This window comes from Protopterus annectens, chromosome 3.part0 (assembly GCF_019279795.1).
Source record: "Protopterus annectens isolate FY-2018-M chromosome 3.part0, PAN1.0, whole genome shotgun sequence".
In the NCBI taxonomy this organism is placed as follows: domain Eukaryota; kingdom Metazoa; phylum Chordata; order Ceratodontiformes; family Protopteridae; genus Protopterus; species Protopterus annectens.
In genome coordinates, this window is record NC_056731.1 from 452,046,366 (window position 1) to 452,190,544 (window position 144,179).

The following is a 144,179-nucleotide window of genomic DNA, read 5'->3' on the forward strand; positions in this document are numbered from 1 at the left end:
TACCTCTAATCCACAAATTTCTTCGGGAAGTATTTCAATTGAAGAGCACAGTTATCCTCATTGCCCTTTATTCGCCTCGTCAGATTTCATTTCCTTTTCTTTGGTCTCATCTATTTCATCCATCATGTATTCTGGATCCAGTTCCAGACCTTCTGTCTCACCTGGCAGACATGACACATCCAGACATTCCAGGCCAGAAGTTTGCCGCATGGTTTCCCTGCTTCCACTGATTGCTAGACAGTCCAGCCTCTCTTCCCCTGTCCACCACATTCTTTTATCCTCTAACAAAGCTTCCACTAGAAAAAATTAGCAAAAGTAAATGGAAAATAGATACCTTTTTTGCACCGATTCCTAAAGTTCTTGATTTGGCTGTAAGAAGGTGCTAGCTCTTCTACTGCTAATGTACAATTACCTGCCATTTCCGATTTTCATATAGGAGTAAATCATTCATCTTTAGCCTCTTCCAAACTTTATAAAGTCTTTATAGGAGGAACCTTTCTTTTTAGATCCCCATTAAAATACCATACTCCTCTGTGCAATTTAAATATTATTTTGTAATCATTGACACAGTCACTGTTTGAACCATCAGCTAAGTGTGAACTAAAATTTTTGACCTGGAAAACTGTCTTTTTAATGGCAATTACATCTGCTAGAAGAGTTTCAGAACTTCATGTCCTGTCTTCCAAGCCTCCTTATTAGATTTCTCATAAGGATAAGGTGTCTTTATGTACCAAACCCTCCTTTCTTCATAACGTGATGTCAGAATCCAACATTAATCAGGTTATCAATGTTCCAGTTTTCTTTCCAAACTTTTCCAACAAAGGAGAATATATGTTACACTTTTTGGATGTTCACAGTCAGTTATGGTTTGATCTACATAGAACCAGACATTTGAGGAAGTCAGAACAGTTATTTGTTTCTTTTTTGGACACAACATTAGGCAAACCAATTTCTAAAGTGACTTTACCTAAATGGTTAACTGATTGTATTACATTTGTTCACAAAAAATTGGGTATGTCTTTACCAAAAACACCAAAAGCTCATTCCACCAGGTCTGTTACAACATCCTCCACCTTTCTTTCTAAATCCTCACTGGATAATGTTTGTGCAACTGCAGCTTGGGCAAATCCTCATGCCTTTATTGCTCATTACAAATTGGATCTGGTCTGCAGGGGAAGGGCATCTTTTGGCTCAGCGGTGATCAGGAATATCCTTCCTTGGAGTCCTCCTAGGATATAGTTAGGTGGGAACTCTGTCCCAACAGTTATGGAATAAATGGAAATGACAACACCAGATAAGGAAATTATGTACACACCATAACATTCCATCTGTGTTGTCCATTTTCATTATTCCTAAACTTCCCTCTCACCCCCCCCCCCCATGTTTAACTTTTGGAAGGATTGAAAGATGCTGAAGGAACCAATGTTCCTCTATTTGAGCTCTAGATGCTGTTCTCTTTATTATGTTGTGCTTACAGGTTTAAGGGGCAGCAAAGAAGATCTTAGGTATGTTAGATGTCTGGGCATTATGGGTAAGGGAGGAGCTCGAGAGTTTCAGTGTTCCACGAGCTGGAAAAAGCAGGGTGGGATCCAAACCCAAGAGCTGAGGAAAAATGAAACTGGACAACACAGATGGAACATTATGGTGAGTAAATATTTTTTTTATCTGCATTTCCCTTACAAATCCATCAGGTGTACATTCCATTAGTGAAATTTTTGTTCTTTACCAAAGCGAATAGGTACATTTGAATGTCAGAAGATGTATTTACAGCACTCCCAGGCTGGGTTAGTGTCCTTGTTCATGTTTTTTTTTTAGCTTGACTGAATTTAACATCATTTATTCATTTTAATTTTATGCAATTTAATTTATTTATCTAGTTAGTTAGTTATCCTTTTTTGATCTGGTTAGACCCATTAGGCTAGCAGAGAGACCTAATACTATTAGATTGTATTTCTTGTTAAGAATGGGAGATAGCATAGAGGATTAAGGCTCTGAGCTTTTAGTAAGACTTTGTCTCTATAGGTTCATAGGTTCATACTAGGCTATCTGCTCTGGGGCATTTATAAGCCTAGCCCGAGTGTGTTTGGCTTTCGCCACCCTTTGATTTGAGTTTGCTATGCCCTTTTTAAGGTTAGTTTACTGTGCCTCTGTCTAGTAGTGACACAGAAGTAATCCCCGGGGTAAACCTACGATCTCCCATCCACTCATCAAGATTCCTCTTGAAGAGAGTCAGTGAGGTGCTCTGCCTAACATGGACTGGGATTCTATTTCAGAGCGAATGGAGCCTCTGGGTTATGAATCTGTCCCTCCAGCATGTTTTATTTATTTCTGTGCTGAGGTTCAAGTCCCTCGAGTGCGTGGTTCTAAGGGATTTAGATTTTCTGAGGTGGAGCAAGTCCATTCATTCTGGGTTGGACATAGCTTTGGATGTCAGGCATAGATCGCTTCGAAGTAGGTGGTATGCAACTGAGTAGAGCTGGAGTTTTTTTTACCGGGCAGTATATGGGATCTGTTTGAGGTTCTCTTTGTGAGGTACTTTTGGGGTCTTTCTAGTTGCTGCAGGTGTCGGGTAAGGTACATCCCGAAAGGGGCATTGTATTCTATGATGGGCCTGATGAGGGATGAATAAAGGGGCACTCTTACCTCACTTGATCTAGATGTGAATCCTTTCGTGATAAGGTGGGCTATGTAGAAGGTCTTTCTAACCACTTTGGCAATGTGGTTGTCAAAGGAGAGATTGCTATCAACTTGGGTCCCCAGGTCCCTAATTACTTCTTCCGTACTTAATGCATTACCACCTATGTGGTAATTTGTGGGCACTTTGTTTTTGCCAAAGGGTATGACTATACACTTTTTGGCATTTAGCTTTAGGCCATGGCTCTGGCACCAGTTATCCATCTCTGTGAGACCTTTTTGGAGGATGTTCGTGTCAGCTGGAGAGTCAATTATGGTGCCCAGTTTGCAGTCATCTGCGAACTTGGTCAGCCATAGTCCTCCCATGTTGGTCTGTACCTCGGAGAAGTATATGCCGAACAAGAGAGGTCCCAGGACAGAGCCTTGTGGGACACCACTTGTAACTGGTTTCGAGTCTGACATGGCTCCAGCAATTCTGACTCTGTGGGTTCTGTCTTTGAGCCAGTTAGCAACCCATCTTGTGACATAGGGGTTTATATTTAAGCTGGATAGCTTGTCTATGATGCCCGAGTGGGGTATTGTGTCAAATGCCTTTGTGAGGTCCAGATAGGCTGTGTGGACTACCTTCCCTTCATCTATGGCCTTGGTGACTGTTTTGAAAAAGTCGACCAGGTTCAAGAGGCAGGATCTGCCCTTGAGAAAGCCGAATTGGGTAGGATCTAGTGTCTGTAGGTCCCCAATGTCTTTGTTTATGAGTTCCATGATGATCCTCTCCATGGCCTTGCAGATAAGGCTAGTTAGGCTTATGGGGTGATAGTTACCAGGGTCCATTGAGGCACCACCTTTGTGGAGTGAGACCACTGTTGCTGTATGCCATTCTTTGGGTACATATCCTGTAGTGAGGCTGAGATTGTACAGCAGTTATATGTGAGGGTTTATTTCTTCTTGGAGTTCATGTAAGTCACCATTTACCTATCCTGTGACTCTGCAGATCTCACTTAACAAGTGAGTGGTCATCCTAAATAGGGGCACTTGTATCCAATGCGCTTATCTGGCTAATAAATTAGAAAAATGTTTTTTCTCAAGCATGTAAAATACTTAGCATACCTGCTACACTAGGACTGCAAATCATTTTTCTAGCATTCATAAATATTTGGTGATAGGCTACACCAGTTGAGAAAGAGCTGCAGTGTCACCCTTAACAGCTAGCTAGTGTTTCCTTCCATATACCTGTTCTGTTTTGTAGTATCATAATTGTTAGGAATATGTTATATCCATGGAAAGCATCAATGAAAAGAACGGTGTACTCATCAGTTAATTTTAATTATTATGTATAGTGATAGTGTGATAGCCTGCATCAGTGTTTAGCTGGGTGCCAGTATGTAATAAAGGGGGATAGGGAAGAAGTAGGCCATGCAAAAAAATTAATAAATAAAATAAAAATAACCTTATGAACTTGCCATATTGCTATCACCCATTAAGGGAAACAGATGAGTGGTGCAGGCATCTACAGGAGCAGAGGTCAGTTGGGTTTATACCTGTATCTGTAGCTTTTATAGGTGTGATTATTAGCATCTATATCACTGTATTGAAGAAGCAAAATGTCAAATGCTCGCAAGAGCGAAAATGCCAAAATTCGAACTCGTTATTGTGGGGGGCTGTGCTCCCACACCCCTCCGCTAAATAAATATTCCAACTCCCAGATTGTACTACAGTGAGCAAAGGGCAAATATCCCAATCTTCGCTGTACGGTGATCTCAAAAATGGACCCTCGACATGGCACTATCGCTATTGTGAGTGTTCAACATTTTACTTTTCGATACGGTGATATAGACCCAATTATTATGTAAAGTTCATCAATTTGTGCGTAGCCGAAAATGAGCATTTACAGTATTAAGATGATCAGCATTAATGTTTTATACTTTGTGCAAAAGTAGAGCTGTGCACAACCGTCTTAAAATGTATAGTATGTTATCAACTTATTAGTTCATGTTTACTATGAAGTGAATGGACTGCCAAAAGGAGTAAGAAGTTTATTCATTCTTGCATTTTGCTCTGTGATGCATAACCATATAAAACTTAAGAAACAAATGGATCTTTAGAGAAATAATGACTTTTCTGACCATGTCTGGAGTGTCACATTTCTATGCTATGTTATATAATGTTAATATCAGACTATGTTATGTAATATCTGAGCAGCTTATTTCTTATTTATTTAGATATGGCCTCGCACACAAAGACATCATCTCCTCATTTACGTCAGTCATCTGCCAGGCATGTTACATCAGTTTCTGGACAGGAAGTTGGCAGTACACAGAAAGTGACTCCACAGTCTACAGTGTGCCCAGCAGAAAAGTGCCAAAGTCGTGGCCTAAAACGCAAGGTTGAAGAGGTTGAGAACAGAAATGCCATGCCAGTTATTGAGGAACATTCACGAGATATTGAAGACAAAGTCTGTGGTGTTGCAGTCAGAGCCAAGAGGCGTCGTTACAGCAGTGATAGTGATGATCTTGAGGTTCTTCAGTCTGCGACCTGTACCTACGAAGTCCTGGAGTTCCTTGGCTGTGGGACATTTGGACAAGTGGTTAAGTGCCGGAAGCAAGGGACCACAGAAGAGAGAGCTGTAAAGATCCTGAAAAACGATCCACACCTTGCCGGGCAGCTGCTGAATGAAATTCATAACTTGGCCCTACTAACATCATCAGGTGCCTACGAGTACAACTGCGTTCGTGCATATGAAGGCTTTCAGTATGAGAACAACACCTGCCTGGTATTCGAGACATTGCATCAGGATCTTCATACCTTTTTAAAACAGCAAATGCTCAGGCCCCTACCCTTCAATCATATTCGAATCATCCTTCATCAAGTAGCAACAGCCCTGATGAAACTCAAGAGTCTTGGTTTGATTCATGCAGACCTCAAACCTGAAAACATCATGATAGCAGATCCAGTAAAGCAGCCATATAAAGTCAAAATCATTGATTTTGGTTTATCACACCATTACTCCATGGCAAAATATCCAGCCTATATACAGACCAGGTGTTACAGGTAGGAATATTAGCTGTTTCTTTACCAGATTTGCGTATGGATATTATACATATAGACATATATATATTTATATATATATATATATATATATATATATATATATATATATATATATATATATACGGATCTACTTTGAAATGTCAAAAGCCCAGATAACCGAATTGCATTTTTGCGATATGAAAATTGCAAAACATTACACACTAGAATGGCAATTTTTTTTCCAGACAAGTAAACACTTGCCCAAACTTCAAAGAAACACACACCAAAGAAAATACCCCCCCCCCCGATTATATTTACCAGGTCCAAGATCACACTACAGCAGAGAAAGGGGCATGTTGGGCAAGTATTGCCTTGCCCTGGGAAAAATTCATCATTTGAGAATGTAATGTTTGTTCAGTTATCTGGGCTTTTGAAATTTCATAGGGGATCCATATAGATATATATATATATATATATATATATACAGAGAGAGAGAGAGAGGAGTGCTACAAAATTCTGGAAGCCCAAAATCCTGAGACCAAAATCTTGAAAGTTCAAAATACTGAAAACTCGAAATACTGAATCTCATAATACTAAAAACACACAAGATACTAACACTTAATATATTCCAGCACAAGTACATACAGAAACAAATAAAAGGCAAACCATATTACTCTTCTCCAAGTATAAGCATGGGGACAATCCCTCTTCACCCCCCCCACACCCCCTGCTACTTAAATATATCAACTCAGAGATTGCACTTAGTGTAGTGAATTGCAATCTTGGAGTTGATATATTTAAGTACCAGGGTGTGTATGGGGCGCAGCCCCCCACATAGGGGGTGCAGGGAGGCTTGCCCCCTGCTTATAGTTGAAGGATAATATGTAGGTAATATAAAGAAGTTATGTCCTTACAATAATGTTCCATCTGTGTTGTCGATCTTCATTCATTCTTGGCATCCCACCCTCCTGCCCCCTCCAAAGGACTTCTGGAGGTTCAGACACTTGTTCTGGGAGGCTTTTACAGTTCACCAAAGACAGGGCTTCTGTTATCCTATACTTTGGGTGTAAACTCTATCTAAGGTAATGGAGAGAGGGGCATTGTGGGTAGAGCCTTTGCTCGAGAGTTTTTGGCTGGCGCAAGATGTATAACGGCCGAGCCGGTTCCATGGAGTCGGAACCGAGTCCCATTCAGAAAGAATGAATGAAGACTGACAACACAGATGGAATGTTATGGTAAGTACATAACTTCTTTTTTTCTGTATATGCTTCTGAGCATTCCAGACATATGAAACATGTCCAAGTTTATGATATGTTGTCAATTTGCACACAACAGAAACTAGCTTGAATATAGGCACTGTGGATGTGTGTATTCTAGAACTGTTTAAGCATTAATCTAATCCATTGTCTTCAGGTTTGTCACTATATGCTTTTATATTTAGTGTTTGAAATGAATTGTGGCTGAAATTGTTTCGTTTGGAGCAGTGTACTACCCTTGTTAACCAACATTAAGAAGAATAAAATAAGTAAGACATTTGCAAATTTTACTCCACCCACAGTTACAGTTATTCCTCAGGCTCCACAGTCCCAGCCACTTCCTTTAATGACTAAGGAACAAGCTCTTTCAACCAGCTCAAAAACTAAGAATACTTCATCCATGGACCCTGATAATCAGATTGCCTGATTATCAGTGCCAAATATAGTCTTTCGGAACCCCTACTTAAACGTTTTAATTCAAGCATGTCCACTGGTTACATTCCTGAAGTGTGGAAAACAGCTGTTGTAATGCCATTAACAAGAGTGGCCCAGTCACAGACCCTGGTAACTATTGATCCATTAATCTCACTAGCTTCATTTGTAAATCGATAGAGTGCTATATCTTTGAATTCATTAATCTGACATTGAAACCTCATAACCTGGACCCTAATCAATTTGGCTTTGTCTTTAACCTCATTGATTTCTTTGAAAATATAAAATGAATAGTGGTTATCCAGTTCATACACTCATATCTAGACCTGACCAAGGCCTTTTACACTATTCTCCATTCAGGCCTTATTGATAGATTTACAAATCTGAATATAAATCCTTACTGTTGTGCAGTGGATAGCTAATTGGTTGTCTGACACAACTCATATGGTTTGAGTCGCAGGTGTCACTTCTGAAATAAAACAAAAATTACCTGTAGTTCTGGGCCCTCTCCTATTTGGCATATATTTTTCAGATGCTCAGGTCCACACTATTGTCCTTTGATTAGCCAGCTATGCAAACAACTGTAAATTGGGTGTTGTTATTCAATCTTCAACTGGCTCACAATTGCTCCAGCACAGATTAGGTCACATTAACAATTGGTTAGTGGACAGGGGTCTCAAATGTAAATAAAATGTAGCATAGTTCATTTTTGTAAACAAAACAGTGTACCCCTCCAGTGAGACACCATTTAAAGGTATCTAGACACTCTTGTTCATAATTCCTTATCATTTGACCATTATGTCTCCAAAGTATTTTGAAAAGCCATATGTCTGCCCATCTAATTTCCAAAGGCATCTCCCACTAGATCCAAAGAGGTCTTAATTTCTATTTATTCATATCTTATGATATCCATTAGTGACCTTTTGGCATGTATTTGTCTAATCATGTCACACAACTTGAGAGACCTCAGAGATTCATGACGAAAAAGATCAGTGGCCTCAAAAATCTTGGTTATCAGGAAAGACTGGCAGACCTTTCTGTGTGCTTAGTTTCCTGCAGACTTCTCAGTGGAGATCTGTGCCTAACCTTTTGAACCATGAAAGATCCAAACCTATTTGACCTGCTTTTTCTTTGCAGAATTAATGGTATCTCAAATAACCTGTTAAAGGAACTAAACCCTCATCAGCAGGTAAATAATACATGTTGACATGATAGATTCATATCTCAATGTATTCCTCACCTCTATAACAAACTTTCACTACATGTCAAGCAGAGTAGCACCCTTGCCATCTTTAAGGTGAGCCTAGATAACAGGAAATTCTCCCCCGGTCTACTTTGTCTTGCCCTCCTTGAGGCTGTGGGGAACTCTTGAATAGGGATTTTTGGCTGGGCTTGAAATGGTCTGCAAACTGATTACCTAGTACTTACTAATGAACAATATTAAGCATTGAAGTTCAGCCTTTCCGTTCTAGTACTGAGTATTAGGCAGCCAAATTATACACTGCCTCCAGGTTTTCTTGCTTATCACCATTTTACAGTTAGTGGTGCTTAGGTTATGCTTTAAGGTTTCATGATCAACTATGATTTACACATCAGTGTTCAGAATATATTTTGGGGTTTCATGACCAACCATGTTTTACACTTATGCGTTCAGAATATGTTTTCAGGTTTCATGACCAACACTGTTAACTGTATGCCTAAAACTGACCTGTTGTCATTAGCTCATCATCTCTTATAAAGCTTAGAGCTAAAGTGACCATTAGGAAGCTCAGCCACATTACCTATTACTGGTAAGAGACTGTGCCCCCCATTAATTCATTTTCCTCTTATCTTGTTATATGAAAGTTTGCCGTGACCCATTCAGTCATCTGGAGTAATTTTAAAAGTTACTAGAGAATTAGTGCGCTTGATATGTAAGGGTAGCCTTCCCCAGAAATGAGTTAGGTCCATATCATATAGTGCTTATGTGGTAGTATAGGTTTAGGTCTGCACAGCAGACGTTTGCTTTATTACTGGTTCTATTTAGGTGGAAGAGTTAAGAAATTGCTGAGTCATTCACAGCACAGAAGGCTAAGCAGAGATTGCCACTTGTGGATTCTGTATGAAACTGAGCAGAGGGACAGGGCTTTTAGTCTGTCAGAGTCTCGCTATAAGTACTGAAAACTGAAATCATCTTTTTGGTGCGAAAACATGGAAGACTAGTAAGGTACATGCCAAATAAGGTGTTAATTTGATGATAGGCCTTGGAGTGGCACCTCCCATGCCAGCAGTCATTGCCAACATAAACTCTTTTAGCTGCCATTGTTAACTGCTTTTTCTATTGCCGTGGCTTAGAATAAAATTCTTTCTACTGATATAACTGAAATTTTATTAAAACTTGCTGGTCCTGGTATGTAAATTCGGTGTGCATGTACAAGGTGAATTTCGTGATGGGGAAGTCAATCCAAGCAGCCAGGGTACATTTCATAAATTCCAAGCATTCTTTGATTTCATCAGATTCCAGTTACTTTATAAGTGGATCTTAGCTCAGTGACGTTTGTGGACATCTCCTGCATTATGCCTGAATAAATAGACTAATTCAATTTCTTTTAGTCTTTTATTGTTGGATTCTGCATAATCTTATAGTTTTTACTTTTATAACTTCCTCATAATTCTGGGCAGTTTACCTTGCCTTCTGCTTTACCTGTCTGTTTGTCTGGTTGCTTAGCAATCTGTAGAAGTGAACTATCTGCCACATGGTTGGACTGAAGAATATTTTCACATTATTTTATTATTTGTTTCTTTGATGTCAGTTATTTTAGCCAGCTTGTAGTTTTCTATTCCTTCCAAATTCTTGTATGTGTTTGCCTTCTTCAGCCATTTATAATGATTTTTCTTACTTGTCAATATTTTAGAGTGAGGGAGCGCTACAGGAAGTTACCTCTGTCTGTGCACTCTCTTGAATCCCCCATGCACTCTAGTTTTATCCTTGAATATCTGTATTGCCTCCATTATGGCTTATAATGGTCCATTTGTTTTCCATTTTTTGAGGTATATGGATCATCATTATAGCACTAAAATATATTTTGCAGTATGTAGCTGTACAGGTAGGCTTTCAGGGGTGTTTTCTATATTTACAGATGACTTCCAGCAGCATAGCACATGTTTTAAGCAAGCTGTTATTGGATGGCTGCTTTTAAGCAAAGTTTTCTTCACATCATTTCCTGTTTAAATATTTCAGTAAATTTGGATTTCCTAATAACTGATGTGTCAGTTCTTCATTCCGTCTATGTTTTGTTTTTATAGCTGTATACACTGCTTTACAGCCTTAATAAATGAGCAGGCTGAGCAGTGTGAAGGGGATTTAATATTTAATGGATTGTGTTCCGCCTCCTAACTTTGGTCATGTTTACATTGGAAGCTTTCTTATGTAGCACCCATACGCCTCCTAGGATCTTGCTGTTTTTAGTGCTTTATAGATTACCCACAGCCCTGATATCAGTGTTGTCAGTTCAGAGTGGATTTGTTTTATTTTTTTTCATTCCCGTGTTTAATGTAGTCATGTTGGGAGAAGTAGCCCTATTCAGTACCCATGTGCCTTTATGTACACTTATTCCACATGGAAACTAGAAACTGGATGTTTTGTTAATAATGAAGGTACTGTTGCATACTATTAGATGGTACATGTGGTAGAACACAAAATCTGTGTGTTTTGTACATGTCCCCATTTTCTGCCCCTGTTTCTGCTGACCATTAAGTCACTGCCACTGTTCATTTGTTTCCCATAACTATAATGGAAACAGACCACTTACTGTAAAGGATAAACATAATGGTTGCTTTAAAATAAAGAGATTCGGTATCATCATGATCTTAAAACAGTAGGTTAAACATCATTGTGATGCTCCACACTATCCATATTTTTCTAAGGCAGTTTTGTTTTGGGTTGCTGCTATTGTTAACTGCTTTTTTCTGTTGTGGGGAAATAACTTGAATATTGCTCCATTACTGCAATAGAAAAAATGTATTCTGACATTCTGGTATTATATGTGAAAATATATCTTCTAAGAAATAAGAAATGTACTTTATCTATATCTATCCTATTCTTCTTAAGGTCTTTAACTATATAATAATGAATGGTATATCAGATTTGCATTGGAATACTTCGAAAACTATTCTAATTCTGAAAAATAACAAGGACAAAACCGATCCCCATAATTATAGGCCCATTTCTTTATTTAACGTCGATATTAAGATCTTAGCCTCTTTACTGGCCAACAGATTGAAAAAAGTTTTACCGTCATTAGTCTCCTTGGACCAAGCAGGATTTATGTCTCACAGATACGCATGGGATAATACCCTGACACTGGACTCCCTTATACTTTTTACCAAAAATGATAAAAATCCACTCTATGCACTAACTCTTGACGCGCCCAAAGCTTTTGACAGAGTAAACTGGAATTTCCTTTTTCAAACTATGACCTGCTTCAACATACCCACTGCCTTTATAGACATTATTAAAATCCTATATAAAGACTCTTTCACCTATTTATGTATTAATAAAAACTTATCCAAACCCATAAAGATCGAAAATGGTACAAGACAAGGGTGCCCCTTATCCCCATTTCTCTTTAACTTATTCATAGAACCACTTTTTTATACATTGCTCAAAATACCTTTCATATGATCCCTAAAGTTCTAAATACTAAAGTATTATTGTCTGCCTTTGCAGATGATCTTGTTCTCTACTTTCAAACACCTAACACAGACCTTATAAAACTAGTCAATTCTATCAATAAGTTCTCGTTGGCCTCGGATTATCAGATAAATTCCAAGAAAACGCACATCTTTCCTATAAACCCTTCAGCTCATAAACCTTATTTATTTCCTGATTCTCCTTTTCAGACAATCTTTGACATCAAATATCTTGGGATTCAGTTTGAACATAATCAACTCTCGACATTCCAAAATAATATGGCCAGAGTCTGGTCAACAATAATGCTCGATCTACGTAGATGGGAACTAATGAATCTCTCGCTCCTTTCTAAATCAGTGATAATTAAAATGAATATACTTCCTAGGCTTTTGTACCAATTTAATGCCACGGACCAGATAATCCCCAAATCCTTTTTCTCCAAAGTCAACAAAGAATTAACCAAATTTATCTGGTTTCCCAAATCAGTTAGGATTTCATATTCCAACTTAATATCCCCTAAAAATAAGGGTGGCTTAAGTCTTCCGAACCTCCATCTCTATTATACAATTATTTCTGCTAACAGACTCCTGTCTATCTCGAACTTAAATTTTAACACATACAACTCTTACCCTAATTGGTCTAAACTTTGGTACCAACACATCTTAACCAAGAAGATTAATCCAGTCGCCCTTCCTTTTCTTTCTATGGATGTTATAGATACTTTAAAATTATCCAAGTGTTTAAAACAAAAAGTTAACTCTTTTCAAGATTTGCTAAAACTCATTAAACTTGACAGTGTTTTCCTGTTACTTCAACCCCTTCACTTAAATCCTAATATTAAGTTAAATAACATGACAATTAACCTTTCTAATTTCCCTCTTATTAAAAACTTTGTAGTCTGGGATATTCTGAAATATAAAGATGAAACTTTCACTAATTTACGCAAAATTCTCAAGGTTAATTGTAAATACCTAACTATTCTTCGTCAGTTGCGAGAATTAGTCACATCAAAATTTGCCCATATCAAGCCAAATAAACAAGCTTTCACCAATATAGACATAGTCATTCAATTTCTATTACTTCTGGAGAATATGCTCTCCAAATCATACAAACTTTTAACTTCCATAATTCACGATTCAGACTGCCTCTTCTCCAAATATTGGGATAAATACAACTCTCAGATATCTGAGAACCAGAAACTCTCTGCTATAAAAAATACTTTAGACTGTTCCCCCTTCAAGAAACTTTTCTACACCCAGTTAATGATAAATAACAACGCTTATTACACTCCCTCTAAACTGAACAAGTTTGATTCTAGGAAATCCTCCTCATGTCCATGTTATTCCTTTCCAAATGTTGACCTCCTACATGTTCTATGGTCTTGCCACCATTCACATAAACTCTGGACCTCATTGAAAATCCGCCTACAGAAAATGGGCTACCATAAATCCACTCTCTCCTGGGAATTAGCAATCCTCCACATTCCCACTAGAGGTCTTTCTAAATTTGACACTCATGTGTTGGTTTTCATATGCTCGCTTATGAAATTTTATATCACCAAAAATTAGCTTGATCGTACTAAATTATGCTGGAATAACTTTAAGGTTTTGGCCTATTCATACATCTCAGCACAAAAAATTATATTGAAAAGCCCTAAGAAGATTGCCCTCCTTAAAAAAGTTTGGGGAAAAGTTTTAGATCTCATTAGTAGTGAATAATAATTCTGATTCCTTCTCTGGTCATGTAGACCTTGTTTTCCTTTTCCTCCTATATACTTCTCCTTATCTTAATGTACTCTTTCAATGGTTGCATTTTGGTTAACACTTGTATATATTGTATATATTTATCAGTTTTTGTTGTTTGTGTTTACATGTTTGTTTATGTTCAGTATTTTCACCTAGTTTCTAAATACCAATATTCAATACATTGTGTTTTTTTTTTTTTTTTTTTTTGTTGATATGTTATGAATCAATAAAAAGTTTTTGGGAAAAAAAAAAATCTTCTAAGAAATAAGAAATATTTTACGGTGAACCAAAAAGTGTGATCTGAAAAATACTCAACTTCTTGGTGCAGAAGGATCAGTCCATGATTATGACCCAGATAACTCAAGATCTTGTAGTAATCTTAGAGCTGATGAATGGGGAGGGAATGGCCTCCAGTTTTTGTTCACCCCTCCCATGAGGAAGAGGTGATTTGGTCCATTTCATTGTCATGGTTGACAAGCAGTCGTGTGGCTTAGAGGAGTATGCTGAACAGCAGCCTTCATGGGGCATGTGTCCAGGAGCGTGTCTGTGTCAGAAGGGTGTGGCAGGCCCTCATGGGGTATCAAATACACATGTCAGCCTGTGGGACAGGGCACTGGCAATGGTGTTAGGACCTTGAAGAAGAGGGGAAAAATCTCTGAGCTCTGCATTACAAGAGATGTGGCTTATGGGGGCAGAACGTCATTGTAGCTCCCTAGCCACAAGACATTTAGGGTTCTCCCTTGAAACATAGGAGGCTCTGGTCTTGTAGGGCTGAAACTAGACCCTCAGGCTTTTTGAAAAAAGAAAGGCACAGTGTTCTTTGGGCATGCTGAAGGAAGGTGCAGGTAAATAGTGAAAAACTATCTCTGTGGCTGCCTTGATAACAGCCTTCTTTGGTCATTTGCTGCTTACCACTTACATTATCGGAGAGGTCATTTTACCAGGGTAAATGAAGCTATTCAGGACATGTGGTAGAGGGAAATGATGGCTGGCAGGTTAGACAAAACAAGCAGTTACAGAAAAAGATCACAAATTCATGTTTATACAAAGTTCATCTTTTTGTTTTCGAATGGAGGACAGTTGAAACATAGGAGGCTCTGGTCTTGTAATATCATATCAAGTCTGGTCAGTTCTGACCTTGGGCTGATACTGAAATTGGTCAGAAGTGATGAGTGCTCTAGTGTAGGAAACAAATTCAAATAAATAAATAGTAAATAGCAGAGATTCTAGTGGAGTGCTGCTATTTACTATTTATTTATTTGAATGATATGATATGATATTAAATAAGAGTATAATAACGCTGAAGATGACAGTAAAATAGTACAATGGTAGAATTCTGCTTTGGATATATAATAATTTAAATATATTAATTTACGGTATGTGCAGAAGTTTCAAAACATTTGAGAATGTAGAGTAAAATATATTAGGTATATGAAATGATCTCAGATGAAGAAATACAGTTGAGAAGAATTAAAGGAGACTTAAGTGGTGTGACCTGAAGGCTAACAGGTACATTCTACTTAAGTAACTAAATGTGATTTTTAGTAGAGAACACAACTTGAAATAAGACGATGACTTTAATTTTAAGTGGGAGGGACCTCTGCGGTCCGTACCTGAGAACAGAGAGTACATGGTCAGAGATATGTAGCTCGGAGGGTGGGGGGTGTTCTACGGCCTGTGGTTCGAGGTTCTTAGGATGCATGTGGGGGTTATGTCTTATTAGCTTTGAAGTTAAAGGAGGAAGAGTATGTTTATGCAGGAGTTTGCACAGTTATTAACCTAAGACCAGGTCCACTCTTTGGTTAACTGGGAGCCAGCCTGTCTATTTTAGGGTACACAGTGGTGTATATTTCTGGGGAGTATGTAATCTATTATATATTTTTTTCCTACTGTTTGAATAGTGATGGAGTTTTTATTATTAATATAACATAAAGAATGAATTTGAGTTGAGAGAATAGGATTCCTTTTCCTATTGCCAAGCTGGTGGAGTGTGAGAGAGGGATATTTTTTTGTGCCCAGAAAAGTTGGGGATTTTTTGAGTTGGGGGGGGGGTCTAAGGAGATACCAAGAAACCTAGGAGGAAACTTGTGCTTATATATATTGATTGATATGTGCTTATATCTGCAGAGTTTCTGTTTAGTAGCAAAAAGCAGAGATTTAGCTTTGAATATATTAAGCCTTTTTTTTGTAGTAATCCACTCATAGAAGAAACTGAAGTCAAAATGTAGTTCTTGCTGTAAGATAGTTAAGGAGTAGTTGGAATGGTACAGTTCCATATCATCTGTGTGTAGTAGGAGAGAAAGGAAAAGAAAAGGAAGACCAAGAAATGGTTGTTAGTCCGATAACTTTGGAACCAAGCGATGGAAGGAGTCAGAGCTAATTCCTAGTTCTGAAACGTGAATTATAAGAAGAGTGATTGACTAAGTCAAAGGCTGTGCTGTGGTCTACGAAAACTGCACCAGATATCATGCCTTTGTCCGTTGACATGAGAATTTTATCAGAGGCCAAATATCTGTAGCCCAACTCCTTCCTAACCATAAGCTATGTTGTTATTTATTTATTTATTTATTTGCACTTTGTTTACTGGGAAAGTACACTGGGCCAATCAGAGCCCATTTTCAGTGGAGGCCCAGGGAGAAAAGCTCCATAATTAAATAGAGTAGTAAAATGCATTGTATAGTACATTCATTCAATAAGCAGTGATACACAGAGTAGATAAAGCATTCCATTCAGGAGTAAATACAATAAGTAGCTTAAACATATAGTTCGATAACAAATAAAGATAACATTACATTAAAATTTCTAGGACTTAGAACAGTGAGGAATACAAAGAGCAATATAAGATGGCAAAATAGGAAGACACCACTTATACTATGTATATTTAGGAGGCTTGGTATATGTCCAGACTAAAGTTTAAGGAGGCTTGGTACATGTATATTTCAGGGTAGAATATAGGTAGTCACGTAACAAAGTTTTGAAGAAGGTAGGGTTTTTTGGTTGTTCTAATTGATAATGGTAGAGCATTCCAACTTTTAGCTATGGAGCAGGAGTAAAGGAGCTGACCGGCTGGGAGGTTTGGCTTGCTTACTTGCAGTTGTTGCTGATCTTGTGATCTAAGGGGCCTTGTTGGGGGGTAGCAGATAAATACTGAGCTGATGGCAGGACAATTTTATTCATTTTTATTTATTTATTGGCATTTGTTAACCGGGTTGGCTTGTGGCCCATTTTCAGAGGTGACCCGAGGAGAAAAGCTCCAATCAAAAAGGTGATATACAATTAAAAAGCAGAATACACCATTTCACAAATCGCAGTATTTAAAGCAATAAATAGAAATATCAAGAATCGTTTTGCATGTTGATCAATACACTAATGTAACATACAGTGTGTGTTGTAGCTGGTAGAAAGCAGGCACAATAGGTTGCATAGGAGAGCACACAATAATGTATACACAAACAAGTATTACTTTACAAGAGTTTTTTAAGCAGCCATTCACATTTGGGAGAAAAAACAGTAAGTGACACCTTACGATAACTGGACATAACAAAAATAATTAAGTATGTTGATCAATATATCAAAATAACACACAGAGTGTGTTATAGTTAGTAGAAAGTAGGCTCAATAATTCACAAAAAGAGCACACAGTAATGTTATATACATAGACGTGCATTTTAAAATAGATATTTGTGCAATCATTCACATTAGAGGGAGAAGCAGTAAGAGACACCCTAGAAGGAGTGGTGCAGGAAATATGGTGGTGCAAGACATAGGGGGAGAGAGGCATCAGGGTGGGTGACAGAGGACTTATGTTGGGTCATAGCAGGGACAGGTCTTAGAGTTATGAAGGTGAGTCTTTAGTTCATTTCTAAAGTGTAGGGAGTGGGTTATGGAGCAGATGTGAAGGGGAAGCTTGTTCCAAGCCTGAGCAACAGAGTGTTTGTAAAGTAGTTTGCCTACAGTTTTTTTTTTGGTTGGTAGATATCTAGTAGGTTCTGGTTAGAGGTACGGAGGGGCCGAGTTGGGGTATAGGGGGAGATCAAGAAAGCAAGAGATGGGCAGAGTAAAGGTTTGTAAAGGATAGAGTGTAGCATTAAAAACAGAGATAGCTGCAGTTGTTGGGGGAGTTCAAGCCATTGGAGAGAGTTTAGTGAAATACAGTGATGTGCATTGTAAGGGGAGTTAGTTATAAACTTAGCTATTTTGTGGTATGTTTGTTGGAGTTTGTTTAGTGTTGTGACCTGAATATTGGTGAGAACTGGGGTGGCATATAGGAGGGAGGGAAGGAGGAGTGCCTGTGCTAGGATGAGTCTAGAGTTGGGGGTTAAAAATTTTTTGTTCCGATGTAGTAGGCCCAGTTTCTGATGTGTTTTCTTTATACACTGAAGTAACAAAGTTTTGAAGAAGGTAGGGTTTTTTGGTTGTTCTAATTGATAATGGTAGAGCATTCCAACTTTTAGCTATGGAGCAGGAGTAAAGGAGCTGACCGGCTGGGAGGTTTGGCTTGCTTACTTGCAGTTGTTGCTGATCTTGTGATCTAAGGGGCCTTGTTGGGGGGTAGCAGATAAATACTGAGCTGATGGCAGGACAATTTTATTCATTTTTATTTATTTATTGGCATTTGTTAACCGGGTTGGCTTGTGGCCCATTTTCAGAGGTGACCCGAGGAGAAAAGCTCCAATCAAAAAGGTGATATACAATTAAAAAGCAGAATACACCATTTCACAAATCGCAGTATTTAAAGCAATAAATAGAAATATCAAGAATCGTTTTGCATGTTGATCAATACACTAATGTAACATACAGTGTGTGTTGTAGCTGGTAGAAAGCAGGCACAATAGGTTGCATAGGAGAGCACACAATAATGTATACACAAACAAGTATTACTTTACAAGAGTTTTTTAAGCAGCCATTCACATTTGAGAGAAAAAACAGTAAGTGACACCTTACGATAACTGGACATAACAAAAATAATTAAGTATGTTGATCAATATATCAAAATAACACACAGAGTGTGTTATAGTTAGTAGAAAGTAGGCTCAATAATTCACAAAAAGAGCACACAGTAATGTTATATACATAGACGTGCATTTTAAAATAGATATTTGTGCAATCATTCACATTAGAGGGAGAAGCAGTAAGAGACACCCTAGAAGGAGTGGTGCAGGAAATATGGTGGTGCAAGACATAGGGGGAGAGAGGCATCAGGGTGGGTGACAGAGGACTTATGTTGGGTCATAGCAGGGACAGGTCTTAGAGTTATGAAGGTGAGTCTTTAGTTCATTTCTAAAGTGTAGGGAGTGGGTTATGGAGCAGATGTGAAGGGGAAGCTTGTTCCAAGCCTGAGCAACAGAGTGTTTGTAAAGTAGTTTGCCTACAGTTTTTTTTTTTGGTTGGTAGATATCTAGTAGGTTCTGGTTAGAGGTACGGAGGGGCCGAGTTGGGGTATAGGGGGAGATCAAGAAAGCAAGAGATGGGCAGAGTAAAGGTTTGTAAAGGATAGAGTGTAGCATTAAAAACAGAGATAGCTGCAGTTGTTGGGGGAGTTCAAGCCATTGGAGAGAGTTTAGTGAAATACAGTGATGTGCATTGTAAGGGGAGTTAGTTATAAACTTAGCTATTTTGTGGTATGTTTGTTGGAGTTTGTTTAGTGTTGTGACCTGAATATTGGTGAGAACTGGGGTGGCATATAGGAGGGAGGGAAGGAGGAGTGCCTGTGCTAGGATGAGTCTAGAGTTGGGGGTTAAAAATTTTTTGTTCCGATGTAGTAGGCCCAGTTTCTGATGTGTTTTCTTTATACACTGAAGTAACAAAGTTTTGAAGAAGGTAGGGTTTTTTGGTTGTTCTAATTGATAATGGTAGAGCATTCCAACTTTTAGCTATGGAGCAGGAGTAAAGGAGCTGACCGGCTGGGAGGTTTGGCTTGCTTACTTGCAGTTGTTGCTGATCTTGTGATCTAAGGGGCCTTGTTGGGGGGTAGCAGATAAATACTGAGCTGATGGCAGGACAATTTTATTCATTTTATTTATTTATTGGCATTTGTTAACCGGGTTGGCTTGTGGCCCATTTTCAGAGGTGACCCGAGGAGAAAAGCTCCAATCAAAAAGGTGATATACAATTAAAAAGCAGAATACACCATTTCACAAATCGCAGTATTTAAAGCAATAAATAGAAATATCAAGAATCGTTTTGCATGTTGATCAATACACTAATGTAACATACAGTGTGTGTTGTAGCTGGTAGAAAGCAGGCACAATAGGTTGCATAGGAGAGCACACAATAATGTATACACAAACAAGTATTACTTTACAAGAGTTTTTTAAGCAGCCATTCACATTTGAGAGAAAAAACAGTAAGTGACACCTTACGATAACTGGACATAACAAAAATAATTAAGTATGTTGATCAATATATCAAAATAACACACAGAGTGTGTTATAGTTAGTAGAAAGTAGGCTCAATAATTCACAAAAAGAGCACACAGTAATGTTATATACATAGACGTGCATTTTAAAATAGATATTTGTGCAATCATTCACATTAGAGGGAGAAGCAGTAAGAGACACCCTAGAAGGAGTGGTGCAGGAAATATAGTGGTGCAAGACATAGGGGGAGAGAGGCATCAGGGTGTGTGACAGAGGATTTATGTTGGGTCATAGCAGGGACAGGTCTTAGAGTTATGAAGGTGAGTCTTTAGTTCATTTTTAAAGTGTAGGGAGTGGGTTATGGAGCAGATGTGAAGGGGAAGCTTGTTCCAAGCCTGAGCAACAGAGTGTTTGTAAAGTAGTTTGCCTACAGTTTTTTTTTGGTTGGTAGATATCTAGTAGGTTCTGGTTAGAGGTACGGAGGGGCCGAGTTGGGGTATAGGGGGAGATCAAGAAAGCAAGAGATGTGCAGAGTAAAGGTTTGTAAAGGATAGAGTGTAGCATTAAAAACAGATAGATGCAGTTGTTGGGGGAGTTCAAGCCATTGGAGAGAGTTTAGTGAAATACAGTGATGTGCATTGTAAGGGGAGTTAGTTATAAACTTAGCTATTTTGTGGTATGTTTGTTGGAGTTTGTTTAGTGTTGTGACCTGAATATTGGTGAGAACTGGGGTGGCATATAGGAGGGAGGGAAGGAGGAGTGCCTGTGCTAGGATGAGTCTAGAGTTGGGGGTTAAAAATTTTTTGTTCCGATGTAGTAGGCCCAGTTTCTGATGTGTTTTCTTTATACACTGAAGTATGTGGAGGTTGTATTTAATTTGAAGTTTTTTTAAGTTAATTTGAATTTGAAGTTTTAAAGATCATTTTGTGGCTATAGTTTGTCGCAAGTAGGAGAGGTATTGTGGGAGTTCAAGCCATTTTAGGGAATGAAGAGCAATGCAATGATGGGTAGATTATCTAGCATTAGTAGCAAATTGGACTATTTTGTTATAACAGGTCTCAAGCTTATCTTTTAGTAAGGATTGGAGGTTAGCACCTATATGAGTGAGGGGGAGCAAGTAAGTTGAAGTGAGGGTTCGTTTAGTACAGGGGCTTAGGAATGTATTATGTCGATAGAGAATTCCTAGCTTTTGATGGGTTTTGTGAATATTATATTGTATGTGGATGCAATATTTGAGGTGTTCATCAATAGTTTTTGTAAGAAGGTGGTATTTAGTAATATATTATGTGAGTTGAATACAGATAATTTTCTCAGAGAAGAGGGTTCAGAGAATGGAAATGAAGCTTTAGTGTGATGGCTGTGTGCTTTGTTTTTGCTTGAGTAGTATTTTTACTATGGCAGATATCCATATATTAGGCATGGTATTGGTCGTAAGACAAAGATAAAATTTGTGTTTTAGGGGTGCAACAAAGAAGCCACAACAGAGGTAAATGAACCATAGATGTAGGTCGAATATACCTGGGTGGCCCACCAACTGTATTTGTTCCAGTGAAAGGATAATGTCCTTGGATGAGACCTGCCAAAAATAGGGGAGAGGAAGATATTGCGGGTGTGGTGGGGGTGTTTGCAACATATTTGGGGGAGTTGCTAAATTGCCTGTGAAAATCATCTGCAGACAAGCTGAAGGAAGTACTTAGGTTACCTCTTGTGAGGTTTCTGACTGCCATCCAAAATTCCTAGGACTGTACTTAAGAGAGTTTTGAAGGTATATCATGGAATGACTTTTATGTTCTAATGGCTTTTTTGGCCAGGTTCCTTAGATCAGCATACTGCTCCTTGTTTTCTAGTGTGGGATTAGATTTCCTGAAGTGCTAGGATTCACCTTTGAGGAGGGATTTTAACACATGGGGTTAGCCACTTCTTGGGTTTGGGGTTTGAAAGTCAAAAAATGGTGTCTATCTTGTAGACTGGAAAGTATGTAGGGAGCGCACCTGCATTGTTAGCCTCTGGGGTGTCTAGACTAGGTGCCTAGTCCATGGAAGGGAGAGTTAAAGAATGTTTTGTAATATTAGTACTAGATTTAGATCTGAAGGAAATTAATCTTAGATCTGATATTGTCCTTTTTCTCCTTTCCTTAACCAGTTGGGGTCTCGGATTCAACTTATTCCACTTCAGTAGTCTTTGACTCCTTAGCTCAAGTTCCTCACCTTATCCATAATCCTCTCCTTAGTCTGGATTTCTTCAGATCTCATTTGCTGCTTCAGTGTCTGGATGTGGTCACCTGTAGCTTGAGTTTTTTTTGAATTAGATAAGTTGTTTTTTTCTTTTTTCCCTTTAGTGTTGTAACTGTTATATTTATGGTAAGAATAGAGTTATCTTCGTATTCTACGTCCTCATGTTCCTGTTCTTGTTTTCTGCTATTTTAGTGCTGTAGTTGGACCTTAGTTCTTCTTTTGGTAGTCAGTTGTGAGACACACCTGTTTTTTACCATTGCTGGTATTTCTACTTTTAGCATCATTGGTATTCTTTTTCTTCTTGTCTTCCTTGCATTTCTCTCCTTTTGTACTGTTATTGCAGATGCTACTGTTGTTGTTACTGTTGTTGGTTGGTTCAAGATGTCTGACAAACCAACTGGTTTTAAAAAGTATTCATCTCATGGGCACACGATTCCAAATTCAGATGCTCTCTCTGAGTACATGCATTGCCTTGGAGAAGGGCACTTTAACACTGAATGTGAGATTTGTGCTGGATTTAACTACCAAGCATTTGTTGAACACAGAAATAACCTAGTTTTGAAAGACCTGTTCCCATCTTCCTCTTCATCTTCTGGAGCTCTCCCCTCTTCCAAAAAATCATTGCAGAAACTCAAGGGGGATTCTACTGGTCAGATTAAGGATTCATGGAAGCTTTCTCCCAGTCATACTCCTCCTCCTACTTTGGGCTCCGCTCCACCCAAAGAGATTGCAAAATCTTCAAATGCGACTTGATCCAGATTGAAATATCTGTTCCATAGATCACCTAGATTCTCTCCAGATCTTATTCTCTCGAGGCTGAATTCACTGTTCATACATAAGACACGTTGATAGGATTCCAGACCGTTCTCAACTTCTTCATCCCTCAAGTCAGCTAGTAACCTGACAGAAGTAGATGTGGACAGAATGAAGACAAAATATCTCAGAACTTGGCTTCAGTTGGGAGTCATTCCATCTGTCTCCCATTGTACCAGTGAACCTACCACCAGCCCAGTCCTAACTTTTGACTCTTACTTCGATCCATCACTTGATTTTGGAGTCTTCGGACCCCAGAATTCTGACTTTGTCTGTGCCAGATCATAAGGCCTGGCCTTCATTGACTCAGACACATTTTCTGATCCAGAAGGTCCTGATTCTGTCAGAGCCAGAGGGATCTCAGAGCCATAGCATTGGTGCCAGATCCAGGGGTTGAGTTTGACTCCATTGTCTTCTGAGCTGTTCCTTCCCCTTGGAGCCTTGGCACTGGACACCTTGGCTTTGATCCATCCTAGGCAGGAGGTTTCAGTAACTACCAGGTCGGTTCTTGGTTCCCACATGACTCCTGCCTTTTAGGTAGTATAGAGAGCATTTTAAATCTCTGTGGACAAGACATCTTTCCCCACCTTGGGTCTGCCCCCTCCACAACTGTTTACTTTGGATGCTCAGTCTTTTCATCCTGTCCAATTGGGGCAGCCAGCCCAGTCAAACCTAGAGGCACTCTTCATCCAGAAATCTGCTCCCACTTCTGAGCCTTGACAGACAGCCCCCTCGGAAGTGTACATGCAAAAGGAGGCACTTAGATTTCCTGCAGGAATCTTTGACAGAAGACACTGACTTTGATGAAGGGTAGTGGTCCCCCAGATGACCCCTTGACAATGCCTCTTTTAGTGAAATCCTCAAAATTTTGAAACAGAAAGTAAGCTAGTCTTCTGCCCCCACCCTGGAGGAGTCCGTGCTTCTTGAGGCATTCAGAACTGGCTCAGCTATGTCCTGGATAGTCTGTTTAACAGATGAAATGGCAGACCTTGTTTCCTTCCTGCTGGGCTTGGAAAGATCTAGATGTCACACAGCCTATCCCCAAGAAGCCAGATGAGAATACTTTGCTGTGCAATAGTATTGTGCCCATTAGAGGAAGGGTCCCCTAGTGGATGCTATGGTAGTAGCATCAGCTATTAAGAAAGAACTTGGTGAACAGATTTCTTTTGTCCATCCCTTGAACAGTGAGTCTAGGCCTTTGGACAGATTTGGGAAGGATGGTTATGTGTCATTAACTTTCGCCCTGAAGTTGCTGAGCTATTTGGCACATGTTACGAGATTTTAGATTAACTTGATCAAGGAGTTTTCTAGTGCCCTCTCAGGGTCCATGTCTGTGGAGGACAAAAAGATGGTTTCTTCACAACTGGCCATCCTTCACTCCCTACCAAATGCCTCCATGAGGCTGATTTCTCAAGCCTCAGAGGAAGCTTTGAGAGCTGCAGGTTTAAAGGTATGCTTGGATTGTACCTTTTTGAATTTTTGGAGCCCTTCAAGACACCTTGTTTGGGCCTAAGGTGAAGAAAATTCTGTCCCGAAGTGAACTGGATGGGAAGACATTGCCACAGGGATATGTTTTTTTACCCCTTAGAGTATTATTTCACAGAACCAGAGAGGAGGTAGAAAGATGTGTCTCTACAAGTCGGAATGATCTTCCTGGGACTCCTATGGAGACAGATCTCCCCATAGCAGGGGTGATCTAATAGCAGACATTGTCCATGTGGCAGAGGAGGCCAGAAACACCAGGTCTTCAGGGTTCCATTCTCCAAAAAGCCCTTTCAACACTCTTGAAATGTTGCCCAGCTGCTGCACTCTGGAAACAGTCTGGTGACAGTTATCCCTGCACCCAGAAGCCTGGACAGCCATTACAAAAGATACCTAGGTGCAGAGTATAATATCCAGGGGTTATTACATACCATTTTCCCTTCAACCTACCAGTCAGCCCAAAAGGATTCCCAATGTTCCACTCAGAGGAAAGCAGCAGCCATACAAGTAGAAAAACTGCTGGCAAAAAGATTCATCCAAGTGGTCCCTCCAGACCAACAAGGATTCAGAGCTTATTCAAAATTCTTTTTAGTGACAAACCAAAAGGGGACCTAAGATTGATTTTGGAGCTCAGCAATTTGAATCACTTTGTCAAACACTCAAAGTTATGGATGGTCATGGTTTAGTCCATTCTGTCACTGTTGTGCAAGAACAATTGGATGTGCTGTATAGATCTTCAGGATGCATACTATCACATCAAAATAGATATGCATTCCTGTAGATACCTATACTTCTGGCTGAGAGCCAGGCATTACCAATTCAGAGTCTTGCTCTTTGGTCTCCACACAGCCACTAGGCTGTTCACTAAGTGCATGGCATAGGTCGCAGCTCACTTAAGACTGCTGGGATTCCGAATGTTTCCATATCTCAAAGACTGGCCCTTCTCTGCTCCTACCAAGCCCCTACTGATTCATGACAGGAAGTACTTGCTCCATTTGTGTCTTCAACTGGACATTATAGTGAATTACAGGAAGTCTCAGCTGCCCTCATTCAAGTCCAGGAATTCATTGGTGCTCATCTGGGTGCAGTTTTACAGATCAAAAGATTACCACAGACAATATTAAACACTTTGCAGAGGCAGTCACACATTCTCTGTCTCTTCCTTCCTCTCCAGCCAGGTTAGTTTTTTCAGCTTCTTGGGTCTATGGCAGCTTTCATAATTCTGGTACCTTTAGCAAAGTTTCACGCGAGGGTGCTGCAATGGACACTTGTAGTGCAGTGGTCAATAGGAAGTCCCCCCCTGATTGCACCTCTTCAGATTACAAGAATTTACTCATAGCCTGGTGGATTCATAGAGAAGAAGTTTCCCATGACCACCTTTTTATCCTTTCTGTACCCAAGGCCACAGTGACTACAGATGCATCCCAACTAGAGAAGGGAGGGCATTACTTGAGAAGGACGGTTCAAGGTACATGGTTGGAGGTCAATCTTCACATCAGTGTCCTAGAAATGAGAGCAGTCCTATTAGTGTTGCAAGCATTTCAAGATTTTCTCCCTCTAGGGATGGTTACTGTTCAGACATTCAGCATGTAACCTCATCCTACCCCCTATATCAAGAACCATTGATAGTGTAGCAGTGGGTGATCTCTTCTGGCTACTTCCTGCTGGCAAAGCCTATTCTGGGAAAGTCCAGTGTGCCGTCAGACAAACTGAGCAGGTCCATCTTACTCAGTCACGCGCAATCTCTCAACCTATTAGTGGTGGAAAAGATATTTTGTCAATGGGGCCAACCGTGCTGTGACCTCTTTGCTTTTCCCCTCAATTCCAAGTGCAGAGAGTACTTCATCCTTCCAGTGGGGGTCACAGAGAGACTTTCTGATTCATGATTGGTCTCATTGGTCTCCTTTATGGCTTTCCCCCCACCCCTCTCATTCCCAAGTTTCTTCCGAAATCATCTCATTAAAACAGTAAAGTAATCCTAATTGTCCCATTCTAGCCTAGTCAAGTATAGTTTCCCTTCCTTTAGCCTCATATATTAATACTCTGTCTGGGTGTTGGTACTTCTCAGGACTTTCTATCTCACCATCAAGGATATGTCGCCTGGATGTTTTGACCCTCATATTGACCGAATGGTTTCTCCACTTCCATTGATGGTTAGGTAGATAAGTCTTTCTCCCCCAGTTCGTCATATCCTTAAATCCTCCCAGAAAGATTCTGCTAGAAAGATTTATAAGAGCAAATGGAAGAGATTTTCCAACAGGGTTCTTCAGAGACAATTAGACCCATTTTCAACACCTGTTTCAGCTATCCTTGACTTTCTTTCCTCCATTTTCAATAGTGGACCTAGTTGTTCTGCAATTAAGGTTCAACTTGCTGCTATTTCTAGTTTTTACACAGGCAAAAACCATTCTTCCTTGCCATCACTGAAGTTATATAAGGTGTTTCTCAAAGGTACATTTTTACTTTCTCCACTTATTAAGGACCCTACTCCTGTGTGAGATTTAAAATGTATTTATTTTTATTTTACATTTGTTGACCGGGAGAGTCCAACTGGATTACAAGTCCATTTTCAGTGGAGGCCCGGGGAAAAAAGCTCCAAGAGAACAATTTTTTACAAAACATAGTTTTAAGTACAGACTTTTGACATACAATTTCCATAGAAGAGACTTTGACATACATATTAACTAACAGATAGGATACATTCGTTCTCTATAACATAATATTACATTTTAGAAGGTATTCCTAAGTTTAGGATTTCTGTGATAGATTTACTATTAGAGTAAAAGCAGAGAAATGCAGAATAAGGCTCAGAGAGAGCAGATGATGCTCACTATAGTTGAAACGGATAACAAATTGATTCACTATATGTCTTCGCCTGGTTTTGGTTGAGAAGGATAACAAATTGATTTGAATATGTCTTCTCCTGGTTTTAGTTGCATATGGAGAGCTCAACATTGCTGGGGTAGTTTTCTCTAACTTATGGAGCGATGGGATGAGCAGTAGATTAACAGTCCTAAGTGGATACAGTACTATGATTGCTTGACTTAGCAGAGTTACTAACGTTAGGTGAAGTGTTCTAATGAGACATTAGCCAGGGGGGATACAGGAGCACAGTTGATTATTCAAAAAGTGAGTTTTAACAAGTTTCTTGAACTGTGATGGGGATTTGTTGTCAGTTATGTGGGCAGGAAGGGAGTTCCAGGTTTTTGCTATACAGTGGCTGTAGACAGACTTACCAGCTTCATTGTTATATTTAGTTACTTTGAGGAGGTTTTGTGTGCTAGACCTCAAGGGCCTGGCGGTTGTATAGGGTTGCAAAAGATTTTGTAGGGCTGGGGTGTTTTCAGTTATGTATTATTTTGTGGGCTAGTGATAGCTGATTGAGTTGAAATAGTAGTGGTAGTTCTAGCCAACTGAGTTTTTTTAGGCATTCACAGTGATATGTTCTGATGGAAGAGGTTGTAGTGAATTTGGCTATCTTATTATAACAACTATCAAGTTTGTTTATGTTGGATTTGCAGAGATTTGTAACCACGGGGGAGGCATAAAGTAGGGTGGATAGTTAGGTGAATCCTTGCTATTGTAGTTTTGGAGTGGTCGGTGAAGAATTTTTTTATTGCGATACAGTAGGCCAAGTTTTTTATGTACTTTTTATGGTTATAGAAATATGTAGGTCAAATCTAAGGTGATTATCTATTTCAACCCCTAAGAGTTTGGTATGATTTGTGGGGGTGATTGTGGTCTTGTTAAAGGAGGAGATGAAGAAAGAATCAGTGGGAGGTGTGGCTCTGTGGGAGTTAAAGAGTACTAGCTTTGTTTTACTTGGGTTCAGAATGAGCCTTTGGTTTGTAATCCAAGTTTCTGCTAGGGAGAAGCATTCTTGTGTTAGGGAGTGAAGGATGTCAGTTGATTTGGCTGCGCATATTATGGTGGTATCATCTGCATATTGCACTATTGAGGCTTTAGGAATACTGTTTGGGAGCTGATTGGTGAAGAGGGTAAAAAGAAGTGGCCCCAGGATGGAGCCGTGGAGTACTCCTAGGGAGACTGGTAGGGAGGGGGAGAGTTGTTTTTTCCACATAACAGCTTGTTTCCTTCCCTCTAGGTAGTTTTTGAACCAGGAGATGGCAGGGATGGTAAGGTATAGAGTTGCTAGTGAAAGAAGGAGTTTATTGTGGTTAACCATATTGAATGCTTTGAACAAGTCAAGGAAGGTGGCAGATACAAGGAGTCCGTTGTTTCTGTGAGTATTGACAATGTTGGTGAATTCTGTTAGTGTGGTGGAGGTGCTATGGAAGGGTCTAAAGCCATGTTGTTGTGTTGCTATTTGATTATTTTCTAGGAGATATTTCATTAGCTGCTTGTGTATTACCCTCTGTAAAATTTTAGATAAAGGGGTTAGTATGGCTATAGGGTGGTAGTTATTGAGTTCCAGGGAGGTTCCCCCTTTATGTAGAGGGATAATATGTGATATTTTCCATAGCTTGGTTACTATACACTTGGAGATGGATCTGTTAATTAGGATGGAGACAGGATATGATATGGCTTCTGCAGCCAGGTGGAGGTATTCAGCGGGTAATTTATTTGCGGCTAGAGACATTGGTTTGAGCTTGCGGCATAGTTTTTCAATGGATTTGGTTGGTTCTGGGTGGAAGTTGAACTTGGAGCAATTGTTAGTTGGGGGTGGAGAGGTGAATTTGCAGGGGTGGGGATGTTGTCATAGGTTTGGTTGTTTGCAAGGGTTTGGATAGTTTCTGTAAAGTATTAAATTGAGTGGGGGTGTCTTCTTGGTTATCTATTTTTGGGGTTGGGGTAGTTGTTTTACCTGGTTGTTGAATAGAGTTAATTGCTGCCCATAATTTTTGTGGGTTGTTCCTGTGCTTATCCTGTAACTTTTGGTAATAAGATGTTTTGTCTGTTTTGGTGAGTTTTTTTGGCTTAGTTACATAGTTCAACGTATATTTGTTTGTTCATTTGGGATTTACTGTTGAGGTAGTTGGTCCAGGCCTTTTTTCTTATTTTGAGGAGGGATTTTGTGTCTGGGATTAACCAGGGGGCATATTTAGTTTTAATTCTTGTTGTTCTGGAGGGAGCATGATGGTTAAGGGTGTTTAAGAAGGTAGTATTGAAATATAGTACAGCTTCATCAAGAGGTAGGTTTTTGGGGGGGGCGGTCCAGTTGCACATTTTTAGGTCGTTTACAAAGTTGGAGCGGTTAAAGTGTTTTTTTTTTGTTTCTAATTAGGTGTGTATACATTTGGGTCAGTTGTGGTGATTTTGATCTGAGTAAGAATGTGGCTTGGTGGTCACTCAGGGCGTCTGGTAGACACCCTGCTGGGGATATCAGTGATGGGTGGGTTACGAGTATCCAGTCTAGAGTAGATTGATGTTTGGTTCTCTTGTCTGTTCTTTTGGGGGAAGTGATGAGTTGGGTTAGGCCATGTAGGTTAATATGGGAGTGGGTTATGACTGGAACAGTTTTGCCAGTCAGTATTAAGGTCTTGTAATACTATGCTTTCCTGGGGCGGGAGTTAGATATCCATTCTAGGAGTTTTTCTGTAATGGGGATATTGTTGCCTGGAGGGATGTAGCATCCTATGATGTCGATGTGTTTACTATCATTACGTTTTAGCTTTGTTAGAGTGAGTTCAACTTTATTGAGGTCTGGGGTTGTTATGTCTACTTTCTAAAAGATGAGGTGAGATTTATACTCCATAGCAACAACCCCCCTTTTTTTACCTATTCTATCACAACGAATTATATTGTAATCTAGTGGGGTGATTTCATTGTTGTGGTTGCCTGGTTTAAGCCAAGTCTCTGTTAGTATGACTATCTCAGGTTGATATAAGGAGAGTAGTGCATGAAGGTCGTGGACTTTGTTTGCTATACTTCTGACATTTAAATTTAAAATGAGGAGAAAGGATTTGTCTTGGTGGAGTGGGGTATCATTGCGGTTGAGGGTTGGGGCTTCTAGATTTTGTGGGCCTGGGTTTGGGTGTATATCACTGCAGCTAATGAGTTGGGTTTTGAGGTAAAAATAGAGTTTGAGTAGTTTGTTGAAAGTACTTCATGCTTTGACATAGCCCCACTTTAAGCCCTCTGCTAAGGTGGATTTAAAATGTTTGTCTTGGAAAACCATTTTTCTGGTTGCAGCTACATCAGCTAGTCAAGTATCAGAACTCCAACCACTCTCTTCCCAGCTGCCTTATCTGTTTTTTCATAAGGATAGGGTGTCCATTCAGACTAACTCTTCTTTCCTACCTAAGGTGTTGTTGGAGACGGCTATCAACCAGTCCATCAGTCTACCTGTTTTCTTTCTAAGGTTTTCCAACAAGAGAGAATACATGCTACATCAGCTGAATGTACACAGACAGCTTAGATTCTGACTCCTTAGGACTAAAGATTTCAGGACATCAGACCAATTGTTTGTATCCAGATAAATCACTGATTGCTTTTCCTTTGTTTATTAGAATAAAGGGTTAATACTACCTAAACCTCCTATGGCTCATTCCACTAGGTCTGTGGCCATATCATCAGCTTTCTGGTCTAGAGCTTCCGTAAATGACATTTGTGTAGCTGCCACTTGATCTGAAATGCTCATACCTTTATTGCATACTGGACATCCTGTCTATGGACAGGGCAGAGTTTGGCTCCGCTGTACTCCAAAATATCCTTCCTTAAGCACTACCAAGGGTATTCTGTAGCTGTGACTCTCTCCAATAGTTGAGGAATGGACAAAAAGATAATATCAGATACAAAAGTTATGTACTCACCATAATGATACATCTGTGTTGTCTCTTTTCATCCTTCCTTAACCTCCCCCCCTCCACCCCCCTTCCAGCTCTGGAAGATTTTCATTTGAGCTTCAAGTAAGTCCTGAGGAGTGATTCCTGCCTGCCTTGCTGAATGATCTCCAGTCTTCCTCTTCCTTCTGACTGAAATGCAATTTAATTTGGAGTGTGCCATTTATTAGGTACATTGTTGTGGTGCAAGATGGTAGGCTGACTAGAGGTCAAACTCGATCTGAAGTAATCCAGGCTAAGGAAGGATCATAGGTAAGGGGAGAAACTTAAGCTACAAAGTTAATGCCATCAGTTGAGGAAGCATAGCTCTCAACCTTCCATGTCCAAAATGGGGAACACTAGCCCTAATAATGTGGAACAAATGGGCAAAATGTGAACCACATACTAATGGCTTACTATCAACTTCATCTAGGAAGGTCATAGCATGGTTAAAATATGCTGGTTTTACTTATACAGAAGATCTTTTAATGAATTAATATGATTCATTTCTATTTACAATGGATTTCACTTAAAAAAATTCCTAACACTGAATGTGTGACACAGTCTTTCAGTGTGGAACTTTGAGGAACTTCGAGGAACATAAACTTTTAAGACCCTGAATGAGGTACGTTCCTCGTAATGAGGTACACTTGAGAGGTATGTGAGGAAGAATGAAGAGAGGCAACACAGATGCATTGTTATGGTGAGTATATAACTTGTTTTTGATTTGGGAACTGGGCATAGAATGGAAACATTGATGCAACAATGACCATTTAATGAGGGTGAGTGAATTGTGATGTAACTTGTGTCTAGGCTGTTGAGATGAGATCAATGAGGGAGTGTTTTCTGGTCACATTTACTGAAAAGCTGAACTTTGAGTCTGTACTGATGAGTTTCTGCTTTATTCCATTTCTTTTAGCAATAGCCTATCACACAGACATTATATCATTTCTGTAAGCCTTTTAAACCCTTGATTAGAAAGTTGAGAAACAGCAATGATAATTGTTTATTCAGAAGGTCTGACTTACCCTTCTACTATTTTATATGTTGTAGAGCTCCAGAAGTGATGCTCGGGCTGCCTTACTGGGAGGCTGTAGATATGTGGTCTCTTGGCTGTATTGCCGCTGAAATATTTATGGGCTGTCAGTTATATCCTGGTACTTCAGAGTATGAGCAGGTAAGATTATGCATTGCACTGAACAGAGAAATTGTAATAAGGCACTATGCATTTGGAAATGTCTTAGACTTCTGTATAACTTAGTTTTCAGTGTGCTGATTTATGTATATCTTAGCTTTCCTTGTACTTATTCTGTTTGCTTTGTTCAGGGCTACCAACACTTTTATTTCATGGGATTACTTTTTAAATTGTTTAACTGATTAACTAGTAGAACTCGTGTACTCTTTGAAGTTAACAGATCAATTAACAAGTAAGATGTGTCTTAATTTTGTAGCTTTAGCTGCTGTCTTGCAACTGTAGAGCCCCCCCCACACACACACACACACTTTTCATTCACTTGTTGGCTAATAGTCAACCCATAATTCCAAAATCTTTCATGGTATTGCATTGTATATGCATGTAAGATAAGTATAGATGCATTGCATTTGTTTGTTGACGCTGTTATCCAACCATTTCCATTCTGGCTTCCTTTCCTGAAATGTTTTGTTGGTCAAGAGGTAACTGAAAAGTAAAAGTAGATTTTTGATGGCTAACCAAAATATGTACTCAATGAAAGACATGACTTAATGGATTAGGTGGAACTTTGATGGATAAGAAAACGAGTGCTTGCTTCTATAGGTACACAACTTACTGGAAGAAATTGCTGCAGCCATGCTTTTAATAGCAGCCCAGATGAATTATTACTAAGCAGTCTGAAAGATGTGGAGAAGAGCTCTGGTTTGGGAAGACTCAAACCATAGTTCATAAACCACAGACCCTTCTTTAGGATTTTGTCCCATTGTCCCTTAAGATCTTGTGTATACCTAGACTATGAGTTGTGCAAATGAGAACTGAGGACCCTCTGCTCTACAGGGAACCCTTTAAACCAATGTCACAGTTAATCTAAACTGTAACATATGAGTTCCAGCTGCAAGAGGGGCATATATCTAAGGGCCATCTTCTCCAATTGCAAAAAGCCATGTTTCATTATCAGCTTACTCCCCTTTGAGCAGGGGTTTCCATCAGTCTGGTTTTGATAATTGATGGTTTATGTGTCCTTATATGGCCTGTGGCACCTTCAGCTGAGACTTTGAGCAGTATGTCTAATTTATGGGTGTAGTCTGAACCTTTCCAGTCCTGACCTCTTACATGTGTGTCTTATTTAGTTTTGTGAAATTATTCAATTTGGCTGCTGTTAAATATATGTCTATTTCCATTGAAGCTGTTTGTCTATTTTAAGTAACTTCAGGCTTCTCTTTTCTGCTAACAACAGTGGTTAAACAAGGGAGCACAGTTAGAAGGATTTATAGATGGATTGAAGAGAGGTGTATGTTTAGGTTATTGAGTGCACACATACAGTAAGATAAGTTAGATTGCTTTAACCAAAACAGACCAAAGGCTTCCTGCTATTGTCCTGTACTCTGTCACCAGTGCACACCTTCTATCAACACAGTGAATAAGATGTCCTTCCTTATCACTATTGCAGTATTCCTTACTCTTGGGATATCCTGATGAGGATAGCTTAACTTTCTTGGTTGTGCTTGCAGGCTTTACCTGAGGACATTAAGGCCAAACATTTAGATATTCCCTTAGACAATCAGAATCTTTTTTGGCACTGCTGCTGCAGAATTGATTAAAACCTGCAGGATAAGGGGAAGGTTATGCAGGACCTCAGTCAAATTTTTGTCTCTCCTGTACCCAAGTTCCAGAGGCAATATCTTCTATAGTCTGTAGGCAGCTAAGACAGCTTGCTAGAAGTAAGAGTGCTTCTAAGCTAAGGAGTTAGAATCTAAGGATTTTCCCATATAAACCCACACAGAGCTGCAAAGGCCAAAAAACTTCTTTTCCTGATAAATCTGCTTCTCTCTGACATCCAGCCTCCTCTGTTCCTCACCGTATACCTCTGTCTCTCAAGCTTAATCATTTTCTTCCCTGTTTGGCAACAGATAACCACAGACACCTGGATTCTCAACATCATCCAACACAGTTATTCTATGGCTTGGAAGTCCCCTCCATTTTTTTGGCCTTCTTCATCTTCCTCCTTGATAACCTCCTCATTTTCCTCTAGTCCTGCAAGATCTGCTGGAACAAGGAACAATACTGCCTGTTCCTTTGTCTAATCAAGAATCAGGTTTTTATTCCAGAATTTTTCTGGTCCCAAGTAAGGAGGGGCCACAGAGGCTCATTTTAGACCTGTTCTATCTCAACACTTTTTTCAAGGTTCCTTCTTTCAGGATGCTTTCTCTTCAGACTCTTTTCCAACATTTGCTTCCTCAAGCTTTTCTTGTCTCCATGGATATGAAGAACTCATACCTCCATATTACTTTGCCTGTTAGTCTTTCTATAGTTCCAAGAGTATTTACCAAACATCTGGCCCCTGTAGTAGCTTTGTGCAGACTTCAGGGAATTCAGATATTGTCTTTTTTGGATGACCTTTTTATTCAAGCCCCCTTTCAGCAGCAGCTCCTGCTTCAAAATCTTCACTCCGCTATGCTTCTGTTATATACACTGTGGGATTGACCCTTAGTATCAAAAAGTCTGTATTGACTCCTCCTCAGGACCAAGTGTTTTTGAGTTGCAATAGTCAGAAAATCCCAGTGTTGGTTTCTCTACTGCCTCCCAAGACGCTCTATTTGACTGCTTACTTCCAGTCTCTTCTTCTTATTCCAGCAAAGGAATTTCTCTGAGCCCTGAGGTTCATGGCATCCACCATTCCCATGGTTCCTCTTGTCAAACTCAACATGAGGAAATTTCAGTGGAATCTCAAGACTGTTTGGCTCCAGAACTGCCACCCTGTGGAGTTTCAAGTCCCTCTTTTTACCCAGTATCAAACTCGAACTCTGCTGGTGGATTCAGCAGCTCTCCCTAAATCCATGTCTGCCTTTTCAAGAGGTTACCTTCCTACTGAAGAGCAGTACACAGATGCTTCTGACTGAGGTTGGGGATTTTCCTCAAACAAAATGAAAGTTCAGGGTCTTTGGTCCCATCAGAAGATGTCTGACTATATCAGTATCAAAGAGGTGATGACTCTAACCGTAGCTCTTCAGAACTTTCACTTCCTTTGGGTTTTAGGACATGTAAAGGTTTATGTGGACAGTACACAATCATGTGGTACATCAACAAGAAGGGGGCACAAAATGTTACCTTCTTCACAGGCTGGCTCTTTAGGTTTGATATTTTGCAGCCCACCATCACTTAGTTCTTCAGGTGGTTTACATCCCTTTAGAGTACAATCTAGTGGCAAACTCTTTGAGCAGGTCCAGGACACATTCTCGTGAAATAGATGCTTTAAAGAGAGGTGTTTCTGGACATTGTCCATTGATGGGGTACTCCTCAAGTAGATATTTTTGCTTATCTTCTATACAGACAAGTTCCTTGGTTCTGTTCCAGAGTTCCAAGTCCACTGGCTTGGAAAGTGTAAGCCATGTCTTTTTCTTGGAAGGGGATGTTCCTGTATACCTATCTTTCTCTTCCTGTATTTCCCAGCGTCTTTCACAAAATCATGTGGGAAACACACAAAATCATGCTTGTGACTCCCTTTTTCCCAGACATCTCTAGTTCCCCCTTCTCTTTCACCTAGCCAGGGACATTCATCGCAAGCTATCTCACATGCTGGATCTCACACAAGACAAGAGGTCTCTCATTCACCCTCACTGGTCTATACTTCAGCTGACACTGGGTAATAGGGTTTTGATTCCTCTCAGCCACCATCTTTTCTGAGGAAGTGCTTCGAAGTTTGCAGGAAGCCAGAAAACCCACTACTTGAAAGTCCTATATGGCTAAATGGAAGAGATTTTCTATTTAATGTCTCAAGCCTGACCAGGATGGTTTTCTGCAGAGGTTCCTACAGTCCTTTATTATTTGTGTCATCAGCCATTTCTGCCTGTCTGCTTTTGAGTCTACATTTGGCTTCTAGTTTTGAAGTCAGACAATCCCTAAAAGGCATCCTTTATATCAAGTCTCCAAGAAAGTGTATTCCTCCTTCTTGGGACCTTAATTTTGTTCTTAAAAAATTAACTCAGTCCCCTTTTGAGCCTGTCTTTTCTTGTTCCCTGCAGCATTCTATTTGGAAAACTGTAATGTTGGTGGCTCTTATGTCTGCCAAGAGTGTTTCTGAACTCCATGCCCTAATGGCGGTTCCTCCTTTTTGTGTTTTAAAATGGGCAGAGTGTCTCTTCATACTAATCTTTTTTTATGCCCAAAGTGGTTAATGATTTGTTTTTGAATTAGTCTATTCATCTTCTCTCCTTTTTCCCCTTCTCCACAGTCTGCTAGTGAGAAGGTACTACACACCTTGGATTTACATAGGCAGCTCAAATATTACTTGGGTAATACAAAGTGCATCAGAAAATCTGTGCAAGATTCTGTTTCCTTTCATGCAAGAAACTGGGTTTGGCAATCTCTAAGCAAATCTTCTCCTCCTAGATCTCTAAGGACATATCCTTTTGTTATATTTTTCATGGCAAGCAGCTTCTGTTCATGCTCATTCTACCAGGGCAGTAGCCTCTTCTGTTGCTTTTTCCAAAGGTCTAGATGCTAGATCCATCTTAGAAGCTCCTACCTAGCCTTCTGTCTACACTTTTATCAAGCATTATAAGCTGGATGTCATTTCCAGAGCGATGGCAGGATTTGCCAGGGCTACCCTTCATGGGTTAGTAGAAAGCTCTTTTCTGCCTGCCTCTTTCCATATTTTCCAGTAGCTTTTGTACACTCCCAAGAATAAAGAATACTTCTACAGTGATAAGGAAGGACATGGTACAGTTGTGCAAGATCTTATCATAACAGTAGATGTCCTACTTCTCACTGTTGTACTATTTGGTCCCTCCCTTCTGCCTGCTTTTATTTTCTGTTGCTGTACGTCTGGCTGGAGGAGGGTTTTCTCTTACATCCTTATCTCCTGCTGTTTCCCCTACTAGTTGGACATGTTATTGTTCATTTATTTAAGAAAATTCAGTCCAATCGTGTGTGCTGCTATATTATAAAAGTAAAAGAAAAATCAGTGACGTGCTATAAGGAAAACAATAGGCACACTGATAATTGGCTTTAAATAGTGCACCAAAAAATTACCCTACTTTTAATAGTAATTTTGAATTGAACTGAAAAAATATGGAACACATTGCATTTGATTTGATTAACATCAATTAATGCCATTTTTTTGCTGAGTTTTAATAAATAAGTGCAGGGTCACATGTTTCTTGTATTTTTGTTCATTCAGTTTCTTTGGTAACTTGTGTTGGTAAATGCTGGTGTGTCACCCAAAACATTGTGATGTGCCACCTTTGACACACATGTCATAGGTTTGCCATCACTGGTGTAATATATACATCTGATGTACAGTGCCAGGAATGTGTAAATGCATTGGTATACAGGCTGGTTGTTAGGCTATCCTTGACAGGATATCCCTAGAATAAAACAGTGAGAAGTAGGACAACTACTGTTATGGTAATATCTTACACAACTGTACTATATGCAGGTTCATTTTTTAGTTGACCCCTGAACCAACTACTGCCCTCTACAGAAAGTCACTCTGTCTTCTAGTGATTGATTGAGGTACCCTTCTGTTAGTCACCATTATATGTAACTTAATTAACCAAAAAAAGTACCTTACTTAGCTTCAAAACTCTCTGCTGACCAGACCCTTGTTTAGATTGGTCATTGGTCAAATGGTCACTTTTGTGGATTTGATTAGCCTGTTAGAATCAGATTTCATTTGACATTCTTAAGAACTGGACTTGCAAAAGAGTTAAAACCAAATTAAAAGAGCACCTTTCCACAGAATATTAATACCCTTACCAAAGGAACACTGGTTAATAATGGCCTGCATCGCACACTCATTTTGTGTAGATTTTTTGTAGCAATATATTCATGTTCTAAAAATATACATTGCCACATTAACTTTAGTTTACAATGTGCATTGTTGTAATGGTCTTAACTCATTAATCCCATGTTACTTAATTTTAGTTTTAACTTGCACCTTTAATTCTAACTTGAAGAATTTATTACTTATCTTTAGTTTTCACTTTTGTTTTTTTACATGACTGTTAACTGTATTATTCTGATGCACAGAATATTCCACCAATGTGTTCTTTAAATATGCCATGCATTGTAATTATGTTGCAAACACCACCATGAGTTCCTTAATTTGTACTGTGCATTGTACCTGTTTTAATAATTGTGATCTGTACGTGCTTAGACGTCAGCCCCAGTTATGATGAAAAGGGACTGATGACCAGTCCTTCTACCCAGTAAACCATTAGGTAGATGCATAAATAAATAGGTAGGTAGATACAGACAGTATAGATAGGTAGGTGGATAGATGTAGGAATAGTACATACAGGTAGGTGGATAGATGTATAAATAGATAGTATATACAGGTAAGTGGATAGATGTATAAATAATATAGATAGGTAAATGGGTAGATGTATAACTAGAAAGTATAGCTACATAGGTACATAGATATATAAATAGACAGCATAGATGGGTAGGTAGACATATGTATAAATAGACAGTACAGATGGTAGATGGATAGATGTATAAATAGAGAGTGTACATAGAGAGGTAAATAGATGTATACATAGATAGTATACATAGGTGGATAGATGTATAAATAGTATACATATGTAGGTGGATAGATTTATAAATATACAGTATACATAGGTAGGTGGATAGATTATAAACAGACAGTATACATAGGTAGGTGGATTGATGTATAAATAGGCATTATAGATAGGTAGGGGGATAGATGTATAAATAGTATAGATAGATGGATAGATGTACAAACAGACAGTATACATAGGTAGGGGGATAGATGTATAAATCAACAGTATACATAGGTAGGTGGTTAGATGTAGAAATAGTATAAATAGGTAGATGGATAGATTTATAAATAGTATACATAGGTAGGTGGAGAGATGTATGAATAGATAGTATAGATAGGTAGGTGGATAGAGGTATAAATAGACAGTGTACATAGGTGGATAGATGTATGAATAGTATACATATGTAGGTGGATAGATTTATAGACAGTATACATAAGTAGGTGGATAGATGTAGGAATAGTACATACAGGTAGGTGGATAGATGTATAAATAGACAGTATATACAGGTAGGTGGATAGATGTATAAATAATATAGATAGGTAAATTGATAGATGTATAACTAGAAAGTATAGATACATAGGTACATAGATATATAAATAGACAGTATAGGTTCATAGGTTCATAGGTTCATAGGTTCATACTAGGCTATCTGCCTTAGGGCATTTATAAGCCTAGCCAGAATGCGTTTGGCTTTCACCACCCATTTTAAATTTATTTTGCTATGCCCTTTTTCGAGGTTAGTATACTGTGCCTCTGTCTAACAGTGACACAGAAGTGATACCCGGGGTAAACCTATGATCTCCCATCCACTCATCAAGATTCCTCTTGAAGAGAGTCAATGAGGGACTCTGCCTAACCTGGACTGGGATTTTATTCCAGAGTGAAGGGAGCCTCTGGGTTATGAATCTGTCCCTCCAGCATGTCCTATTTATTTCATTGCTGAGGTTCAAGTCTCTCGAGCGCATAGCTCGATGGGATTTGGATTTTCTATTCCGGGTTGGACATGGCTTTATACGTCAGGCACAGATCGCCTCTGAACAGGCGGTATGCCACTGAGTATAGCTGGAGTTTCTTTAACCAGCTGTTTGAGCCCTTTGATCCTCTTGGTGAGGTACTTTTGGGGTCTTTCCAGTTGCTGCAGGTGTCTGGTAAGGTACATCCCAAAAGGGGCATTGTACTCAATTATGGGCCTGATGAGGGATGAGTAAAGAGGCATGATGACCTCCCCTGATCTAGATGTGAACCCCTTCATGATTAGGTGGGCTATATAAAATGTTTTTCTAACCACTTTGGCCACGTGGTTGTCAAATGAGAGATTGCTATCAACTTGGGTCCCCATGTCCCTAATTACCTCTTCTGTACTTAATGGATTACCACCTATGTGGTAATTTGTGGGCACTTTGTTTTTGCCAAAGGGGATGACTATACACTTTTTGGCATTTAGCTTGAGGCCATGGCTCTAGCCCCAGTTGTCTGTTTCTATGAGGCCCTTTTGGAGGATGCTTGTGTCGGCTGGAGAGTCGATTATGGCGCCCAGTTTGCAGTCATCTGCGAACTTGGTCAGCCACAGTCCTTCCGTGTTGGCCTGTACCTCCGAGAAATATATACCGAACAAGAGAGGTCCCAGGACTGAGCCTTGTGGGACACCAATTGTAACTAGTTTGGAGTCTGACATGGCTCCAGCAATTCTAACCATGTGTACATAGATAGGTAGATAGATGTATAAATAGATAGTATACATAGGTGGATAGATGTATAAATAGTATACATATGTAGGTGGATAGATTTATAAATATACAGTGTACATAGGTAGGTGGATAGATGTAGGAATAGTACATATAGGTAGGTAGCTAGATGTATAAATAGATTATATACAGGTAGGCGAATAGATACATAAATAGTATAGATAGGTAGATGGATATATGTATAAGCAGACAGTATACATAGGTAGGTGGATAGATGTATAAACAGACGGTATACATAGGTAGGTGGATAGATGTATAAATAGGCATTATAGATAGGTGGGGGATAGATGTATAAATAGTATAGATAGGTGGATAGATGTACAAACAGACAGTATACATAGGTAGGGGGATAGATGTATAAATCAACAGTATACATAGGTAGGTGGTTAGATGTAGAAATAGTATAAATAGGTAGATGGATAGATTTATAAATAGACAGTATACATAGGTAGGTGGATAGATGTATGAATAGATAGTATACATAAGTGGATAGATGTATAAATAGTATACATATGTAGGTGGATAGATTTATAAATAGACAGTATACATAGGTAGTTAGATAGATGTAGGAATAGTACATATAGGTAGGTGGATAGATGTATAAACAGATGGTATATACAGGTAGGTGGATAGATGTATAAATAGTATAAATAGGTAGATGGATAGATGTATAAATAGAAAGTATAGATACATAGGTACATAGCTATATAAACAGACAGTGTGTAGATGGGTAGGTGGACATATGTATAAATAGACAGTATAGATAGGTAGATGGATAGATGTATAAATAGACAGTATACATGGATAGGTGGATAGATATATAAATAGACAATATACATAGGTAGGTGGATAGATTATAAATAGTTAAGTAAATAAGAGGAATATAATGTTTGGAAAGCAAGAGTGGAGGCAGAGGGGCCACATGACAGGTTTAAATAGCTCCTTGCTGGAGCTACTGGGTTGCTCTTGTTTCTGATATTTACCTGTAAGGAAATCCTGTTTCCTTCCACCTGAAAAAAAAAAGCAGGAGAAAGTTAGCATAGGTGGAGGGAGGTGAGTTGGCAGATATATGCTGGCTGTCTGAGGATTATAATATTGGGGTCAGGTAGGAAGGAGCTTTCTTATTTTCCAAAAGTGTCTTGTTTTTTTTTTGCCTTTTTCATCATGCATTAGTGATCACAGAAGCTGAGCTGCTCCACTTGTGCTGGTTCAGTTTGAAAGATTGATTTTGGGGGTTATGATGTGGGGCAGACTTCTACAGCTAAACCCCATTTAGTGTAGAAGGATGAAACCTTGGCTATGACCATACAGACCTCAGTTCAACATAGTACCCTGGGCACTGGAGGGCCCTGCAGGATGGAGGAGTGAGTGTCCAGAGCCACCTTAGTTATGTCAAGGGAGCATAGGAATGCAGTAAAATCCATTGACCATTACCATTATACTGTTTTCAGATGGACATTTGGCAGTCATCAGTGGTGCAGAATTGTGGCATGTACTTGAATTATTTAGCATCTTGGTTGCACCATATCCAGGGTTCAGCTTACATGTCCATAGTGATGCAGTTGCAGGCCCCACCTTGTGGCCTGCATATTGACCCAGAGGTGGAAAAGTTGGTAGGCCATAACAAAAGTACCTAAGTTGAAGCTCTGAGTATGATGCTGCAGCAGGAGTGTCCTGCAGTTCTCCCGCTTGGGGCAATTAGTGCCAGTCCTTAAGTGTAGGTGGCCTTTGACGATGGTTAAGCTTGACTCTCAAACCCGAGAAAATAAAGGTGTCTTGGTTATAGCAGCTAAAGGTATATGCACCCCAGGAGAAGGAAAAATTATGGTAGAGCAAAATAAATAAATAAATAAAACTTAGTCCTTTGTTTGGTTTAGGCTTATGCCTGCATAGAAAACTCTAGCGCGTTGTTTAGGTTCATAGGTTCATAGGTTCATAGGTTTATACTAGGCTATCTGCCCTAAGGCATTTATAAGCCTAGCCCAAATTTTTGTGGCTTACGCCACCCCTTATATGAAAAAATACTGTGCCCATTAGTTTGTTGTGCCTCTGTCCAGCAGTGACACAGATATGATTCCCGGGGTAAACCTACGATCTCCCATCCACAGGTCTAGATTTCTCTTGAACAGAGTCAGCGAGGTGCTCTGCCTCACATGGACTGGGATTTTATTCAACAGCATAGGGAGTCTCTGAGTGATAAATCTATCCCTCCAGCACATCCTATTTATATCCGTGCTAAGGTTTAAGTCGCTTGCTCTAGTGGTTTTGGTGGATTTGGATTTTTTGAGGTGGAGCATGTCCATTAATTCCGGGTTGGACATGGCCTTGTATGTCAGGCACATGTCACCTCTGAGCAGATGGTATGCGACTGAATAGAGCTGGAGTTTCTTCAATCTGGCAGCATATGACAGATTTTGGAGTCCCTTTATCCTTTTGGTGAGGAACTTTTGGGGTCTCTCCAATTGCTGCAGATGTCGGGTGAGATACATCCCGAATGGGGCATTGTACTCGATCATTGGTCTGATAAGTGAAGAGTACAGGGAACAATGACCTCACTAGATCTGGATGTGAATCCCTTCATGATCAGGTGGGCAATGTAGAAGGTCTTTCTAACCACTTTAGCAATGTGAGTGTCAAAAGAAAGGCCACTGTCAACCTGGGTCCCCAGGTCCCTGATAACCTCTTCTGTGCTTAGTGGATTGCCACCTATATGGTAGCTTGGGGTTACCTTGTTTTTCCCGAAGGGTATGACTATACATTTTTGGCGTTTAACTTCAGGCCATGGCTCTGGCACCAGCTATCTGTTTCCGTGAGTCCCTTCTGAAGGATATCCGTGTCCGATGCACTTTCCACTATGGCGCCCAGTTTGCAGTCGCCTGCAAACTTTGTCAGCCAAAGTCCTCCCATGTTGGCCTGTACTTCTGAGAAGTAGATGCCAAACAATAGGGGGCCAAGGACCGAGCCCTGTGGGACACCACTTGTGACCGGCTTGGAGTCTGACACAGCGCCAGCAACTCTAACCCTGTGGGTTCTGTCCTTAAGCCAGTTTGCAACCCATCTTGTGACATATGGGTTTACATTTAAGCTGGTAAGTTTTTCTACAATACCCGAGTGGGGTATTGTGTCGAAAGCCTTTGCAAGGTCAAGGTAGGCTGTATGGACTGCCTTTCCCTCATCAATGGCCTTGGTGACTGTTTTGAAGAAGTCGACCAAGTTCAAAAGGCATGATCTTCCCTTGACAAAGCCAAACTGGGTCGGGTCCAATGTCTGCAAGTCCCCTATATCTTTGTTTATGAGCTCCATTATGATCCTCTCCATAGCTTTGCAGACTAGACTTGTTAAGCTTATGGGGCGGTAATTACTAGGGTCCGTAGAGGCGCCGCCTTTGTGGAGTGGGACCACAGTTGCCGTACGCCACTCCTTGGGCACGTATCCTGTGGTAAGGCTGAGATTAAACAGCTGCCTTATGTGCGGGTTTAATTCCTCATTTAGCTCGTGTAGCACACAGCTGGGGACACCATCCGGTCCCATTGATGCTGTGTTTTTAGCTTTAGAGAGAGCAGCTTTCACCTGCACATTTGAGATGTCCGGGAGGCTACACTCGGCTGGGATAGTTATCTCTCCTTTAGGGGGGGAGAGGGGGTGAAGTTTGCACTGAACCTGTCTGCCAGTATGTTGGCAATGTCTGTGGGTTCAGTGATTTTTGTATCATTTTGGACTAATTCTGAGCATATCTGGGAGTTTCCACCCAGGTTCCTAACATAGCTGAAAAGGCCTTATGATTGTCCTTTGAATCCATGGCAATTTTTCTCTCAAAATTGGCCTTAGTTGATTTTATGAGTGCTCGTATTTTTTACTAATAATGATCAGGGGTGACTTCCCTTTTATGGATTTTGTTCTATCATGTAATAGCTTTCTCCTCTTATTGTAAAGTTTGTTAATGGCTGGGGTCCACCAGACTGGATGTTTGCCCTTTGTGGAAAGAGTCTTGGTTTTATTTGGGATTGCCTGATCCATGCAGTCCTGGAGGTGTTCATAGAAGGCATTTGTAAGGGCTTCCGCAGCTTGGGTTGTGGTTTCCTTTGGCTCAGGGGCCTTGAAGGATACCACACCAGTCTTGAGTAGTGTGAAGTTTGCTTTAGAGAAGTTCTTCACTATGGTCTTTTTTGTTTGGGGTGGGGGCGGGATGTGGATTTCCAGTGAGATTAGTTTATGATCAGATCTCACCAATGAGGGATATACTTCCGGTGTGGAGCATTTTGTCCCCATGTTTGTGACAATGAAATCTAGTATATTTTCTCCTCTCGTGGGAACAGTGACTAGCTGTTCCATGGCATTTGAATTTATGAACTCCAGGAACCGTTGGGCTAGAAAGTTAGGGCTTGAGTAATGTTCCCAGTCTATATTCGGGTAGTTGAAGTCACCCAATATGATGGTGTTTGGAGATACATTTATACCCTCCAGTGTCTTCAGGAAGGCTGTGTGGGGTTCCTGAGTTTGAGAGGGTGGCCTGTAGCATGCTACAATTTGTAGAGCAGTTTTGCCTATGGTTAGTTGCACCTGGATGGTTTCCGAAGCTTAGTGCGTTGCCACCAACCTGGAGGTGTGGGTATCCTTTATGAATATGGATACACCCTCCTTTTGTGGTGTGGTCTGGGTTTTGGGGCCGGAACGCATGATATGAGGTAAAACCTAATAGTGCCGGGTGCTCTCAGGAGCCTTGAACCAGGTTTCAGTTACAGCACAGACATCGATGTTCTCCATACTGAGAAGGGCCTCGAGTGCATGCATTTTGAGATTTAGACTTCTGGCATTGAGCAGCATTACCCTCAGTTTCTTCCCATTTTTGTTTTCTAGGGTGGTAGGTTTAGAATTTGAGCCTTGCCTAAAAAGGCACTATGGGGGTGGCAAGAGCCTTAGCCAATATCCGGAATCCCAGGGGTGACAGGTGCAAGCCGTCCCTTGCGAAGCAGCGTGGCTTGTCAAGCATGTCATCCCAGGCAGACAGACACTGGATCCCCTTTGAATGACACCAGGCATTAAGCCAATTGTTAAAGCTGATCATCTTGTCTCTATATTGTGGCATCATTCTTGGTGAAGGAAGGATACTGCCATACCTGCCTGGGCTACATAATCAGAGAGCTCCTCTATGTCTCTTTTCATGTAGTCCAGGGAGGTACGTCTCAGGTCGTTCACACCAGCATGGACAATGACTGTGTCATATTTGTACTTGCCGTGGAGTGACCCGAGTGCTTGTGTTATGTGGCGGATTCTAGCGCCCGATAGGCAGCTTACTGTGACCCTCTCCTTGTTCAGCCTGGTGAGTGGGACGTCAGTGTGTCTGACTATGGAGTCACCTATGACAAGTATGTTTGGTGTTGTATTTGGCCTTAAGGGCTGTGACTGCTTTGCACACTGCTTTTGTGGTTTACGTGTTGCTTGTAGGGTGTCTTGAGGTAGCAGTTGTTTGGGTGTCTGCTTTGGAGGCCTCTGCTGTTTAGGTAAATTTTTACTCAGAGCCTCCGAGTATGTCTTTGTGTGTTTATGTGTTTGATTCAGTGGAGTGGTAGCATTATGTGAGGCTGGTTTTGTGGTGTGTGTAGTTGCCTTCTCCTCCTGTCTGGTCTTGCCAGTCCTGAGTTGAGAGAGCTCAGCCTCCAGTTTGGCTAAATAGCTGCATCTCTCAAGTATTTGTGTTATGTGGGAGGAGGAGAGGGTTGTCTGTGTACATGAGGCAGTTATAACATTGCCTCAAGATTCCCAGATTCACCAGCTGGACCGGAGAGGAGATTGACAACTGACCTTTGGACATGCTAGAATAATATTGGGAAATCCTTAATTGAAAACAAGGGCCAGTGGGGAGTGAGGGTGTAGTGCTTTTAATTTTTAGTGCTGACTTATATAATTGCTTTAGTGAGCAAGTGCCAGGTAACTTGAGTGCAATGTGTTACAAGTAACTAAATGCAAAAACGACAAACAGTAACTTTCTTTCAAGTGAAACAAGGAAATAAGTACAGTAAGCAATGCAGATATCACTAGTGATCCACAGAAGCGCTGAGAAGTTGCGTATTAGGTGGAATTAGCTTCCAGGAAATAACAAGCAAACAAACAACAAGCATATAAACAAAGCTAGATTCAGCAGGCCTGGATCTAGTCTATGCTAGAGCAAACAAGGTGAACCAATTTCAGTAAGATACAGTTCAAATATTCAGGCACTATAAACCTTTAACCAGAAATTCCCAGCTCAGAAGGGCAGAGTCCAGCCTCTTCTCCCACAAGAGTGCAGACCACGAACCTTCTTAATGTAAAATAACTGGCCTGAAGCCCAAGTGCCTAAACCAGAACTAATACACTTGGACACTGGGCTCTCAATCAGCAGTTCCCAACTTAGAAGGATGAAAGCTACCTGTCCTGCCACCACAGTGCTTGCCACAAACCTTCCTAATGTAAAACAACTGGTCTGAAGCCCAAGTGCTTAATCCAAAAGACTTGAATGATAGCTACACTTTAATCAAGTTACAACCAAGCAGTAATAAATACCATTGAATACTTTAGAGAATGTCTGGATTAGTGCTCAAGTTACACAAACAAAGCTAGATCCAGCAGGCCCGAATCCAGTCTATGCCACAGCAAACAAGGCGCACCAACTTCAGTAAGAAACAGTTCAGATATGCATGCACTATAAGCCTTTAACCAGAAATTCCCAGCTCAGAAGGGCAGAGTCCAGCCTCTCCTCCCACAAGAGTGCAGACCACGAACCCTCTTAATGTAAAATCATGCTCAGAAGAAGCTGTGTAAAAGCTTTGACCCTCTTCTTTCCCTAAACATTTGTACCTTCCAGGCCAGACTTTCTGCAACTAAAAGTTACATTTTCCCCCTCCCCCAAGCATATCTCCCCAAGCTGTCCTGTCTGATGTGGTCTCCATCGTCCATGAACACTAATCTTAGATACAGTCTTCAGTGTTTTATAGACTTTGGGTCAGGGAAATAAAGGGAGTACCAACCAGGCACCCCCCCCCCCAAGAAGTGCTATTTACCACCCCACTCATGTCCATGCCCTCCTTTTCTAAAATTATTTTCCCATTACAAGATTTGATTTGTTCCACCTGTCATCTTGTTTGTCTCCTTCCTCCCCCAGTGACTTGTACATTCCTGTTTTTTGCAGGCTGCATACAGAAATGTTGAGATTCATAATAGTAAGCTATAAAATGATGAAAAGAAAACAATGAAAACACAGGAGAATAGTCAATGCCTACCTTCGCTTTTCTCTGTTAAACTTTTTTTTTGTTTTCAGCGGAGCTAGTTCCCTGCACCCTTCAAACCTGTATATACCAATTTCAACATTACCATACTTTCATAAAAGGGTATATATAAATCTATATTTTCAGTCATTCAGTCTTGCTGTTCTGGGACTCACACTACCGAGTCCCTGGATTTCAAATGGTTACCTTTTTTTTTTTTTTTTTACCCTGACGTACACTGGCCAGGAATGAGCTCCCTACCTGCATGGTATTATTCAGTTTGTGGCTACAGTGCCATATCTGCACTTGTGGATTGTAAAAGATTGACTGACTGAAAATCTTCCATGCAAATAAAATCTTGTATGCATTTTCATTCAGTGGATTTTTACATAAAGGCATATGGTATATGTACTTTATTTTGAATACAGTATCAGACTGCTGCTTAAAGATCACGTTTAAAGTGATGAAATGAACTTCTGTTTTACTTAAAAAAGCGTTTGCATGCATTCTTGTGCATGCGAACACTGTTTTTTGTAAAAATAAACGTCCATTTCAATCTAGTGATTTTTTTTTTTTAGAAATTTAACTTTTAAAAAAGCTTCCAAACAAGGAAGTGTATGATCTTCATGCCATATTTATGGTATGAATATTAATATGCCAATAGACGGTGTTTATGTCACTATGGGGGCTGTGTCTCTTAGAACAGATTAGTGACTGAGATTGCTTGAATGTTCTGTGTGATTCGTGTAACTGTTTAGTATGAATGTCAAGATTTTCTGTAGTTTGATAATGTCAAGATATTCTGTAGTGTTATGATGTCAGAATATTCTGTAGTGTGATATTGTCAGAATATTCTGTAGTTTGATAATGTCAGGATATTCTGTAGTTTGATAATGTCAGGATAGTCTGTAGTTTGATAATGTCAAAATATTCTGTAGTGTGATAATATCAGGATATTCTGTAGTTTGATAATGTCAGGCTATTCTGTAGTCTGATAATGTCAGGATATTCTGTAGTGTGATAATGTCAGGATATTCTGCAGTGTGATATTGTCAGGATATTCTGTAGTTTGATAATGTCAGGATATTCTGTAGTGTGATATTGTCAGGATATTCTGTAGTCTGATAATGTCAGGATATTATGTAGTGTGATAATGTCAGGATATTCTGCAGTGTGATATTGTCAGGATATTCTGTAGTTTGATAATGTCAGGATATTCTGTAGTGTGATAATATCAGGATATTCTGTAGTTTGATAATGGATATTCTGTAGTGTGATATTGTCAGGATATTCTGTAGTTTGATAATGTCAGGATATTCTGTAGTGTGATAATGTCAGGATATTCTGTAGTGTGATAATATCAGGATATTCTGTAGTTTGATAATGGATATTCTGTAGTGTGATATTGTCAGGATATTCTGTAGTTTGATAATGCCAGGATATTCTGTAGTGTGATAATATCAGGATATTCTCTAGTTTGATAACTGATATTCTGTAGTGTGATATTGTCAGGATATTCTGTAGTTTGATAATGGATATTCTGTAGTGTGATATTGTCAGGATATTCTGTAGTTTGATAATGCCAGGATATTCTGTAGTGTGATAATATCAGGATATTCTGTAGTTTGATAACTGATATTCTGTAGTGTGATATTGTCAGGATATTCTGTAGTTTGATAATGGATATTCTGTAGTGTGATATTGTCAGGATATTCTGTAGTGTGATAATGTCGGGATTTTTCATAGTATGATGCCATCAGGCCTTTCTGTAAGTATGACTGCATCAGCATTTTCTTTAGTATGAGAGTGTGGGGATGCTGGGAGGCATGACTGTTTTGGAGGGAGGGTAGAAGGGATTATATGACTGCTTTCAGCCAACAGATTTTAATCTTCCCTGTTTATTGTTTGTACTCATAAACATCTTCATTTGCTGGGAATGGTAGGAATATCTCTGTTTGCTTCCTCCTTACTATGTTTGAACTTTTTTTAGCTTTTTTATTCTTTTGTTAAATGAGAAAATATTTTAGCAGGTTTATCAACTTTCTAGAGGGCCCTTCTGTTCTTAGTTGATTATACTGTTTGATGGCATTTATTGCTGTTAGCGAAGTTCTTTTTCCTAAATGTTTTGGGAGTAACAGGTTTAAGGGCATCCTACAAAGTTTGGTTAGGCTAAGGCCCTCAGTTCAGCCTGTAGCTCAAACTGAGTAAAATGCTGTAAAAGATGTTCAGAGTATGGGTGAAAATTTTTCTTAAAGTGGTGGTTCATTCCTTCTCTTGCTCACATTTGTGAACTGTTATATCCCTTTAAAACTACATGGCTGTAAACTAAAGTACTCAGTTGTAGTTGTAGTTGTAGTTGTATGAAACTGAGCAGCTACAGTACTCAAAATGAGCACGTACTGAAGTTGTGCAACTTCATGTAGATACAATGTACCAAAAGCATTTTTATGGGCAAGCCCCTAAGCACCCCCCATAGCCTCCTACTATACTAATATTGTCCTGATGTTAGTGTATCTTGGTGAATGAGCTGTCATTGAAATCTAATTTGACTGCCTCTCTTTCCTTTAGAAAGCTGCAGTCTTGGAGAATAAAAAAATATGATACAGGTTAAAAATTGTTTCTTTATGGTGCAATCAAACATGAGCTGGCACTAATACTACTGAGCAATAAAATCTGAGTAAATGTGACTCAGTCTAGCATAGAACAGCTGACAGATATCTCTGACTACTGCAGTGCAGCTTCTGTAATTTAGTGACCAGGCCAGAGTACTGCAGACTTTAGTAAAAATCTGTAGAACCAGTGAACCTTCCTTAAAATGTCTCAGCCTGAAAATAATGCACAAGAGCTGCAGAAAAGTAAGACAGCTACAATCCCAACATTAAAGTAATAACAGTACTCTGGGGATCTAAACTGTTCCTGAAAATATGCAATCATACCTGTCATCCTTTCTTTCTTTTAGTTGCTATTCATTACACAAACTCAAGGTATGCCAGAGGAGTGCATGTTGAATGCAGGAGTGAAGACAGAATGCTTTTTCAGAAGGATTTCAGACTGCGGACATCCTAGTTGGAGGCTAAAGGTGAGCTCTTTGTTTAAGCTAAATGTCTATCGATATCTTACCGCTGAAGTGCTGAGACAAATTATTTCGTTCTGCCAAATGAGACAGGTTAATTCAAGCACAAAAAGGGAAATTGTTTAGGCTTAAAATGACCACCAAGGGCAGCTAGCCTAGTACTTAACATATGAGCCTATGTTTGCAACTTAGTGCAGTGGACACAAGTTTTCATTTTGCTTCGTGGCCAACTGTCCCATTTGTCATTTATTACAGTCCATATGATGTATTGGCAGTGGAGATGTTCATCATACCCACTGCTTTAGTAAGTAGCCTTTAGGGTATATGGGCTGTGTCTGCTCAGGACACAACAGTGAACCAGCTTCCAAAAGCTTTGACTCCCTTACACATGTACAGTCTAACTGCTGATTGAGCAGCCAAAGAGAGAAAATCAGAGAGTAAAAACTTCAGTACTTTCTTGCCTTCTTGTTAAGAAGCAGCTCAGATGCTTCACAAAATAATTCTACACATCATTTTTAATTATTTACTATTGTTAATACATGTATGTTAAAAACAGGAAGTGTTTTTTACTTTTATTTTAGTTTGGTGACTTTGCCCCTTTAAGAAGCCTATTATTTCTTCAATGTCAGAAAGTTCCTGCTTTAAGAAAGTGTGTGATTATGCAGGTACTTTGTCTTGGGCCTCTGTTTCTGATACTGTTTTGAGAGGTATGCCTGGGTGCATCAACAAAACTTTTTTGATGACTTAAAATTCAGCTGTAAAGATGTTTTATTGGGCCTATCTGCTTCTCAGTTCATCAGCCTGACTAATAACAGAAAAAATAATTCAGGAATGTTCTAAAGGCTACTGCAGCAGTAGGAATGGTGAACATAGTACAGTTGTGTAAGTTGGACTTACCCATAAGAATAGATGTTCGAATTCTACTCTGCTGCAGTAGCCACACCCACCGTCTTTCCCCTAGTATTGCTGGGAAATACTTTGGTGGTTATTTTTTGTTAGTTTACTTCAGGATGAGTACACTACAACTTGTTTACTTTTAGGTAAGAAAGTCTTGAAGATATTTCACTCTGACTGCCACTTTTACCTCCTCAGGGATGTTCAATTAGCAGTCAAAGTGGAAATGGGGAAGGATCCCAGTGTTATGGAAGGTAGCAGGTTGTTGCATCTTAGGCAGGACACACTCCATGTAGCTTAAAGGCTACCACAGCAGTAAGGAATTTGAACATCTACTGTTATGGGTAAGTGCAACATACACAACTGTACTTTCCTTCCAAGAAGAGGGCATGGTGAGATTGAATGAGACAGTGCTGTAACTGTTGTAAGTTGAGTGAACTGTTAATGTTTTCTTTGCCCTTAATAGAACCCTAACATTAGATATTTGATATCCTTTAATTGGTGTCTCTCTGCACTATGGGTACTGCCTCGTGCAGTATTGCTTTACTTGTCAGGACATTTTTGGGATTAATGAGTACTCCCCGAATGCTTCATTATCCGAAACAGGAATCTAAAAGGAAAAGTAAAGAGAAAACCTTTTACATCCGCATAATTTTGCACCAGTGAATAACCAATACCAACTAAAAAGTTTCTTCTTTGCTGCTAACATGTTACTGAAGGTGGCATTAGCTAACTGTAGTACTTGATATTAAGAAGTAACTGATTTATGTGATTTATTTTTATATACCTGAAAGATGACTTATCACATTTTAAATTTATGTTAAATATTACAGATTCTAGCTATACTTTGACTGTATCATGTGGGAATCAGTAAATGCGAATCATATTCCCTAGTTAGCAAAAATTAGAGTTGTTACAAGTCCATTATTTACTAATCATGTTATTTAAAGTCACATGCTAAGGGTGGGTTTTATGATTTTTTGTTATTAAGCTGCAGTAAAATGATAGCATAAATTTCAAACATTAATAAATCTTAGTACAAGATTTCCATTTTTCCAATAGAACAGTAGAATTGCGGTTAGTATAAAGCATCTGGTTATTACCTTCAGGTATTACACTATTCCAGTCTAAGCCTTTGCTTACTTACATAATGCTAATATCTGGTCAGTCACATGAAATCCTAGTACATTTTTAATGAAACCTTCCTGTTATTCCATATGTTCCATTTTTTTATTATGTTCTTTACTAGGATTTTATTCTGAGGTGATTATTTTAGTGCTTTTAAGATCCTGAGCCAAATGAAACAGCTCATTCATACTGAGCTCCCTTGAAGTCTCCAGATTTCTATTGGTTACCTTTTTTAGCCAATATCATAATCATAGCTTTCAATATCCTTTGTGATGAAGTATTAGGTAAATCCAACCAATTCAAACCAAGTGCTTTATACTTCAAAAAGAACTATGTAACCCTCTCCACCAGATTTTATAGCCCCCTTTTACATTTTTCCAATTTTAGACATATCCAAAAATATTTTTCCATGTATTCCTCTCACCTTTATCACATCTCCGACATAGACTAGAAACCTAGGGGAGCATTTCCAAGAAAAGATCCTCAGTTTTCTTCCCTTGGTAGCCTTACTAGGAAGGAAACAGATGTTATTCCAGTCTCATTTTTCTGTTTAGACTCCTTCCTTGCCTCCCCTTTCCTTATACTTTTCTCCTCCCAGGTATCATTTTTTCATACCCTATGGAGGCAACTTACCAAGTGCCTCTAGTCAAAAGAAGACGATTATGCCTCAATTAACAATTCTACTGAGTTTGGCTTGCTAAATCCCCTGGTCTTTACCAGTTCATCTTGTTTTACTAGAATTCCAAAGACTCCTCATGCAATTGTCTAGCTGCTAACTGTTTAGCTTTCCTGGATTTATCCCAGTCCAACTTCCATTGCTTCCGAAATGTAACCTTCCAGTGTTCCCACCACGATACTTCCAACCCTTCTAACTGCCCATTGCTCCAGCTTGCCAAGTTTCAGACTTACACTCCTTATAAACCTTATTCCTAAATATTCCCTCTATCGGCTTATACATCTGGCAAGTGTGTATATTATTCTCTTGATTATTGAGGACTTTAGGCCAAATCAAGAGGTTCATTATCACATTTGAGTAGGTATATGTCAGTGTCAAATGCTTTCATTTTGCCACTTACTTTGGAGGCTGAAGTAAACACATCAGCCTACTTGGGGCTGCTCTATGATATGCCTCAGAATTAGGTAGTCATAGACCTCCATTGTCTACTCATATCATTAATTCTTGGCATTTCACCCTGGGTTTCTTTCCTCCTCAAACAAATTTTGTCATCTGTTTCCTGCTATTATCCCAGAATTTCGTACCTGGATCATAAATGATAGCCTGCACTTTATGAAGTACCAAGGGTACCACAGACATTTTAATTGATTCTAGTCTTTGATCCACATCACATTCCACTATTTCCCATTTCGTCAGCAATCTATTTGGTGTTTAACCTGCTGTCATGTTTCTTCAACTGAGTCAATTGCTTTTTTCTTAAACTAGACTCTTAGGTATTTCAAAATGTAATGCTCCCATAGGTATGGAGATATTTGAAACAAGTTCTGGGACACAAGCATAGTTTAAGCATAATGCGTTTCTTTATCCATTTAACCCTATAGCTGGAAATTCTTTAGAATTTCTCCAGGGTATCAAATAACTGTGGAGACCTTCCCTCCACATTCTTAATAAACAAGAGTATATCATTATCAAATAAGGTGATTTTACTTCTTCTCTTGTATTACACATCCACCCCTTATTACTGGATTGCCTAATTATTTGAGCTAGTGATTCTAGGTATATATCAAAAAGCAGGGGGAAGAGGAAAACCTTGCCCCTTGCCCCTTTGAAACTTAAACTGGGAAGAAACACTTGCATTAATTTACATCATAGCCTTAAATCCCAAATATATCTCCTTTATTAAATATATAAAGTCAGTCAGTAGGCCAGATTTCTTCAACACATACAATAGATAATCCCAGGAAACCCTACTGAATGCTTTTTCACCTCTTTCTGTATTGTGTGTGTTTTAAGATTGCTGTCCAATGTTTATCTTTCCCTAATAAAACCACATTTATTTTCATTATTATTTTAGGTAAAATCTGACAGTCTTTCTCCTAGGATAGATATAAATAGGTTATAGTCGTGGTTCATTATTGAAATGGGTTAACTAGATGCCATGTTGTGGGATCTTTCCCCTTCTTTGGGATAACTGTTATTAATGTTTTTTTCCACAAGGGTGGAGTTGTCATCTTTTTTTAAGAGTTAATTGTAAACATATTTAAATTTCTTTCAGAGTTCAACAGAAAATCCATCCAACCCAGGAGTTTTTCCAGTTGTCTGTCTGCCCACCTGACTAGCAAGTTACTTTCCTACTCTAATTCTTTTATCCTAAGACCCTTAAAAACTGTTCAAAATCCTCCTTGCTGATAGAATAGTGTTGTGATCTAGCATATAAAGTTTTAAAGTAAGAGCTCATTACCTTTTCATTTTCATTAGGATCCCTATAATACCTCCTGTCACAGAACATTTGACCCTTGTAATCCACCTCTCTATCATCTAAGTCTCCTTGCTAAAATTCTCTGTTTTTAGGTGAGTTAGCCATTCTTTGTGCTTTAAATGCCACTCTTCCCTGTTCAGATTTTATTTGTATTTAGCTATTTATTTATTTATTTTACATTTGTTGACTGGGGAAGTCCAGCAGGGCCGAGATGCCCATTTTCAGCTGAGACTCGGGAGAAGAGCTCCTGCATGTGAAGGCAAATAAAATCTTTCAAGTTATACAATATCAACCATTTCAAGCAGGATACAATTAAAATAAATTTTACAATTTCAAAATAGATAAGATTAGTAACTATACATAAAGTAGTAAGGCTTCTTATACTAATGTTATTCTATACAGATGGAATGAAATAACTGTGCAGTAAGATAGATGTCACAGTACAGAGTACAGAGTTATTTACAAAGGGTAGAAAGTGAAAGGTTGATTTAATTCTAAGATATAAATGAAATGAGTGGTAAAAGAGCTCAGAGAAGTACAGGTAGAATGTGGGGCAGGTAAGGAGAAAGTGATAGTTGGTAACAGACTAGAGGAGGCAGAGGTGGAAGAAGGCAGAGATGATCTACTTATCCTGCAGGTATACATCTACAGAGCTAGGATGTTGAGAAGCTATTTTCATAGACGTGTTTTGAATGCCTGTTGGTTTTCAAGAAACCAAAGAGCATGTGGGTGGGTCAGAAGGTATCTTCAGAGTTTGAGCATAAAGAGTCTCTCGGTTCATTTTGGGCTTTAGTGATGGAGAGGAGAAGTTTGTCTTCAGAGTGAAGAGCTTTGGTAGGGTGGTAGTTTTAAAGTTTATTCTCAAACATCTCCTTCAGCTTAGATTCTTTCTCAAGACATCCCTGCCTTTCTATGTCTGATAGATTTATTTATTTGCTTTATTTTACATTTGTTGACCAGGAGAGTCCAACTGGACTACAAGTCCATTTTCAGTGGAGGTCCGGGGAGAAAAGCTCCATGAACAATTGTTTACAAAACATAGTTTTAAGGACAGACTTTTGACATACAATTTCCATGGAAGAGACTTTGACATACATATTAACTAACAGATAAAATACATTTGTTCTCTACAATATAATATTAAATTTTAGAATATATTCTTAAATTTAGGATTCCTGTGATAGATTTATTATCAGAGTAAAAGCAGAGAGACGTAGAATAAGGCTCCAAGAGAGCAGATGATGCTGACTATAGTTGAGAAGGATAACAAATTGATTCACTATATGTCTTTGCTTGGTTTTAGTTGAGAAGGATAACAAATTGATTTACAATATGTCTTGTCCTGGTTTTAGTTGCTTATGGAGAGCTCAGCATTGCTGGGGTAGTTTTCCGTAACCCCTGGACAGATGGGATGAGCAGTAGATTAACAGTCCTAAGTCGGTACACTACTATGATTGGTTGGCTTAGCAGAGTTACTTAAGTTAGGTGAAATGTTCTAATGAGACATTAGCCAGGGGGATACAGGAGCACAGTTGATTATTCAAAAAGTGAGTTTTAACAAGTTTCTTGAACTGTGATGGGGATTTGTTGCCAGTTATGTAGGCAGGAAGGGAGTTCCAGGTTTCTGCTATACAGTGGCTGTAGACAGACTTACCAGCTTCATTATTATATTTAGTTACTTTGAGGAGGTTTTGTGTGCTAGACCTCAAGGACCTGGTGGTTGTATAGGGTTGCAAACTATTTTGTAAGGCTGGGGTGTTTTCAGAGTTATGTATTATTTTGTGGGCTAGTGATAGTTGATTGAGTTGAAGTAGTAGTGGTAGTTCTAGCCAATTGAGTTTTTTTAGGCATTCACAGTGATGTGTTCTGATAGGAGAGGTTGTAGCGAAATTGGCTATCTTATTATAACAACTATCATGTTTGTTTAGGCCAGATTTGCAGAGATTTGAAAGCACGGGGGAGGCATAAAGTAGGGTGGATAGTAGATGAGTCCTCGCTATTGTAGATTTGGAGTGGTCAGCGATTAATTTTTTATTGCGATACAGTAGGCCAAGTTTTTTTATGTACTTTTTTATGGTTATAGAAATATGTAGGTCAAATCTAAGGTGATTATCTATTTCAACCCCTAAGAGTTTGGTATGATTTATGGGGGTGATCGTGGTCTTGTTAAAGGAGAAGATGAAAAAAGAATCAGAGGGAGGTGTGGCTCTGTGGGAGCTAAAGAGTACTAGCTTTGTTTTACTTGGGTTCAGAATGAGCCTTTGGTTTGTAATCCAAGTTTCTGCTAGGGAAAAACATTCTTGTGTTAGGGAGTGAAGGATGTCCATTGATTTGGCTGTGCATATTATGGTGGTGTCATCTGCATATTGCACTACTGAGGCTTTAGAAATACTGTTTGGGAGCTGATTGGTGAAGAGGGTAAAAAGAAGTGGCCCCAGGATGGAGCCTTGGGGTATTCCTAAGGAGACTGGTAGGGAGGGGGAGAGTTGGCATTGCCACATAACAACTTGTTTCCTTCCCTTCTAGGTAGTTTTTGAACCAGGAGATGGCAGGGATGGTAAGGTTCAGAGTTGCTAGTGAAAGGAGTTTATTGTGGTGGACAAGTCAAGGAAGGTGGCAGAGACAAGGAGTCCGTTGTTTCTGTGAGTATTGACAATGTTGGTGAATTCTGTTAGTGTGGTGGAGGTGCTATGGAAGGGTCTAAAGCCATGTTGTTGTGTTGCTATTAGATTATTTTCTAGGAGATATTTCATTAGTTGCTTGTATATTACCCACGCTAAAAGTTTAGATAAAGGGGGTAGTATGGCTATAGGGCAGTAGTTATTGAGTTCCAGGAAAGTTACCCCTTTATGTAGAGGGATGAATATGTGATATTTTCCATGGCTTGGGTACTATACACTCAGAGATGGATCTGTTAATTAGGATGGTGACAGGATATGATATGGCTTCAGCAGCCAGGTGGAGGTATTCAGTGGGTAATTTATCTGCAGCTAGAGATGTTGGTTTGAGCTTGCAGAGTAGTTTTTCAATAGATTTGGTTGGTTCTGGGTGGAAGCTGAACTTGGGGCAATTGTTAGTTGGGGGTGGGAGGTGGATTTGCAGGGCTGGGGATGTTGTCACAGGGTTGGTTGTTTGCAAGGGTCTGGATGGTTTCTGTAAAGTATTTATTAAATTGAGTGGGGATGTCTTCTTGGTTGTTATCTATTTTTGGAGTTGGGGTAGTTGTTTTACCTGGTTGTAGAATATAGTTAATTGCTGTCCAAAATGTTTGTGGGTTGTTCCTGTGCTTATCCTGTAACATTTGGTAGTAAGATGTTTTGTCTGTTTTGGTGAGTTTTTTGGCTTTGTTACATAGTTCAACATATATTTGTTTGTTCAATTGGGATTTACTGTTGAGGTAGTTGGTCCAGGCCTTGTTTCTTTTTTTTTGAGGAGGGATTTTGTGTCTGGGGTTAACCAGGGGGCATATTTAGTTTTAATTCTTGTTGTTCTGGAGGGGGTGTGATGGTTAAGGTTGTTTAAGAAGGTAGTATTGAAATATAGTACATATTCATCAAGAGCTAGGTTTTTTAGGGGGGTCCAGTTTCACATTTTTAGGTTGTTTATAAAGTTGGAGCGGTTAAAGTGTTTTTTTGTTTCTAATTAGGCATGTAGATATTTGGGTCAGTTGTGGTGATTTTGATCTGAGTAAGAATGTGGCTTGGTGGTCACTCAGGGCATCTGGTAGACACCCTGCTAAGGATATCAGTGATGAGTGGGTTATGAGTATCCAGTCTAGAGTGGATTGGTGTTTGGTTGTCTTGTCTGTTCTTGTGGGGGAAGTGATGAGTTGGGTTAGGCCATGTAGGTTAATATGGGAGAGTGGGTTATGACTGGAACAATTTTGCCAGTCAATATTAAGGTCTCCTAATACTATGCTTTCCTGGGTGAGGGAGTTAGATATCCATTCTAGGAGTTTTTCTGTAATGGGTAGGTAAAAAAAGGTAAAAAACTTTCTTACACTGTGAAGGACACCAATGAGGAAGAGAAAAGGCAAATACTAATGAAAACTCCTGATGTCCACCATGGCAGTAAAACTTAATAATAATTAAATCAAAACTTTAATAAAAAGAATATAACATAAAACAAGTAGTCCTCAGTCTTCCGATAAGCGCTTTTGGCAAATAAGCCTTCCTCAGATCGTGTAAAAGGACTGTTCAGCTTTTGTATTTATAAGGCATCACAGCCATTCCTCATTTAGTTCTCTGACACGCCTTTGTTGCAAACCAACAGGAGGCCAGCTAGCAGAGAGGTATAATTTCCTTCATTGTAATTAAAGGGGCAGTGCTTCTCTTTACTATAAGATTGTATATGTGAAAACTAATAGCTATGGATGTAAATGCACTATATGAATGAAGCAACATTCAGATAAACTTACTAATCGTATTCCTTCTATTCCTAAGTGCAGGTTTTAATGGCACAATGGTATTCAAGCCTGGTGATCTGTTTGCTCTTAAATTAATTATCCAGCATGTTTCCCTTAGCTCCGTGCAATTATGAACATCGCCTCCTCTTGTGGTCTGACAGACTGCCTCTATGGCCTTAAATACAAAGTAATGAGAAGGATATTGTGCTACGTGGGCTGCTAAGGCATTATTGGGATCTTTCTGTTTGATGTCCCTCAAATGTCTGAGGATACGTTCCTTAAGACGTTGATCTGTTTTGCCAACATAGAACGCACTACATTGGCAGCAAGTTGCTAGGTATATGATGTGGGAACTAGTACAATCAGCATAGACATTAAAATTGTACTGTTGCCTGGAGTATGGATGTACAAAAATGTTGGAGCTGTCAATGGAGTTGCAGGCTTTGCATCTTAGGCACTTAAAAGTACCCTTTCTATTAAAACTGTTTTTATTAAAGTTTTGATTTTATTATTATTATTAAGTTTTACTGCCATGGTGGACATCAGGAGTTTTCATTAGTATTTTTCTGTAATGGGGATATTGTTGCCTGGATGGATGTAGCATCCTATGATGTTGATGTGTTTACTATCATTAAGTTTTAGTTTTGTTAGAGTGAGTTCAACCTTATCGAGGTCTGGGGTTATGTCTACTTTCTCAAGGATGAGGTGAGATTTATACACTATAGCAACCCCTCCCTTTTTTTACCTATTCTATCACTACACATTATATTGTATTGTTGTGGTTGCCTGGTTTAAGCCAAGTCTCTGTTAGTATGACTATCTCAGGTTGATAAAAGGAGAGTGGTGCAGGAAGGTCATGGACTTTGTTTAGTATACGTCTGACATTTAAATTTAAAATGAGCGTGGATTTGTCTCGGTGGAGTAGAGTATCATTCAGGTTGAGGGTTGGGACTCCTAGATTTTGTGGGCCTGGGTTTGGGGTGTACATCACTGCAGCTAATGAGTTGGTTTCTGAGGTAAAAATAGAGTTTGAGTAGTTTGTTTAGGGTCTTAAAATACTTTATAGTTGTTTGAGACTGGTAGTGTGATGGCTGTGATCTCTGTGCATAGTGGTGAATAAAGAAGGTTTGGTAGTGATATGGGACTAGTTGAGTAAAAGGGTGTGTTGTAGTTATGTCAGTGTAAGTAGTTTTTCTTGGTATATGGATAAAATTAAGTTGTTTTTGGTGGTTGGTGATAGAAGTTAGCAGTGGAAGGGTGGATGCACCTAGGAGCAATAGTAAGAGGTCTATGTATGTGTGTTTGGGTAATTTTGGCATGGTTTGGTTGTGTTTGGTGATGAGGGAGAGATCTGCTTGGGATGTGGTGGGTGTGGTGGATGATGAGAGGTGTTGTTTGTGATTGTAAGGTAGTTAGATGGAAGACTGTGCTTTACAGGATGTGGAATAGTGGAAGAGAAGGAAATGGGTAGAGGGTGGGGCAGATTCGGTGAGTGGTGGTTAGCATGAAGGGAGTGGCTAAATTTAGTTGAAATGTAGCACTAGTGGGGGCAGGTGGAAATAGGGGGCAGGGAGGGGAGCGTAGTGAGCCTGAATGCAACGGGGCTAACACTAACTCCAATTATATCCCTGGGCTTACTTGTTTCTTTTCTTTGTGCACCAAATGTATCTTTTCACTTGTTTCCTTTTACACCAAATGTGTCTGTTTGGCTGTATTGTACTAGTTTAATTTACTTATACTGATGGAGTCGCACTGAAAAGGGTCTGGGGAAGCTTCCTCACCACAAGCAGGCCAAAAAATAACTTACAAAATGATGCCGCTCAAGGAGACCCACTAATATAGACTAGTTAATGTGCATGGGGGAGGAGGGAGTTAGAGGAGGGAGATACAAAATGGGGGACGGTATAACCAGGAAAAGCAAGTAGAGATCTGGCCTGCCCCCTCACAGAAGACTGCAAAGAAAAGCAATCAGCATAAGAAGTGGAAGCCTTGAAGCTGAAATGTAAGTAAAAGCAAGGAAGAGGTAGAAGCAGGAATTTAGGAGTGTAAGCAGTTAGTTGCAGAAACACTACTTTATGGCCTTGGTGTGCAAGTAATACAAAGGAAGGTAAATCTATCTGGGGGACAAAATACACCAAGTAAATGATACTTGCCTTACTTTACAAGTATTCAGTGTGGAGGCAGATCTATTTGGGACAAGATACAGCAAGTATAATGTTAAGTTATGCCACCCAATGGCAACAGACAAAGCTATAGTTGCTGGGGGGAGGCCCTTGCAGGTGTGCACGCCGGCCAAAACAATGTTTAAAAAAATAACTAGTAAAAATAACAAATGTGCTGCAAAAGGAGATGTAAATAACCAGTCACAATGTTTAAAACATAACTGTTAAGGACCACATCTGCTAATAACAAGAGCTGTAAATATCCAGTCACCTATGCAGACTTGTCTGGTAGGTGTCCTTATTAAAAAGTGTTATTCTTGGCTTGCAATAACTGAGAAACTGGACCGTAGCAGTGGTTTTATCTGGCAATGTTGCAGTTGCTGAGGGAGGGGGACCTGAGCTGTGATGATGCAGGTAGACCAAGTGTGCTATGCAGACTTGTCTGGTAGGTATCCTTATTAAAAAGTGTTATTCTTGGCTTGCAATAACTGTAGGGAGAAACCGGACCATAGCAGTGGTTTTATCTGGCTATGTTGCAGTTGCTGGCGATGATGCAGGTAGACCAAGTGCACTATGCAGACTTGTCTGGTAGGTATCCTTATTAAAAAGTGTTATTCTTGGCTTGCAATAACTGTAGGGAGAAACCGGACCATAGCAGTGGTTTTATCTGGCAGTGTTGCAGTTGCTGGGGGGGCTTCCAATGTCTAACATTACCATTTTTCCTGTACTCCTTACTGTTAACTTCAAAAGATTATGATCCAGCCGGAGCCTAGGCTGAATACCCCTAGTGCACCCTAGATGTGCATGTTCTGCTGCTATGTAAAATTTATCAAGGTGAGAGTAATTCCCAAACCAGGGCAAAAAATAAGTGTGACTCCTGCCAATTCACAATAAATCTGAAACATCACTTAGCTCATAGAAACTAAGCCTGTTTCTAAAGAATTTTGCTTCCCTGGATTTGTTTTGCATATGTGGCCCCCTGACATATCTTTTTTTGACATGATAATTTTCCAGTCACCCCCCCCCCCCAGTAATACTGCTATTCCTTGAGTGAACTCTATCATGACTGCCTTTATTCTCCTTATTGATACTCTAAAAATTCATACTAAGGAATAGATACCTCTAAGAGTAATATGTGCTCCTACCCAGTGCCCCATTGCTAGTAAGTATCATCCCTCCTCATCAGCATTGATATATTCTAATATCAGATTAGTGATTTTACTGATTAATAATGCATGACTCCCTTTTCCTTTGATTAAAGGCACTGGGATAGCAGACCTGGTTAAACCACTGTTTTTTAAGCTCTCCGTTCCTATCTAAAGTATTGCAGGACCCTTCTCAATTTAACATTGTCTGTAAGCCCATTAATGTTCCATTTTAAGATTTTTAACAACCCTACATCACATTAAGTTGTTAATGTTTGCACTTGCCCTGTCATATAGCTTCAAATTGCATCTCTCTCTCTCTCTCCATTCTCAGACTCTTTTCTTACAGTCACCAGTTTTAAATATATACCCCCAAAATTACAATGTTCTTTATCCATATTTCCCTGAGGCAGCAAAAAAAGTTCAATAACAAGAAATGAATAACCCAAACCCTAATAAAAACTATGTACAAGTCTTTTGCTCTGAAAAAAATAATCTTCCTCATTAAAAATTTGCAAATTAACACTCTAAACTTTCGCTGAGTTTTGAATCAACACCTGCATTGTCTCTTCTAACCTACAACCTTCCTTGTGTCCTGCTTTTACTTAATCAATCTCTTTCATAACGACTGTGGTGGTGGTGCTGCGGTAGTGTTGTCGCCTCACAGTAAGATGTTGTCCTGTTCGATTCTTAGCTAGAGCGTCTTCTGTGTGGAGACATGCGTGAATGGGCATACCTTCGTCGAAGGTTGTGCATCAGGGCTGGCAACTCGGCATGCAAAAATCTACTGCCAATCATTAGCAGACCGGAGTTCCACTGTGGCGACCCCTAACTGGGAAAAGCCGAAAGAAACAACAACAACAATCTCTTTCATAACAAAGAAAACCGTTTTTTTAGGGATTTGAGCCCAGTACACTTTTACCTTAATTCTCTGTTCCTAAGTTTTACTACACTTAACATTACAGTTTCCCATCTTAGAAACTCTAGCACTTGTCAAACACTCACTGCCACAGGTGAGATGCTGACCTCCCCAAGTACCTAATTCTGTTTGACTCTCTACTGTCAAACCTTAAAACTCAGTCCATGCAATTAGTATCCCTAATTCTCCACCAATGGCCCCCTACATACCACAGATCAGGCCATGTTGCGACTGTGAATTTCACACATAGGGCCATTGCTAAGTTTGTGATGTAAACCCAACAGCACAGGGTCTGTAACCAGTAAGATATTGGTGATCCCTCCCCTATAATCTTCTAACCTCCTGGTGAACCTCTAAAAAAGGGACATATTATTTAATCAATGTAATTTTAAAGTAAATGTATAAAGTATGTAGCTGTTAAAAGTAAATGCAGTCCCAGTCCCCTCATTTAGATAGCAGCCATCACTTGAAGAATTGAAGCAGCATTAATAACCATATTGAAAACCAGGAATCCCACTGAGTCATTAATCTCAATGTTAAGTCTTTTAACCTTTCCACTTTGAAAGGCAGATGTTATCATGTCCCAAAAAGGAATATGTCTGTGGCAATAATCTGCTGCCCAGTAATAGCTAAAGGCACAAGCCAGACAGCTGGACACTGGACTGCTTGTCTGAGGGTACTTCTTTATCCAGGTCACTGTTATCGTGAGTAGTGAGTTTTATTGTCTAAAGTATCCCACAAACTCTTATGGAGTGCTGTTTGATTATCCTTTGTTTCTCTAACAACTTTTGTTTATAAATGACAAAGTCACTGTTATCGTGGGTAGTGAGTTTTATTGCCTAAAGTATCCCACAAACTCTTATGAAGTGCTGTTTGATTATCCTTTGTTTCTCTAACAACTTTTGTTTATAAATGACAAAAACAACTTTTGTTTATAAATGACAAAGGACTTCATGGGCCATTTCTCTTTCTCTACCTCCTCACCACACAATTATTATGACCCTCAGAACTGGCTTTCTCTAGATCCAACCCATTGTCATTCCATGTTCTTGTTAGCTAGAAAGCGCTTCATGCACGGCATCAACTTCTATAAATGTTTTAAAGTCTGCGGTGGAAAACCAATCCTGATAGTTGCAGGGTAAAGTAACTTAAAGCCCAAGTTTAGTTTACAGCATTTCTTGAACAGTGGAACACATTTAAGTCTGGTGCCAAGCGAGTAGTCTTGCTCCCCAAACATGTTTACTGTTTACTTGGAGAACTTTCCCTTTTTCCACAGATGGCTTAACACCTTCTCTTTTGGGAAAAGTTCAGAAATTCTATAATTATCAGTCCAGGAAACCAGAATGATGCCCTGAAGGGCAGTGACACTTGGTGGGCTCTATCAAAAAGAAAAAAAAACTGTTGTGGAGTTAAATCAGTGCACGTGCTAATCATCTTCAACATATAAACAGTCCCTGCCTTTTACTCCTTTTGAAAAGTTAACAAATCTCAGGTTTTCCCTTTTTTCACGATCTTCAAGGTCCATCAACTTCTCCCTTATTTCTTCCTGACCATGATGCAGTTCTGTGATACGAATTCCCATTGCTGATACATTTTGTTTGATTGTTTCTATGTCATCACATGGGACCAAGTGCACATACCCCATACAATCCAGTCTCTCATCCAAGTTTAATGTATTCAGTAAGTGAAGAGTTGCCCCAATTGTTGCTGGTTAGGTGAGTGACGATTGTAGAGGTAAGGGTCTATGGTAGTTAATATGGACTTCCTCTGTCCAGAAGGGACATGGGTGCCACCCCAGGAGTGAATTTGTGGTCACCCATCCTTTGATCTAGAATGAGTTTGAAGAGGGTCAAGAAGGAGCAAATCAACTAACGTTTCCAATGCAAAAAGGCTTTTAAAAGTATTAACATATGTCTTGAGATGGAATGCAAAAATCACATCTGCTCAGTCGGTGCTGAACCAGAAGTCTTCCACAGTTCTTTTTTTAAACACCATTACTAAATTATCACTTAAGACATAAGCACACATGCATTAATAGTAAAGAAAATGAGCAGTGTTAAAATTTCTAATTGTCATGCATTATACATTGCATACGTTTTGTTTCTAATAATTGTTATTCTTCTTTGACATAAGTAGTTCAGTTTCTGCCTTCCCTTAACCATCACTCCTCATATGAACATTATTCTGCATGTATTCATCCTGCAAATTCATTTCTATGTAATTTGCTCCTTCTATTTTCTAAAGATCCCACTTTGAATTATTTTATCTGTTTTACAGCAGTCAGTACTTCATTTACAGTTGGTTTAGATTTTGTTTTCCATTTTCTAGTAATAACATTTTTGGTGGTGAATGGCATTAAACTTATTAAAGCCCCTCTCTGTCTAGGGAATTCATATCCTTTATCCCAGCCCTAGTTACAGCCAATTGCCCTCCTAAAATTACTGGCAGAGTAGGGAATTATTAAAATCTGCTAAGTCATTACCTTCTGTAAAACATTTTCCCACTTTCGTCTGTCTTTTCCATGACAAAGCAGCATTTGCTGCCTGCCTGAGATAAAAATTCCCTGAAGTCTGCTTGGGGTGTAAAATACATATATAAGGGTCTACTTTGAAACATCTAAAATCCATAACATCTAATTTCATAACACTGAGACCAGAACATTTAAAACGCAAAACGTCTAAAACCCATAACATTGAATTTCATAACATGTAACACTATAAATCACAAGAAAATAACATCCCCTCCACATATAACGATACCAAACTACCAAACACACTTTTTACTATGTTTATGGAGGGGGCAAGCCCCCCTGCACCCCCCCATGTGGGGGGCTATACCAACTCCAAGATCGCACTACAGTGGGAAAAAGTTAATTTCCTAACCCCACTGTATCAAGCCCCCCTGCAGAAACATAGTAAAAAGTGTGTTTGGTAGTTTGGTGTCATTATATGTCGTGGGGATGTTATTTTCATGTGATTTGTACTGTTAGATGTTATGAAATTCAATGTTATGGGTTTTAGATGTTCTGCTCTCAGTGTTATGAAATTAGATTTTATGGGTTTTAGATGTTTTGAAGGGGACCCCATATGCAAACGCTTCCAAGCAAAATTCCTAATCCTTCTGGACTACGTGAAATATTTGGGAATTATACAGATGTCCTGCCATTGCTCCTTTGAAAATTGCCTTCCCAGTCTCTTCTAACGTTCACTGACTGATTTTTATAGCTGTCATGCAGTGCTTTATATGCCCAAGTAATTATCCCATTTAACAACAGCTTTTGTTCTAGACTTGTCTAAAAACTCTACCAGAGCTGGTCTTTTTCGTAGCATTCCCTTAGTCCTATACTCTGATATCAATCCCTGACAGGGAAGACAGTCTCTAACCAGTAGTCCAAACCTCTGCTTGGTCTTATCTCACTCTGTTACTTTCCCCTCTCTAGTTATTTGCTGCCACTACCTTGGTCCGTTTTCCAACTTCTCCAGTAAATTGTAGCCACCTCTTGCCTATTTTCTGTACCCTAACTTGAAGTCATCCCTTTTGGCAAAATAGCCTTTCTCCATTTCCATCTTGGCTTAATTCTTAGAAAACTTTCTGCTACTTTATGAGTATTTATTCTGTATGGTTGTCATTTTCCATGAGGATTTGCATCCAAAATTGTACTCTCTTTTTCTAGAACTTCCCCATTTCATCATCGCTTTCTACTTTGTATTATGTATAACTGTGTAGTTCTAAAGTATCCCTTCAAATCAGGTAATCCTATACCACCTTGTTCTGTGGGAAGGATCAACTTATCCCACGTAACTCTTTCTCTTTCCCCTACCCAAATTAATTCCTTCAACTCTTTATTATTATTCATAACTTTTACTCTAGTTGATAAAAGTATGTCTGTCTGGTATGTAAAACATAAATCATTTTCACTGCTTGTTACTATCCATATACATAATCAAGAGCTTCTAGTTTCTCAATGTTATCTTTTGTTTAGTCTCTTTATACATATCCTTAGCTGCAGTAACTGAATCTTCTTTAATCCATGCACCCAAGTACTTCATATTATTTGTGCCCCATAAACAGTTTATTACTTTAGGCCATGTTTTATTTTCATTATTTGTATATCCCAAAAAGACATCAAACTGTTCAAAAATGTTCCACAACACTATATTCTACTTTTATGTATTTAAGTACAAAATATCATCTGCAAACGAAACGGACTTTTCTTGATTACCATAATAATTATATCCTTAAATCTGAGTCCCTTATTTTCTCTTGCATTGACATGTCATTTCACAGGCATGTCAAGGAGTAGGCTGAGAGACTGCAGTAGACATTAGAGGAGACAGGTTAGAGGAAGAAGGTTATAGTCAAGTGGGATCTGAATCTGGCAGAAACAGACTAGGTTTTAAGCTCCAGAGTAGAGTGAATGAGAATTGATCAAGGTATTTGACTATGAGGAGGGGGGCTAGACAAGTGGTGTGGGAGTCTGTGTTCTTAAACAGAGTCCAGGACATCAGAGGTGTAGAGGCAAAGTTTGTGTTAGCCAAGAGTAATCTTGCCACTCTGGGGTGTAGAGTGACAGAAGTCTAAGAACACAGGGACAGAGAGGAAGGTATAGGTTTTTAAGCATGTGGGTTATGGAGAAAGGAGTTAGGGGACTAGCAAGTTATGGAACTTTTATCAGAAATGCAGTACTCAGGGTTTGCAGATAAGAATTTGAGTAATAGAGAGAATGGCAAAACAATAAGGAGGCCAGTATTGCTATGACTGTGGCAGAAGGCAAAGCATACAAGTGGTGGAGAAGGTACAGGAGAAGGATACTAGCAGAATGGTAACAAAGGAGATGATGACAATAAAATTACAGGCCAAAAGGAAGTTGCCAGAAGGTCTTGGGGAAGGGAGTCTTTTTTAGATGTGTAACATAGAAGGAAAGAAGGAATAGATCTAATAAGGCTGAGGAAAAATTGGAATGAGATCACCAGAGTTTTTAAAAAACTGGAAGTGTTCAGTGAGTGCCTTGCTCAAGTCTTTACAAAGGAAAGCAAGAAGAGGGTGTTGTGCTTTGAGGGAGGGTGGACAGAGTGGTAAGAGCAAGTACAGACAGGGAGAATGTAGAGAGGGAATAGGCTTCCTTCACTAAGGAAGGATATAAAGCACAGTGCTCAAAGGGGCTGCATCCCAGGGAATGCAGAAATCTGGCCAGTCTGCTGACTGAGAACCCTAAGGTTTTCTGTACATCAGTGGCCAGTGCTGTCTGAGGGAGTAGCTGAAGAGATCCAATCAATGTCTAACAGCAGTAACAGGGGAATGTCATGAAGCAAATCCTAAAGGAAAGGCTGGTTGCTTTTCTAGAGGGCAGCAGTTGGACGGACAAGCAACAGTGGAAATTAATTTCTAGAAGAATTTCTCAGTCAGTCTTGATCCACTCTTATGACTGGGCTACCAGAAAACTTGACATGGATTGCTGGTGGCTGCTTGTGGACGATTGCTGCATGGTTTAATGGGCGGATATAGAGGGCTGTGGCATGGGCAGTAGTGCTAGGAAAGGGAGGGACAAGTGGAGTCATGCTGGTTTCGATTCTACTTCAGGTACTCCTGTGTGTTCATTTTAGGTGTGTCTGAGGGAGTAGAGAACAGAACTATTGTCTTTGCTGATAACATAACTTTATGTACTGCAGTAGAGAATAGGGAAAGAGTCTAGGTAAGCATTTGAAAAGACTGGCCAAGTGGGCAGAAAGATTATATGCAGGCAGTAACAAGGTACAGCACCTGGGTGGTAGCAAACCTGGTGTGACATATCGGGGAGGAGTGGGGTAGTACTGATGGTGGTGCAGCAGGAATTGGAGTTGGTGTTGTTCATAACTTATTATTTCTGAAATGTGACAATAGAAACAATGTGCAGGGTATTAGGAATTGTAGCTGTTGGTGGTAATAACTAAACACTGCTGGGCTGGACCATGAGATGGTATACAGGGTATCAGGAATTAGAGCTGGTGGTGTTAACTTCCAGGACAAGAGCCCTAAAATCCATTCATTCCCTCATACAAGCTCACCAGCCCCTTAGAGGTGAGAGTCAGGTGGTAGAGAGTGGTCCAGATAGATCATGGGTGGATTAGCTTCCTGTCTGTACTTCCTGTGGTAGGACTGCAAGCTTTGCTGTTGCTAATCATAGAACCCAAATGTGCACGTAACTGTCCATGACATTTCCTGCTAAGCATCACATCACTTGCAGCGTGAGCATCACTGCACCCATTGCTGCGAGTGGCACATGTGTATGCCTACAGATGTCCCCTATGGAGCAGGTCAGTACTTCCTGACAGGATGACTACACCAGCATCAGCCTCTTACTCCCACCCTCTCCATCCAGTCTCTCCAGCCCTTGTGCCACTATTCATACACAGGCCATCTGGGATGTAGTCAGAGTTTCATCTCTGTACTCCATAGGGCAGGACACCAGTCCCATATCTTCTGCTTTTCCAGTTTAATCCCTGATTCCTAACCTAAATGTCTGCCTACAAACTTTATATTTCACATACTATCATATACCAGTAGAGAAACACTAACTTAGACACACGTGCACACAGCTGTTAGCTACACAGTTTTCTGTCCCTCCCCTTTCCTGGGTCATCTACTGGTCACACAGCTGAAGATCACTTAGTCAGGTCAGAGACATTCATGCTGAGTAGCTGAATGCTGCTTCAGTGGCCCATATCAGGGATCTCATACATTAACTGTGAACACAGGTCATTTTTTATGACAGACTGTGAAGATATTATTGTGATAGTCAACTTTTCTTTATTTCACGCATACTGAGTTAAATTATACCTGAGTTAATAAAATATGAACATGCAATGCTCCACAAATAAATTATACATCACTTTTTGGAATACAGTGTGTGTTATCTGTTAAGAAAAAGAAGTTTGTACAGAATTAGAGGAAACTGCAAGACTTTAATAATAACATGTTTTTCTGTCTTCAGACCCCAGATGAATACGCTGCAGAGACTGGAATGAAGCCAATGGATAGAAGAATATATGCTTTTGATTGTTTGGATCATATGGCAGCGGTATTTATCTTTTATTTTATCTGTTTTATTATATAATGAGATGGAAAAGTACACCCATGGTGTTATAAACTATAATGGTTCAGGCATTGGGAATGTAGGGTAGATTAGCTGATTGAGTCCCTGTAGCTTTGTTTGTCAGACTATGTCAGACAGCATGCTTTAGTGTAGTTTGTTCTCTTGTATTGTAACAGCAGTTAATTTCTTTGTTTGTCTAGTGATGGTGTTAGCATTAATGAGAGAAGTACTCTCTACTTTTGATCCCTGACCTCCCCATGACCTTGTCTGGTAGCTTCTGGATGTTGATACTTGGACACTGATGAAGAACATTATTTCCCAGCTCTTCTGACTGCTGTTTTCATTACTCAGTATTAGTTGTCTTCTTTCTTTGGCCTTTAAAGTCATGTGACTACAAGAGACATTGCATCCTACATTAGAGATGCATTAAGTGCATTTATCTGTCATTCATTTTAAAGGCTTTTTTCTAGTTTTTGGGTCTGCTTGCATCATCCCCTCTACTCTAATTACAGGGAGATGTCATATAGTGCCTGTTGGCATTCATGTTGAAGAAGAAGCTTTATACTGTAGAATAAATAATGTTTTTATTTGTTACTAAAGTAGTGCCAATGTGGATTTTTTTTGTACCAGCTATCACAGCATTAACAGGTGTAGAGGACAGGATTTTTTTAATTTAGCTGATCTCATCTCTTCTGATTAGCTGGCATCATATAATGCTAGGCAAAAGCACATTTCTTTTCAGGCTATACATCCCTGAGCTTAGCCCTTGGCTATCCACCTACTGTCACTTGAATGAGGTAGAAACCTGTGCTACTACCTTTACTCCAGGAATGGCCATGCTGCCCTTGGCCAGTCATTCCTATATCTGTCTAGCTATCTTGTCCAGATCCCAGGACCTCTACCGTGCCCATGTTTTTTGAGTTACAATCAAGACTTAATTTCTGTATGTCACAGCACCTCCAGTGCCACCAACATTTCCCTAACAAGAAAAGCTGCATTTGTATCAGGAGTGGCAAGGAATCATGATGTGAGACAACCCAGGCCATGCTGGTGAGTGAGAGTAAAGGTAGTATACGGGTAGGGTTGCCAGGTTTCTTTGCGGCTAAAACTGGACTAAAGTCACGCCTCTCGCATCACACATAACTCCACCCATTCCCACCCCTCTCCTGCCCATGCCCCACCTATTTTGTGACATCACAGTGACATCAGCTGATGGGACCACCCACTTTGATGACTTAAAGGGGAGAAAAGAACACAGGCGGCACTAATTGCACTGCTAGGCTGCTGCAGATGTAAGTACCAGTATTGATGAAAAGTGTCAATATGGTGCATTTTTCTCCAGTTATTTATTTTCTATGTTCCTAAACCTAATTATGGATGATCCATGGAGATAAAAGGTCAAGAGCTAGCAGCCCGTGCACATGGTGGTAAATCTGATTAAAAAAATCCAAATAAAATGTAAGCAGTTATCTTTGCTATTAAAAAATTGTAAGTTTTGATTTACCCCATAAGATCATTTAAGTCAATAACATCACTTTACTGCTCATTCAGAAATGATGATCTTAACATTCCCTTGCATTTTGAAAGTTCTGTCAAATACTGTTTGTACTGGGGGGACAGGTACTCAGTTGTTAAGATGTAACATATTTTCCGTTTCGGATTAGGAAGTTTCAGTCCTTGGCTGCGCCTGTATTGGGTGGGGGTCAATTGAGCTAAGTGTTACTGCCCCTAGTGTGATATTTCAGATGCTAGTACTTAAGATCTTGTACTGGGTCCGACTGACCTCCCCACTCTTTTTCTTTACATGTCACATATGCAAAAATGGGATAAAGGGTTGTGGATGAATGGATTTCTAACAGGTGACATGTTTTATGTTACTTTCAAAGTATACGTCATAATCTCAGAAAAGCACACATACTTTAAAGAGTTTCATTAATGTTTTTCTATAGCACCAAAGTTGCGGGTTAAAACAGGTAACTTCCTACAACAATGCGCTCTAATACAAGTTTACGAAGATGCAGACTGGACCGCTATGCAGTTGTAAAATGGCAATAAGACTGAATGAAAGATGACTCAAGCCTCTAGATCTAAGAAAGATGCACGAGGAAAAGAAATCACATGCAGTTAGCACACTTGCCATTTTCTGAACATGGCAAAGAGATAGTTTTATTTTTCAATGTGGTCCCTACAGAATTAAGTAAAAGCAAAATAATGTTGGGTAACTGCAAGTGCCAAAAGCAAGATGCACAATTTGTTTCATGGAATACGGTTCAACATAGTAGATGAGGATAATACAAATCAGGACGTGTTAATTGCTAGCAGTATTACACTGCATGGTGAAGTTCTAAAATCAGTCTGAGTGTACTACAATGCAACACTGGGCAATGTTGGCAGAGTGCTTAAGCATTTTAAATCTTGCTATAAGATTTCTTTTGTCACTGCTTGGTAGTTGGTAGGATAATGATAGCTAAAAAAATACCATTTTCCCACCGTGGAGTACTGCCTTCCAGTGATATCTCTACAATCCGTATAGCAGAAAATAAAATTTGTCCATTTGTATTACATCACTGCCACTTAAGTTAATGTATGTACTGTCTAAACTATGTAGCTACCAGGAATACTGAAGTTAAAAGCATTTCATTGTTGTGTAGTAGCTAGTAGTGTATCGTACCGCTCCCGTTCAAGCTGGATACATTTACTTTCTCCTCTCCTCTGGTGGCACAAAAAAAAACCGGACTTCATGAGTTTAAATTTTTTAACTGGACAATTTGTCTGAAAACCGGACAGTTCGGTCAAAAACCGGACAGCTGGCAACCCTATATACGGGGCATTTTTATTGATGTATATCTGTGCACAAAGAACTACAACATGAGGCTGTCCAGGTTCATACTGGTGAGTGAGAGTAAAGGTAGTATACGGGGCATTTTTATTGATGTATATCTGTGCACAAAGAACTACAACATGAGGCTGTCCAGGTTCATACTGGTGAGTGAGAGTAAAGGTAGTATACGGGGCATTTTTATTGATGTATATCTGTGCACAAGGAACTACAACATGAGGCTGTCCAGGTTCATGCTGGTGAGAAAGAGAATTACTCAGTGCACGTTTATTAGCATACCTACATCTGTGCACAAGGAACCACAGTGTGCAGCAGTCCAGGAACTGCTTGTGAGTGAGTGTAATAGTATCCAATACACATTTATAAACATACTTATATCTGTGCACAGGGAATCACAATGTGCAACAGTTCAGGCCCTACTGATGAGTGAGTTTGATATTGGCATCCAGTACATATTTATTAACATACTAATATTTGTGTACAAGCAACCATAATGTGAAACAGTCCAGGCCCAGCTGGAGAGTGAGTGTAATTGTAGTATCCAGTGCATGTTTATTAACATAGTTAAAGCTGTACACCACAAGGAATCACAGTGTGAGGCAGTCCAGGCCCAGCTGCTGAGTGAGCGTTAGAGTAGTACCCAATGAAAGTATATTGACATATAGCTGAACACAATACTGTAAAATCAAAGAAAGAAGCAAATAGCAAATAAGAAACCTGTAATAATAAGCTCAAATGCAAATAGAGAAAATGAAAGGAAATAAGTAAATACATTAATTAAAATACTATGCATGGAATAATATGGCACAGTAGTAGAAATTACTAGCCACTGACACAGTTATGATAATAAAAATGAATTGGTCAGCTGTATGGTAGCTCAGATGGGGAAGTGTTTCAGAACATCCTCGGCCACTTACGTCATGTTCTGAAGGTTTAATCCTTAATAAGTGAAGTCATGATTGCCAAAGGATTCAAATCTGCAAGTGTCAGCAGTCCTTAGGAGTCCATGAACAGGAAAGAAAGAGGTGTTTATCAACTCAGGTGGGGGGGGGGGGGGGATAGTTAGACTCTGACTAGAATTTTAAATACAAAAACACTAACAGTTTGGCAGTCTGCAGCTCCAGGGTGATATGCTGATCTGTTGCTACTGAGATAACCCAGTAGGTACCCATGCTGCAGAGACTGAAGTAGCTAGAGGTAGACAAGTTTATATTCAGAAAGCACTAGCAAAACAGCATTGTAGTGGTCCAGTCAGAGGGCTAGTACAAGCACTCCAGTGGGTCCGAGAGTGGAAATGTAAAACCCTGATGTGCTGAGCTCAGTACTTGTAACCTTCTGTTGAGGCTTGACAGACGAAGCTTAAATCCCCTGGGATGGAGAGTTCACTGTCTGTTTAGTCTTCTGTGGGGGACTTGAGAATAGAAGTAGGAATCTCTTGAGATGCAGCGCATGCTTCCAAATTTTTGCAGGGGGTTGAAAATGGAAGTACAAATCCCCTTCAATTCTGAGCTCACCATCCGTGTTGCGTTCTCTAGAGGTTTGAGGATGGAAGTGTGAAGTGTCTGGAATGGTTTTGAGTCAGGATTTAGGGTCACATTTCTTTTTTGTATTTCAGTGATGGGTGCATATAACTAACCGCTTTCCATTACTTAGGAACTCTTGGCATCCTACTCTCAAATCCCAGCTGCTTTAACATTCTGCATCCTCTAATGGGCTTGTTATATTTAGCCTTAACAGTGTATCTGAAGTGGGTGCAAAGAGCATGGGCATCATTAGTCATGTCAGACTGTACTCATCATCAGTAGTAGACATGTTTGCCACCATACCAATAATGCCCAGTAGTTCAGTACACTGCCAGTTTAATGACTGACCAACATACAAGTTATTTTTGGACGTGGGGTCCCAGCTGTGTTACTATACACACTGGACCTTTCCCTTTCCCTTTCCCTGTTGGCCGTGTGTCACACATTACTGTGTGTGGAATCCCTTCTTTCCATGTAGGATTAGCCTTTTGGTACCCATCATACCTCTCAACTGTCCCTGCTTTTCAGGGATGTCCCTCATTTTGACACAGATTTTAGCTCTGTCCCTCTTAATCCCTCCTAAAACTGGTGCCTTTTGGACAAAAAGTTGGTGAATTACACTTAATAAATAATGGCAATAATTAAGAGTTACTGACTTATTTTACTTCTGGAAATGTATATAAATTCACATTCTCTTATTTTGTTAATGCTTCAGGTTAATAGAACTAATATTTTAAAAGTGTCTCTGATTGTCCCTGATTTTTTCTAGATTTGTCCCTGATTGGTTAAGAGCTATGGTACCCATGCTAGGGGCCAGTAGGAGGTAAAAGCTGGTGAATGTGCATCAAGGCTGTAGTACTGCAGTTGAGAGTGGAATTTCTGGTTATACCCCGATACTCCCCAGTGCAAGGGTCAGTGACATGCATGCCTCTGTGTGTAGAAGTCCAGTGTTTCAGACAACTGCTGGCCAGAAATTTCTGGTGATGCCTGGTGCCTCAATGCCACTCTTGTTATACATTATCGTAGGTGTCAGTTGTATGCGCACTTTCGTATGCAGTACTCCAGTGTTTCAGACAGCTGCTAACACTATTGCTCATTTTTAAATGTGATATCGAGGACTGGTCTTTAGCTTTTGCTACAGGGTGGGCAAACCTATGTCAGACTGCATTGCATCAGTCCTAAACTGACTATCGGACGTGGGCAGTGATTGTCATGATCAGTTCTCGCTGAAGTACTAAGGGCACCACTGAAGCTGAATAGTCCTCATCAGGCTTCTGCAGGGTTCAGAGAATTCTGCACCTGACCTTACTGACCTTGTGTGCTGCTGAATAAAATGTACAGAGTACTGTATAGGGAGGAAATATTCCATCTACACACAAAGCACTGTATCTAATAATACTCTTTGCAAATATATTCCGCATTTTCAGATGAAATTCCCCCAGAAGAATGCAGTTAGTGTTCATTAAGGGTACAGCAAAAAGTGTGCATTAGCCTTCCAGAACAGCGTGTGTAATATTGCTGCAGTTTAAACCTGCGTGAAGTTAAAGGTGCCCAGATATATGTGTGTTAAAACTAACGACCCTGACTTTAACAAGTTTGCAGACTAATGTAATCATGTACTTCGGTAGATCTATGTTGCAGTATTCCTCACTTATGGGACATATCGTGTCAAGGATACCATATAACCAGCCACTCAGTTTAAGTACCTTTCTCATGTGCTGACATCTGACCTGTGATCTATGCACAAGACTATATACCTGAACTGAAAGGACATATGAGCATTAAAGTGCTCAAAACTTTCTTACTATTGGTCTGTGAATGAGGATTTCCTCACTGCTGTGGTTTTTTAACTATATGGTCAGTTCCAGCTTCAGTTGTTTGTAGCAGATAACTATCCCATAAAGGACCTTTCCTCATTCTGTTGATTTTTTGTCATAAACTTTAACTTTCATATCAGAATAAATGGTAAATATGACTGTGGTCAACAGCTACCCCATAAAGACAAGCAGACTCACTCCCATTTTTGGTTAGGTCCTGAACATTAATATAGAAAATGTTCAGTTTGTTAGTCTTTTTTACCAAAGACCCAACATAGTCTCCTTAGTTCTTGAAAGCTTTATTTTGAAAACAAAAAGGCTTCATGGTTTAACTTACTCCAAAATGGTTATTGACTCATCTTTCTTGGACGTCCCTCCTTCAACCTAAGAAAAAATAAAGTTAAAAGAATAGATCAAGTCTTGTTCAGAGTCAGATGTGACAGTTGAGGTAGTTAATCAGCCCTTGGACTATTTGACGGTCATTCCTGTGCTGTGTGTGGGGACCCTTTGGGAGACAGATACAAAAGCATTATGCTATCCCTCTAGTATTAGAAACCCTTGAGGACACCTTTATGTCAGCTTCTTTGGTTCCAGTCTCGCAACCCCACCACCACCACCACCACCACCACAGCAAAGAAGCCAGATACTCATAATTTGCTATACAGTTCATCAGATCCAGCTGTTATTTTTTTAAAATCTGATATTAAATCTCAGCTGTTGTCCCCTGCAAATATTCCTCTGAGTGAGAAGGCTAGTAGGGCCATGGAAAGGTATAAAAACATTTACTCATCATCCATGTTGTCCTTTACAGCCATCAACTTCTAGATACACATGACTAGACTTTGTAATTTCTATGTTAGAGTCTGACTGCTTTCATAACTGAAGGGGCTCTCTCATTCTTCCAAGCCTCAGAAGACTGAGTCTCACTGTTTGGATGATAGGTTTCGGACACTTTTTTAGCCTCTTTTACTAAAGGAGGCAAGAAAACTTGCTAGTATAACATCATATGTTTCAAAATGAAGGTGGTTTTCTATATGGTCAGGATCCTTCTCAAGCAGTGGTCCATACTATCCTTAAATATTTGCGTGAGCTACTCAGTTTAGGCCCAGCATTCACTTCAGTAAAATTGCATTTGTCAGCCATTTCAGCTTGTCTGTCTTTTGATCCTCCTTTATCTTCACATTATAAAATCAAACAGTCTCTTAAAGATGGCCTGCCAATCAGTCCCCTAGGAAACCAATCCTTCCTCATTAGGACTAGAATTATGTTTTTGGTACAAATAACCATTATTTCATTCATTCATTCATTCATTCATTCATTCATTCATTCATTCATTCATTCGTTCATTCACTCATTCATTCATTTTGATAATCATTCTGTGACTTTGAAATCAAACAGTCTCTTAAAGATGGCCTGCCAATCAGTCCCCTAGGAAACCAATCCTTCCTCCTTGGGACTAGAATTATGTTTTTGGTACAAATAACCATTATTTCATTTATTCATTCATTCATTCATTTATTCATTAATTTTGATAATCATTCTGTGACTGAAATTCTTAATTTGGAAAACAACATTGTTAGTTACCTTAACCTCAGCCAAAAGTATTTCTGAGTTACAGGCTTTTATCTGTTCTCCTTTCTTACTCAAACATATAAACTGGGATAGCCTTAGAACTAACCTTTCCTTTTTGTGCCTAAACTTGTTACAGAGTTGTCCATCCAACTTCCAGCCTTCATTCCCAGTCCTCAAAATATAGAGAATCCTTCACTTATTAGCTGTCTACAGACAACAGAGATTCTTTGTAGAAAAGACAAAAAATTAGAAAGGCTAACCAACTTTTGTTTCCTATGAATGGAAGAAGTTAAGTCTTCCAGTCTCTAAACTGACAATTTCTAGGTGGCTTTCCGCTTTCATTTCCTTTTGTTACTATATTTATGTCAAATTCTTTCAAGGCCAATCGAATACCCATTACAGCAGAAATATGGCTTCCTTGGGAGCTTTTTTCCTCCATTCTGGAGGCAGCTACTTGGTTTTCTGTCTGCACTTTCACAAAACACTACAAAATTGATGCCATTTTCTTAGTAGATCAGGTTTTGCCAGGAACATTCTTCAAAGTTTGCTGGGCTCCAGCTGTATTGCTTCAGCCTTCACCCCTTCCTCTTAAATACTTTGGGATTTATACCACAATTAGGAAGAGCGTAACATTGTTGTAATGAAAGCATTGTACAGTTGTGCAAGAACTTGCCATATCAATAGATGCTTGTATAGATCACTGATGGAATATATACACCTTCCCTCCATCCACTTTATCTTTTTTCTTCTTAGGCAAGGTGGAATCCATATGTCTCCCCTATCTATATTTTTGTCTATCGTTTTTCTTCGATGAGTATCAGCCTCATTTTATTTCCTGAGACAAGAAAGCTCTGAGGAGTTTTGCACTTCTATATCTTTAAAATACTAGCACATTGACTTGTGCATTGGTTACAGGTCAGAATTGCGGTGCATGATGAAGGTGCCTAAGGTTTTGCAGACTGCCTGGGCATATGATATCCTTGTCAGGATGTATCCCATAAATGAGAAATACTGCAACAGTGATCTATTCAAACATCTACTGTTATAGTACATTCTTACAGAGCTGTAATTTGCTCACAGCTGTATTTCCTTCATGTAATTCCCTGTTCTTACCAACCTCCATGTCATATTGTTCATGTAATCTTCTTCTTTTGGCTGCTCCCGTTAGGGTTCACCACAGCGGATCAACTGTTTCCATTTCTTCCTGTCCTCTGCATCTTGCTCTGTCACACCAACCACCTGCATGTTCTCTCTCACCACATCCATAAACCTTATCTTAGACCTTCCTCTTTCCTGTTACCTGGTAGCTTCATCCTTAGCATCTTTTTCCCGATATACTCTGCATCCCTCCTCAGCACATGTCCAAACCAATGTAATCTTGCCCCTCTGGCTTTGTCTCCAAACCTTCCAACCTGGGCTGACCCTTTAATATACTTATTCATAATCCTGTCCACCCTCATCACATCCAGTGCAAATCTTAACATCTTTAACTCTGCCATGTCCATCTCTTACTCCTGCCTTTTTGTCAGTGCCACTGTCTCCAACCCATATAACATAGCTGGTCTCACTACCCTCTTGTAGACCTTCCCTTTCACTTTTACTGTCATATTGTTCATGTAATACTTCTGCAAAATGTTTATCTGCATTTCTTCCAATGTTTTACAGTATCCATAACCATGTCTAGCTTCCAGTGTGCCATTTGTGTTATATTCCTTATTTCCTCAGTTGAACTGTATATTAACCTGTTGCCTAAATTCTTTTTTAGCAGCTGTTCCCTAATCCATTTTGTTCTTCACTCGTTTATTTTTCTTTTTTTAACATCTTTATTAAATCATAACTTAAACAATGGCATGAGTACATGTACTTCAATAGGAAGAAATTATGGTGGCATTTTTCATTATTTTCTGCAGTATATGTATGTTTTCTTTTAACAGTTATCATTTCACATCATCAGTACATAAATTGCACAATTACTTCCTTCCCTTAAACCCATACTCTTCTGCTGAATATTACTCTGTATGTATATTGTTCCCACAAATTCCATATATTTATATGGAATTTCCTCTGTCTTTTCTAAAGATCCTGCCTCCCATTCTTTTATCTCCTTTACAGTATTCAGTATTTCATTTACAACCAGTTTAGATTTCTTCTTATACTTATTGTGTAGTATTGTATATGCCTATTTATCCCTTTTTGACATCAACTAAAAAACTCTACCAGAGCTGGTCTTTCTCTTATTGCTTCCCAATAACTTGGTTCCTTTGCTAATTATCTCCAACAAATTTCCTCCTCCTCTTGCCAATTTTCTATACCCTACATTCAGTCCTTCCTATTGACAAGCATCTCTTTCTCGAATCCTAATTTGGCTTAGGTTTTAGAATACTTTCTGCTACTTTAGGACTATATTACTAGTTATGGTTGTTGTTATTCTCTTTAGGCCTGCATTCAAAATCCTACTCTCCTTATTTCTCAGACACTCACCCCTTTTCATCTTTATGCCTTTCCACTTTGACTTGTAACCTTCCACTTGTGTTATGTAAAGGAGCGTTAAGTTTTTAATTCTAAAGTGTCCATTCAAATCAGGTAACCCTAAACCATCTTGTTCGAGGGCAGAACAAAATATCCTCCTAAATAAATTATTCCAATTTTTTACAAATTATAATCCTCATCTTCTCAGGTGGATAAAGATATGCCTGGCCTGTACATAAAACTAAAAGGAATACAAGGTTTTTGCTGCCTGAATTTCCATTTTCTGAGTGTTGTATTACTCCTTGTTTATCCGTATTCGTAGGTGCCATAGCAGAATCCCTTTTAATATACAACTGAATGCATCATGTGATAATGTCCCCTTAAATGTGAGTATTGCTGAACCAAGTCATGTGTAGCTTCAAAGTCTGCCAGTATAGCCTTTGCTTTGTCTTTAGGTTTATATGGAGAAAAGACTTGAAAATCTTTCAAAGTGTTCCACGACACCAACATGTTGACCTTTTCTGGATTTTTCAAGTACAAAATAATAATAACTGCAGATGAAGTAAACTTTTCTCGATTACCAAACCATTTATACCCTAAAATGTATGAACCCCTTATTTTCTTTGCCCATGGTTGTAAATATAATGGAAATAAAGGAGAAAGGCGACACCATTGCCTTGTTCCATTGTTCAAACACAGCTTGCTGGAGAGGAATTCTTCCACCTTAATTCTTACTTCTAGTCCTTCCTTTATCTCCTATCTGATCCTTAACTTTTATCAGGGTATACAAATGCTACAATTGTCCTGTTCAAAAAAATTACAGCTGACTCTATCAAATGCTTTCTGTACAACAAGACCCACTGACAATAGCAGTGGTTTCTTATATGTTGCTTCCCTTTGAAACATCATTTTTCTGTTAATGCTGTCAAATGTTTGCCTTGCCTCCACAAAACCACATTGATGCATATCCATCAGTTTTGGCAATACTTTTGCCATTCATTTACACTTTATAATTATCGTTTAAAATTGAAATGAGTCTATATATGAAACTGGCAGGGTCTATACTCTCTCTTCCGGTAATACAGCTACCCCATCACAGGTTTCCTCCAAGATGCTGGTAACCCCTCACCCATTTTAAAACACTGAACCCTCCTGATCTTTATCACTTTCTTCCTTCCCAGCATCCAAACTTCCACGGGAATGCTGTCTGCTCCTGGAAAATCCATGTTGATTGATTAAACATCTTGATTTTTATGCAATTTCTTCCTGTCTTTGCTATTACTTGTTAAGCCTCATCTTCCTCTACACTTGGCATAACTGCCTCCCATAAATATTTTTGTACTTACAAAGATCCAATTAGGTGAGATGAAAACTACAAGTGTACTTCCTGCTGCTAGATAATAGTAAAGCCCTGAAAGAATAACTAGTAGTTTGAGTCCCTCCATGTTTCCTCTTCAGAGTGACTACATTTAAGTCTCTTCTTATATTGTAATAATAAAAAAAAAACAGTTTTAGAAAAAAAATGCACAGGCCTTCACTTCTTCAGTGGCACAGAGCAGGGTTATGTATGTGTAAACAAGTGTCTAAATATGTAGCTGCCCTATAAATCAGCCAGATGTCTGCTGTTAATCCTCAGTGCAGCAAGTCTTGTACAAATGATTTCATTTTTTTAAAAAGCTAAGAAATGTTAAGCTGCAGGTATGTTAGTGGTGGTCACTGCTGGGTAAATCAATCATGCTGCTCACCCATTCCTTTCACTGGTTAACCACTGATAGTAGCCATACTCATTGTAGGTTAAGACAGCACAGCCAACAGGCCCGGCAGTGATTATTACTTTACAAATTGGGGCAAAAAACTAGTCTGTTACAGCCAGATGGACTGACTGCCTTTTTGTTTTAGGGAATACCATGTTAAGATTAGGAAAAGCTGTATGGCTTGGGATAAATGCAAGGGTCTTGGAATGTTGGAAGACAGAAAAGGGGAAGTATTTTCACATATTGACTAGATGAAGAAATGCATGTATATTTGTGGTCCATAAACTACAGCTATGTAAGTAGCTGTTATAATTGATAATTATGTTGCAGATGTTTGCTTTTTATTAAGAAAATGGAGTTTCATTCAAAAAGGTAGCTCACAGAAGCTCTGATGAACCAATTCTCTGGGACATAGGGGGCTGGCTGCTGAAAATATATGTTTACCATTTAATAAAGTTATGTTTTAAATGTTTTTATTTTTCACTTGTAGTATTTCAAGCAGAATAGTGACTTTAGCAATAGTAATGTTTGTTTTGGTTTTCTTTTTTCCTGTACTAGCTGAATTTACCTTTGATGCAAGAGGAAGCTGACATGGTGGCCGAAATTACAAATCGTTTTGCATTTGTCGATTTTGTTAAGATGTTGTTGACTGTAGACCCACACAGGAGACTTGGACCTGTTGAAGCCTTGTACCACCCTTTTCTAACAATGGTGGATCAGGCTGATTTTCTGCACACCACACAGTAAGAAATATTCTTTACTGTTAGAACTTTAAATCAACAATGCTGAACTGCAGTATGGAAGCAGATAGCTTATGACACTTTGGATATTATGGCATATTGCAGTGCAGAGTTAAAAAGCTCTGCCCCCTTGGTTTTGATATTTTGACTCCCTTAACTTGTAGCTGCTTTTTACATCTGTGCACAGCTTTAATTAGGGTGACATGGAAACAGTGGCTAGTATTACTGACTCTCCCATTTTTGGCCTCTAGAGTTTAATTCCAAATTCTCTGTGCTGATTGTGTGGAGTTATTTGCTTGGGTTTTCTGTGAGTACCTCAGCTCTGTTCTGGAGATAATGGTTGACTGGCAACTCTAAATTGTCCTTTTATGTTGTATTGGACTGTGAATGGGTGACCTTGGATGGTGCTGAAAAAGCTTTAAGGGGACCACTTCATTTACCTACTGACAAATGAAAATATACAGATCACTAGTAGAATACAAGAGTGAGCTGTAAAATAAGAGGTGAAGTACTAATTTAAAGGATATAAGACGTGATCTACAAAAATAAAGGATTCTGTATAAATAAAAGCATATTTAGTCAGTTGTTGCTGGAGTCTGTTTTAGTTAGCATAAAGTCATTGTTTGAACGAGGACTGGTTGATGTATTTATTGATTGATTGACTGGCATTTTTTTACCAGGATAGTCCATTCAGCCATTAAGGGTCCATTTTCACTGGAGGCCTGGGAAGAAAATCTCCACAAAATATATGTACATAGAACAATATTGAACAAGTTCACAGACAAATAATTGAACAATTGGTAGAAATAGAGGTAAAACTACAAATGTCAGTTAGTTACAATTAATTCAAACTTGTATTACAGAGTGAGATCACATATTGTGAAAAGGCAACATTGCATGATACTTCTGCTATACAGGTAGCCATCCTATTCCAGGCAATTTTATAGGTGGAGATTATATACAGAAGGAGAGTGGAAAGATAAGGACAAGTAAGTGTTTGAATATGAGAATGAAATCCAGACGTAGAGGTAGTCAGGATTTAAAAGACGGAGACTTGGTACAAGTGCAGATCCAGATAGAAAAGAAGTAATTTTGTAAGGAGGTTTTGAATGATACAGTGTTTTGGTGGGATCTAAGTGTTAATTCCAGGCTCTGGCTACAGAACATGAGTATAGAGGTTGGCCAGCAGGTAGGTTAGGTTTGCGTACCTGTAGAAGGTGTTGATTTTCAGACCTAAAAGATGTTTTGGGTAGATAGTTGGTGAATAGTTAGGTAGGAGCAGGACAGTCTGAAGGTTTGTATACCATTTTATGTGCAGTTGTTAATTGCAGGTAAGAGAAATAGTATGGTAGTTCCAGCCGGTTGAGAGAGTGTAAAGCTGTGCAGTGGTGTGTAGAATGTAAAGCATTTGTATCAAACCTAGTAGCTTTGTTGTAACACATTTCAATTTTTGATTTTATGGTAGTTATAAATTAGTGAGTAATGGGGCACCATAGATGGGTGAGAAAAGTAGATATGTGAAAGCAAGGATTTTTCTACTGGAAGGGCTAAGAAAGCGTTTGTGCCTATAAAGAATGCCTAGTTTTTGGTGAGTTTTGTTAACATTACACTTAATGCACAGGTCAAATTTTAGCTCTTCATCTATTATTACCCCTAATAATTTAATGTGAGTAACAACTTCAGTTACTGTTTTGCCCTGAGAGAGTATGGTACATTAGACTTTGTTTAAGATGTTTTTTTCTTAGGGAAGAATAGAATTAGCTAACTTTTGTTAGGATTAAATGACAGATGATTTTACTAAGCTAGTTCTCTATGGAGGTAAAGACCAGTAATATGTTGGAGGTCAGATATAGAGTCAGCAGAACAAATAATACTTGAATCATCCACATATTGTATTAGAGAGCCCTGACTGAATGAAGAGTGTCGATTGTTAATATAGATGTTAAATAAGAGGGATCCTAATATAGAGCCTTGGGGAATACCGGTAGCGTGAGAAGATAAGAAGAGAGGGAGGTGTTCCATTTAACTGCCTGTCATCTGTCTGCTAGATAGCATGAGAACCAGTTTAGAGAAGAGGGGGAAGAGTCCAATTTGAGAGAATTGATTTAGAAAAAGTGGATGTGAGATTGTATCAAAAGCCTTTGAAAGGTCAAGAAATAGGGAAGAAACAATTTTGCCATAGTCTCTGGCTTTGTTGACTATGCCCATGTAAGAAATCAAAGAGGTCATTGTGTTGTGACCTGGTCTAAAGCCATGTTATATAGGCGATAGAATGTGATTATTAATGGTTAAGTCAAGAAGGTGAACTTGCATACATTTCTGTAGAAGCTTGGAGATAGGAGAATGAATAGCAATGGGATGGTAGTTAGAGATATCTGTGGAGTTGCTGCCTTTATGAAGGGGTAGAATAAATTCCTTTTTCCAGATTTTTGGGAGGATGGATCTATTTATACTTATACTAATAGGGTAGGCAATTTCATCAACAGCAAGTCTTAAATATTCTGTGATACGATTATTGGCTGTGTTAGAGCTAGTTTTGAGTTTGAGGAGTAGTCTTTTTAGGTAGTAGTTGGAACAGGTTTAAGAATGAATGTGCATGTTAGATGGGTAGTAATTTCAGAGGAATTGAGGGAGGACGAGGAGGGAGAATATTTGGTAAGTGGGGATCATGTTGATGGTGCAGTAGAGTTAAAGATTCTGTCACAGTGATGTTGGGGGAAGTTGGCAGTAATATTTGATATAGTGTTGATGAAATAGGAATTAAAGAGACTGGCTATTTCTGCGTGACTTTTATATGGAAGTGGACATGGATTCATTTTTGTGCCCGGGTTTGGAAGTGAAGATATGGATGTCCAAAATTTTTTTGGGGGGGGGGGTTCTTCTTAAGATTGGTTTGAACTTTTAGATAATGATCTGTTTTTTTGCCTTTGGTTACTTGTTATTTTTACTTGATTGCAAGGTTGCCTGAATTTGAGTAGGTCAGGCTGATTTTTGTTATTTGGCCATTGATTCCAGATTTTGTCTTTGGTTTGCATTGTCTTTTGTTGGTTTAGTTAACAATGAGGTATACTTAGTTTTTATTCTTTTTTTTATTTGACGGGATGCAAGACTGTTTAGAGTTTCTAGAAATAAAGTATTAAAGTAGTCCACAGCATCATCTAGGGGGATAGTTTTTGGGATGCTCCAGTCCATATGTTTCAGTAAATTGATAAATGTTTGAGGTTCAAAGTTAGCCAGATTCCGTATTTGTTTATAGCAGTGTTCTTTTTGAAGGGAGGGAGATGTTCTATGTACAAAAGCAGGGAGATGATAACTTAAAGCATTTGGGAGAGTACCTGCTGAGGAGATTTTACTCGGGTCACTGACCAGTATTCAATCTGAGATGGAGTCTTCATTGTTGCTCCTATTGAATATGGCTATAGACGTAATTAACTGAGTGAAGTTAAACAGGTTAATGTTAGAGGATGGAAACCTAGAGCAGAAGTTTAGCCAATTACTATTAACATCACTCCTGTGATTTCATTCTTAATTGTGTTAGAGATCCAGGCAAGGATATCTTCTAGAATAGGGATATTATTGCCTGGGGTATATAAAGAACTACTATGCATTTTTTTTTAGATTTATATATTTTTAGAAATGAGATGAGAATGTCAGTGGTGGAGAATTGTAGACTGGTATTACAGTACAAGGTTTTGTTGTAGGTACCAGGAAAGAGGAGTGAAATACCACCTCCTTTAATATTATTGAAGTGAAAAGCTGGGTTCAGTGTTGTTCAGGTGATTTGATATATGCTGAATAATGTTGCTAAAGTAAGAAATGAAGTACCATTGTACTGATAACTTGACTGTGACTTTGTCAGATTTTATTGGTGGTGGATTGACAAGGTGTGCAGGTTCATGTAGTTTAGTAGGTGTATTTTGATTTGCTCTTCTTAGTCCCCCTGTCATGCACTGTGAAGGTTATTGTATGCAGTACGTAGCCACTGTCCCCATGTCTGTCATTATATATTACTGCAGTGCTGCCTTTCTCCAGATATAGGTGGACAGGTACTGGGAGCCCTGTTTATATCCTTTGTGGCCCATATATGTAACCTGTAACCATTATAGAGCTTGAGTGAGTCATACATTGTGAAATAAAATGTTTCTAATCTGTTGAACTGTGGTACGACTGTCTTGTGGCCAGCAGAACCGGCTTAGGGGAGGGGAGTTCCTGCTGCCTGCATACAGTTGTGGGATATGCTGAACTGGGATTGTAGGGTCAGTGATTGTGACCTGAGATGGGTATTAGTTGCTGTAAGATGTCATAGAGAGATCTGTTTAGACTGACGAGTACAAAGTTGTCATGTTAGCTATGTTCCATGAGCACTGGCAGAATCAATGTGGTACAGGAAATGTTTGTCTTAATTTTGTCTTCCTTTGGAATAAAACATCTTAGTGCCAGAGAGCACCTAATGATGCATATAAAATCTGCATAAGTATCAGAGTGTCCTTACTTCAGCATGAAAAATGCTGAATTGTAGAGAAAAGGATGAGATATGAACAAACATCAGGGAATCCCCTTATTACTGGGTGTATGATTTATGTGAACAGCTAACCTGGTTACAGACTAGTGCTACCGATATTTGAACCTGAGCACACAATAAGGTGATTACTAGAACATGACTAAAGATTATTCCAGAAACCGTTTTTTTAAATATAGGAACAAACCTTCCACCTCCTCATACTCACACCCTTACACTTCCTTTTAGCTTAAATAACTGTGAGATCACATAAGCTGGAGTAAAGCTGTAAACTAACTTTTTCACCCAAAAATACTATTGTTCTTTGTATGGTAAAAGTGGAATGAACGAGGAAGATATTTTACTACCGTTTGCACAAAACTATGTGCTTTGAGTACATGTTTTAGCAGAACTGAACATTACAATGTAATTTGTATTTTTCATTTCCCATCCCCACAGCTTATAAGCCTCTAACCAAAAATAGACCCAGTCATGTTTCACTATTTCTATACAGTGGGAGGGAAATGTGAGAGGTGATGGCTACTGCTGTCATCCTTGCGGTTATGGAATGTTTTGTTTGCTCCCAACATCTTTGTCTGTTACCCAGCAACTGCAGAATAATGCCCACACCAAGAGTCAGAGGGAGTGTGTGGTTCTACAGAACCTTGCTGCTCAGCCTAGAGGATGCTGCACTCTTGGCTGAGATCATGTCCTTTAGTCCTCCATTTTGTGCACAGAGCATATATCTAAGTCTAAAGTATGCAGAACACTTCACTTTTGCAGCAGGCCCTGCACTCACTGCTTTTCTGGAATGGGTGAGTCAGCATCATTTACTCACTCACCCTTTGTCAGCATCAGCATCTCAAGCACTTGCCCAGACTCGGCATCAGTTGTTCACTCAAACAGCTGTTACTGGCCGGCTTTTCTCATTCCAGAGCTGCTAAATGAGCTCAGTTCATGTGATGGGTCATAACACCCAATCCATCTAGTGCATACCTTTATATGTATCTATTGCATATGTGGATTATCCAACACTATGAAAAGTGAAGTTTGTTCAGGTGGCTTTACTTTGATTTCTTTTCACCACAGTGTATTGAAAACACATTGACTTTTGTTATATGAGCCCTCAGCACACAGTTGTGGATTTTTCCATTTTCCCCACTGCCGTGCAACCATGGAGTTGGCATGTATAAGTTAAGGAAAACACACACATTTACAGTTGTAGAAGATGGGATTTCCCTCAAAAATGGTTTTCTTTTTCTTTACAGAGAAAAGTTGAACCGCAACTTGTACTAATTTGACTCAACCAAATAAAGGTGAACCCCATATGTGTTATTGTTTTTCTAAATGTTGAAAAACAAATCTGCTGTGTTAGCTGCATTTAACAGAACACAGAGAAACAGCATAAAATGAGAGAGTAATATTACAATAGCTTTACAGTAAATGAGAAGTATCTATAATTTGTAAACTATTGCCATTTCTTATGTGCTTCTTGTTTGATTTGTAAGTGGGTGATGTTGTGTGAGAGTTCCGGAAAAATGCCTTTTTCAGGAGTAACCAAAGACCATTTAGTCACACAGCGTCTGAGTGAAGACTGAGAGAATTAAATCCAGGACTATAGGCTGAAGTTGTTAGCAGTTCAGATAACCCCCTCGGCTGTTCTGTAAGACCAGTATAGAGGTACAAATAGTAGTGCAGTATTTTTAAAGCCCCATCAACAAGATGATTTTTTTAGTAGCTCGCCAGTCAGACTTAATTATAGAAGTAGTACACACAAAACAGAGAATGGAGGTCAAATTTTGGTTCTGAGTTTGATTAATACCCCCCAACACCTGAATGTTTTCAATCCTGTAAAAGGTATTTAACTAAGTTGTTCCTTCCTCTCAAGAAGCACCACACTGTTTGTCTTGAGGCTTAATAAAGGAGAAATAAAAAGTATGGAGTCATATATTTGAAATATTATAGTTGCGTTGATTTTTTTTTTCTTGTGTGGGAGTTTTCTCCCTTTTTCTTGTTTGCAAGACCATGGAGCTGGTATCTCTGAGTTTATGGGAGGAGAGCAACAATTCCCCCACAAATGCCCATATCCAAATGTAACTCACAAGTCATAATGAAAGTTTACTTGTATAAGCCAGAAACAGAATTTTGTTTGCATGTCTAGTAAATATAATGTATTAATAGTGTTATTTGTGTCAGGACTTCAGTGTTATAAGTAAATTCTGTTTCAGAAAAAGAGGAAACGAGAGAATGTTTTGGCTTGTAGTAAATACTTTTTTCTACAACCTTTTTTAATTCCCAGGACTGTTTCAATTAATGAAGTATATTCCTGTCCCACATGCCCCACCAAGTGCTTTATTTCTTGTTTTTCATTTGGATGAGGTTGCATCCAGATGTTATCTTGTACAGGTATAATTTGACAAGTCATAGTGGAAGCTTATTTGTACTTACCAGGATTCTGTTTTTTAGTAAATGTAATGTATTTCCTAAAGTTATTTGAAGGTTACCTCAGAACTGCAGTGCTGCAATAAATTATTTTTCAGAAGAACAATTTCAGAGGATTTTTAGACTTAAGTGAGTATCTGTTTCTACAACTTTATTTTCCAGAACTGCTTCAACTCACCAAGTCTGTTCTAATCACCAAGCTGCAAGGACTGAAGTTAACGCATCTTCACCGTGTACAGTTCCAGCGCATCTTACATCACTGCCCTGCAGCCAGGGTGAGCCGGCATCTGCCACCCTCCCTACAGAAGAGCACCATCAGGAATATATCAAACAGGAAGAACTGAGCCTGACAGGCAGTGCGTTTGTCAACACTGGCAGTGACTTGGAGGAGGAGGAGAATGTGTTTTTGGGCAGTGTTCCTCCTCAGGTAGTCTGTTCCCTGGGGTCTTCAGCTTCCCTAGAGCAATTCAAGAGGGTTAAAGCAAACATGCCTCCACTGTTCACAACTGCACAAAGTCCTAAGTCCATGTCGTGCAGCTCAGCCGATCCATCCTGCAATGCTGTACTTACCAGTCAAGAACAACAACCTCAAACTGTCAGCCCATCTGACAGTATCATCACTGTCACCATCGGCACACCTGAAAAAGAGGAGAAGAATGTGATCACCTGGTAAGTTACGCAGTCTGATCTGGTGATGTATCTTCTCAATTTCTCATTCTATGTGACATCTGTAACATTTAAAAAAACACTCACTCTTTTCTGCTTTCTGGGCCACTTCCTGCTATGCAGGTGCCTTAGTCAGCAAGTACATAGCATAATATGAAAGTACATTACATAACAGTTTGTATTATTTTTTTTATTTTTATTTGCTAACCAGGAGAGAGCAGTGATTGACTTGGATGTCACTGTTGAGGTAAAATAGAGAGAAGATATTTCCTGTGCTAAACCATGATAGTCATTGAGGAGGGAATAAAACATTTATTATAGTAGGTCTCTATTGATTGGCATGGACAGGTGCTAACTGGGTGGTAAGGTTGTGAGGGGAATAACAAAATTATATTTATCACTCCAACTTATATATGTAGCAATTAGAGATCATTTTAAAAGGCGGATAACTGTAGAAAAATAGATTATGATTGTAAGGAAGATCTGTATTGAGGTACAACACCATCCAGAACCACACTAGTCACTGAAGGTATTATTATAGATTTCAGAATCTTCATAGCTCAGGAAGCTAAAAGGTAATTGAGCTGTGCAGGGCAGGTCAGCTGACTTGTAAGCAGCCTTGTTTAACGTAGTAGCTTGATTCCCTTATAATGTGTAATAACCTTACTGTCTGAAACGTCACAGTTAAAGGGACTGCAGTTTGTCCCTGAGATCATTATCTGTTCTTTCTGAGCACATTACTAACACTGATGTAGAAGATAAGTATTTACAAAAAAAAAAAGCTTAATGGGCTAAATTTAGAAACAAAGATGTTCACATAGGTGCCAGGTCACTAAAAAATGCTGGAGTGTAGCAATCTTCTAACTCTGTGACAGCTTGTTATACTAATGTGCAAGTAAACTCATATTAGAAATGTGTGTTGGCATAAGCAGAAGCAGAAAGTGTCACTGACAGGCTGTGCTGGGTTCACCATAGTTGTCCGATTGCCTTGGTAAGAGGCAGCAAAGTATTGTTCATACCGCAATAAAACCTTGGTTGAGTGTGTTTTATTTGTGTCTTGTGTTTCTTCAGAAAGGAAGTAACAATCCTGATTTAATTTGTATTGACTTTCTGTGGGTATTCAACTAACACAAGAGAATGAGTTTCAGGCAAGGAAGGGACACTGGCTCAGAAGGTGTCTTATCATACCTTTTAAATGGTGGATCTCTGTCATGAGGGAGGGAAGGATAAGGGATGCCAGGTGGGATCATGACCGCTTGACATATTAAAGCTTTGTCAACACCATCAGAAGATAGTAAAAATAAAAAAATAAAAATATGATACTTAATGAACGTTGCTTAGTTATGAGGAAGTACTAGGGGTAGGTAAATAATGACTAAAAGAGAACCAACCTAGTCCATCATAAGCATTGTGGCAAATATAAGAAACCTTGTCAGGAAGCTGGGAAGATTTCTCTGTTAGTGTCAGAAAGATCCATGCACCTGGATGATTAATTAGTATTTTTTTCATTCCTACCCTCCTCTTTTGATGTGTTTGCTTCCTTGCCATGTTGATGTACTTCACTTCAATGCTGCCCTGGCCTGTTGCTGAACTGATCCTTTGTTGACATAAATCATTTCTTTCTAGGACAGATTAGTGGTGCAGTAGCCACACTGCCAAGAGTTTCCTTCATGATATCAGTGGGTAGATTTGATAGTGTAAATTGATCACAGAAGTTGAGTGTTTGCCTCTTTTTGCAGTTAGTTTAATGCGGGTGTAGGTGTCACTTCAACAGTGACAGTCAACTAGAATCAAGGTTCACACCGCCAGCTGGCTAGCCCTGCCAGAGATATATTTAACCTGGGAATCCATTGAATATTAAATGTACAAGCTGGATATTGCGGATCTACAAACTATAATGAACAGGATGTAGTATATGTCACTAGAATGTTACTAAGGTGTTACGTAGTTGAAGAGGTGGAGGTTATAATAGTTTACCTACTGTGCAGTGAGGCTGAGTAGGGAGTACAGGAACAAGGGAGGGATTTTGTGAAAAGTAAATGACAAAGAAATAGGCTGTAAAGAACTCATGTAATGAGCAGATAGGGAATCTCATGTAAGGATAATTGGAAAAATACAACAGCTGCAGTTAGTAATTACTGGTTCCCAGGATGTTAGTTAAATATATTTAGAAGGCTGACTAGGAAGACGTAATCTGGTGAGTCGTGTAAGACTGTGATCCTTTATTTGTGTGAGTAATCTTAACAAAACTCATTTCGGGCAGTATCACTTTCTAGGTATTAGCCAACAGTGGAATAGGTTTGCATTAAGGAAACATTTTCTTGCTGGTAATATATTTCATTTGTTGCATGATTTAAAATTATAGAGTTTAGCTTTTGTCATTTTTAAAAATAGGTAAAGCTGAATAATTTTGCATGGGAGAAGTTAATTTATTCAAAGAGATGGTGAAAACAAATTGGGTGCAGAATGTAAAATGTAGGTGTATCAGGTGACCTTAGCGCCCTAAATGCTTGGCTTTTTTTATAATCTGTTCAAAAGCATTATTTTCTATTTTCCCATGTGGAGTGTGTGTTATTCTGTATATTTCACTGTTACCTGTACTGTTTAACATAATTCATCCGTAGGTAATTATATGTGTCTATATCAATAAAAAAAAAGCATATTTATTTACATACACATTTTACCTTGTATAACACTGGCTTGTTAAATTTCTCAAGTTATGTTAATTGGTTTTATAATTAATTATCTCATCTTAATTGACAGTTTTATTTTAACTGAGGACTCTTGGGGTTTCTTTGTCTGAAGAAGTTCATGTATTTCCTGAATAAAAACGCTAACAATTAACTGGTTGGAATTCTCCAGCTTGCTGCCCATCTTTATTTTTTTTCCCCTTGGCAGCTGACCATTAGCAGATTCGTTGTGCCTCTCTTCATTTACTGGGTCAACTAAATGTCACACACATATGTGTGTTCACGTTCTTCTGTTCAGGAAGGTCATGCCCATCCTTCCTTGCGAACATGTTAGGCAACCCAAGCTGCTAACTGAGACGAGTTACTTGGGTGCTGCCAGGGCTTTATTCCTCTGTGCCACAGTGCTGGTTACAGGTGTTTCATATAAAGCTGTATACCTGCTATTCTCAAAACATTCTATAATGTTCTTTTTGCCACTATATCACATTCCTAACAGCTTCAGCTGTTTCTTTCTCCTTGTCTGCACATCAGAGTCCTTACAGACTAATTGGGCACAGTGCCTTTATTTACAAGGTATGAAAGACCAGCTTAACATTCAACACAGTTTATATGCCATCTTTTCATTTCCGGGATTTCTTTTAGGACAGATTAGCACAGCTGGCTTCCACAAATCCATTTTACCCATTTGCTATTCTTTCCTCCTTTGTTCATAGTCAATCAGTTGCTTTATCAGGTCTACTCAACTCTAGATAGTTATATTATTATTGTATCGTCCCTAGTTATTATTACCCTTTTGGGAAAAAAATAAGCATTCAGTTGGACTTAGTTTATGCCAGATTTTTGTATTCCCCTATTTAGCATAACTCTTTACCATGTAATACATTCATTTTCTATCAGTGGTAGCATCCATACTACTAAATAGGCTTCTACCTCTCTCATTCAGTATCGCTACTGTTTATCATCTTTAATACACAACTAATATAATTTTCTTTTTAAAATGAAGACTTCCCATCTTTCAGCATTCTCTTTAAAGACATTGTCATGTCTTAGTGAAATTTCATGACAATAAGTCACTTCACAAGTTGTGAACTTTCTCAGATTATGAGAATAATTTAATTCACCCCCACTTTAATTAAATAAACAGTTATCTATGGAGTCATTGTCTGTATCACCATTGCAATGCAGTTACAGCATACTTTTGTGTGGTACCTTCAACATTGTTTTTGCAGCTTTTTTTAGCCTCTTTTCCTAATAGCCATCAGAGACCCTCTCTTGTCAGTTAGCCTGTTTGTTCCCTACCAAAAGGGGTCATCATTCAGGAAGCATCAGGAGTGGTTTGAAGGTGTTTCTTCTTTTGTGCTGTCCATAACCATGCGCACACCAGGTGAGCTGTTGAAAAGAGGAGTATAATAGATTGTCCAGGTAGAAAGTCCCCTCACTTCCTCAAGGGTGCATATCCCTCAATCAGCCCTGCCCTCCTTCATCAGATGAGCAGTGCTCTGTTTGGTCTTCACTATAGAAATCACATCAGTGTTTGTACATTTGAGTGCATATAAACCCCACCTTTCTTCAAAGAAGTAAGTGGGCTATGCTCCTTCACTCATCCCCCTGCTGTCTGGCTCCTCTACTTTCAGGACCCCTAATCAAACCCTGGTTGGCTGTATCACAGCCAGGGCTTTATCCCTGTGTCACAGAGGCAGGCACATAACTTCAGCAGTATTGATATTAATTAGCACAGCTGTAAACAGATATTATCAAACAGGATCTGATGTCTTTTTCATTCATACCTCAAACAAAGGGGTCTCAGATCCAACCTCAAATCTGACTTTTGCCACTTCTAAAGACTTGGCTCTAGCTCGAGCTCCTCGCCTCACCCATAATCCTCTTGTCTAGCTAGAACTACCCCAAATCTCATCTGTTACTTCAGCAAATGGACGTGGTCTACCGTAGCTCAGAAGATTAGCGAAAAGGATAAGTGATTTTCTTAAATATCTGTCTTGTGCTTTTTGTTTCTTCCTCCCTTTTTTCATTTAGCTAATATATATATTTATTTATTTATCATGCCTTGGTAGTGTTTTCCCCCTTTCTAATGTTACCTATTATAGGTACTTTTATTAAGCTATTAACCATTGTGGGTATTTATTCCATTGCTGGTAGGCTACTCTTCCTTTTTCTATCTCTTCCTTTCAGTCTTCTCTTCTTTATGATGTCTCATAAGCACCTCCTGTAGGCATAAGATCCGTAATTCTGACGTCCACCAGGAGTGTGTTTATTGTCTGGGCTCAGCCCATTTGGATGTTGACTTTTGCAGAGTTTAACCACCAGACTTTGGTTGAATGTCACAACAAGCTAGTTCTCAAGGGTTTACTACCCTTTTCTTTTTATGCTGTAACCCCCCCCCCAACCTTTTAAACACCCTCCCAAGAAGTCTAAGGGGTATTCATCAACTAAAGTTAGAGAAACTAGGAAACAATACCCTGATTGTTCTCCCTCCTCTGTTTCAGGTTCAGCTCTACCCAACAAGGGATGCATCAAGATCAAAATGAAAATCTCCAGCTTACCACGCCTCCATCTTCACCCTGGAGATATTATTTTATCAGATCCATTTGCTGTTCCTCTGGGAGACCACTTGAAGGAGGAGGAGGAATTTTCTGTGGGCCCAAATTCAGTTGGAAGTTTTACTGTCTTTGTCTCCTATCAGACCTGTGAGCCTGCCACCAACCTGTACCCAACTGTTTGACTCCTACTCTAATCTGACCTTTGGTTTCAGAGTTGTCAGACCTGAGAGTTTTGAGTTTGTCTGCATCAGATCCAATGGCCTGGTCTTCTTCGATCCTGTCAACATCTTTGATCCAGTCAATATTGACTTTGTCAGAGCCAGAGGGATCTCACAGCTGAACTGTCAGCACCGCATTTGGGGAGGGGGGGTTGGGTTTGACTCAGATGCCCTCGGAGCCATCCCTTTCTGTCAGACCCTCGGCATTGGACAGCTCAGCTCTGACTTCTGCTTTGAGGCAGAGTCATGGTGATGTTCTAAGCCATCCTAGGCAGTTGTCCTCAGCCCCTACTAGGATGACCCTTGCTTCTCCTATGTCTTCTGCCTTCTAGGTAGTAGAGAGAGAGCCTTTTCCACCACTGTAGATAAGATATACTTGCCCCATTGGATTCATCCCTTCCATAACTGTCTGCTTGGTCCTGGAGTCTCTACATCTTATCACATGAGGGCAGCTGGTTCATACAAGTCATGAGACTATCCTTATTTGAGGCTGAGCTCACATATCCAAGTCCTGTCCAGAGCATCCCACCGGGGATCACCTAGGAAGCATATGCTGCAGGAGGAGGCACTTGGATTCCCCACAGAAATTCCTGACAGAAGACACTAACTTCAGTGTTGGGAAGGATCCTCCAGATCACCCTTTGAAGATGTATTCTTCCATTAAATATTCAAACTTTTAAGACAGAAAGGTAGTTGGTCCTCTGACCCCCCCTCCCCCATTCCCAAGAGAAGCCTGTGTTTTTTTTTTAGGCTTTTGGAGCTGGCTTAGCTATGTTCTGGGTAATCCCCCCAGTGGACAAGATGGTGTACCTCATCTCCCACTGGCGTGAAAAGATCCAGATGTCACAGAACGAGTCCGCAAAAGACCTGATAAATGCCTGGTTGCACTAAAACATTAGTCCCCCCCCAGGAGCAATGTTCCCCCAGCAGATGCTGTTGTGGTAGCAATAATGCCCAAGAAAGAACTTGCTGAACAAAGTTTTACTGTTCATTTCCCCCCAACAGTGAGTTCAGGGAGTTGGACAGGTTTAAGAAGTGTCTTTATGCAATGGCAACCTTCGCTCTTAAGTGACTGAACTATTTGGCATGTGTCATAAGATTTCTGAGAGACTTAATCAAGGAGATTTCCAATGCCCTCTTGGGGTCCATGTCTGCAGAGGTCAAGAAGACCATTTCTTTGCAACCGGCCACCCTACAGTCCTTATCAAGCTCCTCTATGAGACTTATTTACTATGCCTCAGAAGGTGTTTCGAGAGCCACATGTTCAGGAATTGCTGTGAGACAGAACACCTGGATGCACTTCTGTGGTTTTGCAGAGACTTTCAAGTTATCCTTCATCAATACTTCCTTTGATGAATCAACCTTATTTGGTCCCAAAGTTAAAGAAACCCTATCTAGGAGTCAGCAAGATGGGAAGACCTTATCTAGTCTTTGGATAAAGTTTTCTACATCTCAAAGGACCTTTTCTGGAAACCAGAGAGATGGTAGGAAAATATGGTTCCAGAATTCACAAGGGTCTTCCTAGAACTCCTATGGTGACAGGTCTCCCTGTGGCAAAGGGAGGGGGAGACTCCAATGGTAGATGATGCCATAATGGCAGAGGAGACTCCAAAACCAGAGTTTCAGAGGTCCCTTCTCTGAGCAGCTTTACCAGGACTCCTGAAAAGTTGCCTGACTGATGCACTCTGGAGGCAGTTGAGGGAGGGACATTAATCCCTGCTCCCAGAAACCTGGGCAACCATCACCAAAAACACTTGTGTGCAGAGGATTACTTCCAGAGGCTATTACATACCTTTTTCACTTCAGCCCCCCCCAATCAGTCTACAAAACATCTCAGCATTCTACCTGGTCAGAGGAAAGCAGCATCTCCAGAAAAAGAAAAACTGCTGGTTAGCAGAGTCATCCAAATGGTATGTCAAACACTCCACATTGTAAATGGTCATGATTCAGTCCATTCTGCCGATGTTGAGCAAGGACTATTGGATGTGCATAATAGATCTCCAGGATGCATACTATCACATCAAAATACAGGTGATACAGGACATTTCTTCACATGTAGCTGGGAGCCAGTCATTACCAATTTAGAGTCCTGCCCTTTGGCCTCAGCACAGCCCCTAGGGTCTTCACCAAATGTATGGCATTGGTTGCAGTTTACCTGAGACTGCTGGGATTCTGGGTGTTTCCATACTTCGACAACTGGCTCATCTGTGGTCTCAGCAAGCTTTTACTGATTCAAGCCAGGGTCTCCTTGCTCCATCCATGTCTCCATCTGGGCATCACAGTCAATTATGCCAAGTCTCAGCTGTTCCTAACTCAAGTTTTTGACTTCATTGGTATTGTCTAGACACAGTGACTCAAATTGCAAGTTTTCCTCACACAAGAATAAACACTTTGCATAGTCAAGCATCTCACATCCTTTCCCACCAGCAGGATTGGTATTAAAACTTTTAAGATCCATGGTAGCTTCCATAACTCTGTGCCCTTTGCAAGGTATTACATGAGGGTACTTCAGTGGCCACTTTCAGGGCAGTGGTCAATAAGATGACAGTCTCTATTTACACCAATAATGATTACAAGAATTTCCGGGGAGCATATTATCTGGTGGACCACCACAAAAGAAGTTTCTCAGGGCTGCCCTTTTATTCTTCCACCACCCACAGCCTACAGATGCCTCTCAACTTGTGTGAGGGAGGACATTACTTGGGAAGGATGGTCCAAGGCACTTGTTCCCATTTGGAGGTCAGTCTTCACATTAGTATGCTCAGAATGAGAGCAGTCCTGTTAGCATTGTGGGCTTGTCATGGTGCTGTCCCTCCAGGGATGATTTACATCCAGATGGACAGTACGTCAGCAATCTGGTTCATCGACAAGCAGGGGCAAACCAGATCCTATCACCTATGCTGGGAGGCAGTGAGAGTTTGATAGTGGGAAATCTCATTCTTTTGGCAATGCATATACCAGGGAATTCCAACATACTAGGAGACAAACGGAGCAGGTCCATCTTACTCCCTCATAAGTGGTATCTCAACTCTGTGGTGCCTAAAATGATTTTCCGTCAATAGGCCTATCATGCTGTGATTTCTTTCCTTCCCATCTCAACTGTGTGTGGCTGGTACTTCACTCTGATCCCTCCAGAAGGGAACTGAGAGACTCTAGTTCATAATTAGCCCCCTTGGGCTCCTGTACACGTTTCCTTCTGCCTCTCTGATTCCTAAATCTCTGCAGAAAGCATCTCATCGGAAGTGCAAAGCAATCCTTTTTGCTCTGTTCTGGCCTCAACAAGTATGGTTTCCCTGTTTGTGGCCTTATCTGGTGCACTCCCCCGCTTGGGTGTTGGCTCCAAACCAGGATCTCCTCTCTCACCTGTCAGTAATAACTCACTCAGAGATATGGACCCTCAAACTGAGTGCATGTTTTTCCCACTTTGATGATGGCTAGACAGTCCATGTTTTCCTCTGCGGTCAAACACATCCTCATATCCCCTTAGAAGGATTCTACTAGAAGGGTGTATAAGAGCAAATGGAAAAGATTCTCCCTTTGGGCTGTCCAGAGACAATTAGACCCCGTTTCTTCACCCATTCTAGCTATTCTATGTTTTCTTGCTTCCATATTTAACAGTGCTGCTAGTTTTTCCTGCTGTAAAGTTTGAACTTACAGCTATCTTGAACTTTCATGTAGGGCATAGCCATTCCTGTTTGGCATAATCTAGATTATGCACAGCCCTTCTTAAAGGTATCTTTTTACTCTGACCCCCTATTATGGACCCTCCTCCACCATGGGATTTAAATATACTTCTTCAAGCCCTGACTCGACCCCGTTTTAAACCAGCTGCCAAGGTGGACTTGAAATTTTTGTTTTGAAAAATTATCTTTCTGTTCACGATCACATCAGCCAGGTGAGTTATCAGAAATCCAAGCTCTCTTCTCTAAGCTACCATATCTGATTTTCACAAGGACAGGGTGTCTCTCCTAATCCTTAGTTTGTACCTAAGGTGTCTTCAGAAACAGACATAAATCAGTCCATCAGCCACCCTGTTTTCTTTTCAAAATTTTCTAACATAGGAGAATACATGCTTTACCTTTTAGATGTGCATGGACAACTTTGATTCTATCTCCACAGAACGAAAGATTTCAGGAAAAAAGACCAGCTGTCCTTTTCCAAAGCCAAGCTGGATAAATCTGCCTCAAAGATGACTTTAGCCAAATAGCTCACTGATTGCATTTCTTTTGTCTATAACGGAAATGGATTGGCTCTTCCTAAACTTCCTAAGGCTCATTTCACTAGATCTGTGGTCATATCCTCTGCATTCTGGTCTAGACCATCTGTAGAAGATATTTGTGGAGCTGCCACTTGGTCTAACACTCATACCTTCATTCCTCACTAGAAACTGGACATTTTTTTTTTCTAGAAACAGAGCAGTGTTTGGCTATGGTGTACTCTGGAATATCCTTCCTTAAGGACCCCCCTGGTGTTTCTCTAGCTGGAGATTCATACACATCAGCTGAGGAAAGGACGAAGACATCAGATACAAATGTTATGTCCTTACCTTACCTATGTATCTGTGTTGTTTGTTTTCATCCTTCCTCAACTTCCCACCCTCCAATCCCCTTCCTACTTAAAATTTGTATTTCCTGGTCTCCTAGTGTGACCCTGAATACTGTTAAATTGCCTGACTGTTGATGAGCTCCAGCCTTTTTCTCCCTCTTTTACTTCCTTCATGCAGTGTGATTAGAATATTATTGTTATTTTTACAGTATCAGTGCATATTTTTAGGTAATATAGACAGTGGTGCAGGCTGAAGGGAGGACAAGCAATCTGATGCAGTTCTAGCTAGACAGGAAGATTATCAGTAAGTGTGTGTGTGTGTGGGGGTAGCTCAAGCTACAGAGCCAAGTCTTTAGAAATGGCCGAAGTACCTCATCAGTTGTGGAAAGACAAAACCAGACAATAGAGATGCATAGTTATGGTGAGTATATAATTTTTGTTTTCATACAGTGCATGTAAAACAAAAGTTAAAATAATTGTATAATGTATAACTCTGCTGTTAGGCACACAGTTATAAACAGTACATTTCTTTAATGAAGCAGTCCAGTAAAACAGTTTTATTAACTGCAGAATATACAAATTCTTAATGTTCATACTCAGGTTTTATATACCTTCAGGTTTTAGTAGGAGTGTAACAATCCAGCTTTAACATAAGAGCTGCATCTCTAAATGCAGCGTGGAAATAAGTAAACTCAAATCGGATACACTATTCTGCACCATTAATCTTCTTGGCTGCAGCCATCGTCCCGACAGACCTAATTCTACAGTAAACTTTTGCAGTCCCATTCTTATAAATGCCCATCATTTCGACCATTGCTTCATAAATAATATTCAACTTTCTTACAAAAACTTTTAATGAGTAAAATAAATGTACAGGTGATGCCATGTTAACTCAAGAGTCTTTTCAGTTGCAGTAGTTCTAGTGGATAACTTTGTAGTTAGGCATCCTCCAGATGAAATCCACTGGAAAGGAACCATCTTTACAATATTGTCTTTCACAGTTCCAATATAAACAATTCTGTTCCTATAAGTTCACAATCAAACTGCTGAATGAAGCCTTTGTTAACATCTGTGCCCTGCTGCATTAATTGAAAACACTCTTCCTTTTCCACCTGACTACTGTTGCACCCCTCATTCCTCCTTCACTGAGATACTGATCACCCACATTTGTAAATCCTAAGTTTTCAGTGTCCATTACGTGTCAGAATGACTGAAGCGACAACTCCACTAACTTAGCCATTGCTTCCTCAGCATTTGTTAATGGTAACACTCATCCTCTGAAAAAGCTTTCAGCACAGCTGGGAAAGTCAGCCTAAATTTCAGTTTACATTTCTTTAGCTATTTGAGCCTTCATTAACTAGCGTAAACTTCAGTTTACATTTCTTTAGCTATTTGAGCCTTCATTAACTAGCGTAAACTTCAGTTTACATTTCTTTAGCTATTTGAGCTCCAGAACTGCACACTCCTGGAGAAGAGAGAGAACATGAGGAAACGGAAATGCTCACTTTCTACAAGTCTGACCACCATGACAGGCAGTCTTTCATGTTCTGTGATCTGAGTGTCTCTACTTGGTTTGCAGCAAATATTAAGGCTCATTTCAAAGATTACAGCCTCTATTAAAAATCGTATCCAGATAATCATGGTCTATGTACATAATTCAACTCAGTACCGCAGATTTGCTTCCCAGATGCCATAACTACCATGGTACCTATTTTTGCGTCTCAAATTGTACTAAAAATCACCAAGGTGACCCAGTTTCAGCATATATCTCAGATACAGACAGTGGCAACATAGATACCATTTTAATTTCCAGACAGATTTTCATAAAACCTGTCTGTCCATTACAACAGCTTGACGGACTCCAATAAATGTAGCCTGTGTTAATTCTGGTTCTCCACTCAGTGTCAGATTTTTCTTGTGAGCCTTTTCCTCTGTTGCATCCAGCTGTTTTATTTCACACTTCAGCTGCCTGCTTCACAACCAGCATTGTGATGAGCGGCAGAGCATGCAAAAGGTCAGTTTTATCAACTTCATGCACATCTAGCCAAATCCAAAAATATGACACCACCCTAACCCGAGATTTTGTAAACTTCTCTTTATTTCCTTGATACTCAGTTTAATCATATTTATTATTAAAGAAATAGTGCTGTAGTTTTATTTTGTCTGAACTATCACTATGTATTTGTCCTGTCATATTTGGTATTTTGACTCAAGTTTCCATTTTAATCAATAATTTCAGAGGTTTGCATTATTTCAAAGGACAATTTTCCAGTATTAGGACACATGATAATCCAGGAATGCATGCACTGTGTATTATAGCATCTCTGTATTGACTGGTAAATGGCCTATGTACGTACTAATTACATGCTGTGTGTATTGTAACTGTGGCACATATATATAGATACTAATTACTGATTTGTAATTATCATTTTCCTTAAGGTGCACATGTGGAAACTGCCTTTGGATGCCTACAGATGAGGAGAGCAAGTGCTGTCATACATTTTCACCAACACTTAGAAAGATGTCTGAAGCAGGAGGCCTACCCTGCATTTGTGATCATCCAGGGTTTACATCAAACTGTCACAATCCATATGTATTAGAGGGCACACTCAATGAGTACATATATACACTTGGGCCCCTAGACGAAAGGATCCCAAGACATGAGTAAGTAGTAAATGTTTTATGAAATGTTTTTTAATGTTAACTATCAATTGACCAGTGTGAGGTTTGGGAAATAACCAGTCACACATATCCAGTTTATCAGTGCTGTTATCACAAAGGCTTTATGCACACTGTAAGTTATTGTCTTTCTACACTAAAAGATATATTGCTGCACAACACAACTGTTTAATCCATATAGGTTTTGCTGTGTTACATATGGCTGACAGGGCTTAGTATGTTTAAAATACTGCTTGTTTTTGCTATGAAAAGTAAACTCATTCATTTTTTTTTTTTAGGGTCCTTCGCATTATGGCATACCGCAGATTTATTTTCTGGATCTGGAAGGAGCTTGGCGGCAGATTCAATCATGTTGTTCCTGCATGTGTAGTGCGTTCAATTGAGGAAAAATTTCCAACTGAAACTTTGAATTGACACTGAAGAGCAACAGCCAGCTCCTGAGAGTGAAGAACACTTCATTCTTTTAATATCAGGAAGACACATCTTTGAAAATGACACTTCTATACATTATTTGTTGTTGTAGTATTACAACACATACTAAGAGACATTTAACTTTTTACAAATGGAAATATTAGCAGTCAGAAGACAAATTTGATGCTGAACACTGAATTTGCCAAGACAGCAGCTACAGACCAGAAGTAAATGACTAGCAGTTTGTTTATGGGTCCGTCTCCATTAACGTAGTGCTAGTGGCTGATGGCTTCTGTAAAACTGATGAATCCATTTCTGAAGTTTGGACAAACACACAATTTGTCTTTTAACACAAGTCTTTTGACCCGAGTAACCCATGTTCTGCTAGCACCTTGGGCACCTGTTGAAGCTTAATCAGGGGTCGGGGAGGAATGAGGTATTGCCTGCTCACCTCTTCTGTGTGGAGGGTGCCACGGATGTGCTGGTGCATGTGAGTGGATCACTGGGTTTCATTATAATACTGGGTTCTTGATGAGAGTCAGTGCTGCACCATATGAATGGGAATTAGTGGAATGTTTTACTAAAGCACCATTGCACACCAAATTAGATCACATTATCCCAGCACATCGGGATTAAGGCTTAAAGTGAAAACCCTGCTGGCTGATGTATGATGGCCTCAGCTTCTCTGCTTCTCTCTATCATGCATGAGGATGTTTGTAGCTAAGTTGGCTGACAGTTTTTCCATTGAGATGGGACCACCATCCAGAAAAGCTTATCATAATCCTCAAGATGCGATGACCTCAGGAAGAGAAGTAATTGGGAAGTTGAGGATTTGATGTCAGTGGTAGCTGGCTTAAAAAGAAAAAAAAAAGAAAAAAAATTCAAAAACATAAAAAAAAAAAAAAAAAAAACAAAAAGACAAAAAAAAAATACAAAAACATTTCCAAAACAATGTTTTTCTGTTTAATGTTGGGCTTTATCAAGATGTTCTGTATGAATCCAAAACAATCGTTTTTATCAGTTTCCTCTGATAAAAAAAAAATTGTGTAGGAAAGAGAGTAAGGAAGAGAATGAGACAGCATAAGGATAAAGACATGGATGGAAAGAAAGTATGTTAATGTTAATGTGAATTGCTTGAAAAACTGAGGTTAACTCTTTACCAGTGTTTAAAGCAGACTGATCAAAACACGTGTGTACAGGATTCCAGATTTGTAAGCGAGGAGGACAGGAACATTTTGTCCCATAGTTTGGGAAAACCTGTTTTATGGAGTTTGGTGCTAGAAGATTGTTCAGAGGTGGCGTAAATGTTGTACAAGAAATGTACAATAAAATTTGTAGAACACATGCTTGTAAGAATAGTTTTAGTAATATGGAGAGCAAATGTATTTGGCATTTTCTGGAAAGACAAAAAAGAGAAAGATGGCTATAGACATTAAATAGTTAGAAGTTTTAAGTAAACTTGATTTAATAATAGGCACAAATATAAGGATTACATATAGAAGCATGAAACAATAAAAGCAAAGATTGTGTTTTAAGGTGAAAGATTAAATGAACATATCAAAGGAGTAAAGATTTCACTTTTTTACCATAACTTTGCATGTAGTAAAGCTCAAGGGTAAAGCAGAAAGAAAACAAGGAGAAACATATGTTAATTTAAGATTGTAAAAAGGAGGAACTTATCAAATCATTTAAGATTAGGATGGATGTTATAGAACAAATGTCAAGAAAATTTATGAGAAGGTAATGGAAAGATCAGTCAGAAATGTTAACGTTGTGTGAAACAAAGAATCGTTAACCTCGTAAGAAAAAGTAAAGAAGGAATATAGATGGAATATAAAAGGAGGAGAGAAATATGTGGACACTATAAAGATTTAATGAATGAGGTATATAAAGGCAGGATATAGAAAGGTGAATATTAAAAACTCAGAAGGTGGTAAGAGTTTTCTGGAAGAACTGTATACAAGAAAATTTAAGTAGAGAAGAATGTTAGGAAAGTGATAGATGAATTAATAGATGGAGAGGAAGACAGAAAAAAAAAATGAAGTCAGATATGTTTGAAGAAGAGATGGCTTAGATTATAAGTGATATAATCTGTTGTAGAAGCACAAGGCAGTACTGATAGATACAGATAATAATCGGTTAATGAAACATTTAGATGTAATGAATAATCCAGTAAGAGAAAGGCCTAGTTTCAAAAGAAGTAACAGTTTATGTAAAATTTGTTTGGATAAAGGGAGTAAAGGACTACATTATAAACTGGAGACTGCAGGGTATTTGTTATAAGTTTGTAAAAACCTTTGAAGGTGGTTGGGAATAGTTTTTTTTTAAATAAATATGATTGGTGCAGTGGTTAGCATTGTCGCCTCACAGCAAGAGGTTGTCCCATTCGATTCTCGGCTGGAGCGCCTTCTGTGTGGAGTCTGCATGTCCTCCCCACGGTTGAGTGACATCTGAAGACATGCAGTTAGGTGCGTGCGTGAATGGGTGTGCCTTCTTTGAAGGTTGGGTGTCGGGCTGGCAACTTGGCACTGTAAAAATCCACTGCCAATCAGTAGTGGACCGGAGTTCCACTGTAGTGACCCCTAACTGGGAAAACCCGAAAGAAGACAAACAAATATGATTATTCCAGCAGTAAATGGTAATGTGAGCAAGGGTTTGTGTATGTAGATTGGCATTATACAAGGATACTTTGTGAATCTTTTATTAATTGGACTGGTTGTAAATGCAGTGGTGAGAAAAATACAGAAACAGAAAACTGGAAATGGGGGGGGGGGTTTGTTCCAGTTATTATACTTTTTCAGTTCTATAGATATGATTCTGAATGTTAAAAACAAATGTGTATAGTGACTAACTGAAAGATTAAATGAGCAAACTAGGAATAGCTGTGATCTTGGAAGAATGTTTGCTGAGAAACACAGAGTACAGGTAATTTATTTTCAGGAAAAAGAGACTAGGATTATATGAATCAGAATAGGAGATATGAAAGCAAGAAGTGAAAAAATGGAAGATAAAAGTTGTAGCAGTGTATGATATTATTGAATTGCTTCTTAATGTCTATCAAGAGAAACATACTTGAACTCAAGCTTTTTTTTTTTTTTTGTGGTGCTAAGAACTTACGTAGGGAGTATATAAGTTACCTTTGAAAAAGGAAACTGAGTACCATGGCATCCTTTTTTAGTTTCTTTTGAAGGCAGTGGAATGAACCCATGACATGTTGTGCTTTTATATTGTATTTCGTTGTCTGTAATTATATTTGGTGTTTTTAATTTTATATTTGCTAAATAGAGATACCCAGACATTTTTGTGGATTGCTAGTATATATGGTTCTTACAGGGTGGAGCTGTTTTGTTATATATGTGTGGGGAAATGTGACAGAGGAACTCCACTGTCCTGAAGGAAAAAAAGAAAAAAAAATGAAATGGCAACAGTTTCAGAGAGATATACTAAAGTGGTATTAGAGGGAAACAATGTGACTTTCAAAGAGATGTGCATGTTGGATTTGGCACCCAACTGACAACACATTTGTTCTGAGTGTTAATATAAAATGTTTGAAATGGAATTGTTGTAAAACTGATGGGTGATTTGTAGCAGCACTTCCAGAACTGCAAGATGCCAGGAAGTAGTGAGAGGGTATACAATTAGGAACAGAAGAAGGCCACAAAAAAGATCCTTTGCAACAGCAGTCAGGGATTAATTGTAAAATAATTAAATTCACCTAAGAGAATATGTTTGTTCTAATTGCATATGTGAGGGTTCTGTGAATAAGTTCCATATTAATGTTTTTGTGGGTGTTTCACGTATAAAACAGAAGCCCATGGTATGTTTAGAGACTAAAACTAAGGAAACAAAATATAGATATTACATATGGGGCAATGTAATAAGTACTTTAGGTGTTGTACCTGAAGGTTAAGGAGCTTTATTCTCATTGGCAACAAAGATTTTTGTAAATTGACTTTTGAAGTTTATGATAAAGCAGACAAACTTGTGAACATGCTTGAAGCTAAATATATTTGTGCTCTGTGAAATGTTTATTTTATTGAAGGGACTGATAAGATGTTTAAAAGGAAAATAAGGTTTACAGCTTCATTCTGTAATGTTACACAATAAGAAATGATGTACATTGTTCCTATTAAATGTAAATCTGTATATAAATTAAACATTAGTGGACTGGAGAATGGGGGTTTGTATGTTTAGAAGATGAGGAGAGAACTATTATGCATTTACCTAATTTTGTCCTTATTAGTGGTCGAAAGGTATGGCAAGGTATTAAAGACAGCCCAAAACATGTTTTCAGTGTGGTACAGCTAGCTGATCATTTCATTAATGAATGCCCTAAAAGGAGGTGTCATCAAGGTAGAGAATTAAAGCATAGTATTAAAGAATGTAGAAAATGTGGGGGTACAAATAACATCTGGTTTGATTGTGATAAAATTCATGATGTAAGTATGAAAGACAGGCAAGAAAAATAAAATGACTTGCTTTCTGATAATGATACGGAATAAGACCCCATGGATGGTGACAAATTAGATGAAGTATTTGATTCTAACATAGAAATTCATACTCAATTTTGATGTCTATGTATCACTGGAAGAAGCTGTGAAAGGTGGTGTGGAGGAGAATGAAGATGAGGAAGGGTACATTTGGGAAAAGGTGAAAGAACACTACAAAGAAAGGAAAATGATTATTATGTCTTTAAATGTGGACACTTTAATTAGAAAAGAACACACTTCTATGTTGTATAAAAAGCAGAAATGTGATTTGTTGCTTTTGTTATATATAAGATTTGTTGATTTTATTATACAAGTTAGCAGAAATAATATGGGGAAAATTGTGATGAGGTTTGGGGAAGACTAATGCTCTGGTACTGCAGCATTCATTTAATGGAGATATATAATGATTATTGATGTTACAGTTGTTAAATCAGGGAAATGTAAAATTGATTTGAGAGTTTGGAACTAAGGTATGGAGAATAGTTGTTTTATATGCTGCAATACAAATTAAAGTAGAAAATTGCTTTTTATGGAAGTGGAAAACGTTTTTCTTTTTTCTGTTAACTGTTGTTACCATAGTCATTGGCAATTTTAATTGTAATCTAAAGAAAAAACAGGGAAATTTAATAAGGATATACATGTATACAGGAGATTCATGAAAACAGGTATATTTTAGATAGGTAAAAAAGGAGAGTGTACTTATAAAAGAGGCTGTATCGAAACAAAAATTGATTGTGTTATATTCTGAGTGTTCGAAAGAAGTGAGTCACAGAACCTCTGAGGTTGGTTTTACTGATTACTGTGCCATAGAGACAGAAATTTTTATAACACCTGATTATATTAAAGTGCAATACAAGAGTTGATGGATGACATTGTTCAATAGCTATAGTTTAAGAAGAAGATTGATAGACTATGGAAAGATCATTTATCAATGACAATTTTTTATAACGATAAAAATCAATGGTGGATAACTTTCAAAGATAAATATAAAAAGGATTACATTTGTTCTGAAAAAGTTTATTGGAATATTGAAAAAAGATTGATACAAATGTTTAAGAGAAAAGCAGGGCTCCTTAATAGGTATAGGTGTGAAAGTATAAAACTAGAAAAGGATTTAATTTATGAAAATTTGAAGAAAGTATTATATAAACAGAAATATTTACTGGTTAAGAGAAGTGAAGAAATATTGCCTTTGTTTGGGGAAAAGGTAAAATATGAGGAATGAAGCATGACGTCTATCATTTATTTATTGCCTTTTGATCCAATGTTGTCTGCTCCATCTGGCTTCAACCTGCGGGTCTTTGGATCCAACACTGACCAGTCCCATTAGACTTCAAACTCGTTTGGCTTCAATTCCTTTATCCATAATTCCCCACTCCTCATCCTTATCTTCAGATCTAGTTTGCTGCCATTCTGGTTAGTGGCTTGATCTTGGATCCACTTGATGTTTTCTTTATAGGTACCTCAGCATAGTGCTTTTTGGTGAGATTTTGGCTTCCCTTACAGTAGTTATACAGTTAGTTTAGTTTTTTTCTGTGTCTTAGGTCTATAGGTAGTTAGGTATGTAGATTTGCTGTCTGTTTTGTAATTTTCTCTGTCCTCCATTAGGACTTTCTACCATCTGGTGGACTTGTTTTTTGTCTCTTAGTCTTAGCCTTATCCTTATGTAGGTGTGTGTTAGGTCTTGAATTTTTATGAGTTTTTAGTATAGTAGTTTTTTCTTGTTTATTTCATTTGTGTCATGTTAAGTATGTATGGATAAGGATTTTAAGAAGTATATGGCCTGTGGGCACAAACTGCCTTCACAAGATGTACATTTTAAATGTGTATATTGGGACAGAACATCAAATCTGAACTCTGGGTGCTCTGATCTGTGAGGGATTTTGGACCAGGACCATCAATGAACATAGGGCCAAGTTGGAACTCAAGGGGCGTTTCCCTTCTTGTTCTTATTCTTCTGCTCCTTCTACAGATTCTCCCTTAGTTACAAAGGTTGGCCCCAAGAAGCAGTACATGCAGGACTTCAGATCTTCCAAAGAATAATGGAAGAGATCCTTCTCTCCTTTTTTTCAAATACCTTTATTGAATTATCATTTGTGACACAGGAAAATTTACATTTATATGAAAGTAATCAGACTGTATTAACAAGTTCATGTTTACAAACATTATACTTCGCATATATTGCTATATATCATATAACCTGAGCAACATTACTTAAATTATTCAATTCCTGCCACCCTTTTTTAAAACAAGAAGCATCTTTATTAAACAGTCACTTACAACATAGGCAATGATACATTTATATAAATGAAAACAAGCCACACCAACACAGTCCTAGTTGCAAGCATTTTACATCACAAACCATACTGACACACTCCCAGTTGCAAACATTATACATCACTTACAATCTACCAAGTCATTTTCAGTCAGACATTACATAGCTCATTTAAGTCTTGCCTTTTTAAAACTTCATTCCTTCCCTTTATGTATTATTTCCACAATTCCATTTTTCCTATGTAGTTTGCTCCTACCCTTTTCTAAAGATCTCACTTCCAGTTGTTTTATTGTCTGTTACTGTATTTACTACTTCTAGTATTGTTTGTTTACATTTTGATTTCCATTTTCTAGTCATTGCTTTTTTGGCACCACTATAATTAGACACAGCAAGGCCTTACCATGTCTAGGCAATATTGATTCTGTATCATAGCTCAGAAAAATCATCTCCATCATCACAGCAGTCTGGCCACTCATTATCTCCAACAGGGAATCCTTAAATTCCACCAACTCACCACACTCCCAGAAAATATATTCCCAGTTACCTCTTTCATCCCTACCACACCTCCAACATTTGCTGTTTACCTGAAGAAAAATTCTCTGGAGTCTACTTGGGGTATAAAAATATTTATGTAAACATTTCCAAGCAAAAATCACAACTCTTCTAGATTTTGTTGCATATTTAGCAGCTACACATATATCGTCCCATTATTTCTTTGTGAATTGCTTATCCAGTCTCTCTTCCCAATCCTTTCTAACCTCCTCTAATTGATTCAAGTCTATGTATATCACTGACATGATTAAATAACAAATCAACCACAATAATGATAATAGTTTTAATAATTTTTAATATAATTTGAGAAGAATTGTATCGGATATGGCCTCAAAGTCATAATAATAGTGATCTTATTCCATGATTTTGATCCTATTAAATATGAATTTTTGCATTTTTTTAAAGAACCCTGAAAGTCAGTTTCTTTTTCATGAATATAAAGTTTCAGACTTCATAGAGTTTGATGGTGAGAATGAAATTCATGTAATGAAGAATAGTTATTTATTTATGCACTCATATTTAATATTGAATGCATATGATTTAGCCTTCAATGATGTTCTAATGATCAGCGATGTATGCATATTCATAGAAGTGAATATTTACTCAAGCGATATGATTGCTACTTGCTTCGTGCAAGTTATATTTCAAAACGAAAGGCTAAGGTTAAATCCATGGTTTTATTGAGGTACATTTGTTGTCTTTTATATGATATAGCGACACAATATTTAAGAAATTGATGAAACTCTTTCATAATATAAATTATGAGTTGTTTTTATTAGTTTTTATCTGTTTGTAATATGTGAATGACTGTTTTATATATATTTTTACGAAATGTGACATTTTAGATACAAATGAAATTTTACATAGGTTAACATGATTTTAAACCTCTGAAAAGATGATTTATTCTGTAAAAAGTAGCGAACCTATGATTGAAGTGTTATATCCCTTTTATTTTAAGGCTATCAATTAGATATTTGATTGAGGAAGCTTTTCTATAGGCTGATGTTCAGTTTAAAAGTATTAACATTTTGTGAATTAATTGAGATCTGAAGAATTCAGCGCTTATCTTGTTTTATCAAATAAAAAATTAATTAGTGTGTCCAGAGGTTTATACTTCATATTACTTCGTCTACATTTTGCCGGAGGACACTTTGGAGATCGGGAACATTATTTTTTTACTTGTGGTTTGCTTGCTGTTGTGTTTCCGACCTCACATTATGGAGAAGGATGACATCGAACTAGGATACAATCCTACTAGGAGTACAGAGCCACCGAGACTAGAAGCTCTTTTACCAACAAGTAATAATCCACTACTGAATATGGAGTTTCAAGACATGGTGAGCATACAATCTGGCAGTAATACGAACAGTATAAATATAGCTGAATTTCAAGAAGCAGCAAAGGAGTTGGAGAACAATTTGTATAGACTACAGAGACTGTCATGGCAGAAGAAGCACCTGCAGGCATGCACACACTTCAAGGTAATCCCGAGGGGAATGCGAGTGTTGTGCATGCCGACATACGGCCAAACCCACCCTGAATTACTGAAGAAATGGCAAGATTTAAACCTTGAAGTAAGTTTCAAGTATATTAACCTACTCATAGACTATTTTGATCCTATAATATCAGATTTAGAGAAAAAAACTGATGAACTCTATGTCAACATCATTGAGCACTTCAAGTCTGATTTTTGTACAAACAAATTAAATCAAATTTTGTCACAGATCAACACCTATAGTGACAAATTGAAGGCCATTAAACAACGTAAACTGAATCGAGACATGGAAGATTTCCGTAAAGGGAACATATTTGTTTGGCCTCGTGTACGGGATAACAATAATGTTAGGTCACAATCAGATAATAGAAGATGGCCAAACAGTGAGGTGCGGACACAGACTGTGAGCGGAAATGTTAATTTGAATTTGGCGCCATCTCATTCAAACACGCCCAATTCAACTCAGGGTAACGTAGTCAACACATTGATATCGTCGGAGAGTCAGGAACTAAACACACCTCCGCCGAATCAACAAGCGTATGCACAAAAAGAAGATTCGAACAGAACAGGAGCAGTGCGACGGACTAATGTTGTTTTTAACAAAATTCAAGAAGGTCCTTTTCCAATCAGGATAGACCAGTACACAAGAGGAAGGTCCACAAGCAGAGGGCCAAGAAAACGAAAGAACTCAACGGACAGGTATGGGCAGCAAAAGAGGCACATGTATTGACTGACTTGGTTTTTAATTGTTCTAGTGCCACTCTTTCTACGTCAGATCTATCCCTATTGAACAAGGGTTTGAGCTACATACCATCACAACCTAGCTCATTGACTGATACATTGTTTGATCTAAGATTGTTTGCAAGAAAGATAGCATTGAAATTGTTTTTTGGTGACTTGGAGCATGGTGACACAGGGAATAAGAAAGAAAAGACTTGTGCTTTTAAACGTAAAAGTACCTTTTGTCCTCCGCTTCCGCATATGGTAGATTGCTATGTTAAATCATGCGAAGTTGATTTATATGCGTTCTATTGCTCTAAACATGTAACAAATAAATTTTGCAACTTGAACAAAGATGAATTTCAATCTTTAAACAGGTTAAGTAAAGATAATAATATCATTGTCATAGCAGCTGACAAAGGGGGGGGTGTAGTGGTACTTGACAAGGATGACTACATCACTAATATAGAACAATCACTATCCAGTGATAATTATAGAGAGCTGACATTAGAACAAGTACTATCAATAATAGCCAACATTCGCTCAGACATTTATGATATATTGATGTGTCGGCAAATAAGCCAAGAAATATTTGAATTTCTTAATGTTGAGAACCCCCTTATACCCTCTTTTAGAGGTCTACCGAAGATTCATAGTTAGACCTATTCCCATAATAGTGGCAGGCAGACAATGGGCCACATACAATATGTCGATTTTTATTGAAAAAATGCTCAGGCCTATGGTAGACCGAATAGATACAATACTGAAAGATACTCAACATCTGCTAAGAGATATTCAACAATTTAATGAACAAAAGATTAATAAGAACACTGTCCATTTGGTCACTTTAGATGTATGTAATTTGTTTACGTGCATCCCTAATGATTTTGGGGTACAAGCTATCAGAGAAATCATGGTATCATTAAGTGGCTTTACCAATGACAGACAAATCCTGATAGGACAACTTTTGGATATTGTGTTAAATAACAACGTGTTTATTTTTAACCAGAAGTACTACCTTCAGACATGGGGTGTGGCTATGGGCACCCCATGTGCTAATTCTTACGCCAACTTGGTTATGCACTTCTGGGAAACACATCACCTATTCAGTAGTAAATGGATGGATAAAATTTGTCTATATCGAAGATTTGTAGACGACATTTTATTGCTGTGGCAGGGTTCGATAGAAGAGCTCAACGATTTTGTCAATTATTTACAGTCCACAACTGATTTTTTAAGGTTTACTTCAGAATTCTTTAACATACAGATCAATTTTCTTGATGTTAATCTTTACTTTGATACAACAGGGACTATCAAATCTAAACTCCATAGGAAAGAATGTTGGAGGAATAGCATTTTGGAGTTCAGTAGCATGCATCCTAGGCATGTATATCCTGGTATAGTGAGAGCACAATTTACTAGACTAACCAGGATTGTCCAGGATTCAGCATGCCTTAAAGAAGAAATCGAGAAAATGGCTAATGTTTTCCTTGACAGGGGTTACGACAAAATTATGATAGAAAAAGTTAAACAAACAAGTTTAGATCAATTATTAACATCCAGCTTTCAGGCTGAAACGTGCATGTCAGCACTAAATACAGAAAATAAGAAAGATATCACCCCCTCATGCAGACATACTTATAGAACAACAGATCTTAAATCTAATTATAAAAGATTTACTAGTGGTAATATCACCTACATTATGAAATATACCAATGATAATGAACAGATAAGAAAGATATTATCCAAACACTGGAATATTCTTACAGCGACTGAAGAAATCAGAGGCTTAGTGGGAGAGAGACCCTCTTTTGTCTACCGTACCTGTGATAACCTTAAAGAAATATTCTATAGGGGTCATAATAGAGAGAATACGCTCATACAACATAGAGTACCTGGCACTTTTCCCTGTACTAAATGTAATATGTGCAAGTATATTACAACTACCCAGCACTATATACATGTTAATGGAGTCTTCACTTTTACACCTAAGGAATTTTATGATTGTGATAGCACCAACTTGGTTTATATGGCCAATTGTTTAGAATGTACAGCGTTCTATATTGGACTAACTAGTAGAAAATTAAAAGAACGTATCTATAATCATAGTTATGATATACGTAAGAACAAGGAGACTAATGCATTAGCTAGACATATAAGTGAACATCCAACACATGAATTCAGGTTTAGAGTGCTAGAAACTATAAAGAGAAGTAGAAGGATGGGGGATAATAATAATCAACTTGCCAAACTGGAATTGAAATGGATTTTTAAAACAGGGGCTCATATGGAACCAGGTATTAATAGTTTTCTCTCACTGAAACCTATTTTGGTAGATAGATAATTCTATAACAGTTCACATAAGCACTCTCATAATTATCATATGCTAAGGTGGTTTTGTTCATATCCTATTCATAAAGAAAATTTTCATAAATAAGTCAAGAATGTAACCAAGCCCTGTCTAGAGTTCTGGTGATATGATAATGTTATCATGGGCCAGAGCTGAAAGTCAGAGCATTTCCATCGTGTTCTCATACTTGCTTTTCACACCTAGTCCATATTAGTAATTTCTTCATGTTTTACATATTCGTTATAGTTTTTAATAATGTTTGATTTAGTACCACATACTCAATCCAGTGTGGAAATTATTCATGGTGGCTTTATTAACAGCCCCAGATTTATATGCAATTTGGGTAATTGTTTATAGGTGGTATATAAAAATATAGGTGCACTGTGTTCTGAAATGTTAGGGCCTCAAGAAATTGATTTGAATAATGTAATTCACCGTAGTCAGTATGCGCGAATTATACAACTCTTTGACAGGCATTGAATGAGTCTATCGAATTATTAGTGATCAAATCTGAGCTGTTGCCATAGAATATGAAATAGGTTAGCAGATGTGACTAGTTCGTTTTTATAGTTGATATATTCAAGTCTATGTATATCACTGACATGATTAAATAACAAATCAACCACAATAATGATAATAGTTTTAATAATTTTTAATATAACTTGAGAAGAATTGTATCGAATATGGCCTCAAAGTCATAATAATAGTGATCTTATTCTATAATTTTGATCCCACTAAATATGAATTTTTGCATTTCTTAAAGAACCCTGAAAGTCAGTTTCTTTTTCATGAATATAAAGTTTCAGACTTCATAGAGTTTGATGGTGAGAATGAAATTCATGTAATGAAGAATAGTTATTTATTTATGCACTCATATTTAATATTGAATGCATATGATTTAACCTTCAATGATGTTCTAATGATTAGTGATGTATGCATATTCATAGAAGTGAATATTTACTCAAGCGATATGATTGTTACTTGCTTCGTTTAGAAGAACGTGCAAGTTATGTTTTAAAACGAAAGGCTAAGGTTAAATCCATGGTTTTATTGAGGTACATTTGTTGTCTTTTATATGTCTTTTATATATCGACACAATATTTAAGAAATTGATGAAACTCTTTCATAATATAAATTATGAGTTGTTTTTATTAGTTTTTATTTGTTTGTAATATGTGAATAAGCGCTGACTGCTTTATATATATTTTTACGAAATGTGACATTTTAGATACAAATGAAATTTTTCATAGGTTAACATGACTTTAAACCTCTGAAAAGATGATTTATTCTGTAAAAAGTAGCGAACCTATGATTGAAGTGTTATATCCCTTTTATTTTAAGGCTATCAATTAGATATTTGATTGAGGAAGCTTTTCTATAGGCTGATGTTCAGTTTAAAAGTATTAACATTTTGTGAATTAATTGAGATCTGAAGAAGCGTGCGCATTCAGCACGTGAAAGCGCTTATCTTGTTTTATCAAATAAAAATAATTAAACTTCTCGTGGTGTGTCCAGAGGTTTATACTTCATATTGATTCTTATGGTTGTCATACAATTTTATATGCTTCACTAATTATTCCTTTTTTAATGGCAGCTTCTGTTCTTGATTCTGCTAAAAACTCTACCACTGCTGGTCTTTTGTTTAGGACCCCATATTTCTTTCTCTTTTCCTATATTCTGATATCAATCCTTGATAGGGAAGGCAATCTCTAACCTGCAGTCCAAATAAATTCTTGGCATCTTCCCATTCTATCATCTTTCCCTCTCTAGTTATTTGTTCCTAATATCATGGTTCCTTTGCCAGTTTTATCCAATAAATTCCAGCCCCCTCTTGCCTATTGTGTGTATCCCTGATTGCAGTCATCCCTATCAGCAGGATCCCCTTTCTCTACTCCCATGTTGGCTTAGTTCTTAGGATACTTTTGGCTACTTTATATATATAATATTCTGTATGATTATTGTTATTCTCCTTAAAGGCCTGCATCCAAAATCCCTGTCTCTCTTTGTTTCTTGAGCTCCCCCCCTTGTTTCATCATCATCCCTTTCCACATTGAATTATAGTTTTCTGCTTGTGCTATCCTTAGGAGCCTTAACTGTGTAGCTCTGAAATACCTTTTCAAACTGGGTAATTCCAATCTGCCCTGTTTTACTGGAATAATCAGCTTATCCCACGTGACATTTGCTGTCTTCACCTTCCAGATAAAGTCCTTCATCTCTTTATTAATTGCTATCCACAACTTCTCCTCTGGTTGATAAAAATATGTTGCCTGACCTGTGTACAAGACTAATGGGACTAAACATTTTAACTTATTGTCTCTTACTATCCATATCCATATAACAAAACTTCCATTTTCTCTGTTTTTGTATTGTCTTTTGTTTAGTCTCTATCAACATATCCTTAGCTGCCACTTCAGAATCATTTTAATCCATACTCCTAAATACTTCATTTTATCATGTCCCCATAAATATGGATATTGCTGAACCAATGCATATGTGGGTACATAATTTATTACTATTGCCTTTGTTTTTAGCTTCATTAAATTTGTATTCTGGAAAGATGTGAAACTATCTCAAAATGTTCCACAACACTGTAATGTCTCTCTCTGGTTTTGTCGTATAAAATAATATTATCTGCAAATAAAGCCAGCTTTTCTTGACTACCATGCCAGTTATATTCTTGAATTTCTGAGTCCCTTATTTTCTTTGCCAGTGGTTCTAAATATAATACAGATAACAAAGGGGAAAGACTACACCCCTGTTGGGTTCCTCTGCTCAAACAAAAATTATCAGACAGGAACCCACCCCTTTTAATTTTCGCCACCAGTCCCTAATATATCATCCTAATCAACCTTATAATTTTCTAAGGAAATGCAAATGCTTCCATTGCCCTGCTTGCAAAGTCCCAGCTTACTCTGTTGATTGCTTTCTGTGCATCAAGACTGACCAACAGCAGCAGTATTTCCTTACATTCTACTTCCTTCTGGATTGTTATTGTTCTAGTAATGGTGTCAGATGTTAGCCCTCCCCTCCACAAAACCACATTGATTCATATCTATCAATTTCAGCATCACCTTTGTCATTCTTTTAGTCATCATAGACATAATCATTTTAAAGGTTTAAAATTAAAATAAGACTCTATGAAGCTGGATCAGCTGGGTCTTTACTGTCTTTAGGTATTACAGCTACCACAGCTTTTTTTTCAGAATGTTGGTGCCTCCAATCCTTTTGAAATACTGTTAAACAAAACCTTCCAGATTTTTATCACATTCTTTCCTCCTAAATTCCAAACTTCCACTGGAATACCATACATTCCTGAACACTTTCCTGCAGATTGGTTATACATCACCATTTTTATCTTATCTAGTCCTGTCGTAACTGTTCATTTTTGAGCACCATCTCTAGCCTTAGCATATTTAAGTCTTCCATAAATATTTCCATTTGTGATTTTTCTTGATTTCCCCACTCGCTGCCTTATACAAATGTTCATAAAATTTACAAAATATCTGCAATACCTTTACAGGATCTCTGCTTATTTTTCTTGTTAAAAGCTCCATAAGTTTTGCAACAACCATTTCTACTTGTTGCCTAAGTTGTTGTGCCAGAAGATTTTGTGCTATGGAGTTACCAAAAACAGTTGCTTAACAGCTCTAACTCCCCCCAGCAATAGCAAATCACAACCCCCACCGCCTCCACAACCTGCTGCCACTCAACCTTCTCCCTGAAACCTGTTTCTACTGCCTATATAAAATCCCTTTTGCAGAAACTTAAACCTTGTTCTCTTTCCTTTGAGAACCTACCCCCCAATTTCTCAAACTTGCAGTCAATGCTATACTATATCCCATCTCAATCCTTATCAATCATTCTATCAAAGAAACCTTAGTCCCTGAAATTTGGAAATTCTTTTACACAGTTACACTTGACAAAGGAGGAAACTCCACCAACCCTTTCAATTTCCAACCTATAGTCATCTTCTCCCCTCTGTCAAAAATCCTATAGAAATGCATTCACAGACATCTTCTTAAATATCTACTACAGGAAAATCTCCTCACCCCCTCTCAACACAGATTTAAGTCCAGAAGCACAAACTAGTCCAAAAAACAAAAGTACCCCAAGTGAAGCAGCTGGATTGGACCCACTCACCAGAAATGGATGACTCAGTAGTAAAAAAATCACAAAACTACTTTAATCAAATGGATAAGCGCTTTCGTCTAGATAATCTAGATTTCATCAGACCTTGCATTTTTATCTAAGTAATTACTGGTGCATGATCTGAAGAAGTTATTGGATGTATGATAAAATCCTCAATTAAATGCACATGTTTCTGTCAAATATAATTTCTATCTAGTCTACCCAGTTCTTGTACCTTGAGGAATAATATGTAAATTCTCTACGAGTTCCTACTACTGAAATCATGTCTTTTATACCAAATATTTTCATAACTTTGTTCAGAAATCTACCCTCTTTTGTTATATTTTTCCTTCCATTCCTCCAAATACATTCTCATTGTTGCAAATCAAATTCCGTTCACCAGCTATAAGTAATGTTCCTTGATGAAAGCTGATTATTTCTCCAAATTTTTTTAAAGCTCCATAATAGATGTGTTGTTGTCAATCTCTTTATTTTCAGTGATGGGTTGGATTCAATTTCTCGGATTTGTCTCAGCCTTTACATAAGCTCAAGGTCCTCTGCCAAGCTCATGGACATTTTCCCTACCCATAATGCAACTGTTCAGTAACTTCAGATTTCATTTGCCATGCAGCAAAGAGGTTCCTGTTAGCTAAACTCTGGGCTATGTATTGCTAATTGCTTACTAATTCATTGTTATTTTCTCTTATTTGTTATTACTATTATTGTTATTATTATTATCTCTCTGATAGTGTGTGTCTGCCCTACCCCGTTTAAGCTACAGACCCGTTTACATTAGGGTGTCCTTTCCTCCATCCATTTTAGTTGGAGGACGTTTACTCTGCCATTTTTTCCTTCTCTAATCATCTGTTTTAGTTAGAGGATGATTTTCCTCCCTTTCCCTTCCCTCCTCTAATCGTCCATTTAAGTTAGAGGATGATTTTCTTTTTGTGTAAAAAAAAAAAAAAAATTGGATTTCTTCTCTTATCCCTTCCTATTCCCTTTTACTCAGTATTTATGTATGAGATTTTAGGTTATTTTGTCTCAGAAATCAGAGGGGAAACCTTTTAGGTTTCAAAAAATGTGAAATATGTGGAAAGAAGATGCCCCTTAGTGATTCTCACATTCTCTGTGTTTATTGCTTGGGGGCTCTTCACCTACAAGAAAATTGCTCCATATGTCATGGGTTTAACCAGAGAGTGCTTATGGAGTGCAAAAATAAGTTGATTTTGAAGGGTTTACTAAAAAACCCCTTTTCAGAAGCTATTTCTTCAGTCTTCAAAATCCCCGGACAAGATTTCCAAGAGGACATCTTCTGCTCCAAAAAATTCTTTGGAGCCGAGACCCGAGACTCCTCGACTCTCTACTCCTCCAGCATCCTTGGAGCAGACAGTCACCACTGCATCCAACCAAGACTACATCAGAGCCAACAGAACCTTTGGCTCCAACATCTTCTGCGCCGAAACATACTCCACATCGGAGCCAATCGCCTTCACTTGAACCAGTGACTTCACGGCTCCCATCGCCATTATTGACTAAGTCTATATCACCATCTCTTTCTACTAGGTCTACCAGGAGCTTATCCGATGAAGACATGGATAGGGTTGTGCAGAGGTTGCTGAAGACTTCGGTCCTGGCCAAACGTCTGCTGGATCCGAGCCCAAAGGAATTGGGTCAGACACAGTCCACCTCTATAGTTACTGTTCCTCCTTTGATCTGTCCCTTGATTTCAGAGCTGGAAGATTCTGATCTCCAGATCATGTCTGTGTTGGCTCCAGGACCATCGTTTCATTGGAGCAGACATTCACCCTGAGCGTTTCCCTGCATTCAGAGCAGGACATCTCTAGGAGCCGATACTCTCCAGTTGGATCCTTGGAGTCATCTCGGATCTCTCTGGATCCGACTCTGCCTCTCAGGGCTTTGGCATGGGTGAGTTTTGCTCCTACCTCAGCCTCAGAGCTTCTGTCATTGGTTTTAGGGATGCCTTTGGCTCAGACAACCTCTTTGTTGGATCTGGGGGAGTCCTCGGGACAGGAGCAATCTGCCTTTGAGGTGATGAGGAGGGTGCTGACTCCTACCAAGTCTAAGCACATCCTTCATTGGATCTTCCTCCCTCTATGGGCCAGTTGTCTTCATCCTCTCAGGTAACCCTTCCACAGGATCACCGAGACCCCAGGCCTCAAGTTGTCCACCAGGAGACTCCCCCCTTCTGAAATCTCCCCAGAGCATCCCAGTAAGGAGGTCCCTTGGAAGAGGACCTGCAAGAGGAAGCATCTTGACTCCCTAGAGGAGCCTATCACATCAGACACTGACCTTGATGAGGCAGAAGGGCCCTCAAGGTCACTTCCTGATGATGTCTCCTTTGCAGACATCCTGAAATTATTAAAACAGAGAGGTGACTGGCAGTCCAATCCCCCTTCTGCTGAGGAGTCAGTTTACCTGAAAGTCTTTGGGTCTCGCTTCCTCCTCTTGGGTGACTCCGCCTTCCAATGAGCTTATGGATTTAATCTCTAGGGAGATCTGGGAGACCCCAGATTCCATAGAGCTTACTTCTAGATGGCCAAATAAGTTCATTATGGCACCTAAGGATAAAGGGTCTCTTACTAAAGGAGTTGCAGATAATGCCATGGTCGTGGCGGCAGCTACTAAAAAGGAGTTATCCAAGACCAGATCCTCTATCCATTCTCCTAATAAAGACTCTAGCACTATGGATAGATATGGGAAGTGAGTGTTTTTGTCAGCAACCTTTGCTCTTCAGTCCCTGAACCACCTTACCCATTTTACTAGGCTATAGAGGAACCTGTTAAAGGAACTCACAGACTCCCTCAATGGAGCTTTAGCTCATGCACTAGCAGATAAAATTAATGCTCAGCTCGCCTTCCTCATTTCTGTAGTAAACTTTTCCATGAGGCTCATATCCTATGCTGCAGATGGAACAAGAAGAGCTGCAGGTTCAGATATTGCTCTTCAGAGACAAGATTGGATGTGACTTTGTGGAGCCCTTCAAGTCTAACTTTGTTAACAACCCGTTACACAACTCCTCTCTTTTTGGGCTGAAAGTAAAAGAAACTCTCACCAGGTGTGAATGAGAAGGCAAGACCATGTCTGCCATTTGAGTACATTTTTCTGCGCCCACCAGACCTTTTCCAAAGGGTCAGAGGGGTAGTGGGAAAATGTAGTTCAGAAAATCCCAAGGTCTTTCCATAATGCATAAGGTGAGAGTTCCCCCAGGGGCAGAGGGGGGAACAATAATAGTAGACAGCTAGGTGCTGACCTTGCAGAAGAGGGGGTCTGCATAACCAGATAACCAGGCTCCAGAGAATGTTTCTTTGGAGGGCCCTATCGGCGCTCCTGAAGGAGTGCCCGATTACTCACCTCTGGAGGTAGTTGGGGGTCATTTGTCTTTACACCAAGAAACCTGGCAAAGCATCACAAATAACAGATGGGTGCAGAGTATAATATCCAAGGGATATGCCATTCCCTTCACCAATCCTCCTCCTATAAACACCTTAGTTCTGGATGTTTCACCCAGTGAAAAGGAACAGGCAACCTTAGAAATTCAAAAGTTGCCAAACAAAAGAGTCATCCAACTAGTCCCCACAGACCAGAAAGGATCCGGAACTTACTCAGGATTCTTTTTAGTTCCAAATAAAACAGAGGACAGGAGACTCATCTTTGATTTCAGCATTCTAAACAAGTCTGTAAAAAAGAGAAAGTTCTGGATGGCAACGCTGCAGTTGATACTTCCATTCCTGGAAAAAGTTGGATGTGCTCCATAGATCTTCAGGATGCATACCACCACATATTAATGAGCAGGCGATTCAGAAGGTTTTTATGCTTTTGGCTAGGAGCCAGTCACTTCCAGTTTTGAGCTCTGCCCTTTGGTCTCACTATGGCCCCCAGTGTTCACCAAATGCATGGCAGTAGTAGCAGCTTGCTTGAGATACAAAAGATTCTGTGTGTTTCCATATCTGGGTGACTGGCTCATTTCCGCCTCAGCCAGGCATCTTCTTCAGAAAGCCAGGGACTATGCCCTTCAAATTTGTTCATCCCTTGGAATCACCATTCACTATGAAATATCTGCTCTACAGCCATATCAATCCTTGGTTTTCATAGGAGATCAAATAAACACAATAATCATGTCAGCAAAGCTTCCCAAAGAAAGAGTATATGATCTTCAGCATCATGTTAGGATGCTGATCAACATGGACGAGGCTTCTGCCAAATTAGTCCTACAGGTGCTAGGGAAAATGGCCACTTCAGTTATACTAATACCACTAGCTCGTTAAAACATGAGAATCCTTCAGTGACTTCTTTCAGCACAATGGTCCTTTCGGGATCTTCCAGTGTTGCACAAGATCATACTAACCAGCTCTTGCAAAAGGGAACTTCAATGATGGCTCAACTCTCCCTTAGTCTCGCAAGGCCGTCCCTCCCCCCCCTCAGCCACAAGCTATAGTGACCACGGATGGTCCCAGATAGGGTGGGGGGGGGGCATTATCTGGGGAACACAGTCCAAGGCACTTGGCAAAAACATGAGGCCCATTTGCATATAAATGTTCTAGAGATGAGAGTGGTCCTCCTCACACTGCAAGCATTCCAGAACTTTCTCCCTCTAGGTACAATAGCAATTCAATCAGACATGTTTGTGGTCTGGTATATAAACAGATAAGAGGGAACCAGATCTTATCCCTTATGTCGAGAAGCCCTGAGGGTATGGCAATAGGCAGAGGCTTCCAACTGCTTTCTAACATGATTACAGACAAACTAAGCAGAACCTCAGTCAGTGTCCCCCATCAATGCCAAATGCAGCAACTACTTTGCCCTGATCCCCTGTTGGAATCACCAAGGGATGCACTTGTTCATCATTGGCCCCCGGGACTTCTTTATGCTTTCCTACCAATACCTCTGATTCACAAATTCCTACAGAAAGCAAGCTTGCTGGAGACCACAGTAATCCTAATTGCCCCCTATTGGCCTCAACAGATATGGTTTCTGTTTGTCCGGCATCATGTACAGAAGGGACCATCGATCCTGGACCAAATTATGGATCTACTGACACATCCTTTAGGAGAACTTCATCCCAGCCTACACAATCTGAAACAGATAGCTTGGCTGCTCTTCTTCCCATGATAGCCAGGTTTCCTCTACTTTCTTCTCCAGTAAAACACATTTTGCTTTCCTCCTACAAGAACTCTACTCGAAAATTGTACAAACGTAAATGGCAGAGATGTTTGGCCTGGTCTAATCTTAATAACATAGATCCTTTCACAGCTCCTTTGCATTCTATTCTGAAATTTTTAGCCAAATTATTCAATGAGGGTGCTACTGCAGCTACTATTAGGGCTAAATTAGCAGCCATCTCTAATTTTCACATAGGAGACAATGGTACTGCTATAGTTTCAAGCAGACTTTGTAAAGCATTCCTCAAACGTACTTCCTTAATTTGCCCTCCTTACAGGAACCCTATTTCACCTTAGGATTTGAATTTTGTATTTCCAAAGCTTGTTTACCCACCTTTTGAACCTTCTACTACATCTAATTTGAAATTCTTGTCATGAAAGACTCTTCTTTTAGTAGCTATAACGTCAGCAAGAAGAGTTTCTGAGTTACAGGCCCTATCCTCTAAGAATCCATACATAATTTTTCATAAAGACAGTGTCTCTCTGAGAACGAACCCTTTCTTTTTACCTAACGTGGTTCTGGAAACAAACCTCAACCAGTCTGTTGAATTACCAGTATTCTTTCTGAACTTTCAAAACAAAGGAGAGTACTATCTCCACCTTTTAGATGTTCATAGACAATTATGTTTCTGTTTGCACAGGACATCACAATTCAGAAAGTCATATCAGCTCTTTATCTGTTATTCAGACATTAGAAAAGCCAAACAGTTTCTAAAGTAACACTATCCAAATGGCTATCACAATGTATATCTTTTATATACAGTTCTAACGACAAAACTATTCCAAATCCTATCAACACTCATTCTACCAGGTCAATAGCCAATTCAATGGCTTTCCAAGCCAGATTACCCTTAGTCATTATCAGTGCTCAGCTACATGGGCTAAACCACATACCTTTATCACTCATTACAAGTTGGATTTGGCCTCTAGCAGTAGAGCATCCTTTGGTTCTATGGTTCTGAGGAATATTCTCCCATGAACCACCCAAGAATTAGGCAGCTAGGGACGCGATCCCATCAGTGAGAATAAAGACAAGATTGACAACAACAATTAAACAAGTTATGTTCTTATCATAATGTTCCATGTGTGTTGTCCATCTCATACTTTATTCTCACAACCCACCCACCATTCCGCCTCCTGGTAGACCAAGTAGCTCTAATTGGATTTTTATAGGACTCTACAGCCTCTGAGGTATGTCTTGTGTAAAGTGTTTATGTTGCATTTTCCTAGTAATGTATACGTTTAATCACTGCTGGGGGGCAAACACGATCTGAGGTTACCAAACAGTTGCATTATGGGTAGACAAAAGTGCCCATGAGCTTGGCTGAGGACCTTGAGCTTATGTAAAGGTCGAGATGGATTCGACGGATCAGATCCGACCCATCAGTGAGAATAAAGGATGAGTTGGACAACACACATGGAATGTTATGATAACTTCTTTTTTTAGGTCGACTATAAATACATTTGAGCGTAATCCTCATCCCTTGCCAGTGGCCCCTTACTACCACAAATCTGCCTTTTTATCTTTTTTCCTCTATTATTACTATTGCAACTTCTCTAGAAATTAATATAAGTAGTGTTCTTCTCCTTTGTCCCTGGTATTATGCTGAATATCCATACTGAAATCATTTCTTTATCAGATTCACATGCTTAGTTCACAGTTAAATATGATTTCCAATTTTTGTCTACACCTGCGAGATCATTCGCATTCTAAGATAATGTGGAATGCGTCACCATTATGATAAGAAGTCATTATTCCGACCTGCTGTATATGGCAGCTTTTTTTAAATGTCGATTTCCAGCTTTCATGATACATACTCCAACTAATGTTTGGCAGGTTAATGTTTTACATATTTTTAAGTTATCATCAACATTGGAACCTATGTCACATTTTACAAGACTGTTTCAATATAAACCTTCAGACAGGAAACCAAACACACCTCCAGAACACCCCCATAACCTGTTAATACAAACACAAAATTATGTACGTCTTCAAATAATGATGTTTAACCCTACTAATAGGAGCATTTATGAAAAATAGACAGCTTATAACATGTTCTAATTAACCTGAAATTTAGGTTATCCATGCTTAGATGCATGTTATTGCCTTTGCTTCTACTTACACTAATCGGTGTCCTTTTTTTATCTTTATCCCTCCTAATGTGAAAACAACTTGCATGCTTTCAGAAAACATTAACTTTAGCCTTGAAGATACCAGTCTTCTGGCTTTTATTACCTTATTAGCTTGTATCCCTTGAAACATAAGAGAAAAAAAGAAAAATGTAGTCCTCTGCTGCAGCCTGCAAGATGAGCTGAAACATTTTTTTGCTAAAGGAAAATTTGTCATTATATTCTGTGTTCTCATATTTACTTGCTCCCACTTAAAATGTGTTATTAGATTAAGCCAAGGTTCTTAATTCAGACATTCACCAATATAAAAGTGAGAGCTCTATATATATATTATGTTCTGTGTACTTTTGCAACCCTTCCCCCACCCTGTATAGCTCAAGATTACAACCTCATTCCCTCCAGCAGAGCTCTTTTGAGGGTATACCTTTAACTCCCAGTGGGTGTGGCTTCAGCCTTTAAAAAATGAATTTATCACCTTACAGTTCTAACAGGTACTTATTAACAGAGGTCATATATCAATACAATTGCGTTTGCCATCATATATGCTTCAAGATAAAGTATTCTGATACCTTGTGTGTAGCATGGTTTTGGATTTATTAATGCAAATATGAACAAACAATATTTGACGCCAAGGGGAGCAGTAGGGGGTAACTGCAGAACTGCCTGTAGACGTCACTCGGCTGTAATGACATGCTTTTGTCTAGCTTTTCTTCTCTTTTAACTGTAGCATCTACAGTTCTTAATACCAAAGAAGTAGAAAGAATGAAAGGGAAGAAGGAACAAAGGCACCTGTTTACACTTTAGTAACTTTATCACACATATGTGACAACTAAAATACTTTACTATGAAACATGCAATTTATATTGTGAAATGTTTAACAGAAATACTGTTAAGCCTAACCAGATGTGTTGACCGACAGCTACATCCTGTTTCAAGATAAGTGAAACAACTGTTTTACTTATTTACCTTTTTACTTATTCCACTCCACCCCAGTGCCCTTCCAAACATTAATGACATGAAGTTAGTCAAATGCTTTTCATTTACCCACAAATTTAACTGAGTCAACAAAAGTCCACTCTTTCCACTTTTTTATACAACCATATTTCACAAATGTGATTGATGTGTTGCAGTATTACATTTATTCACTAATTTCTGTGTTGCTGGTCTTCTTCCTTTTCATCTCCCAACTCCAAATTCTGGTTCAGTTCCAAGGTACTCACAAGTTTTCTGGTCAACGGCTGTGCTTTTTTTCTGCCGTTCAAGCATTTTCCTTTAGAACAATGGAAAAGGTTTCACTGTCGGTCTCTCTGGGTGCTTTGTTATCGGAAAAATGAGAAGTGGTGGCTCACTTTTTATTAGACTTTTTTATTTCCTCCTTGGCCTATTCTGCATCAAAAATGACTGATTCTCCAGGAAAAAATATTTTGAAGACAGCTGGATACAGGAGCTTGAATCTCACACATTCCTCTGAACACTCCCCAATTTCCTGATTACATTTGTATCTGATGTCTGTTTTCATCTGATTCAAAATGTGGGTTGTCAGATCTGACCTCAGCACCATATACCAAGGTACTGGATCCAGGAGCTCTGACTCCTCTTAACCACAATTCCCCTCTCCTGCCTGAATTAGCCAGATCTCCTTTGCCACCTGCCAAACCAGATGTGGTGAGAATGAGCTACAGCCCGTTTCAAGATAAGTGAAGCTTTTGTTCCTCCCAGTTAAGTTATTTAGGGTTGTTAGCAAGATTAATAGTTTTAGGGTTTCTGACAGGTATATAGTGTAGTTTATAGACTTAGTGTGTCTTTTCCTAGTACTTTCATTGTGTGTAATGTATGTTCTTAGCTTTTAGGATTTAATCTGTAGGTAGTTAGGTTTATATATAAATAGTATGAAAAAGCAGTTTGTATTAAGAATGATATTAGAAATTCTTCTAATGTTGGAAAAGTCTAATGGCTTTAAGAAGTGTTCCTCCTGTGTGCACAAATTCTCACCTCAAGACCTACATTCACAGTCCGTGTATTGTTTGGGTCCTTCCCTCTTGCAGGACTCTTGCACTATTTGTGCTGCTTTTGGTGCTTGGGCCTTCCAAGGAAGGAAAGAGAAGCTTATTCTAAGAAGGACTCCTTTCTCTCAGACAGGGTCAAAAATGTCTTCAGATCTAAAGGCATCCCCTACCTCTCCTTCCTCTGACAGGAAAAATAAAAGAGAGAGAGAGAAAGTTCAAACAAAAGAGAAAAAACTGAGACAGACCAAAGGATAAATCTACGGACAAACAGTCAGAAAAGAGACCAGAAAAATGTATGGACAAACCTAAGAAAGCTCTCAGGATGTCCGGCTATTGCAGGTCCGGCACCTAAGATACCATGGCAGTCAAGTTGTACTGTTTCCAGGATCAAACTCCATTCCCAAAAACTTCTTTTGCTTCAGGGCTGAGTAGCCCGAGCTTTTCTTCTGCTGTCCTTCAAATGATCCCATCAAGGCCTACTTTGATAGCTTCACCTTTGAGATCTAGTTGGTCCAGTAGGAGTCTTGCAGAATTCAGTGTTGACTAAATGATGAAGTAGTTTCTGAGGATCCACATTCAGCTGAGAATTTTTCCTGCTCCATCCCCAAGGAAAGCACTGGGATCAGACCATTTTTTCCCTGGCCATACTACTTCCAATGCCATCTCTACTTTTGGAGCTGATGCACATGAGATCTAACCTCACCACTGTACTAGCTTCAAAGCTGATAGCCTTGGAGATTTCGGCTTTGACTCCTTCCCTCACTTTCTCAACACCAATGCACTCAGGTTGAGTACAGTACCCGAGCCACAGCATTGGAGTCAGGGCCCCAACAGTGTAGTTGATTCTGAGATTGTGCAAGCCATGCCTACCTCTTGGAGCTTTGGCCCTTAATAGGTCAGTTCTGAGGTGCTCCTGAGAACAGTCTACCCTTTGAGTCGAGAGGGCTATGGATTCTGTTGTTATGGGTCGCTTCTCTTTTGCTCCATTGGCTAGTTGGATTTGAATGCTGTGAAAAGGGCCTTGGCTGGACTAAGGTGACTGGTTCATGCACAGGGTTTGGATCCATCCAGACTCCTGCTGAAGCCTGCTCCCTTTTCCTGTCATTCTGGTTGACAGGGGCAGACAGATACAGTTAGATTCAAGGCCACTCAATATTCAAGCTCCACGTCTGACTTCGAAGTGACTTCTTCAGAAGTGCCAAGGCACATTCCCCAAAAGAGGACTTGCAAACGGTAGCATACTGACTCCTGTCTTGAGTCAGTCACAGATAACACAGACTTATATGATGGAGAAGGCTCCCCAAGGTCCCTAATGAAGATATCTCCTTTGGAGACATCTTAGAATTAATGAAACAGAGCAGGGGGTAATCCACTGAAACTACTTCTGATGAACTGGTGTTTCTCAAAGCTTTTGGATATGACTCTTCAACATCCTGGGTGATCCCACTTCCTGATGCCGTAGTTGACCTCATTTCCCAGAAGGCCTTGACGGAACTTGATGTGGCAGAGCTTATCCTGAAAAAGCCAGATAAGATTTTAGTTGCTCCCAAAGACAGAAAACATTGGGCCAAAGGTCCCCCAGTAGATGCTATTGTAGCAGCAGCCACAAAAAAAGGAGCTGTCTGAAGAAAGTTCTTCTGATCATTCCCCTAGCAGGGAGTCCAAGGCATTGGACAGACTGAAGAAATGGACTCGCTCTTCATCGACATTTGCAGTCTGAGCGCTGAACTATCCCTCACACCAGACATGTTTTGAACTGGATTTTATCAAGAAATTTTCAAATTCCCTGGCAGGTAACTGCCCTTTGGCTATCCAAAAAACAGTGGACACTAGTTTTCTACTGTACAGTCTTCCTTGAATGTGGTCATGAGACTATTTATTGCAGCAAATGGCACAGCATGGATATCTGACACATGTATTACCATGCGACCTTGTGCCTAGATGCAGTGCTGCGATTTTGCAAAAAGCTTTAAGACATCTTTCATAAATGCCCCCTATGACTGTTCCACCTTATTTGGACCACAGGAACAAGAAATGCTTACCAAGAATGAGCAAGACAGTTAAGAACTTGTGTGCAGTAGGAATTGGTTATTCAACTCCTCAAAGATCCTCTTTCAGGAATCAAAGAGAAGGGAAAAAAATGTTCATAAAATGATAGGGTTTTTACCAGGATACTCCTGGAAACAGTCCTCCCAGAGGCAGAGGTGGAGGCAGTTCCATGGGATGTTGCCCACATAGCAGAAGTGATCCATAGATATATGATTTCCATGGAGCTTTCATAGGGAAGCATTATCAGTGCCCCTGAACTCTTGCCCAACTGCTGCACTCTGAATGCAGTTGGGGGACACTTGTCCTTACACTGTCTAGCCTGGCAGAATATAACTTGCTATTCTTGTGAGGTAAGGATCATTACCAGAGGTTATACAGTACCCTTTTTAGATTCCACAAAGACAAAACAAAAGATTCCTATTACTCCATCCAATCAGTTGGAATCTGCAACAACAGAGGTTTCAAATTTGCTGGACTTGAGTCATCCATTTGGTCTCCCAAAACCAAGAAGAATCCGGAGTATATTCAAGGCCCTTTTTTGCTTCCAAAAAAGACAGGGAACCTCAGACCAGTATTGGATCTTAGCAGTCTGTATACTTTTTTAAAAAAGAGAAAGTTCCGGGCAGTCACAGTACAATCCATTCTATCTCTGCTGAGGAAGGATTATTGGATGCACTCGTTATAAATCTTAAGGACGCCTACTATTGTATCAAGATCCAGCAGCAGTTCAGGAATTTTCTCTGTTTCTGGCTGGAAGCCAATTACTGTCAGTTCAGAGTGCTGCCATTCAGTCTCACCACAGGTGTTCACCAAGATAATGGCAACCACCACAGCTCACCACAGGTGTTCACCAAGATAATGGCAACCACCACAGCTTACCTCAGGCTACAAGGGTTCCAGGTCTTCCCATAGTTAGACAACTGGCCTCTAAAATTTTTTTATTTATTTATTTTACTTTTGTTTACCGGGAACGTCTGACTGGACACATGTCCTTTTTTAGTGGAGGCCTGGAGAGAAAAGCTCCACATAAAACATGTAGTACAACAATATACAGAGGATGTTAAACTGTAAATGTGTAATTTCAAAGTAATTACAGAATAATGTCAGACAATAGACAGGTGATATTGAAAGGACAGGCTGAACTGCATAATCATTTCAGTCTAGAAAGTGCAGTCAATGCATATTGCCTGTGAACATTCATATTTACAAACATTAGACATACATATTTCATATTTACAATCAGTCATTCATATTTCAATGTAAACATTACTTTTGGTAAATATTTTACCATTTATTACACATGTGGCAAAATAAATTCTACGGTTAGGAAGATTCCTTATGTCAGGAGTTGAGTGAGTAATTAGTATACTTAGGTAGGTGGTGTTAGAAGTTCTTTTGGGTAGACAGAAAGGAGATTGATAGAGAAATGATAGGTAAACAGAAGTAGTGATAAGGGCATTGACAAGAAGTGGGAAGTGAGTCAGGAGTAGAGCAGGGGCACAGCCATCTGTTAGTAGGTGGGTTTTTAGAGTTGTCTTAAATTGGACTGGTGATGCTATTGTGGTGACGTTATCAGGTAGTTCATTCCAGATTTTGCCTATGTAATTTGAGAAGAGGGAATCTCCTGCTTGATTGTTGGCTGCATTGATTTTTATGTAATTTTTATTGGTAGAGTATAAGGTTCTGTTTGTGGCATATGGTTGGACTACTGTTTGTAGAACAGGTGGGTTTTTCTTCAGACTCATAGAGGATTTTGTGGGCCATGGTTAACTGAATGTAGTGTAGTAGTTGGAGGTGGTGTAATCAGTTTAGTTGCTTTAGAGCATGGCAGTGATGAGTTATAGTTGATAGGTTAGTGGCAAATCTTGCAATTTTGTTATAGCAGGATTTGAGTTTTTGTATCTCCGATTTTTGTAGATTAGTTAGTATGGGGGCAGCTTGCAGCAGGGTGGAGATAAGGTGGGATTGGGCAATCACAATCTTAGTATTTTTGGTAAAGTAATGTTTATTTCTATATAGTGTATCTATTTTTTATAAACTTTTTTTACACTTTGGGAAATGTGATGGTCAAATTTAAGCTTACAGTCCATCTCAACTCCTAAGAAATTGGCATTGGGGGATGGAGTTATAATAATATTATTTAGTGAGGCGATGGTGAATGTATTGGAAGGTGAGGCTACTTTGGTGGGATGGAAGATCATTAATTTGTTTTTATTGGGGTTGAGTATTAGTTTAGAATTTGTGAGCCAGGACTCGACTGCACAGAGGAATCTTGTGTTAGTTTCTGAAGCTCAGGAAGTGAGGAAGCAGCACAAATTACTGTTGAGTCGTCTGCATATTGGATGATTGTAGACTGTGGGGCTGACAGGTGGAGGTTATTTGTAAATATGGAGAATAGGAATGGTCCTAAGACTGAACATTGCAGGACCCATAGTGCTACTGGTAGGAGGGGTGAAAGGGTCTGCTGTCAAGAAACAGCTTGCTGGCGTCCAATAAGGTAATCCTGGAACCAGTTAACAGTAGACTTACAGAAGTTTAGGTCAGAGAGGACATTTAGAAGTTCGGAATGAGAAACCATGTCAAAAGCTTTTGACAGGTCAAGGAAGATAGAGGACACATAGTTGTTTCTGTTCCTGTGATAGTTAACAGTGTTAATAAAAGTCAGTATGGTGGTCAATGTGCTGTGGAATTGTCAGAAGCCATGCTGAGTGTTAGAAGTTTGTTAGTATAGAGATATTCTGAGACTTGCATATCAATGACCCTCTCTAGGATTTTAGACAGTGCTGATAATATTGCGATCGGGTGGCAGTCAGAGAAGTCGGTAGAACAGCCACCTTTGTGAAGAGGGATAATGTATGAGGTTTTCCAAATGTGAGGGACTTGTTGTTCAGCTATAGACTAATTGATTAGTAGTGATATGGGATAATGCCGCGGTGGTACAGCGGTAGAGTTGTTACCTCACAGCAGGAGGTTCTCCCGTTCGATTCTCGGCGTGGCTTGGGAGTGCCTTCTGTGTGGAGTCTGCATGTCCTTCCCGCGGTTGGGTAGCATTTGAAAGACATGCGTAAGTAAATGGGCGTGCCTTCGTTGAAGGTTGGGCGTCGAGCTGGCACCTCGGCGTTTCGTAAAAATCTACTGCCAATCATTAGTGGACCGGAGTTCCGCTGTGGCGATCCCTTACCGGGAAAAAGTCGAAAAGACAAACATGGGATATGCTATTCCTTCTGCTGTTAGTTTAAGGTACTTGGCTGGTAAATTGTCAGCTGTTAGTTTAGTGGGTTTTAATTTTTTTAACAATTTTCTAATTGTATTGGTAGGTACAGGCTGCAGGGAGAAGGATGACGTGGTGTTAGGAGAGGGAGTGGTGGTTTTATTAGTAGGGGGTGTTGTATGTTTGACAGTGCTAGGAAGGTTTCAGTAAAGTATCTATTAAATTGAGTAGCAAAGCTGTCACAAGTATTAGTAGTGGTAGGTAGTAAATGCTACCTGCAAGGTCTGCTTCTGTGACATCGGCCATTCCTTCTCTATCTAGCAACTCATTTGGGGACATCAACAAACTTCAACAAAAGCAAGCTATCCCCTTCTCAAACCATGGAATTCATAGGCTGCCACACACACAGCACATCAGATAGTAAAACTTCCCCTTGCAAATCCTTTAAGGTCTGATTCCAGGTGATGAATCATCTTTGGCCTCAAACTTGAATCATTCTGCAATTTTTTGAAGTACTGGTTTCTTCTATAACTCTGGTTCTTTTGGTCAGATACCACATAAGATTTCTACAGTGGACACTCACTGTACACTGGTCACAAAATCTACATCCTCTTCATAACAGGATTTGACTGACTCAAGTCTGCATAGACCATATTAAGTGGTGAATTTCATTCAACACAGTTAAGACAGACCTTTCTGCCTCCATGCTCCCAAAGCCACAGTCATCACGGATGCTTCCACTCTTGGGCGCAGGTGGGGGCATTTCGAAGGGAAGACAGTTTAAAGAATGTGGTCATCAATAGAACCCAAAATTCACATCAGTGTCTTGGAGTTGAGAGCATTTCTTCTTATGTTGCAGACATTTCAGGACTTCCAACCAAAGGATGTGCTTGTCATCCACTCAGACAACATGTTGGTGGTTTGGTATATCAAAAAAAAAAAAACACAAGGTAGAACGTACTTGTACCCTCTTCACTGGGAAACCATGAGAGTTTGACAGTGGAAGATGTCTTCAAACCACTTTCTGGTAGTAACACACGTACCTGGGACGTCCAGTATTCTGTTGAACAAATTAAATAGAACTATAGTGTTGCCTCACAAGTGGTCTTTCAACAGAACAGTGGCACTGGAGATTTTCATTCACTGCGGCCACTTTGTACCTCAACCATAAATGCAGAAGTCACTTTGCCCTTATCCCACCACAGGTACAGTCACCAGGAGATGCTGTAGTCCATTTTTGGCCCTCAGGTCTCCTTTCTGCCAATTCCCATCATCACTAAGTTCATTTAGAAAGCTATCTAGTGCAAGACCAGTGTAATCCTCATTGTCCTCTTCTGGCCTCTGCAGGTATGGTTCCCCTTTCTTTGGCCTCATCTGGTACACCTACCCTGGCTTCTGGATTGTTTTCTGGATCTCATCGGTCACTTGCCTTGGCTACCTCTACTGGATCTCAAGGCCCTAAAACTGACCCCATGGTTTCTCCAATTTAACAATTGTAAGAGATGTCTGGCTTTCTTCCCTGGTTGTCCAAATCATATATTCTTCTCAGGGGACTCAACCAAGAAGATTTGCCAAAGAAAATGGAAGCATTTTACTATTTGAGCCTCTTAAAAGGGACTAGACACCTTTTCAGCACCCTTACCTGAAATTTTGGAGTTTCTACAGAAATATTGAGGGCTCACTCTAATTAGCCATCATTTCAAATTTTCACATATGGCACAACAATACATCTGTTGCTTCCCTCAAATTGTCAAAAGCCTTCCTTAGAGGAACTTTTTATTGAGACAACCAGTTTGTGATCTGATCTCTCCCTGGGATATTACTATTTTACTGCAGTTACTAACCCAAAACCCTTTAAGCCATCAGCATCTGTAGATCTAAAGTTTCTATCATGGAAAACTAATTGTCTTATTGCCATTATATCTGCAAAACGTGTGTCAGAATTACAGGCATTGTCTTGCAAAACCTGTTTCATTATTTTTAACATAAACAGTGTTACTGAGAACAAACCCTTTGTTTCTTCCCAAAGTAGCTTCGGAATCTAACTTGAACCAACAGATTGATTTGCCAGTCTTCTTTCCAATTTTACTAACAAAGGATAATATACTCTGCATGCCTCAGATGTCCATAGATAACTCAGGTTCAATTTCCATCATACTAAGAGTTTCAGAAAATCAGATCATCTGTTCATGTCTTACAAGACAAAGTTTAAACAATCAATGTTTAAAGTAACCCTATCAAAATGGTTAGTGGACTGTACTTCTTGTGTTTATAAGTCAAGAGGCATGTATTAACAGTTAAAATTTAAGGCTCATTCTACCCAGGGCAATGATAACTTCTACAGCATTTACAAAAACAGTGCCTATTAGTGACATATGCGCTACAGCAACTTGGTGTTCAACTCATACTTTTGTATCTTATAATAAGATAGATGTGCAGCCTAGGATCCAAACATTGTTTGGTTCTGTGACACTCAGGAATGTCCTGCCTTGAGTCCACCCAAGTCCCTGTATGGTAGCTTGGGAATCTCTACCATATGTTGAATCATTTGAAAATTAGACATCAGATACGAAAGTTATATACTTACCAAAACTATTGATCCCTGTTGTCTAATTTCCATATATTTCAACTTCTTCCCTCTTTCCCCCTGCCAAATTGTTACTTATTCTTTCTAGGGATTGACCAGATCTTCTTTGGAACCTGTCTAAACCTTTTGGACCTTTTGGCTTATATTGTGGTTTCTACTTTTCCCTTTTTGTTTTTGCCTACATAAGTTATTACTAATTTGGGGTCACCCAGCAAACTTTATCTGATGTAATTCAGGCAAGAGAGGGGAATTATGGGTAGGGGAGAGTCACAGCTCTCAGATCTGATACTTTGGTATAAGACTCTGAGGTCAGATCTGACATCCCACATGTTGATCCAGACAAAGATAAGACAATACCTATCTGTTGTTATGGTAAGTACATAACTGTTGATCTGATGTTGTCAATCTTTATCTGTTCTTGAATTGTGGGTTACGGTCCCCATCTTCGGGACCAATCCAGCTGATATATAGTTCACTTCAGCCTAAAAATCTCTCAAGCTGCAAGTCTACCCACAATGCCCCTCTCTATATTACCCCAGATCTTGTTTGTCACTCATACAAGACGTGTTAGTTGACTCCTCTCTTGTAGCTAAGTAAACATTTTATATTCTTTTCTATAAGTAATTTCTGAAAACTTTACTTTCTATTTTTACCCTTAGACAGTGTGATGTTTCCCTTACTATTGGTAATTTTTCCCCTCTACCATTGCTGGTAGTTTTTCCTTTCCTCTCTCTCACTTCCTTTCTCTTTTTACCATTGGTAATCTTTCTATCATTGTTGTAAGAATTTCCTATTAAAGTGTGACTAAGTTTCTTTTTCCCTTAATTCTGTCATTATTCCTCCTTCTCTGCCTTTTTGTCTTCTTTATTTGGGACTATGGCAGAAAGGCTTAAAAGCTCCACTGCTGACTTTAAATGGTGTATAGAGTATGGCAGGAAAATGGCTTACTCTGATAATCATGACAGTTGCGTTTATTGTTTGGGTGTGCCCCACCTGAGGGTTGACTGTTCCATCTGCCAGGGTTTCAGTGACAGAACTCTGGCAGAGAGGAAAAACAAACTCATTCTCTCCTTAAAGCCCCTTTAGAGGAAGCCTTGTCTAAGGCCAGCCAGTCTCTTCCGGCTTCTGGAGCAAAATCCTTCCATTCGGTGCTGACATCTCCCTCGGTACCGATTGTTAAGAAACACAAACATGTATCTGAAGGTACTTTTATGGAACCAAAAGCCAAAGTTCCGTAGCTTTCTAGCTTTCAGAATGGTCTGAATCTTTCACACCGAGGATCATACCGGTGCCATCGACAACGGCCACAACACTCATTCAAACTTCAACTACAACTGTTCCTACTATGAGTGTGGCTCCAACACCAGTGCCAACTGTCACTGCTGCCATGCCAGTACCCATTTCCCCCACAGTATAGCAGACAGTGCCAGTGTTGGATATATCTACTCAACTGAGGACTATTTATTCTCCCTCCTTGGACCCATTCCTTGGGCAACTCCCTAGTTCTTTCATAGAGACACCCGAGTCTCCTTCTGGGTTGTCCATTCACTCCACCAGAAGTCTCTTTGAAGTTGATATTGTTAGGTTGGTGGATCAGATCCTGACAGCCAGGGGTCTTTCCTCATCTTCTCAGCCCCCTCTCCCTTCTGGTGCAGGGGGTTTCTCACATTGGACCCCTTCTTATTCCCCTCCTCTGACTTCTGTGCAGGCTTTAGAGTTCTCGACTTCATCTTCTCAGGTTCCAGTGGCTTCGGTGCCAACAGCCTTTTTGTCTTCACCGAATCTGCCTCTGGCTCCCTCTGCACCATCAGGTCCTCGGGACTGTGTCTTCACCGTTGGGCCCAAGGGGTTCAAACTGGCCCGGAGTTTTTCCATGTAGCTGCACTGAGAGAAGACCCATCCTTAGTTCCGGTCTGTCAGGCGGGTCTCTCAGGGGTGGGATGTGACTCAGGTTCTGAGTTTGTCTCAGTTCTGGGCTCCCAACCCTCCTCAGGGGGGCCTGCCTTTCAGGCCATGCAAAGAGCGTTGGTCACTGCCTCATCTCAGTTATCTCCTGTGTTACCGGAGTCTTCCTCTGTGACCCCAGGTTTTTTGGTTCTGCCACCAACCTTGACCCCTGGACAGTGAGCCCCAAGGTCACAAGACTTGCCTAATAAAGACATACCCTCTTTAAAGTCCTCCTCAGATGCTCCCACTGCAGAGCTTTCTAGGAAGAAATTTCATAAGAGGAAACACCTTGATTCTCCCAAAGAATCCATCACAGAGGACATGGATTTCGATAAGGGGTAGGGTTCCCAATGGTCACGCCCAGATGACATCTCCTTTGGAGACATTCTTGAGATCCTAAAACAGAAGGGTGATTGGAAGTCCAGAGACCCTTCCTCTGAGGAATATGTGCATTTGTAGGCCTTTGGTGCTCGCCCGTCTACCTCCTGGGTGACCCTGCCTACTGACAGCCTAATTAAGCTGATCACGCAGCAGGCTTGGAAGGCTCCTGACTCAATAGAACCTGTCCCCCGGAGACCTGCAAGATTCTTTCTGCTCCTGAAGACCGTCCTCATTGGGTGATGGGCTTAGTAGTTGATGCCATGGTGGTAGTGGCCTCCAGTGAGAAAAAACAAGCTAAGAAAAGTTCTACTGTACATTCCCCCATTCCCCTAACCAAGAGTTTAGGGTGATGGACAGATTCGGGAACTGGGTCTATGCTTCATCAACCTTCTCCATCAGATCCTTGAATTTCTTGGCACACTTTGCTAGACTTCAAAGGGATCTGGTCAAAGAGCTTTCAGATACCCTGGCAGGAGCAGTCGCTGAAGGGCTCCAACAAAAAGTGGCCTCCCAGTTAGCTACCCTGGAGTCTATTTTGAATTCGTCCATGAGGCTGATAGTGCATGCAGCCAAAGGGGTGACTAGGTCAGCAGGTTCAGGTGTTGCTGTTCAATGACACACATGGATGCACCTGTGAGATTTTGCAGAACCATTCAAGTCTTCCTTCGTCAATGCTTCCTTTAACGGATCCTCTTTGTTTGGACCCAAATTAAAGGAAACTCTGTCCAGGTGTGAAAAGGATGAAAAGACTCTGTCTTCTGTGGGTGTACATTTTTCCACTCCTCAATGATCCTACTCTAGGAATCAAAGGAGTGGTAAGATGTGGTTCAAGAAGTCCCAAAAGCCTTTCCAGGACATACGTGGTTCAGCCTCCCCTCTGGGCACAGGGGGGAGTTACAATGAAATATGCCATCCCAGAGGCAAGGATGGTCCACAGAATCAGGGTTGCATGCTTGCAGCAATTACATAAGTTCCAATGGCAAGATTTCACATGAGAGTTTCTCCAGTGGTTACTTGCAAACCAATGGTCTATTCTAATCCACCGCTTGAATCATTTAGTTTTCATATCCAGCTGATGCAAAAATGACCTAACCTGCTGGATGCAGTCTGATGAGATTCTTCTAGGCTGCCCCTTTGTTCTCCCACAGCCCAAGGCCATAGCAACCATGGATGCTTCCCAGATGAGGTAAAGAGGGCATTATCTTGGGCAGACAGTACAAGGCACGTGGTCCCCCTCCGAGGCCAATCTGAATATCAACATTCTAGAGCTAAGAGCAGTGCTTTTGGCGCTGCAAACATTTCACTCTGACTGGACACATGTCCTTTTTCAGTGGAGGCCTGGAGAGAAAAGCTCCACATAAAACATGTAGTACAACAATATACAGAGGATGTTAAACTGTAAATGTGTAATTTCAAAGTAATTACAGAATAATGTCAGACAATAGACAGGTGATATTGAAAGGACAGACTGAACTGCATAATCATTTCAGTCTAGAAAGTGCAGTCAATGCATATTGCCTGTGAACATTCATATTTAGAAAACATTAGACATACATATTTCATATTTACAATCAGTCATTCATATTTCAATGTAAACATTACTTTTGGTAAATATTTTACCATTTATTACATGTGTGGCAAAATAAATTCTACGGTTAGGAAGATTCCTTATGTCAGGAGTTGAGTGAGTAATTAGTATACTTAGGTAGGTGGTGTTAGAAGTTCTTTTGGGTAGACAGAAAGGAGATTGATAGAGAAATGATAGGTAAACAGAAGTAGTGATAAGGGCATTGACAAGAAGTGGGAAGTGAGTCAGGAGTAGAGCAGGGGCACAGCCATCTGTTAGTAGGTGTGTTTTTAGAGTTGTCTTAAATTGGACTGGTGATGCTATTGTGGTGACGTTATCAGGTAGTTCATTCCAGATTTTGCCTATGTAATTTGAGAAGAGGGAATCTCCTGCTTGATTGTTGGCTGCATTGATTTTTATGTAATTTTTATTAGTAGAGTATAAGGTTCTGTTTGTGGCATATGGTTGGACTACTGTTTGTAGAACAGGTGTTTTTTTTCAGACTCATAGAGGATTTTGTGGGCCATGGTTAACTGAATGTAGTGTAGTAGTTGGAGGTGGTGTAATCAGTTTAGTTGCTTTAGAGCACGGTAATGATGAGTTATAGTTGATAGGTTAGTGGCAAATCTTGCAATTTTGTTATAGCAGGATTTGAGTTTTAGTATCTCCGATTTTTGTAGATTAGTTAGTATGGGGGCAGCTTGCAGCAGGGTGGCGATAAGGTGGGATTGGGCAATCACAATCTTAGTATTTTTGGTAAAGTAATGTTTATTTCTATATAGTGTATCTATTTTTTATAAACTTTTTTTACACTTTGGGAAATGTGATGGTCAAATTTAAGCTTACAGTCCATCTCGACTCCTAAGAAATTGGCATTGGGGGATGGAGTTATAATAATATTATTTAGTGAGGTGATGGTGAATGTATTGGAAGGTGAGGCTACTTTGGTGGGATGGAAGATCATTAATTTGTTTTTATTGGGGTTGAGTAGTAGTTTAGAATTTGTGAGCCAGGACTCGACTGCACAGAGGAATCTTGGGTTAGTTTCTGAAGCTCAGGAAGTGAGGAAGCAGCACAAATTACTGTTGAGTCATCTGCATATTGGATGAGTGTAGACTGTGGGGCTGACAGGTGGAGGTTATTTGTAAATATGGAGAATAGGAGTGGTCCTAAGACTGAACATTGCAGGACCCATAGTGCTACTGGTAGGAGGGGTGAAAGGGTCTGCTGTCAAGAAACAGCTTGCTGGCGTCCAATAAGGTAATCCTGGAACCAGTTAACAGTAGACTTACAGAAGTTTAGGTCAGAGAGGACATTTAGAAGTTCGGAATGAGAAACCATGTCAAAAGCTTTTGACAGGTCAAGGAAGATAGAGGACACATAGTTGTTTCTGTTCCTGTGATAGTTAACAGTGTTAATAAAAGTCAGTATGGTGGTCAATGTGCTGTGGAATTGTCAGAAGCCATGCTGAGTGTTAGAAGTTTGTTAGTATAGAGATATTCTGAGACTTGCATATCAATGACCCTCTCTAGGATTTTAGACAGTGCTGATAATATTGCGATCGGGTGGCAGTCAGAGAAGTTGGTAGAAGAGCCACTTTTGTGAAGAGGGATAATGTATGAGGTTTTCCAAATGTGAGGGACTTGTTGTTCAGCTATAGACTAATTGATTAGTAGTGATATGGGATAATGCCGCGGTGGTAGAGTTGTTACCTCACAGCAAGAGGTTCTCCCGTTCGATTCCCGGCGTGGCTTGGGAGTGCCTTCTGTGTGGAGTCTGCATGTCCTTCCCGCGGTTGGGTAGCATTTGAAAGACATGCGTAAGTAAATGGGCGTGCCTTCGTTGAAGGTTGGGCGTCAAGCTGGCACCTCGGCGTTTCATAAAAATCTACTGCCAATCATTAGTGGACCGGAGTTTCACTGTGGCAATCCCTTACCGGGAAAAAGTCGAAAAGACAAACATGGGACATGCTATTCCTTCTGCTGTTAGTTTAAGGTACTTGGCTGGTAAATTGTCAGCTGTTAGTTTAGTGGGTTTTAATTTTTTTAACAATTTTCTAATTGTATTGGTAGGTACAGGCTGCAGGGAGAAGGATGACGTGGTGTTAGGAGAGGGAGTGGTGGTTTTATTAGTAGGGGGTGTTGTATGTTTGACAGTGCTAGGAAGGTTTCAGTAAAGTATCTATTAAATTGAGTAGCAATGCTGTCAGAAGTATTAGTAGTGGTAGGTAGTAAATGCTACCTGCAAGGTCTGCTTCTGTGACATCAGCCATTCCTTCTC

At 39.2% G+C, this 144,179-nt stretch overlaps 1 protein-coding gene across 1 annotated transcript; it reads left to right on the forward strand.

The window, feature by feature from the left end:
• The first annotated feature begins 4,855 nt into the window (after positions 1 to 4,855).
• On the forward strand, positions 4,856 to 104,834 carry LOC122796856 (homeodomain-interacting protein kinase 2-like). Its single transcript, XM_044065599.1, has 7 exons — positions 4,856 to 5,682; positions 32,490 to 32,613; positions 51,137 to 51,256; positions 71,309 to 71,395; positions 83,943 to 84,127; positions 91,227 to 91,733; positions 104,699 to 104,834. The coding sequence occupies exons 1-7, from the start codon at positions 4,856 to 4,858 to the stop codon at positions 104,832 to 104,834; spliced, it is 1,986 nt and encodes a 661-aa protein (XP_043921534.1).
• The last annotated feature ends 39,345 nt before the right edge of the window (positions 104,835 to 144,179 follow it).

What these genes read in the sequence shown, in the direction of transcription:
- LOC122796856 (XM_044065599.1), top strand. Translation starts at nt 4,856, where the DNA reads ATGGCCTCGCACACAAAGACATCATCTCCTCATTTACGTCAGTCATCT. An exon ending in GATTTTCTGCACACCACACA is followed by an intron (nt 84,128 to 91,226) that starts GTAAGAAATATT and finishes TTTATTTTCCAG; the next exon opens with AACTGCTTCAACTCACCAAG. An exon ending in GAGAAGAATGTGATCACCTG is followed by an intron (nt 91,734 to 104,698) that starts GTAAGTTACGCA and finishes TTTTTTTTTTAG; the next exon opens with GGTCCTTCGCATTATGGCAT.